The sequence below is a fragment of the Camellia sinensis genome, chromosome 8, assembly GCF_055761805.1.
Source record: "Camellia sinensis isolate YWXY chromosome 8, ASM5576180v1, whole genome shotgun sequence".
Lineage (NCBI taxonomy): Eukaryota > Viridiplantae > Streptophyta > Magnoliopsida > Ericales > Theaceae > Camellia > Camellia sinensis.
This window is the reverse complement of record NC_138968.1, coordinates 149,883,563-150,007,370: the sequence shown is the minus strand read 5'-3', so window position 1 is coordinate 150,007,370 and position 123,808 is coordinate 149,883,563. Positions and strand designations below refer to the sequence as shown.

Genomic DNA, 123,808 nt, shown 5'->3' with positions numbered 1-123,808 from the left:
AGATAGACTCACACAACGAGAAAAAACAAAACAAAACAAAAAATCGATTAAGAGTGTATAATAATGACCAAATTGGTCTAATTGATTTACATGGCTTTAATAAGAGATTTTTATTGATAAATCCATTCTAGAGTTGTTATAACCCATTAGGTCCACTAAGGAATATTATAACCTGATTAGTCCCATAAACTTTTCTTTTTATTCCATAAGATCCATTTTTCTAATTTAATATGATTTCTTGGACTATTTTGCCCCCGTATATATATGTACAATGTTAATACGTATTACGTGCCTGTTTCTTCGCTGATTCAGTTTGGCAGTTTCTATTTTACGTTTTTCGTCATCAATCTAATTCCGAGAGATACGTTTATGTTTTGCATACTCGTTCCAAGGATTGGTTATGCTAGGGTTTCAATCTTGCTGTTGTAGTCTGGTTCTGTGGTTTGCGAGTAAAGACGACGAAGAGGAAGGTGTTCGGTTGTTACATTTTCCGGACTATAACTAGTTCAAATCAGTTTTTTTTGACTTTCTGGACGATTGTAGGATTGCATGATTAAGGTTAGTATCAATTTGGTTATGAATACATGTTCAGTTTATGGTTTCATTCGTATAATGGATCAAATGCTCTGTTTTTGGATTTATATGGATTGGATACTCTGTTTTTTCAATTATATAAATTTTACGTTGTCCTGTGGAGGGGAGTTCATTCATATTATGTGAAGAATGTGTAGTTCTCATTTTACTTTGATGGATGCGTAATGAGGCTCTTTGTGGATGATTTGATTATCAGTATATATATCAATATGAATGTTCACATTTTGTTAATGTGGAATATTGTCACGACCCAAACCCGCCCCTATGGGTTTAGTACCGTAACCGGCCAGTAATCCGAGATTACCGAAGGCCTGCTTAACCGTAGAACAGTAATACAGAGTACAGGGGCTGGCGGAAGCCAATACAGTAACTAAACAATGTCCAATGAGCTGTGAGTCTGTATGCAAAAAAAATTTTCATACACATATACATGAACAGTACAGAACAGTATGTACATATATACAATCATTCAGTTCAGGGACCTAATCCCTATTAAACAGTACAGTAACAGTCTATACAGTTATACAAAACAGATACAGAGACAGACGGGGAAATTAAAACATCCCTAAGCCATAACTTGACAGGCTCGGAACCTCGTAGTGAGGCACAGTGGTTAGCTTGACAAAACTGGAGTTATCCCAACGCTTCTAGCCACGGTCTGGTGCCTGTACACCTACATATATATATGAGCAGTGAGCTAAAGCCTAGTGAATAACGTAATACGTAAAGAGGTTAAGAATGAATGTCCTTATAGTAATGAAAACAGTTCGTTAATCAGTATATCAGTCATTCAGTCATATGTGGTACATTCATTAGCATAACAGTACAGTAAACAGTAGGTCTTAAAAGATCAAACAACAAATGATGGCCATCAACAAGTAATAGTAGTGGTTCTAACAAAGGAACCGACAGAGATCTCTGTAACAGTAAACAGTAGTTGCTAAGGATGCCACAATACAGTTCAGAATATAGGACATACATTCATTCAATTAACAGTATCAGTTCAGAAAGCAGTACAGTTCAATTGTTCAGAAGATAATCATTTTGAACATATCTTTACACAGTTGTTACTCACAGAGTTCTGGGCTACAATAAAGCTAGAGCGCGTCCCCAGTCGCCAACCCTACACAGCTTACAGATTGAACACACACTAAGCTACACAGTTGGGAAAGATAATAACTTAATCCCTAATTTGCCTCGGTGTGTTCTACATCTATATCCTTATTAAGATGTCTTAAACTAGGCCTAAGAATGCCTAGGATGGGATGAGGATGCAAAGATGCATTCAGAAAACATTTTCAGAATTTTTAGAAAACAGAGGTCCCGCTCGAGCGTAGGTTTACTCGCTCGAGCGGATATGCAGACAAAGGTTTCCGCTCGAGCGTAGACTTACCCACTCGAGGATTCTGCAAAACAGTCAAAAGTGCTGGATAGGTGAAAATCACGCTCGATTGGGTGCTCAACACCCGCTCGAGCATAAGACACAATGTCCTGCTCGAGCGTCAATTATTCCGCTCGAGCGGACTTCAAAACAGAACAAAATGCTGGGAGTACGATTTTCACGCTCGAGCGCCAGTCACCCCGCTCGAGCGTGAGTTCAAAATCTGGAATTCCCAAATTCGAACTTCAAGCTCAAAATCAAGTTTCAAACACCAAATTCGATCCTCTTGGGCTCTTTTTCTGGAAAACACTTCAAAACTCATAGTTTAACAAGATTCAAAACTCAATTTGTAAAATCAAAACGCCAAGGAAGATCAATTAAACTCATTTTCAAACCAAATTTCAAGAGCATAATCCAAGCATGACATGCATGAGTTTAGCTAGCTTCTAAGCTTCCAAAACACGCTCCAAGGAGCCAATTCTTTTCAAAACAAGATGAAATCATAGACTTAACATAATTATGAGCATGCATGTAACATTTTGCCATGAAAACAACTCAAAACTCAATAATCCAAACATGCATGCATGAATTAAGCTATAATTCAACATGTTAGAACTAAATTATGACTTAGCTCCTCAATTAGACATGAACCGTGCATGAATCAACTTAAAGACACAATCAAGAGGATGAAATTCATACCTAGGTTCCTTAATTACTAGTCTTGAGGTTCAATCTAGCAAGAACTCCTTTCAATTCCTCCAATTTCCAAGCAATTCTAGATGAAATCACCCAACCTCCCTATTCTCACTCTCTAGTCGGCAATAACAATGAATAAGGCTGAGGAAATGGTTTGCTCAATGTATTACAAGTCTCAATATGTGTAAAGTATTGGGCCACTACTATGGCAATGTGGTAAATAATGCAACTCTTGTAATTTAGCACTATTTAATCTAATTTAATCATACCAATTCAGTTTTCAGATAAATATGCCATAATTTCACATTAATTCTAACGATCATAGAACATCAATCGATTTCGGATTCGGCCGCCGATAAGGCCTTCAATTAACAGTTTAAACACAAAAACTGAACAGATAATTAAACAGTCAAACAGATAAACATGCAATTAAACAGATACAATCAATCGATTCAGTTTTAGATTTCAGTTAGTCAGTTCAGTACTTCAATCAATTCAGTTACCAATCATAATCAGTCTCAGTTTAGCAGTAATTAGTGGTTAATCGGTAAACAGTGACGAGGGTTGTTACAATCTCCCCTCCTTAAAAAGAGTTTAGTTCTCTAAACTCGAGTTACCTTCATTCTGGAAGAAAACAAGATTTAGTGGAAACAGTTCAGGATATCTTGTAGCCATGTCATTTCCCTTTCCCAAGTGGCATACACGCCACCATGGTTTTGCCAGTCGACTTTCACTAACGGGATCTCTTTGTTTCTTAATTTCTTGATCCGTCTGTTTACAATCTGAATAGGTCGTTCCTCGTAAGTGTAGTCATCACTCAGCACTACACGAGTAGGCTCTATCACATGGAAAGGATCCCGGAGGTAGTCCCTCAATATAGAAATATGGAAGACGTTGTGCATATGCACCATTTCAGGAGGAAGCGCAACTTGATATGCCACCGGATTGATTTTCTTAATAATCTCATATGGTCCGACGTGTCTCGGCGCTAACTTGCCTTTGACTCCAAAACAAGTCTGGCCTTTCATCGGTGTCACTTTCACAAACACGTGATCACCCACTTCATATTCTCTATCCCGTCTTCTGACATCAGCATAACTTTTCTGTCTACTCTGTGCGGTTTTCAGTCTCTGTTGTATCAGTTTCAATTTCTCAGTCATTTCATATACAATCTCGGGCCCAAACAAAGGCCCATCTCCAACTTTTGCCCAGTAAATCGGAGATCTACATTTTCTGCCATACAATGCCTCAAAAGGCGCCATACCAATGCTCGAATGAAAACTGTTATTATAGGCGAATTCAGCTAAAGGAAAATGGCTTTCCCAGTTTCCCTAAAAATCAAGGACACACATTCTCAGTAGATCCTCCAGAGTCTGGATGGTCCTTTCTGACTGGCCATCGGTCTAAGGATGATAAGCACTACTCAGTCTCAATTCAGTACCCAATGCAGTCTGTAAGCTTTGCCAAAATCTCGATGTAAACTTCGAATCCCTGTCAGAAACAATGGACACAGGCACTCCATGCAGTCTAACAATTTCATCAATATAGAGTATAGCCAATTTTCTGCATTATAAATTGTCTTAACAGGTAAGAAGTGAGCAGATTTAGTCAGTCTATCAACAATAACCCAAATCGAGTCCATACCTTTACTGGAGCAAGGCAATCCCACAATAAAATCCATGGTGATATGTTCCCATTTCCACTCCGGTATGGGTAAGGGCTGCAATAAGCCTGCGGGTCGTTGATGTTCGGCTTTAACTTGTTGGCAATGAAGACATTTCGATACAAAATCAGCAATTTCTTTTTTCATTCTCGGCCACCAGAAATTCAGTTTCAGGTCTTGGTACATTTTCGTATTCCCTGGATAGATAGAAAATTTTGAATTGTGGCCCTCTTGCAGAACTCTTCTTTTCAATTCAGAATCATTCGGTACACACAGTCTTTCTTGAAATTTCAGTACATTATTTTCAAATTTGAAACCCGGTCTTGGTTTAGTTTCCCTTTCTTCGATAATCTTCTTCAAGAAGTCATCTAGTTGCTGTTTCTCTTTAATCTCTTTAATCAGTGCTGGTTGAGCAGAAATAGCAGCTAAGGTTCCACCTTGTTCTCGCAAAACGATTTCAATTTCAGATTTTTCAAGGTCACAAAGCAATTCCTTCTGCCCGGTAAGCAAACAAGCTAAATTTCCAATCGATTTCCGGCTCAGTGCATCGGCAACGGTGTTGGCTTTTCCCGGATGGTACAAAATCTGTAGGTCATAGTCTTTAATCAGTTCTAGCCATCTCCGCTGTCTCATGTTCAGTTCTTTCTGTGTGAAGAAATATTTCAAACTCTTGTGGTCGGTATACACCTCACATGTCGCCCCATACAGATAGTGACGCCAGATTTTCAATGCAAATACCACTGCGGCAAGTTCCAAGTCATGGGTTGGGTAATTCTTTTCGTGCGGTCTCAGTTGTCAGGAAGCATAAGCAATAACTCTCCCATTCTGCATTAAAACACATCCCAAACCCTTATGAGAAGCATCACTAAATACAGTAAAATCATCCGTACCTGAAGGTAAGGTAAGAATCGGTGCAGTTACAAGTCGAGTTTTCAATTCTTGGAATGCTGATTCCCTTTGGTCAGTCCAGTCAAATGATATCCCCTTCTGAGTTAACTGAGTCAACGGTAAGGCAATTTTGGAGAAATCTTTGACAAATCTTCTGTAATATCCAGCCAAACCCAAAAAGCTTCGGACTTCGGTCACATTTGTTGGTCTAGGCCAGTTTACTACAGCTTCAATTTTCTGTGGATCAACGGAAATTCCATCTTTGCTAACAAAATGCCCCAAAAACATAACATGATCAAGCCAAAATTCACATTTGGACAGTTTAGCATAAAGTTTCTGTTCTCTTAGGGTCTGTAGGGCAAGTCTCAGATGATGTTCATGTTCTTCTATACTTTTGGAGTAAATCCGTATGTCATCAATGAATACAACAATAAAGTCATCAAGGTATGGTTTAAAGATTCTGTTCATGAGGTCCATAAATGCAGCAGGTGCATTGGTAACTCCGAAAGGCATAACTAAAAATTCATAATGTCCATACCTCGTTCGAAAAGCAGTTTTGTCAATGTCTTCCGGTTTAACTTTCAACTGATGGTATCCTGATCTGAGGTCGATCTTAGAGAACACTTGAGCACCCTATAACTGATCAAATAAGTCATCAATACGTGGCAATGGGTATTTATTTTTCACAGTTACCTTGTTCAGTTCACGGTAGTCAATACACAGTCTCAGTGAGCCGTCTTTCTTCTTCACAAATAAAATAGGAGCGCCCCATAGTGAAGTGCTAGGCCTGATGAACTTCTTATCTAGCAGTTCTTGCAGTTGCACTTTCAATTCTTTCAGTTCAGTTGGAGCCATTCGGTAAAGAGCTTTAGATACTGGCTGGGTACCCGGAATCACATCAACGATGAATTCAATCTCCCTGTCAATCAAATCCCCTGGCAGATTATCTGAAAAAATATCTGGGAATTCTCTGACTATGGGAATGCTGTTCACATTAGCATTATCATTAGTAGATACAGTCAATACAGAACACAGATATCCTTTACACCCCTTTCTAATCAATTTAACAGCTTTCACAGATGAAATCAAATACGGAGGAGGTACTACTCCAACCCCATTGATTAAGGCCGAAATGTACATCATTGAGGTCGTTAATTAGAATCTCTTAATTTCACTTGTTGGTCAAACTGTATACTTTATGTGCGTTGAGTGTCAATTAGGTTGTACATCGTCGGAGCATAAAATGGGCAAAAAGACAGAATTTGGACAGAGTTGACTTTTTTCACACGTGCGTTGACTTTTTCCACACGTGCGTTGACTTTTCCGCACGTGAGTTGACTTTTTCTGGGAAAGTCAAATCGACGTTTTAAACCTGTTTGGACGAGATTGGAAGTATAAAAAAGCAAGTAAAAGGCTGGATTAGGGTTCGAATTGGACCTAAAGGGAGAGGCTAGGGTTTGGAAAAGAAGAGAAACAAAAGCTCCAAGATGTCTCCCATGGTGGTTCCTTCTCCTTCTACCTCATTCCACTCCTCTATGAGTGGCTAGTCTTCTTTTCTAGGGTTTTGATGAAACCCTAGCCATGTAATTATGTAGTTTTCTTTTTGATTTTTAATTATGTAAAGGTTTGAACATTTGTATGGTGATTTAGAAGTTTTTTTTATATAATTTTCATTATTCTTTCGAATATTTGACTTTCTGTGATTGTTAAATGTTATCCATACAATTGTTTTCTTTTCTTTCACATTCAAGGTATGGGACGAACCATACTACGAGGAACGAGTCGTATCACTACCTTAGTTTAGAGTGAACGGTTCGTATTACTTGAGATGGTTCGTGCTCGTACATTGAATGTGATGATCTTCTTGTTAAATGCTTTGAGCTTGTAGTTGCGAAGCATTAATCCGTTCAAACCATAGCATAATTGATTTCAATTGGAAACCCTAATTGTGTGGTTAGTGGTGAATTCTCTACCCTAGGATTTTTTCCCAATTCAGTAAATCCAATTTCATTTATTATTGATAATTTAATTCCTTAGTTTAATTTACTTGTTATTAAATTAGGTTATGATCATTCAATCTTTTTATCAAAATTAATTTAGGAAGGTTAACACTTAAATTAGTTTAATTTCACAATAGTCCATGTGGATCGATACCTGGACTTGCCATTATTCTGATTGAATTTGGTATAGTTTAGTATTTAATTTTGGTGTGTTCAACAAGCCACCAAATTTTGGCACCGTTGCCGGGGACTTCTGGCGAAATTAGTTAATTTAAAGTTACATTCTTATTTTAATTTGTAGTTTAGGATTTTATGCTTTTGGTGTTGCTAAGTGTGCAGAGCGTTTGAAATTGGAGCCATCACTGAAGTGCAAGCGGAGCGCAGCCGAGCTTCAAAAAAAAAAAAAAAACCGCAGCACTAAAGTGAGTAAATAGAGCAAACACTCACAAGCAAAGCACCAAAGTGCTAAAACGGAAGTCAAAGCTCAAACAGAGGTTGGAGACAACGTCTACACGTCAAGCATCCGCAAGGCGAGTAAAGCGTTTTCGTTAAACCGCTGTGAGTATTTCTTCCTTTGGTATTTTGCTTTCATACTTAGTGCACAGAGTCGGAACTTGTTGTGTGTGTTTGGGTAGTGTATGCACAGGCGTCGTTCTTGTTGCCCTGAATTGTGGAGTTTGGACCTTGAACTAGAAAGGACTCTTAGGAGACTTAGGGCTTCTGCACGTGTTCCTAGGCTTAAGTATTCATATTCATACATTGAGTCATTAGAGATGGCAAATCCTAATGTCCCAAATGTGCCTAACTGAACACTTAAGGATTATTTTACACCCACTACATATACATCACCATCATGCATCCAATTACCCAACACTACTGCTGCTCATTATGAGATTAAGTCCAGCACCATACAAATGCTCCCATCATTCCATGGATTAACTCATGATGACCCTTATAAGCATTTGAATGAATTTCTGGAAATTTGCTCGACAGTGAGGATCCAGAATTTCACAAATGAGGCCTTAATGTTACGATTGTTTCCATTCTCGTTAAAGGATAAAGCCAAACACTGGCTAAATTCTTTACCTGCTAATTCAATCACAACTTGGGACCAATTACAGCAACGGTTCTTGGAGAAGTACTTTCCCATAGGTAAAACCAACCAACTTAGGTGAGCCATCACAAACTTTGCTCAAATGGATGACGAGCAATTCCATGAGACGTGGGAAAGACTTAGAGACCTTCTCCAACAGTGTCCTCACCACCAAGTGCCTAATTGGCAACTTGTTCAAACATTCTATTATGGCTTAACTGAGCCGCACTGCCAAATGGTGGGTTCGTCCTGTGGTGAGACATTCATGTCTAAAAATGATGCCGAGGCATGGCAATTGTTTGAGAACTTAAGTGATAATTCCCTTCACCATGCCTCCGCAGCCCGGCAAGTCCGGCAACCAGTAGTTGGAGCCCCGAAAAGAGGGGGCATTTATGAGGTCGAGCAAAACCTAGAGTTAGCCCAACAAGTAGAGGCCCTGTCCCGCAAGATGGACCAATTATTAGCTATGGGACATGCCCCTACCAAGCAAGATCAGCCTCAATTTCACCAAGCATGTGTTATTTGTGCGAGCCCTGCTCATGACTTGAGTGAGTGCCCTTCGGCATCACAATTTCCTGAGTTAGTCCAAGAGCATGTGAATGCGGATCAAGGATTCTCCAACCCGGGTAATGATCCATACTCCAACACATACAATCCGGGATGGAGAAATCACTCTAATTTCTCATGGAGACCCCCTTCACAAGGCACTTCTTACAATCCTCCACCACCAAGGCAGAATTTCAATAATTTTGCCAACCAATCATCCTACTGACCACCGTAACCTTGTCGACCCCCACAACCGTACCGGCAACCACAACCCCTACCTGTTCCTCAAGGCAACTCTGCCTTTGAGACTCAGGTGTTGGAAGTTCTCTCAGAACTTAAGGGGTTAGCACCGATAGTTCACTCCCACACTCACTCTATTGCCAAGATAGAGACCCAATTGGTTCAAATAGCTATCAACATGAATCGGAGAGAGGAGGAAAAATTACCAAGTCAAACTGTGGCCAACCCTAAGGGACAATACGGGGCAGAGAGTTCGGGTGGGAATGGTAAGCAACATGAGCAAGTGCAGGCGGTGGTTGCTTTAAGAAGTGGTAGGACGTTAGAGCCTCAGTCAGTTGCGTCTGATGCAACTAGAGTTAGGAAGGGTGACCACGGTGGTTCACCTAATGAGAGCAAGGGTGAGGGAGAAACGCTTAAGAGGGATGACTTAGTCCCTAGCACTTCACTTGAGCCCAAGGCACCATATGTGCCTAAGGCACCCTTTCCCTAATGCCTTGATACACCGTCCCCTTTTAATAAGAAGGCGGCATCTATGGAGGCAATGATGGAGGTCTTTAAACAGGTAAAAATCAACCTCCCCCTGTTGGAGGCGATTAAGCAAGTACCATCATATGCAAATTTCTGAAGGACCTATGTACATAAAAGCGTAAATCTAGGACACATGTGTCCCAAAAGGTCCTACTCACAGAGCAAGTAAGCTCCATCTTGTTGAATGACACACCTTCTAAGCTTAAGGACCTGGGTGCCCCAACCATTGCATGCATTATTGGGGACCATTTCATTGATAGGGCCTTATTAGATTTAGGGGCTAGTGTAAATTTGTTGCCGTACTCTGTGTACGAAGAATTTGGGCTTGGCGAGTTGAAGCCCATTACTGTTACTCTTCAGTTGGCTGACCGGTCCCTCAAAGTGTCACGTGGCATGATTGAGGATGTGCTAGTTAAGGTTGATAGGTTCTACTTCCCTGTTGACTTTTTGGTATTAGATATGGAACCGGTAGCCAATTCTAGGAAACAAATCCCGGTGATCTTAGGTCAACCTTTCTTGGCTACGGCCAATGCATGCATTAATTGTCGGACTGGGTTTATGGAAGTTTCATTTGGTAACATGCAAGTGAAACTTAATGTTTTCCAAGCATCCCAACAACCTCATGAGAGAGAGGAGTGCTTATTAGTGGATGTTGTGGAGGAGATTGTGGAGGAAGCTTTGCCCTCCATTCTTGTAGCGGACCCTTTAGAGGCTTGTCTAGCTCATTTTGGGTTTGAAAATTTTGATATTGATAGGTCGGTTGAGGAGGTGAATGTCTTGCTTAATTCTTCTTCTACATCGGATTTTCCTCCATGGAAAGCCCGGTTTGAGTCACTTCCTCCTCTATCAAGAGAGCCTTCCATACCATCTTTGGTCACACCACCTACACTTGAGTTGAAGCCACTTCCGGCCACACTCAAGTATGCATTTTTAGGGCCCCAAGATACTTTACCAGTCATTATTGCATCTGACTTGACTGTAGCGTAGGAGAGTCAGTTAATGAGTGTTCTCGTGGCACATCGGAGTGCTATAGGGTGGTCAGTGGCTGATTTAAAAGGGATAGATCTCTCCGTGTGCATACATTATATACACCTAGAGGAGGACTCCAAACCTTCTCGTGAAATGCAACGGAGACTGAATCCTAATATGAAAGAGGTGGTGAAGAAGGAGGTTTTGAAATTGTTGGATGCGGGTATTATATACCCCATCTCGGATAGCAAGTGGGTGAGTCCCACGCAAGTGGTGCCCAAGAAATCGGGCATCACTGTTGTTGAGAATGAGGGAGGAGAGTTAGTCCCCACGCGAACCACTACTGGGTGGCGAGTGTGCATTGATTATAGGAGACTAAATTCCTCAACTAGGAAGGACCATTTTCCCTTACCTTTCATTGACCAAATCCTAGAGCGGTTAACGGGGCAGGGTTTCTATTGTTTTCTTGATGGCTATTCGGGGTATAATCAAGTCCCGGTGTACCCCGCTGACTAGGAAAAGACCACATTCACATGCCCTTTTGGCACTTTTGCTTACAGGCGCATGCCCTTCGGGCTATGTAATGCACCGGCGACCTTTCAACGGTGTATGATGGCCATTTTCTCCGACATGGTGGAGAAATTCTTAGAGGTTTTTATGGATGACTTTTCGGTGTTTAGACCGTCTTTTGAGGAATGCCTTAGGAACTTGACTAGAGTGTTAGAACGATGTACTGAGGCAAACCTAATCTTGAGTTGGGAAAAGAGCCATTTTATGGTTCGTGAGGGTATAGTGTTGGGACACATTGTGTCCCCTCGAGGTATAGAGGTTGACAAGGCTAAGGTTGACCTCATTGCAGGCCTTCCTCCACCCAATTCCGTGCGTCAAATTAGGTCTTTCTTAGGGCATGCAGGTTTTTACCATAGGTTCATCAAAGACTTTAGTAAGATATCACGTCATTTGTGTACTTTACTGGTTAAGGACGCGCCTTTTGTCTTTGATGAGGCATGCTTAAAGGCATTTGAAACACTAAGAATGGCCTTGACCATCGCCCCAATCATGAAATCACCAGATTGGTCTCTTCCCTTTGAAATCATGTGTGATGCTTCCGATTATGCTGTCGGGGCTGTGTTGGGCCAAAGGGTCAATAAGGCACCATTTTCTTTATATTATGCTAGTCGCACTCTCTCGGATGCTCAATTAAACTACACTACTACCGAGAAAGAGTTGCTAGCTGTGGTCTTTGCCTTAGACAAATTCCGGTCTTATCTCCTATGTTCCAAGGTCATAGTCTTCACTGATCATGCCTCTTTGCAGTATTTACTATCTAAGAAAGAGACCAAACCTAGGTTGATTAGATGGATTTTGTTGCTTCAGGAATTTGATTTAGAGATCCATGATAAGAAAGGATCTGAGAATGTGGTGGCGGATCATCTCTCCCGAATCCTCGTTGAGTATAATAGCGACCCTTTTATTTTGTATGATTCATTTCCAGACGAACAACTTTTTGAGCTGTCACAAGTGAGCCCCCCGTGGTTTGCACATATTGTGAATTACTTGGCCATTGGGCGAATTCCGCAGAATTGGTCTAAGCAAGACAAAGACCGATTCTTTTCACAGGTCAGGTATTACTTTTGGGAGGATCCGGAGTTGTTTAAATATTGCTCCGACCAAGTGATCCGACGGCGTGTGCCGGAAAGTGAGGTGCATAGCATTCTTACATTTTGTCATTCTTCTGCATGTGGCAGTCATTTTAGTGGGCATAAAACGGCCGCCAAGATTTTACAAAGCGGGTTTTATTGGCCCACAATTTTTAAAGATGCCCATCAATTTTGTAGAACTTGTTTGCGCTGTCAACAAATGGGTTCGATGTCTCGACGTGACATGATGCCAATGTCCCCTATTCTTGTGGTAGAAATATTTGATGTTTGGGGGATTGATTTTATGGGCCATTTCCCGTCGTCGTTCGGGTTTGAGTACATTCTCTTGGCAGTAGATTATATGTCTAAGTGGGTGGAGGCAATAGCTACTCGAACAAACGATCATAGAGTGGTAATCAAATTTTTGCATGAAAATATCTTTAGTCGTTTTGGGTTTCCTAGAGCGATAATAAGTGATCAGGGTACACATTTTTGTAACCGGTTCTTTGAGTCGGTAGTTAAGAAATACTCTATCACTCATAAAGTTGGCACTCCATACCACCCTCAAACTAGTGGCCAAGTGGAAATCTCAAATAGGAAGGTAAAGCACATAATTGAAAAAACGGTGAGACCGGATAGGAAAGATTGGTCACAACGGTTAATTGATGCGTTATGGGCTTACCGCACTGCTTATAAGACACCCATTGGGATGTCACCATATAAAGCGGTGTTCGGCAAAGCTTGCCATCTCCCGGTTGAACTTGAGCACAGAGCATTGTGGGCCACAAAGAAGTTTAACTTCGATATGGCCGCGGCTGGGCTCAACCGAAAATTGCAACTCAATGAGCTGGAGGAAATCCGGAATGATGCATATGAGAGTTCGAGAGTTTTTAAAGATCGGACTAAAGAATTCCATGACAAGCACATTAATATAAAATCTTTTGAACCTGACCAAAAAGTGTGGCTTTTTAATTCAAAATTGAGACTCTTTCCGGGTAAGCTAAGATCAAGATGGGATGACCCCTTTGAGGTTGTTGAGGCATTTAGTCAGGGCACCGTTGAGATGCGAGATCCAAGAACTGGCCACACTTTCAAAGTGAATGGCCAAAGATTGAAACTATATATAGAGGGGATTAGGAATGGGGATATGATTGAGTCCATTGCTTTGATGGACCCATTTTACTATGATTGATAGATTGATTTCTTATTCTCTTTTTTTTCCCTTCTATGCTATTATGTTTTTCTTTGTTCTCGTTATGCTTTACTTGCGTCTAGGAGACTTTAAATCCTCTAAAGGTGTAATTCCTTTGGTGTTTGCCGTGCCTGAACGGCATCTGACGATCTGGTATAGCCACCTAACCGTGTTTGTAGTGAGTTCCTAGGAGACCAACTGAGACGGTGGAAACTAGAGTTCAAATGGCAAGCCTAGAACACAAAGGTTTGGGATTTCCGAGACTAGAGTCTGGTTTAAATACCCAGGGGTGTGGAGATTGCTTTAAAACTACCTCGGCTTGAACTTTGTATGGCAGCCCCATAGGTTGAGGTAGCTTTATGTGCCTCGATTCTGGATACCAAATCAACCTAGTCTGTCATCCTGTTGGAGAATAGGGAAAGTTACAAACACAGTTAGGGAGAAAAGTAGTACCCGTGATTTTCACGTGAAGATTATATTTTTAGTGGGCCTTTCGAAAAAAAAAAAGTGGGAATCGCCGCACGTGCGGCCTGGGCCCCGCACGTGCGGAAAAAAAATTGGCAAAACAAATGTTGAGCACTGCTAAATAAGCAAGTGTGGGGAGTGGCGTGCGTTGACCAGCCGCATGTGCGGCTTGGGCCCCGCACGTGCGGGACACCGATTTCCCAAAAAAAAAAAAAAAATTTGCGAGGAGGAGAAAAATCGCCGCACGTGCGGCCTTGACCCTGCACGTGCGAAAAATTGGCAATTTGAAAAAGTTGCACTCTACTTTAAAAGTAGGTGTGGGCAAGTGCGGGAATTTCCTTTTTATTTTTATTTAATTTCAAAAAAAATTTGTTTTGCTTTTACTCTTATTATTATTATTATTATTATTATTATTATATACTAATTTCAATAAATAAATAAATAAAAATGTTTGGTTTTGTTTTATTATTATTATTTTTTTCTTTCTTTCTTTTATTTCATTTTTTAATTTATTTAAGTAAATAAATTTTAAATAAATACATAAATCAATTTTAAATATAAATAAATAAATATACAATTAGGTTATTTATAATTTAACAATATATATATATATATATATATTAAAATAATAATCATAAAAAAAATTATTTTATTATTATTTTTTATTTATTTATTTTTATTTCCTATTTTCATACCCAAAAAAAAAAAAAAAAACCCAAACATTATCTACACCTACACACTCCCAATCCCACTCCATCTGAGATCTCTCTCTCTCTCTCTCTCTCTCTCTCTCTCTCTTAACCCCACAAACCCACTTTCTTCTTCCTCTTCTTCTTCTTCTTCCTCCTCTTCCCTTTTTTTCTTCTTTCTTCTTCCTCTTCCTCTTCCCTTTCTTCTTCTTTCTTCTTCCTCACCACCATCACCTCACCGCCGGCACCACTACCCTCTCCGTCCGACGAAACTCCGGCGACCACCATTTTTTTCGACGAACCTCCATTCTTTTTCTCTCTTTCTCCACTTTTTCAAGGTATTTTTTTTTCTTTTTCTTTTGTGTAGATTTGTGAATGTAGGAATCAATGTGTGGAGTTTTTGATTTTGTTTTTATTTTTATTTTTTTTTATTTTGATCTAGTGTTCATCCTAAAAAAAAATATAAAATAAAAATAAAAATAATGCTTAGCCATGACTGATCTACTTCTTTTTAGTATTTTTAGTGGTCATTATGATTTTTTTTTTTTTTTTTGTGTTCCTTTAGTTTTAGAATGCATGTTTATTAGTTTTTTTTTTTTTTAAAAAAAAAAAAAACCAGAACCAAACTCGGCATAGGAGGAAGATGAGCACCGCACGTGCGGCCCTTTATGGCGCACGTGCGGGCAAAAAAAAAAAAACCTCATAAATAATGGTACTAACACTAATTCTAATTTAGTTTTTTTTTTTATTTGTTATATTTGTTTAGTTTAAATTGCTTCGTAGTAATTCTGGTTAATTTAATTAGTTAGTGCAATTTGGTTTTATTTTTATTTTTCTTATACTTGTGTAGTTAGTGATTTTATTTGTATCTTATTCTATGATGTCATTGTTCATATACTTTCTAAGTAGTTTAGTTTTTATTTTATTTTATTTTCTGAAGTTTTATTTAATTTTCTTCTCTTCAATTAACAAGAAAAAACAAAAAAAAAAAAACAAATTTGTGTTTTCATATTTTATTTGATTCTCATGCTGGTTTCACGGGTATCTGTATTTATTGTTGGTGTGTGCAGGATATGAGTCACCGTGTCTCTGATCGGGCCTCCAAAAAGGCCAGGGGTACCTCCTCTTCGGTGCCACCACCACCACCGTCACCACCATCCTCGCCACCACCACCAGGTGACTTGCCACGGCCGGAGTGGGCTTCACGCCCTCTTCACAAGCTCACGCAGTTCAACCTGCAATTTTTCCAGCGTGACGAGGACACTACTTGGGCCGTTGAACAGCTCCAACTACGGTAACAGTTGGGCATTTGCGCTGTGACAGCGCCCACTTATCCTCGTCTGGTATGATTATTCTACCAGAACCTGCATGAGACACCTACCACGGTTGGACTGCTCTCTAACATTGATGGTCATGTTGCCCACATCACCTCAGCCATGATTGCCACAGTGTTAGAGTTTTTTGCCAAACCAGAATATCAGCCCTTCCTGGAATTTGAGGATCAACAACCCATACATCGCCTCATCCAGCAATACTTCCCGGGAGCCCACGGTGACAACAGTTTCACATGCTTGCGGCGGAGCAAGCTACCTAACCGCTTGCTTTTCCTTGATTCTGTGGTCCATAAGAATATCCTTCCACTTGGGCATCAAGCTGAGCGCCGTTTGGAGTTTGTGCGGGTTTTACACGGGTATCAACCTGGTTATCAGGTCCCGCTTGAGCATTTCATTTTGATGCATTCGCAGAAATTTCTACGTGAGGCAGTTCGGCCTACTCCTATGCAGAACCTGACTTAGCCACTACCATTCGCTAATTTGTTGACACTTGTGTTTGAGCTGAACCACCTCTTCATTGCTAAGGATGAGGAGATTGATAGAGGATATCCGACTTTCGGCCAGCGGGAATGGCAGCACAACATGTCTCGCATCCCTCAGCCGATTGGTGCCCCTGTTGATGAGGCCCAGGACCCCGTACCTGACCACCTAGCTCATCCTGTTCCCCCCGTGCCTCCCCAAGGGGACCCACTCTACATGACTCGCGAGGAGTACTTACAGCTCCAGCACTCTGTGGATCAGGTCCACCGTACTCTTCGTGATCACCACCAGAGTCTCATGGAGTTGCGCACGGATTTTCAAGCACATCGCGACTATTCTCAGGCGCGCTTCGATCAGCTACACGCCGACAACCTCGCCATCTGGCAACAGGGTCAGGATGACGCCTTCGAGACGCGCGCTTTGATGTAAGCCTTGTTTGCCCAGTATTTCCCACCACCACCACCACCGGCTTCTCCGTAGTACCGGCCTGTATATTGCTTTGTCTCTTTTATTTTTAATTTTATTTTTATTTTTCTTTTTAGTTCTTTCTTTTCTTCACCAAAAAAAAAAAAAACAACAACAACAACAACAACCAAGTGTGAAGTGTGTATATGTTACTCTCTGCCTACCTGGATGTGCACCTACAATTCTGGTAATATTCTCTCATTTCTCTTTCCTTTTCCATTGAGGACAATGTCATGTTCAAGTTGGGGGATGAGGGTTATATTTTCTTTTGTGCATTTCTATTTGCCTCATAATTCATGCTTATACATGTTTCACTTGATTGCATTACTTCACTGGATGTGACTTTTTGCTAGTAGAGTGATGATATTTGCATATGTTAATTAGAGAGCATAGTAGACTTGTATGAAAAGAGTTTATTGGGTAGATACTTGCATGCCATGTTTGCAAGAGGAGAGTTGTCTATGTTTGTGGTTTTAGTACACTTGTCATGAGTATGCCTTAATTCACATGAACACACTATCATAGTTGTGATCTTTTTATTATAATCCCTGGTGTACATCATTGATAATAGCTAGACTTGCAGAAAAGAATAAATGAGGAGCCAAGATTCTTTTGAAAAAAAAAAAAACCACTTGACTAGTTTGGGTTCGTAGCCTTTTTAACTCGAGTTATTAAGCCTGTGGGGGTGTCTCTACACCTAATGCCCTAAAACCGTCTGGTTTGGGAGTCATTGCCCCAAAACTTGCTACATGGGTTAATTAGAAAGCTTAAGGGACTTGGACATTGCACAGTTAAGAAAAAATAAGAAGAATGACTAGTTTGGATTCGTAGCCTTTTCAACTCGAGTTATTAAGCCCGTAGGGGTGTCTCTACACCTAATGCCCTAAAACCGTCTGGTTTGGGAGTCATTGGCCCAAAACTTGCTACATGGGTTGATTAGAAAAAAAAAAAAAACTTTTGGGAATCTTGGCTGCAACAGGTTAGTTTTTCTGTATATGTTGGGTGTTATTATGGGTTACACTGAGCTATTATAGTGGACAGTTAACTAATATGAAGATTGCACTTTACACCGAGGGTATTCATGACTTGTCTACTAGCATGCACAAGTACAGAGAACTTTACTTTTGTATTAACTGAATTGTGGTTTTGACTCAATAGGTTCCTTCATGCTTGTCCACTGTGCCTTTAATGACTCATGATGTTGCAATATCACACTGTAGTGGCACATAAGTTGATTGTTAGGTGGAGTAGTGTGGTCATTTGTTATTGAGTATATATAAATATGTTAATGTTTGTGGGTATCATTTCTGGAAACCCCCACGAGACTTTACTCGTCCACTTGGGGTAACCTTATGGTTTAAAGGCTTGTTGCATATGCTAAATGCAACCGTTTTCCCACGAAAGAGGAAATAGATAGATTTTGTTTAATTTTATTTTATTTTACTTGCTTGAGGACTAGCAAGTGGTAAGTTGGGGGATGTGATTAAGGCCGAAATGTACATCATTGAGGCCGTTAATTAGAATCTCTTAATTTCACTTGTTGGTCAAACTGTATACTTTATGTGTGTTGAGTGTCAATCAAGTTGTATATCGTCGGAGCATAAAATGGGCAAAAAGACAAAATTTGGACAGAGTTGACTTTTTCCGCACGTGCATTGACTTTTTCCGCATGTGCGTTGACTTTTCCACACGTGCGTTGACTTTTTCTGGGAAAGTCAAACCGACGTTTTAAACCTGTTTGAACGAGATTAGAAGTATAAAAAAGCAAGTAAAAGGCTGGATTAGGGTTCGGAAGTTTTTTTGACCTAAAAGGAGAGGCTAGGGTTTGGAAGAGAAGAGAAACAAAAGCTCCAAGATGTCTCCCATGGTGGTTCCTTCTCCTTCTACCTCCTTCCACTCCTCCATGAGTGGCTAGTCTTCTTTTCTAGGGTTTTGATGAAACCCTAGCCATGTAATTATGTAGTTTTCTTTTTGATTTTTAATTATGTAAAGGTTTGAACATTTGTATGGTGATTTAGAAGTTTGTTTTATATAATTTTCATTATTCTTTCGAATATTTGACTTTCTATGATTGTTAAATGTTATCCATACAATTGTTTTCTTTTCTTTCACATTCAAGGTATGGGACGAACCATACTACGAGGAACGAGTCGTATCACTACCTTAGTTTAGAGTGAACGGTTCGTATTACTTGATATGGTTCGTGCTCGTACATTGAATGTGATGATCTTCTTGTTAAATGCTTTGAGCTTGTAGTTGCGAAGCATTAATCCGTTCAAACCATAGCATAATTGATTTCAATTGGAAACCCTAATTGTGTGGTTAGTAGTGAATTCTCTACCCTAGGATTTTTTCCCAATTCAGTAAATCCAATTTCATTTATTATTGATAATTTAATTCCTTAGTTTAATTTACTTGTTATTAAATTAGGTTATGATCATTCAATCTTTTTATCAAAATTAATTTAGGAAGGTTAACACTTAAATTATTTTAATTTCACAATAGTCCCTGTGGATCGATACCTGGACTTGCCATTATTCTGATTGAATTTGGTATAGTTTAGTATTTAATTTTGGTGTGTTCAACGAGCCACCAATTAAACACAAATTCGGGTAAACCTGGTGGACGGAAAACTACTTGTTTCGTTACACAGTCTATGGTAGCATGGTATTTCGTTAACCAGTCCATTCCCAATATTACATCAAAATGATCAATGTTCAGGAGCAGTAAGTCAATAAACAAATGTGCATCTCCAACAATAATTTCACAAGCAGGGTACATATATGCACAGGTCATAGATCCCCCAATGGGTGATGATACAGCTAACAGATAATTCATGGGTTCTAATGGTCTATTCAGTTTTCGTGAAAAGCATGCGACACATATGAATGCGTAGACCCCAAATCAATCAGTACATAAGCATTTTGAGTACAAATAGAGAATACCTGACACAACGGTCTCGGTATTCTGCACGTCTCCCGGTACTAAGGCGAACACTCGGCCCTACCTCATGGGCTCTTTCTCGGTAGCTTTGGGGTTCGGTTTTGGTGCAACAGTTGATGCTGCCACGCTTGGTGCAGCTTTACTATTGGCTCGTGGAGCAGAGGGGCAGTCTTAACCATGTGGCCCACCTTGCCACACCTGTAACAGGCTCCAGATATTTTGTAACAGACCCCTTTGTGCTTCTTGCCACACTCAGAACAGGGTGGTATGAAACCACTTCCTTGGCTGGGGCTAGTTGTTGACCCCGTATTCTGTTTCTTGTTCAATGGGTTATGCTTACCTTTCTTGAATTTAAAACCCTGCCTTTTACCACTCCATTCAGACGCTGGTGTTTCAGTTTTCAGTGCCTCGATGTTCGATTCAGCCATCAAGGCTCGATCAAGAACATTTACATAATTCGGTAATTTCAGAACATTTATTCTGTCGAGTATTGCAACATTAAGGCCGCCTTCAAACTTTCTTGCCTTCTTGTAGTCAGTGTCAACCATATGTGGTGCATATCTAGCAAGCTCGGTGAACTTCGTTTCATATTCAGCAACGGACATCGTGCCTTGTCTCAGCTGTTCAAATTCAGTTACTTTTCTGTCCCTAACACACTGAGGGAAGTACTTTTCAAAGAAGGCTCCTTTGAATTGAGCTCAAGTCATAACAGTATTGTCATCACGGATAAGCATCCACCACCTTTTAGCTTCTTCTTGCAAAGTAAAGGTGGCCAATAGCACTTTACGTGCTTCGGAGCACGAAAAAACCTCAAACAATTTTTCTATCTCGAGAACCCATGCTTCAGTTTTTAACGGTTCAAGGCCTCCCTGGAAGGATGGCGGTTTCATTTTGCTGAACTTATGGGTGAGAACAATTATGTCCCCATCATTAACATTCACATTCTGCTCCGGCTGTACCGGAGGAGGAGGTGGGGGCTGTTGATTCTGTTGTTGATCTAGTCTTTCAGTTATTAGTTCCATCATTCTTTCCAGTCTTGCCATTCTTGCCTCAGAGGATGAGGATTCAAATTCATTTGCAGTTCTCGCATTATCCGTTTCACTATAGGCAGTTATAACAGTTATCAACATAGGCAGTCATTTGTTTAAACAGATTAACACATTAGCATATATTTAGTCATGTCATAGCCACACACTTATCATGCTCATGTAATGCCCTAATCGCTTTTCTAGGACATCCTATAGCTCATTGGGACACGTGTGTGCGGTATAACTCGTGGTAAGTATCGCTTTGATACCACTCTGTCACGACCCAAACCCGTCCCTATGGGTTTAGTTCCGTAACCGGCCAGTAATCCGAGATTACCGAAGGCCTGCTTAACAATAGAACAGTAATACAGAGTACAGGGGCTGGCGGAATCCAATACAGTAACTAAACAATGTCCAATGAGCTGTGAGTCTGTATGCAAAAAGATTTTTCATACATATATACATGAACAGTACATAACAGTATGTACATATATACAATCATTCAGTTCAGGGACCTAATCCCTATTAAACAGTACAGTAACAGTCTATACAGTTATACAAAACAGATACAGAGACAGACGGAGAAATTAAAATATCCCTAAGCCATAACTTGACAAGCTCGGAACCTCGTAGTGAGGCCCAATGGTTGGCTTGACAAAACTGGAGTTGTCCCAACGCTTCTAGCCACGGTCTGGTGCCTGTACACCTACATATATATATGAGCAGTGAGCTAAAGCCTAGTGAATAACGTAATGCGTAAAGAGGTTAAGAATGAATGTCCTTACAGTAATGAAAACAGTTCGTTAATCAGTATATCAGTCATTCAGTCATATGTGGTACATTCATTAGCATAACAGTACAGTAAATAGTAGGTCTTAAAAGATCGAACAGCAAATGATGGCCATCAATCAGTAACAGTAGTGGTTCTAACAAAGGAACCGACAGAGATCTCTATAACAGTAACAGTAAACAGTAGTTGCTAAGGATGCCACAATACAGTTCAGAATATAGGACATACATTCATTCAATTAACAGTATCAGTTCAGAAAGCAGTACAGTTCATTTGTTCAGAAGATAATCATTTTGAACATATCTTTACACAGTTGTTACTCACAGAGTTCTGGGCTACAGTAAAGCTAGAGCACGTCCCCAGTCGCCAACCCTACATAGTTTACAGATTGAACACACACTAAGCTACACAGTTGGGAAAGATAATAACTTAATCCCTAATTTGCCTCGCTGTGTTCTACATCTATATCCTCATTAAGATGTCTTAAACTAGGCCTAAGAATGCCTAGGATGGGATGAGGATGCAAAGATGCATTCAGAAAATATTTTTAGAATTTTCAGAAAACAGAGGTCCCGCTCGAGTGTAGGTTTACCCGCTCTAGCAGACATGCAGACAAAGGTTTCCGCTCGAGCGTAGACTTACCCGCTCTAGCGTTCTGTAAAACAGTCAAAAGTGCTGGATAGGTGAAAATCACGCTCGATTGGGCGCTCGACACCCGCTCAAGCATAAGACACAATGTCCCGCTCGAGCGTCAATTATTCCGCTCGAGCGGACTTTAAAACAGAACAAAATGCTGGGAGCACGATTTCCATGCTTGAGCGCCAGTCACCCCGCTCGAGCGTGAGTTCAAAATCTGGAATTCCCAGATTCGAACTTCAAGCTCAAAATCAAGTTTCAAACACCAAATTCGATCCTCTTGGGCTCATTTTCTGGAAAACACTTCAAAACTCATAGTTTAACATGATTCAAAGATCAATTTGTAAAATCAAAGCCCAAAGTAAGATCAATTAAACTCATTTTCAAACCAAATTTCAAGAGCATAATCCAAGCATGATACGCATGAGTTTAGCTAGCTTCCAAGCTTCCAAAACACGCTCCAAGGAGCCAATTCTTTTCAAAACAAGATGAAATCATGGACTTAACATAATTATGAGCAGGCATGTAACATTTTGCCATGAAAACAACTCAAAACTCAACAATCCAAACATGCATGCATGAATTAAGCTATAATTCAACATGTTAGAACTAAATTATGACTTAGCTCCTCAATTAGACATGAACCATGCATGAATCAACTTAAAGACACAATCAAGAGGATGAAATTCATACATAGGTTCCTTAATTACTAGTCTTGAGGTTCAATCTAGCAAGAACTCCTTTCAATTCCTCTAATTTCCAAGCAATTCTAGATGAAATCACCCAACCTCCCTATTCTCACTCTCTAGTCGGCAATAACAATGAACAAGGCTAAGGAAATGGTTTGCTTAATGTATTACAAGTCTCAATATGTGTAAAGTATTGGGCCACTACTATGGCAATGTGGTAAATAATGCAACTCTTGTAATTTAGCACTATTTAATCTAATTTAATCATACTAATTTAGTTTTCAGATAAATATGCCATAATTTCACATTAATTCTAACAATCATAGAACGTCAATCGATTTCGGATTCGGCCGCCGATAAGGCCTTCAATTAACAGTTTAAACATAAAAATTAAACAGATAATTAAACAGTCAAACAGATAAACATGTAATTAAACAGATACAGTCAATTGATTCAATTTCAAATTTCAGTTAGTCAGTTCAATACTTCAATCAATTCAGTTACCAATCATAATCAGTCTCAGTTTAGCAGTAATTAGTGGTTAATCGGTAAACAGTGACGAGGGTTGTTACAAATATGTGAAGAATGTAGATGTTCTCATTTTAAATTGATGTTTGCTTAATGAGGCTCTGTGTGTGTGATATAATTCAGAGTGCATGTGTCAATGTAAATGTTGACATCTTGTTTATATTATGTGAAGATTGTTGATGTTCTCATTTTACTTTGATGTTTGTTTAATGTTGACATCTTGTTAATATCAATGTGAATGTTTACATCTTCGTATTGTGAATTATGGATTTAGTACTTGAACTGTACACGTAGTCATCTATTTTTTGCACAATGTGAATTTTCATATCGATTTTGATTACTGTTCATTGTTGTGTTTTTGTGTTTTTACAAAAGATGGATACCTTTATGTTGTTGGTGTGTACATATGGTTGTAGTACAATTGTAATAAATGTTGCCCGCGCAATGTGTTATTCTCGTTTGGTGGAGTGTTTGTGTGAGAAATGGGATGAGTTGTCTGCTGGTTCTATTTCATTGTTCTGTAAACTACCTGGGATTAGTAAGTGTGATTTGGACAATGAGGAAGAATTTCAAAACACGTTACTGCTTGCTAAATCAATGGGGTAACAACATGTAGAAGTTGTGGTTGAGTTGAAAAGTGATATTGGTCAGTCAAGTAGTTTGGGATTGCTGCGTGTGGGGGTTGAGGAAGAAATTGATGCACTACGGAGATTTTGCCACCATAAGGAGAAGGTGTTGTTGTCAGTCTCTTAGGCAAATGGTATTACGCATGTGGGACAACGGTTTGTTGGAGGTGCACAAGAATTTCGTGACGTTTTATGTAAATATGCCATCCAATGTGGGTTTAAGTTTACATACGTGAAGAACGAGACAACAAGAGTTACTGCTGTGTGTGCGATGCGGGAGGAGAGGGGCTGCTTGTGGGCTATACATTGTAGAGCACAACGAGCAAATGATTTTTTCTACATTAAGAGGTTTAGTGATGTGCATACTTGTGGTACGGATGTCCGAACATCGAAGAATCCGCGAGTTAGTTCGGATTTGGTGTCGAGTACCATATCTGAAATTGTGAGGGACAAGTCGTTGACTCAGCCGTGTGAGGTGGTGACTATTTTGAAGAGGGATTATGGGCTAGATGTGAGTTACCATGTCGTATGGTTGGGTGTGGAGAAAGCAAAGACTGGTATTCATGGAGATCACTCGTTATCGTTTGACCAGCTGCGGTGGTATTTGGATGCCGTGATGCGGTACAATCCGGGGAGTTATGTCAATATTGACTATGATGCGAGTAGTCAATAGTTTGGTCGCTTCTTTGTGTCATTCGCTGCGTGTATTTCTGGGTTCAATGCTTGTCGCCCTTTATTATTCCTGGATGGAACATTCCTCAAAGGAAAGTACAAAGGTCAGCTACTTGCGGCAACGGCGAAAGACGGAAACAATGGTCAGTAGTTTTTTTTAGCTGTCTATTCATGTCAATATTCACTCTGAGCAGCATAGTCTGGGCAAAAGAGTGATTGGTAAATTATAAGTAATGTGAACATTGACATTAGTATGCACTGATGTGAATGTTCACATCTGTGTATGCTAATGGCAGTAATGTGAACATTCACATTATTACACACTGATGTGAATGCTCACATCAGTGTATACTAATGTTAGTTGATCCATTAATGAACAGTACTGTGAATGTTAACATTGTCAGTGACTCAACAATCAACAATGAATTATTAATGGTCGTTAATGTGAATGTTCACATCGTTGATGTTTACGAACCTGAATCCAAAAATAACAATAGTAAATAGGGCAATGTAGATATGAACATTCACATGACCTGTTTCGTTTATACTGTTTTCTATTCACTTTGGAATATTGTGAACAGTTGTGTATTGGTGTTGTGTTGTAGGTCTATTTCCTGTTGCATTTGCGATTGTTGATTCAGAGACCACGGCCAATTAGTCGTGGTTCTTGCATGAACTTGGGAAGGTTGTTGATGGGAAGCGTCATATTACTTTTATTTCGGATCGTAATCTTGGTCAGTTAGAAACTATGCCAAAGGTGTTTCCATCGGCTCATCACGGTTATTGCTTACAACACTTGAAGAGCAATTTAAGAGACCGGATGAAAGGAATTGATAATGGATTCAGGGATCACCTAGTAAGTCGTTTGGGTGACTGTGCCTACGAGCCAACTATGGTAGGGTTCCATGAAAAGCTTGCAAAATTAAAAGAGGAGGGTAAACAACGAGTTCATAATTTTTTCAAGGACTTGGCACCTGAGTACTGGGCAAATTCATACTTCAGGTAATAATAGTTTCCTAAGGTGTTCCATTTGTGAAGTTTAGAATGGTAGCGATGTGAATTTTCAGTTTAGAATGGTGACAATCGTCGAATTGTGTTTCATGTTCAATGTAAATGATGTGAATGTTCACATCTGCTAATGATGACTGATGTGAATGTTCACATCTGTTAATTTGTCAAATAGTCATGCAATGTATTACAGATTTGAATGTTGACATGTGTCATATTTTGTTATTGTTGTTAACATTCACATCTGTTTATCATTTAAGTTGACAACATAATAAGCATATAATGTGAACATTCACATTATTATAAACTGGTAGCAGATGTGAACATTTACATTATTATACCTTGATGTGAATGTTCACATCAGTCTATACTAATGTCAGTACTGTGAATGTTCACATCTGTCAACGTGAATGGTCATACCTGTTAAATTCCGTGTTGTACAATGTTTGTGATATTGTGCAGGGGCATGCATTATGGGGAGATGACATCCAATACGGCGGAGTCATTTAATAACTGGATTAAAGAAGCATGTAATCTTCCTATCACTCAAATGGTGGACACAATTTGTACTCAGTTGATGCGGAAAATGTCTGCACGGCGTGACTAAGCAAACAAATGGAATGAGATTATTTTTCCGACATTCGAAACAAGGCTTATGGATTCGTTCAATGACAGCAGGTCTTGGCAAGTTAGCAAAGCCAACGAGGATGTGTTTGAAGTTCATTCGATACCATCTGTTACAGTTGATGTTGCGAGGCATACATGTTCTTGCTTCAAATGGCAATTCAACGGATTCCCATGTGACCATGTTGTTATTGCCATTCAGAAGAGCCGCTACAATCTCAATGATTGTGTAGAACATTACTTTCACGTAGAGACATATCGTGTAGCCTATTCGGGAGCCATATTCCCTATACCGTCGGTGGATAAGCCGCCTTTTGATCCCACGGACTTCACTATATACCCGCCAACTGTGAAAAGACCACCCGGAAGGCCGAAGAAGAATAGGATCCCATCAAGGGATGAGAAACTGAAGCAAATAAGGTACGGGAGATGTGATAAGTTGGGGAGCCATAATCGGAAATCATGCACGGAGCCGATATAGGATGTACTTTTTTTCATTTCAACATTGTATTTTACATTGGATTCTTATATTCATTTTTGAAATAAGATTGTGTTGTGTTGGCAAACATTGGGTTGCAATAAGATTACGTTGCGTTAACAAACATAATAATGTATTAGTATTTGGTTTGTGCTTTATTTTCACTTTTTTAAGGTACCAATCTGACATTTATGTTGGTTCTATTTTGGATGAATGCATGATGTTAACATTCACACTTGTGTAATATAATCACATTATGTGAATGTTCACATTGTTGAACTTTCAAACATTTCTGTGGTGGGAATGTTCACATTATTGTTACTGTTAACAACATCAAAGTAGATGACATGAATGTTTACATCAATGTAACCATTCGCATCATCAACTCATAAGATGTGAATATTCATGACATCATTGTTGCCATTCGCATAATCAGAAGTTATGATGTGAATATTCACATCATCAAATTATTAGATGTGAATATTGACTTGTGTTAAGAAATATCATACTCACACCTGTCATATTGTGTTACATGAACACTTTAAGCAATATTCACATCCATGTAGTATGGTTTAAAACATAAGAAAGTGTACGATCATTCTGTGATATTAACATTCACATCATGTCATGTGTATCCAAAAAAAAAAATACAATCTCAATGTGCATGACCAACGCAAAATAGGCCTGAAAATGCATATATATATTGACTGAAAAATATCTGTACAAGTAGTGATATAGACTTGATTTACAATTAAGCTAGTTTGCTCCAATATGAAAAATCTATTGACACTAAATTGTCTTAAATGTGGATAACAGATTTGGGTAACAGTGATAGGTGGACACCCCCCACCTATAGGTTTTCACATTGCACTGTCTTTCTGTGGTTCAGAAAAAGGTGTACTAATGAGTCTTTTATTTGACACCATTCAAAGCGATCTAGGTTGGCAACAATGTCTTCACGATATACATGCGCCCTCATGATGTAACAAACTGCAGGCCCGCAATCCACCCTGAAAATGCAAACTTCTTGTTACATTTTGAAATTTATGTGGGTAATGGTTGTGGAACATGTGTAGAAATCGATTTTAGGCTTACGAATTTGATGCTTGCTGAGGACAGATGTCCACTGATATAATTGTTTTCGAAGTATTTTGGCTTGATAAGTTGGTCCATAATGGTGATGATGGTCCAATGTTGTGCACCAAAGCTGTGATGTAGTCCCTCTGTCAATAATGAAATTTCATATTAGGCACCAACCAACATAGGGCATATGTCCAAGTTCAAATATTACACATCACGACAAGTATTATTTTTGTCAGCCACTTATCAGTATTTGTGCTTTGTCAATATGTGGGTCATGTATGCCTTCTCTTGGGCGCAGTGAGTTATAATGCCTCCATACATTCTCTTTCGCGTTTTACATAACAATTGTCCAGTGGAAGTTGTCGTGTATTGGGAAGATTAAGAATCTCTGGCCTTGATACTCCTTGATGTGTACATCAATCAGTTTATTCCTCTTGTGGGGGGGTACTCTTGCATGATTTTCTGCACACAAAGGGCATACAATGATGTACCAAGTATTTATATCAATGTTTGATGTTATTGATATGAATGTTCACATCTGCTAATGGGGAGTCATGTTACTGATGTGAATGTTCACATTTTGTAATGGTGAGTGATACTACTGATGTGAATGTTCACATTTCGTATTGGTGAGTGATACTACTGATGTGAATGTTCACATTTCCTAAATGGTGAGTGATACTACTGATGTGAATGTTCACATTTCGTATTAATGTCAGTGATATTACTGATGTGAATGTTCACATGTGTGTATCATTTAAGTTTAACAACATAATAAGCATATAATCTTCAATGCGAATGATGTTACTGATGTGAATGTTCACATGTGTATCAATGTTTGATGTTACTGATGTGAATGTTCACATCTGCTAATGGGGAGTCATGTTACTGATGTGAATGTTCACATTTCGTAATAGTGAGTGATACTACTGATGTGAATATTCACATTTCGTAATGGTGCGTGATACTACTGATGTGAATGTTCACATTTCGTATTGGTGAGTGATTCTACTGATGTGAATGTTCACATTTCGTATTGGTAAGTGATACTGCTGATGTGAATGTTCACATTTCCTAATGGTGAGTGATACTACTGATGTGAATGTTCACATCTGTTAATATCAATGATATTACTGATGTGAATGTTCACATGTGTGTATCATTTAAGTTTAACAACATAATAAGCATATAATCTTCAATGCGAATGATGTTAATGTTCACATCTGTCAATGTGAATCTTCTCAAAGGTCATTTTATGTTGTTATTAACATTCACATCTGCCTATTATTTAAGTTAACAATGTAAGCATATAATGCTGAGAAGGACATTCACATGTATTGAAACATAATCAAAATTAAAGTCTAGTGCTTACCAAACATGTGCTTGTAAAGATGATTGATGTGAAATGATCTAATTTATTAAGTATGTATGTGAACTGAACATGATCAAAAAAAAAAAAAAAAAAAAAACAGTTGGGGATATGTAAGATCACTTACTCATCACCACCGTTCTTGTGCAAATTTTGGACTTTTTGCTTGTTGAGTTTGTTAATGTTAGCCCAGACCTTCAGTTTGTTGTTCAAGGTTAACTTCTTGGACTTTGTTGGCTGCTTTTTTGGTGGTTGCTTGTCTAAATCTTGTGCTATTTGGACTGCATGTGATTGCTGTTCGGCTCCCTCTTTCCCTTTCTTCTGACCAGGCAGGTTGGGGTGTTCAAACTCGTCCAACCTATGTTCTTTCCTTACCTTCTGCTTTATGCGCTTTACCTTTGATGGGGGGCTGATAATGTGTTCCAATGCTGCAGTGGGATGCTTGTTAAGGCTGTCATGAGCCTTTTGTGCTTCAACTTGAGTGATGATGTGGACAGACTGATCGTCAAAAAGGTCTTGAAGTATTGTTTTTTCACATTCCAAGTTGATGACCAACTTTGTCAGCCGCTGAATTTCTGTATCTTTCCACTCCAAGCAAGTCTTCATGTCCATGTCCACATTGGATAGGCCCAATTGGTCAAATAGTTTGGCTTCAAGGGCAGTAGTCACCCTTGCCCTCAACTCCCATGATTCTTCCAACTGTTTGTATTTCGCTTCTCATTGCCGTACAAGAGCCCAAGCTTTTTGGTTTTCTTTTATGAGTACTTCCACAATGTCGGGCTCAGTTAGTTGTGCTATGATGATTCCTTTCTCAGCATTGGGGGTGCTACAGTTGGGGTTGATATAATGTCCAACATCATTCAGGTCCGCTGCATCGACAAAAAATGCATTCCTGTCATCACTGCGTTGACTGTCTTTGCTTTGATCCTCATTGCTTTCATCTTTGTTTGCTACTGCATTTGACAAATCTCAGGTTTGGGCTCCACATTCAATTTTGTATGACGGTATATCTTCGCTTCAGTTGGTGATGCCATTAGCTCACCGCCATATACCTGCATTTGAAGACAATATGTTAGTTAGATAGTTCCTCGTCTCACTATGTGAATAGGCACAATATATTTGATTGTACTTCTACCTCATTTAAACCCAGCTTAGCCAAAGATATGGACTTCATGTTGCTATGTAAGGCTGTGAGGCCCTACTTTACACATCGCGGAATGGCATTGGGGTTGCGAGGTTGTAAGATTGTTATATACTCACACAGCCAGTACTGAAACAAATAACAAATGTCTGTAATTTGAATGTTCACATCAATTAACATTGATGTGAATGTTTACACCACTGGGGCAGTAATGTGAATGTTTACATCAATTAAAACTGATGTGAATGTTTACATCTGTTGATACGAATGTTCACATCTGCTAATGAGGAGTCATGTTACTGATGTAAATGTTCACATTTCCTAATGTTGAGTGATACTACTGATGTGAATGTTCCCATATGTTAATGTGAGTGATATTTACTGATGTGAATGTTCATAACTGTTAATATCAGTGCTATTACTGATTTGAATGTTCACATTTGCTAATGATGAGTGATGTTACTGATGTGAATGTTCACATTTGTTAATGTGAGTGATACTACTGATGTGAATGTTCACATCTGTTAATGTCAGTGATATTACTGATGTGAATGATCACATTTTGCTAATGGTGAGTGATGTTACTGGTGTGAATATTCACATCTGTTAATGTGAGTGGTACTACTGATGTGAATGTTCACATCTGTTAATGTGAATATTTACACCAGCATCTACTAATGTGTGTTTGTACATTACTGAAACAGTAATATGAATGTTTACATCAATGTTGTCAACTTCCACACCAACGCTGAGAAATGTGAACATTCACATCAGAGTGTCCAAAGTCCGTAAATGTTCATATTAAACATAGAATAAGTTTTATGAGATTTACCATTAACAACATCCCAAATCCAGTGACTCGTCCTGGTTTTCCACAGTTTTGGCCCAATGAACCCATCAAGGTTGCCCGGATGCTCTCAGCCCAATCATACTCGATCATCTTGTCTAATGGGTCCATGTATGAGTAGAATGCCCATCCAATTGTTTCTTCGGATGTAGAAAAGAATAGCTTGACGCATGCATACATGCAAACTAATCTTGTGACCTCCTCATTGTCATGTTTTTTTGTGCCCTTCAATGCTTCGCTCAGAATTTCTCGTATTTTGGCAACACTTAACCGACTAACATCCTTGCACATTCGGTGTATGATGCCGGTTGTTGGTTTTGCACCATAAGAGAGGTCCATGGACTTGGTGCCGCAGTCCACCCCAAAAATCAGTGATACGTCGCTTCTAAAAGTCTGGATGTTCTTATCTCCAATGTAAAACCTCCCACTAGATTGCTTGAATGTCTGTATTATACGTACAATGACATCATCATATTTCATGCAGTGGTTGAGGTCGATTTCGTTACTGATCAAGCAATCAAATAATGGCCAGAACGGTGTTTTTGTAAGGCACTTTAATTGGCCACTTGTAAATTTTGTATCCTTTAACAGTTTGACCAATCCAGTTATATTTGACCGGTAGTTAACTTTTTTCATGTTCACTTCTTCAGGAACAACTGTTTGATCAGGCTTGGTTTTGGCACGGGATTCCCCTCGCATTCGCTTGCCATCAACTTTATGGGGAAGACCTGTGTGTTCAAATAAGCACATATAATTGGCTGAAACACAGATGATGGAACCAGAAGCACCAAACAACATTCAACAACCAGCATTGACAGTAATTTGAACATTCACATCATTGTACACTGATGTGAATGTTCACATCAGTGTCTACTACTGTAAGTTTACCCAGTAATCAACACTAATGTGAATGTTCACATCATCCATGTTTGCAAAATAAATTCCAAAAACGACAACAGTTATAGGGCAATGTAAATGTTTACATGGGTGATCATATTATGTTATAATTTGCTAAAAATCAAAGGGGGGAACCAATAGCGCCAAACAACAACCAATAACACAAACAACTTGGACATTGATGTCACAATGTGAATATTTACATCATATTCCATCACACTGTTGAGTGAACTTTAAGGGTTCTGACATTAATGTGAACATTCACATACTACTGTAAGTTTACCTAGTAATCAACACTAATGTGAATGTTCACATCATCCATGTTTGCAAAATAAATTCCGAAAACGACAACAGTTACTGGGCAATGTGAATGTTTACATGGGTGATCACATTATGTTATAATTTGCTAAAAATCAAAGGGGGGAACCAACAACATCAAACTACACCCAATAACACAAACAAGTTGGACATTGATGTCGCAATGTGAATATTTACATCATATTGCATCACAGCGTTGAGTGAAGTTTGGGGGTTCTGACATTAATGTGAACATTCACATCAGTGTCTACTACTGTAAGTTTACCCAGTAATGAACATTAATGTGAATGTTCACATCATCCATGTGTGCAAAATAAATTCCAAAAACTACAACAGTTACAGGGCAATGTGAATGTTTACATGGGTGATCACATTATGTTATAATTTGCTAAAAATCATAGGGGGGGAACCAACATCACTAAACAACACCCAACAACACAAACAAGTCCAACATTGATGTCACAATGTGAATATTTATATCACATTCCATCACATTGTTGAGTGAAGTTTGGGGCTTCTATGGACATAAAAAATGAACAATATCAACAGTGACAGTAATATGAACATTCACATCATTATATACTGATGTAAATGTTCACATCATTATACACTGCTGTGAATATTCACATCAGTGTCTACTACCGTAAGTTTAGCCAGTAATCAACACTAATGTGAATGTTCACATCATCTATTTTTACAAAATCAATTCCGAAAACATCTATGTTTACAAATTCAAATCTGAAAACTAGAAGGTGGATGTATACATCGGTGATGACATTATGATTGAAAAGCAGAAGGTGGAATGGTATTCCTTACTTTTGTTCGTCATGGTTGGTAGGTATGGATCACACTCAGTGGATGAAATAAACTCAATGGGACGACAAGAATCTTCGAACGACGAAGCACCCTCCTTTCGATGTGAACCTTCGCAGTGGTGAGTCGAAGAGGAATCTAGGGTCGATGGTCGACGGTGGACGACAAGGACGTTGGTGAGGCGATGTGAATCTAGGGTTATTGGAGGCGATGTGAGTATCGTTTCGTGGATTGAGTTTTTGTTTTGGAAATTTTGTGGATTGAATAGTTGGAATACGAATGGGTTTTGCGGAATCGGTTACACGCGGGAGAGGCGGAGAGGGTTATTTCGTCCTTTTACAATTAATGGACCTAATGAAATATTCAGAAATAGTTTAGATTTTATGGAACAAAACAGTTATAAATGGGATTTATCAAAAAAGAGCCTCTTTAATAATGCTATAGTTTGGCAGTAAAATAATATAGAACTGAAAATGATATTTTGCTTTTTCTCCTAAATTATAATTTTAATAGTTTTTTTAATTATTTTAACTTAACTAGGACAATTATTTTAACTTAACTAGGACATTTGGCCTATTGATTGGGTAGCGTTATTTTGTAATGTGAGGTTGCAGATTTAATTCTTATGATAAAGAATTTGATACCTTTTATTTTTTACTCATTACCAAAGTTGTATTATAATTTGTAAATATACAATTATCTAGTTTCATATAATTAACCTCATATTTATTGAAAAAAAAAAAAAAGCTACTCTAATTTGTTATTTGGAAATTGATTAAATATTGCATTTAAAAAAAAATAATAATATGTATGATCGCATATAAGAGCATCTCCATCAAATAGTTGTTTTTATTTTGAGTAAATTACGAATATATCCTCTAAGGTTTGCTTATATAGATTGTCTATTGTGGTTTAAAAATTACAAATATCTTATTATCAGATTTTTTATTTAACAAAATTAACTGAAAAAATAAAATTCTTAAATGCTCTTCTATACAATAATTTAAAATTACTTAAAATATTAATTAAAATAAATATTTGACATTATTAAAAATTATTAATTGACTTGATAATTTATTAATAAAATGAATTATTTGTTATGAAATTAAAAATTTCAAGAAGTGAAATGTAATTTTCAAAATCATAAAGAACAATTCGTATTTCAAATAAACCTTAATCATTAATTTTTAACTTTATTAAACTAACTATTAAATTAGCTAATTTAGTTTTAGTGAATTTAACTCAAATTAATTTAAAATTTTAATTATTAGTGTATATAAACTGGACTTGGAGCAAGTGGAGTGTATTATGGCACAGCATGTGCGCTACGAATTCCTTTCGCGTGTCTATTTTCATGTTTGAACACTTTATATTATAAGATTCGTTAAGTATATTATATATATAAAAATATCAGATTAATTATATGTTTATAATCTTATAGCAAGGTCATATTTGTTTTAAAAATAAATAAATGGTAAATATAATTTTGCTATTTTTTTGAAAAAAATTACAGAACTAATTATGGGTTACATATATTCGATTAATTTCATTTTTATGACAAATATACTCAATAAATTTTACAATATAAACAATTCGAATAATAAAAATAAACTCAGACACACCCCGAAAATGCGTCACAACAAGCATGCTGTGCCATAAAGCACAACACATGCTCCAATTCCATATAAACTTTAGGATAAATTATAAATACACTCCTTAAGATTTATTTAAAATATAAATTATTTTTTGTAGTTTAAAAAATTACAAATACTTCCTTATTAGAATTTTTTATTTAATAGAATTAACTAAAAAAATGAAATTCATAATTGCTCTCCTAAACAATAATAAAATTACATAAATTATTAATTGAAACTATTTTTAATATCATTAAAAATTGTTAATTAACTTGATGATTTATTAATAAAATGTGCGATTTGTTATGAAATTAAAAACCTTAGGAGGTGGAATGTATTTTTCAAAATCATAGGAGACAATTCGTATTTTAATCAAATCTCAGGAGGTGTATTTGTAATTTACCCTAAATTTTATTACTTATCTAAAAATATTTTTAAAAATTTACACTGAATTATAATTGTCAGAAAATTTAACTAATGAAGCACAACACATGCTCCAATTCCATATGGCCTTATTTGGGAAGTTGACTATTTTAGTATGTTAAAATTTTTGTGTTTGGAGAGATGGTCGGATTTTTTTATAGTTGAATGTGATGTTTGTGAGAGAAAAAGTAAAATGATTATGGGTTTGATGTAACATTTTGTCTTATTAACTGTTTTAGTCTATTTTATCTTTTTGTAGATTTTAATCTAAAAAGTCAATTTTTAGCCTTTCCCAAAGAAGGCCATAAACTTTATCCCTTATCTAAAAATACTTTTAAAAATTTACATTGAATTATAATTGTCACGAAATTTAACTAATGAATGTGAGACATTAGTTCAAAAAAAAAAAAAAAAAAAAAAAGAAGAAGAAGAATATGTGAGAAATTCTAATATACATGCCTTTAAAAGCGGTATATCATATACATATTTAATTATGATTAATTTTTTTTTTAATTATAATTTATAAATTTAGTAATTATATTTCACATTATATTTAATTATGATATTTTTTAATTATAAAATGCATACAGTACCTAAAGGGTATCCACCCTAACGTTTATTTTGTACAAACTACAAAGCTTCTCCTGTCTATTTGTATATTGGGCAAATTACATATACAGTCCTCCAGGTTTGACAAAATTACAGATACCCCTGAGGTTTGAGAAATTACGAATTCCCCCCTGAATGCTATATTTGCATAAGAAATTAGGGGGTAATTTGTTATGAAATATAAACCTCAGGGGGTAAATTGTTATGAAAATACAAACCTCAGGGGGCGGGATGTAATTTCCGAAACCTCAGGAGTATCTGTAATTTAATCAAACCTGGAGAGGTGTATATGTAATTTGCCCTTGTATATTTTGTTCAAACATCTCTCTCATCGGTCCCTCTCTCATCTGACATAGAAATGGAGAACATCCAGCACAAATATGTGGAAGTAAGAGGACTTAAGCTTCATGTTGCAGAGATCGAAACAGGTCCAGCTGTGGTTTTCTTACACGGGTTTCCGGAGATTTGGTACTCATGGCGGCATCAGATGATAGCACTATCCACCGCTGGGTTTCGAGCAATCGCACCCGATTACAGGGGCTATGGCCTCTCTGAAATGCCTCCCGAACCTGAGAAGACTACTTTCAGAGACCTCATTGACGATCTTCTCGCCATACTCGACTCATTTGGAATCCCCAAGGTTAGCAATTCTTCCAATCTCCAATGGTTAGTTGGTTTGGTTTTGGTTTTGATTTTGGTTTTGGTTAGGTCTTCTCAAAATTTACAGCTTAATAAGTTTTTGGATTAAGAAATCACAAATATCTCATTTATCAAAGGAAAATGATTTTTGCCCCGAAATCCTCCCCTCCGAACAGCCCGAAAGAGAGAAAGAGAAGAGAAAGAGAGAAAGGGAAGAGGGAATGGAGAGAAAGAGAGAGAGAGGGCCCCTCATTCGCCTCCGCCACCGCCGCCGATCAATGGCAGATTGACCGGCCGATCGTCGCAGCAGCTTTGATCATCGTAGCAGCAGCTCGTCGCAGCCCCGCCGCAGCTCGTCGCAGTCCCGCCTCCAACCTCCGTCGCCTCCGGCCCTGCCTCCGCCTCCAACTCGATTTTGTTGGCCCCCTCCCCTCCAGTTCTTCTTCTTCTTCTTCTCCTCCTTCTTCCTCTGATTTTCTTCTTCTGAAAAAAAAAAAAATTCAAAAACGACGTTGTTTTTTGAATTCGGGGGATTCGAGGGCTCAAATCCGAGCTACCAATCACTACTCATATCTAATAAACAGAACATCAAAACCAAAACCTCCTTCGTCTTCTTCTTCCTCTACTTTCTTTCTCTAAAACCTATCAAACCCATCATAACACATCACAAAATTGAAGCAATCTACCAATCAAACCCAAAAATTAAACTCAAAAAACAAAACCAAAAATCAAACCCACCGCCAATCATCAACAACACATCATCATCATCATAAACACCTCATCATCATCCTCAACACAAACCCAAAACCTCCTTCATCTTTTTCTTCCTCTACCTTCTTTCTCTAGAACCTACCAAACCCATTACAAAATTGAAGCAATCTACCAATCAAATCCAAAAATTAAACTCAAAAGTCAAAACCAAAAATCAATCATCAAAAACACATCAACATATAAGATTCAAACCTTTGAAAATCTCTCTCTGTGTCTCTCTCTATTTCTCTCTCATTGACAATTACAATCAACAATAGACATCAAAGGGGGCATCTTTTCTTCAAGACTATTTTTTTCTTTTTTTTGCTTTACCTGATCTCTTTATCTGGTCATTTTCATCATCATCACGACCTAAGCTCACTTCCTCTTGAAGCTCAAAAAGAGTGAAATCATTCAAAGAGGAACAGTGTACACTAAAATTAACAAAGGAAAATGAGGGAATTGTTATAATAAGAAGGAGATTGGGATTGTGTGAGAGAAAGAGAGAGAGAGGAGGAGGTTGGAGTGTTTGAACGGAGAGGAGAGGAAACAGAGATAGAGATGAGATGAAAGGATAACAGAGATAGAGATAGAGATAAAGAGGAGAGGAGAGAGAACACTTTTCGGGCCACTCGAGCCTCAATAAATCAAGCTACAAGCCATTTTTCATTCGACAATGCTACGTAGCTCAAATTTTGTGGCTCAAAAGTGGCTCAAATAGCCAAAACGACATCGTTTTGAGTACAGAACAACATAAAAATGGCCAAAACGACGTCGTTTTGACCATTTGAGCCACTTTTGAGCCACAAAATTTGAGCTACGAGACATTTTTCTTTTTCATTAGATATTTGGTCAGAACTGCTTGAGACAGAAAAGACGAAGAACCCCCCAAAAAAAAAGAAAAAAAAAATGCAAAATGGCGTTGTTTTGTGTTTTCGAGCCATTCGGGACAAATAGTTTTGAGCTACCAAACAGAACTGTTTAGAAAGAAAAAAAAAAAACTTACGTTGCATTTGGTAGAGTTTTAAAATTATGATTTGAAAATAGAGTTGTATTTAAGTAAGGTTGTTAAAATCGGGATCCTAAGTAGGATCGGTGAGAGGGTCTGGTGGATCAGATCGAGGATCATAAGATCCTACTTTCTATTAAAAAAAAAGATAAAAATTAAAATTAAAATGATACATATTAAGAATAAGGTGAAAATCATAAAATCTACGATCCTACCTACGATCCCATACGATCCTATACGATCCCATACGATCCTACACGGTCCCATGCGATCCTACACGATCCTACTTGCGATCTTGTTATAACATGGATCCTACAACGATCTGAATCGTTTTGGCAAAGTAGGATCTACGATCCGGATCGCGATTTTAATAACCATGATTTTAAGTTTGCGAGTTTTGAAATTATGATTTGAGTGTGAAAAATTTATTTGGTTATAATTTTTAAAAAAGTTTGAATTGAGTGATGTGACATATGATATTAAAAAGTGAATGCTTTGAAAAGTGTTTTAAAAAATGGGTGTAAAATTAATTTTTATAATTATAACCAAACAATATACTCAAATTAAGAAGTAGAATTAAATTTCAAAAATTCTACCAAACAGAGCTTTACTTTTTATTTTTACTTTATTTTAAATCAAATCACCTCGAGTCAAATCAACTCTTACATTTTTTTATCTCCAAGAAAGACCAAATAGACTTAGGAAAATGTCTCGTAACTCAAATTTTGCGGCTCAAAAGTGGCTCAAATGGCCAAAACGACGTCGTTTTGGCCATTTTTATGTTGTTCTGTACTCAAAACAACGTCATTTTGACCATTTGAGCCACTTTTGAGTCATAAAATTTGAGCTACGTAGCATTGTCGATAAATTTAAAAAAAACCAAAAAAAACTACTCTGTTAATCAAGTTGTCAAAACATCCCGTAATCAGTTGGTTTTTTCGCCCGTTGACCAAAATCCTTACCCCTCTTTCACGAGGGAAGGGGATAAAAACTTTTTCTTCCTCTTTTTTTTTTTTGGTATTAATTATAGGAAAATGTCTCGTAGCTCAAATTTTGTGGCTCAAAAGTGGTTCAAATGGCCAAAACGACGTCGTTTTGGCCATTTTTATGTTATTCTGTACTCAAAACGACGTCGTTTTGACCATTTGAGCCACAAAATTTGAATTACGTAGCATTGTCGTTAATTATATACTATATAATGGGAATTATTATGATTATTATTATTATTGTTGTTGTGGTTGTTGTTGTTGTTTCTCATTTGAGTATTCTACAACTTTTAGTATTAAAAATAAATATTAAAGATAAATTACGAGCCAATCTTATCATGTGAAGGGCTTACATACATATAAGTTAAATATTTTTAGGATATTAATAGATGAAAGAAGGATCATGATTAATTGATAAATAATTTTGGTCAATAGTGCTAACTCATAAATTCTCTTTAATTAAACATACACATAATTATGGGGCTTATCATCTAAGATGTCGCATGTTCGAATCTCACAAAACCTAACCATCCCAAACCTTTGGGCCATTGAAAGTTTGCCTTCTTGTTAATTTTAGGGTCTCAGAATGGATTAGTCAAGTGCGCCTAAACTGGACTAAACCCTGTTATAAAAATAAAATAAATAAACATATACATATACATAGTTCTATTTTTGTCCAAATCTTTAATTAACATGAGATTTTCTGTTTCATTTTCTCCAACTCTTGATTAATTTTTTTTTTTTTTTATGAAAAGCATAATTATTTTGGCATATCATTTGGTGCGGAAAGTATTTAAGACAAGGAGACAGAGGATCCCTCCCGCTCCAGATAAATAATGGCTAGAACTTGACTGTTGGAAATGAGCAGGCTTTTCTCGTGGGGAAGGACTGCTTACCACTTTGCACTTCTTTACCCAGATAGAGTTTCTGCAGTTATAACACTTGGTGTTCCTTTCCTTCTTACTGGCCCAGAAGCATTCCCTCGCCAATTCATTCCTGGAGGCTTTTATATGCTGAGATGGCAGGCAAGTTAGAACCTTTTTAGCACGTATAATTTTTTTATAAAAAAAATTTATCTCATCTCATATCCTTTTCACAGGAACCAGGGCGAGCTGAAAAGGACTTTGGCCGTTTTGACGTCAAGACGGTGGTGAAAAACATCTACATTCTTTTCTCAGAAAGTGAGCTACCGATAGCTGGGGAGGACCAGGAGATAATGGACTTGGTTGACCCATTGACACCGCTACCTCCTTGGTTCTCCGAAGAAGATCTTGCTAACTATGCAACTTTATATGAGAAATCTGGTTTTCGCACCCCATTGCAAGTGCCATACAGGTAAAATTATCTTGGAAAATCTATTTTTGCTCAGTAATGGCTAAAAGGGGAATTTTGGAACTCCTGAAAAGATGGAAGAATTGAAGTAGAGTATCCAGAACCCTTTTATGGGCCAATCACAATGACCCATTTAAGTTTTCAGGGATATTATGTGTTGGCTAAGGTTGTGTAGCATATGAATAGGGCTTGGCTGCAAGATTATGGAGTATCTGATCTTGAAGTGAAAGTCCCGGCATTGTTGATCATGGGCGAAAAGGATTACGTTTACAAATTTCACGGGATAGCAGAGTACATAACAAGTGGGAAGGTCAAGGAATATGTTCCTGACTTGGAGATTACGTTCATGCCCGAAGGTACGCACTTCGTGCAAGAGCAGTTCCCTGACCAGGTGAATGATCTCATCATCTCCTTCCTCAAGAAGCACATTTGATCTAGCAGTGGTCTGGTAATTATTACGTATATGTCGAGAGAAATAAGTTGTGATTCTCACTGTTGTGTTCATGAAATTGTTCTACAGAAGTTTCTGTTAGCGTAGATTCTGTTGTCTAAAACTGGAAAATGAAATCCTAGAAAAACAATAGAACAGTTTTTCGTATGTTGTATTTCTGCGAATTTGCATTGGTACCCTTTTCCCAGAAGCATGATGTCATTATGCTACATTATTGCAAATTTTGCCAGACGGTGATCAACATATTCAAGATTGTGAATCAGATCAATGAAAACTGAAAAGTCTCAAGAAGAGCTTGGTTCATCCATTGATCCTGTGTGAAGAGTAGGGGGCTGCAAAAAAAATCAAGTTCATAACAAACTTGAGCTTGGTTAGTTATTGTGTATTCCATCCAAGCTTGAGTCTAAATTCAAGCTCAAATTCAAGCTCGCTGAGTCAAGCTTAAGTAAAATAAGCTTGGCTTGGTAATTATTTAAACACAAATAAAAATATGAACATACTATTTATATATTAATTTAAAATAATATTTATATAATAATATAATTTTGATTCTAATTTGAGCTCAGAGTTGTTGAGCTCCACCTTAATTAATATTTAATGTGCTGAACTCATGCTTGTTAAGAGTCATGCTCGAGTTGAATTCAAGCCAATTAATAAACATGACATAATACAAATTCCTATCAAGTAGCTTGTTCTGTTCAAGTGAATGAATCTTGCACCATTATATATAGAGGCATAAATGTAGGCAACCATATATATAGACAATGATTGATAATTCGCCTACACAACTTTCTTATACATTCAAAAGTCAGAAATCAACAAGACGACCCTAGTTGTCTTGCATAGTTTTTCTTACTTTACAGTGATACAAAAATCTTCAGAGCTCATAAGCAGGGAATTTAGAATCAGTGGGTTGAGTCATATCTAGGAAAAGACAAGCCATGCCTCCAATTCCTTCAAACAAAGAATAGGGGTTATCTCCACCATGCATCTCTCCCTCTGATATAAGCCTGTGAGCTCTATCAAGGAGAAAGCAAGTGAAAGCTTTGGCTCTGTACAGAAACTCCTTATTGCCTGTCAGTCGGTAAAGTGAGAGGAAAACAAATGTATTCCCACTTATGCCATGACAAATGCCAACTCGCTTGAGTAGGCCACGATTCCAAACAACCCCTGCTGCATTTACAGCTGCTTCCAAAAACTCCTTGTCTCCAAAAACCCCTTGTCTCCAAAAACCTTCGTATCAAACAAATTTTGAGGCAATTACGAGCAAGACAATCACAAGATGGGCAGAAATAAAAATATTTATAACAAAAAGTTTAATCACACTTAACTATGACAATTAGATAATGGGCATGCCTTTTCCATTTCACCACCTGGTCAATTTCCAGGCAAACTGAAAGGAAGACTTCTACTTCTACAAGCTTGTAAAATTATTGCTTGTCTTGTGACTTCATAGCTTTCCACTCTATTGGTATGTAGGGAAGCCTTGTCAAAGAATATTTAACTTCTAAGTTGCAACTTAACATTGCACATATATGGGTAATAATCCACTTAATGAGTTGAAGCCTTTGTATTAACAATCCAATAATGCAGCAGGTTAAAATGCATATAAGGAGAATGAGGAACCAAAGAAATTAATAGTAGTTGTTAGAATTTTCCATCTTTACCTTCACCTACCTCCACTTCACCACACACTCCACTTCACCTAACCCACTATCACCTCCACTTCACCTAACCCACTTTACCTTCACCTACCTCCACTTCACCACACACTCCACTTCACCTAACCCACTATCACCTCCACTACACCTACTACCACATTTTCTTCTATATATAGATTGTATAGGAATTGTAATTAATCAATCTTGTAATACACAACAATCAATATATCAATCAATAATACATACAATTTATTCTCTCTCTCTTTCTCTATACATTATTTCTTACATGGTATCAGAGCTGGTTTAAAACCTAATATTTTCGCTTCCCCGGCGGGCGGCAACCTCACCTTAGCCGCCCGCCGGACCTCAACCTATTCCGCTGATAAAATCAACAAAGATTTGTGCAACTGTAGTCATGTGTGAGGCTGATGGAGAAGAATTCTTCACCTCATATGACGAGACAGTCTGGAACTGGAAACACTGCAACATTCTGCTCTGGAATTCTGCAGCAGCTAGATTATAGCTTGGTTGAGTGCCAAGCTTTGGTTCTTCCACCCACTCTTGAACTTGCCCAGCAAAGTGTGAAGGTTCATGCTTGTGTTGGAGGGACTAGTGTGCGCGAAGATCAGCGCATTCTCTCCAGTGGGGTTCATGTTGTTGTTGGTACTCCTGGTCGTGTGTTTGACATGTTGCGGAGACAATCACTTCGCCCTGTTTACATCAAAATGTTTGTCTTGGATGAACTGATGAAATGCTGTCACGAGGTTTTTAAAAATCAGATCTATGATATTTTCCAGTTGCTGCCACCCAAAATCCAGGTTGGGGTGTTCTCAGTTGCTGCCACCCAAAATCCAGGTTGGGGTGTTCTCTGCCACAATGCCACCAGAGGCTCTTGAAATCACCAGGAAATTCATGAATAAGCCTGGAAAGAGAAAAAGCTCATGCTAGGATTTGCGAAGTGATTCGCTGCAGGAATTTTGGCTTTGGATGAAACCCTTACCATACTCCACTCATTCTCTCCAACTGTTCTAACTTTTTATTTTTATTATTATTATTATTATATCAAATAATCAATGCACTCATGTTCCCCACTAACAGTGTCCACTTTTAACCCAAACCATTTTCAATCCATCATTTCTCCTTCACCTTTTGCACCCCACTCACCGACTCTCTCTCCACTTTATCACATGGGTTTGTCCCTCTCTCTCCTCCATTTGATTTCAAAAATCACTTATTTTTATTTATTTTTTCCAAGTCACTTTTCCTCTTTTTTAAATACCCCACTTTATTTTGAAACAATCGCACTGATGTTTTTCATATAATCCATCTATAAATATTTTTTATTTATTTTCTTTCTCCCTTGTTTTCTTTCATTTTATTTTTATTTTTTCAACAAAACACTCCCAAAAAAAAAAAAAAAAAAAAAAAAAAAACATTTTACAAACTTGTCATTTCTTCATGCCGGGGATCAACCCCGATCAGCATTTTACACCATAAAAAAAATAATAATAATAAAAAAAAAATAAAAATAAAAAAAACACAAAACAAAACAAAACACAACCAACACAAATCGGAACAGTGGGATTTTTCTTCTCGCCTATTCTGCCGGTCTTTTCTTCTTGCCACCGTCTTGGGCGGCCCTTGCCGGTTTTGCCTCCGTGTTTCCCACTCCACTGGGCATGATCACTACTCCCTGCTCCTCCACTGCAGCATATGGCGGCCCTCCAAATCGGAACATAAAACTGGCCTTCCGCTTCAGCTCCTTGTTTTCCGCCTTTAGCACACTTATCTCTGCTCGCGCATCCTTATACATGCGTTGGAGCAGAGCCAGTTGGGCGTTTAACTGCTGCACCTCATTTGTCCTACTCTGCAGCCGGTTCGACAAATTTGTAACCGCAGTCATGGTTTCCACACATGACTTCAAGGTATACTGATTGGCCTCCACATCCGACTGCACCGCCATTTTTTGCTCCACCGACCGCATCGGAAAGTTCAACGGAGCAAAACCAGAGGTGTTTGGTTGAGGTTCACTGGCCACCGCACCAGTTATTTCTCTTGTGGACTCGTTCAGTTCTGGAAAGAGCGTGAGCAGACCACGGGACGAGGAGGCCATGTTCTGGGTAGCTGGACGGGAAGAAGAGGCCATGTTGCTGAGTGTTTCAGAGACGGGTTGGTTACAGAGTATTACAGAGTTTCTTTCTCAGCAAAGGAAGAGTTGTTTTCAGAGGATTTTCAGAAGTTTTTTTGTCTGCCTCAGCCTCAGCATCAACCTTGGTTAAATAGCGAGGCAGCCACGCGTATCGCGTGCCTCTTGCCACCAGACGACAAAACGGGCGCGCAAGCCAAGGCGCCCACGTGCCTCGCCATCATGTCCGGCACACCTTTTGATGAATTGGGCACGCCTTTTGATGGCACACCTTTTTGACAACTTTGGGCACACCTTTTGAGGGTGCAATTTTTTAAGGGGTCCGACAAGACTCTGTAAACTGTCCCGACATTGATTCCGGTTAGCTCCTTTATGGGTCCGACAAGACTCTGTAAACTGTCCCGACATTGATTCCGGTTAGCTCCTTTATGGGTCCGACAAGACTCAGTAAACTGTCCCGACATAGATTCCGGTTAGTTTCTACAAGGGTCCGACAAGACTCTGTAAACTGTCCCGACATTGATTCCGGTTAGTTTCTACAAGGGTCCAGCAAGACTCCGTAAACTGTCACAACATTGTCTTCTACAACGGTCCGACATGACCCCATAAACTGTCTTCCACAACGGTCCGACATGACCCCATAAACTGTCTTCTACAAACGGTCCGAACTGTCTTCTACATCGGTCTGACACCACCATCCAGTGTCCTCTACAACGTTATGACACCACCATCCAGTGTCTTCACCAATGGTCTGACACGACCATACAGTGTCTCCTATCCTTTTTTATTTTTATGTATTTTCTTGTTTTGTTACTATCTCCAAACTCAAGTTGGTTAGTTCCTATCCCCCTTGAGTTTGCGGGGGGCTGTTAGAATTTTCCATCTTTACCTTCACCTACCTCCACTTCACCACACACTCCACTTCACCTAACCCACTATCACCTCCACTTCACCTAACCCACTTTACCTTCACCTACCTCCACTTCACCACACACTCCACTTCACCTAACCCACTATCACCTCCACTACACCTACTACCACATTTTCTTCTATATATAGATTGTATAGGAATTGTAATTAATCAATCTTGTAATACACAACAATCAATATATCAATCAATAATACATACAATTTATTCTCTCTCTCTTTCTCTATACATTATTTCTTACAGTAGTTCTCAGTCCTATCTGCATACTTAAACTTAACATTTTCTCAACTGCATCGTTGTTCCCTGAATATTTACATGATCCCATAGGCTATCAAGCTACCTTTGGTTCTTGATTGGCTAGAGGGTCCAACACTTGAGAGTAAACTAGATTATGCTAATGAAATTACCTCAGCCGCTTTGATCAAAGTGAGGGCCATCCCAGGAGCACCATGACACCAATGCACGAGACAATCACTCTTGCAATCCTGCTCACTTGAAGGGTAATTTCCACTCGGGAACCGATACTTGATCATGTATTTAAGAGTACACTTGACCTCCTCAGCCTCATCTGGACTCAGTTTTGCATACATCAAAACGTGCATAATCCCTGCCATTCCATGTGCAGCTCCCCAGTACTTTTCACCATACCATTCAAACATGAATGGGCATCTTTCTTTAACACCCAATGCTCTCCCATTCTTCAAAATGTCATTCACCACTGCACCCTATCGTATAATTAACAATCCACTCTTAATAACTCCATCTAACTTAAATCAATAGGTAGAAGTGCATACAGAGGCCTTAAAATGTAGTCAGAAGGAATCGTTCCCTCGCCTATATGTTTGTTTAGGAATAAACATGCCCATAAGAACCCATCTCTCCCGTATAACAACTCATCAGGGAGATCTTTCGGAATCTTAATCTATTTTCATGGTTCAAATGCAATCAATCAATCAATACCGAAAACCAAATCACAAAATTTCTCAAACAATGCCACCATAGCGGAGCAAAATGCGATCAAATTACTACATCTTTAAATTGGGATAAATAATAAGTTTGCAACTGATCATCACCCAAGTGATTAGCTACAACAGCACCAAGGGTACAAACACCAGCCCGGCCACATACAAAAGTCACATCCCTACCATCAATATATTGCATAATAAGCACCTTCGAGCTCAATTGAACTTCAAAAACATTGCTAAAACTAAAACTCATAAACAGAAATGCATAAAATCAATCAACTGAGCCATGGGGGGGGGGGGGGGGGGGAGAGAGAGAGAGAGAGAGAGAGAGAGAGACAGAGACAGAGAGAGACAGAGAACCTGGACTGAGAAGAAGCAAAGTCACAAGCCTTAACAATCTCAGAACAGAGTTTGAGATCTACTTCGTTGTTAGTGACTTGATAGGCTTTGAATTGCAAAAAGGCTGTCCCGAGAGTTCCTGAGTAAAGAGTGAAGTCTGCCACACGTTGTTCAGTGATTCCCCACGTCTCCACCACCACCTGAAAACAGAAACAAAAACAAAAACACAAACACCTGGTCGGCACGCCACTCTAAATCTTATACAAATCACATTCACATAGTAAAACAGAGACATAGAGAGAGAGAGAGAGAGAGAGAGTACAGTTTCTTTGAGATCCAATCCAGCTCTTTGAGTCTCTCTTAGAATGCAGAGTAAGGCATCAAGAGAAGCTTCATCAGCGAATCTTCAGAGCCCACAATCACTACATCTTCTTCATTCTCCTCGACCAAGTCCGGCATTTCATTGAGAAAGAAACGATCCGTCACCTTTTCTCCACCAGTCTAGAGAGAGAGAGAGAGAGAGAGAGAGAGAGCTGTTTTCTAGAGCGAGAGGGGAGGAAAGTGTTGACTTTTAACCGACTAATTTGAAAATTGGGCAAATTACATATACCTCTCGAGATTTGGCTAAATTACAAATATTCTCTGAAGTATGAGAAATTATAAATTTCTCACTGAATGTTATATTTGCATAAGAAATTAGGAGATAATTTGTTATGAAATAAAAACTTCAGGGGACAAATTATTATGAAAATACAAACCTCAGAGGATGGGATGTAATTTCCGAAACTTCAAGAAAATATTTGTAATTTAGCCTGTGTTTGGCAAGGGTTTTTTCAGGCTTTTTTGACTATTTTAGCCACAAAAAACAAAATAGGCTATTTTAGCCATAACAAACAAAACATCACATCCAACCTATAATCATTACATTCTTCTCTCACAAAAAAGTCAAAAAAGTCAAAAAGCCAAAAAGCCCTTCCCAAACCAAGCTTTTTAGCCCAGGCTAAAATAGCCAAAAAAGTCAAAAAGCCAAAAAGCCAACCCACTTCCCAAACGGAGGCTTAGTTAAACCTCGAAAGAGGTATATGTAATTTGTCCTTGAAAATTTGATTAAAAATTAATTTTTAACTTATTATTATTCTATTTTTTTACGAGAAATTATTTCATATTTTCGGGATATGACGCATGTGTATTTTTTAATTAATTATCATTTAAATATAAAATAAATTATTAATAGGTGTTGATAGTTTGACTTAATTTTTATCATGTCTTATTGAAAATAAATTTTAGTAAAATTATCTTTAAAAATAATTTTTTATGACAATTTTTTATATATGTCACTAAAAATTGATAATTAGTGACTTTTTTTGTCATGATTTTTATAAATTATTGCTAAAATTTATAATTAGTGACTTTTTTATGATAAATTTTTTTCTATAGAACTTATTAGACAATAAGTTCACTTATTAGGATTTATGTTTTTCAATCACCCCACATAATATCTTACCTATTCACTTTTTTATAAATTATAATACTATGAAATATCACGTTCCAATATTACTGAATAATTTTTTATTTTTACACATGTTTTAAAAAAAATAAGAAAATGAAAAAAATCAGCTTTCAAGCTTATCTGAAGCATTATCTACTACAGAGTACAGACACGTGCCATGGGGTAGTCACGTAGCTTGAGAACGGTCCTCGGCCCAATACGTGGCCCGACGAGAAGCGTCCGTGTGTCCACCTACAAACGATAGAATTTAAGTTTCTTTGTAAAGGTAAATTACAAATATACCGGGATGTTTACATAAAATACAAATAATCCTGTTTAATTTTGAATTTCAAAAAATATTTTTTCAAGTTTTTAATTTATATTTTAATATTTTTTAATGATTTTTAAAAATATTTTAATTATTTTTTTTAAAATTTTAGATCCATTTAAACTTAATATATTTAAAAAATGAAAAATTTGTAAAAAAATCTTTAAAAAATTTATTACATATAACAAAATATAAAAATATATTAAATTTTTATTTTTTGTATTTGGTGAATTTTACAAAAAAAAAAATCACAAATATTATACTTTTTAAGCTTATTTATATTAGATGTATTTAAAAATTAAAAAGTATGGGTAAATTATTAAAAAAAATTATTATTTTTGAAAAATAAACTCAATTTTCTGAAACCAAATATGATGAATTGCTTTCTATAGCTTTAGACATTAAAAATATCTCTTACTATTTAACAAAATTAACGGAACAAACAAAATTTCTAATTATTTTTTTATATAATAATAAAATTATTTAAATTATTAAATGAAATATTTTTTAATATAATTAAAAACTGCTAATTGACTTAATAATTTAATAATAAAATGACTCATTAATTATGCAATTAGAAATTTGAAGGATGTAATGTAATTTCCAAGATAGAATAATTTGTGTTTTAAAAAAAAATTTAGAGTATATATTTGTAATTTACCTATTTCGTAAAAGACACTTGAAAACGACGTCGTTACGTGTTCACAACTCGTTTAACTCGTGTGAAATTTGCACTTGTTTCATTTTCAGAGTGAGAGAGAGAGAGACTTTCGATCCAACGACCTCTTCCTTTTCGGTAGGTTTCGTCCGATCTGAACAGACTGACGATATAGAGAGAAAGATAAGGATTTGTAGAGAGAGAGAGAGAGAGAGAGAGAAGAGAGCTGAAAATGGCGTCTTTTGATGATACATACAACGATGGAGCCGAAATTGAGGCTACATCGCGGCCCTTCGATGACGATGGCTACATCGGCTACGACCCTCGCCTTCAGTCCCAGCACTACGATTTCGACCTCCCCGCCGCCGTCGATGACGGTGCACCTCCGCCTATTTACCACAGCAACGACGACTTCGGCGCCGCCGGTGACGACGTCAATAACAATCCGGATTCGATGGATGGCTACGGGTTTGAATCGGGCCCTAACCCTGACTACCCTCCGTCGCCGTTCGAGTCGTCTGTTCCCGAATTGAACGGCAATGGGAAGCCTTATGATCTCGGAGCTGACACAGAGGGGCTATTCACTGGTTCCGATGGTCCTCTGCTTCCGGACCCTAGCGAGATGAGAGAGGAAGGTGCTGCTTTTCGCGAGTGGCGTCGGTGAGTTTTTCTGTTGTTTGCTTTTGTGGATCTGAATTTTGTTCCTGATATATATTAATATCTGTACAGTGAGCTGTTGTAAATTTTCATTAGTTTATTTCATAGATCTTGTATTGTCTTTTTTGGATTTTTGTCTTAAATTCATGTGTTGACAAATGAATTATAGGAACCAAATATGACAAATATGACCATTACTGAAGGAATTTGAACAGTGAAAGATATAGGAGGAAAGGGCCACGCTTTGCTTCAGTTTTGACTATATTGGTTCACAAGAGCAAACCCATTTGTTTGGAATTGTGTGATTCACAACTTGATTGAGGCATTGAGTGGATTCCCATCATATTCATGCCCCCTTATTTATTTATTATTATTATTATCAGCAAAAGAAACTTTATTGATGAGAAAAAAAATATACATTTCATATGAGATTACATCAATAAAAAAGGAGAAGTGAAGGGGAAGTGCAAAGAACATGAAAGCAAAGCACCACGATCACAACTAGGTTAGCACCAAGGAGAATGCCCAATCATTAGCTAGCACAACCACATAGGGTTGGTGAGGAACCAACAAACAGCAAAAGAAACAAACAAACAAAAGGCAAACAAACAACCAAGGCCTTAAGCATCAAACATACAAAACACCAAACTGCCAACCCAAAAGAAATTCAACCCACCACCAGCAGACACAACCAACTCCCCTGGTGCAGAATTTAAAGAATCTACCTGTATTACTCAACCAACTCCCTTGATGCAAAATTTGACTTGTTGCAGGTTATAGATAATATCATTAACTGAGTAACTCAAAGAGGGGCATGAAGATTTGGCCCATACTGCAATCCTTAGCTTGATAGATTCACACAAACCCTCAAAGTCCACCTGTGAGCCATTGAAAATGCAGTTCTCTGTTTCCAAATGGACCAGAACACAGCAAGAGGAATGGCTTTTCAAATCAACTTCTCCTGTTTTTAAAGTTTAGTACCAGCCCACCAATGGAATAAGCTACTCACAGATCTAGGCATTGCCCAAAGAAAATCCCACCAATCGATAATATTGGACCAAATCTGCTAGACAAAAGGGCAAAACAGCAGCACATGGTTTACACTCTCCACATCATTATTGTAGAAAATACAATTTACATTTGTTTCATCACTGAGAATACCAATTCTTTGAAGGTAACTGGATGTCTTAATCCTCCCTTTCCATGCTAGCCATGCAAAGAATTGAACCTTGGGTGGGGAAGCATTCTTCCAAATAGAGTTTTGCTAGTAGCTCCAAGATTCAACTCACACCACTTATAGACTGAGGCAATAGCAAAAGAACCAGATGTACCTGCTCCAAGAAAAATGTTTAACGATATTATTTGAGTATTTTCCATTTCTTACATCATCAAATACTTTTAAGTAAATTAAAGAATGTGTTGAGTTAATTCTAAATTGGCAGTCATACATAATTACCTCAGTAACTAATTCATATCTATGTAAGTGGTTCTTAATCCGTTCTTGATTGTAATATATATACTTCTAGTTATTGGTTTGTATTTATTGAGTTTTTTACTCAGCATTGGAAAACATTTTTGCTGCTCTCTTATTTAGTTACTTTGCTCGGATGAATTTTGTAGTATACGGTGTTTCCTTTTACTGTCTAGATTTTGTTCATTTGGTGAGCTTTTACTATTAATTTACAATTATTTATTGGCCGTTGTCTTTTTTGAGTTTTGCTTGAACTGAAAATATACCATTTCTTCTTCTATCACATTTAGTCACTTTACTAAGATGAATTCTGTTATATTTATTGGATGCATGCTTGCCGTGTCAAATTTAATTTAATTCATATTTAGATTTTGTTTAGTAGGCAAGCTTTTTCTAATAAATATGTTCTGCTGAGACTTGAACTTCCCCTTGTCTCCTTGCATTGCACTATCCTTGCTTTATACTCCTACTAGTGAATTACCTGTGCCTACGGCACTCCCCTTCTTGTTTGGCTAAATATAAAAGAAAGAGGGGAGGAGGTATCCAACTTCTTGTTTGGCTGCACTATTATTGAAGCTCTCAGGATCACTCAACTAATAAAATCAAGTAATCTCTACTCAGTTCAGCATCTATTATAGTTTTTCTGTCATGATCAACAATCTTGTGGCGACAATAAAAAATGTGTTAATTACTCATATGGTGTTAAACTATGAAGAGCTTTACTCATATGAAAAGAAATTGGAAACCATTAAATTTTTTGAAGTTCTCAGGATCAGTCAACCAAAAAATAACTCATAGTAATCCTTACCCAGCTCAACATCTATTAAAAAAATTTCATCACGATATGATCAACAATCTTGTCGCAGGAATCATATAAGGTGTTAATTACTCGCAAGGTATTTACTATGAGGAGCTTTACCCATATGATTAGAAATGACCCCTTTAATGTTACAAATAGAAATTTGAAAATTCCATTATCCTGCTGCAAGGTGCCCACATGAATTTTGTCAAACTATCTCAGCCATTCCATCTTGAGATGGAATGATATATATGAAATGTTGAAAGAGGGACATTTTAGGATTTGATGTATTTCAGTAGTTCAAATCACTGAAGAGACATTTATTTGAGATATTTTTTTTACACTTTTTGTGTTATAATTTTGTGGTCTTAGCATTGTTGTATTTGTCATAATAATGCTAGGTGCACATAATTAGAATATGGAAAGTATACAGAAAATATAGTGTGGTTAAAATTTACCACATGACGTATTTTATATACACTTTTTGTATTCTAATTCTGTGTAATAGATAATAGATATATATCCCTGGGGAAGTCCTTGGGTTGCACCCCTTTAATTTAAACCAAAAAAAAGAAAAGAAAAGATAATAGATATGATTTTCCTATGTCCTTGGCCCATGTCACGCGATTCAAGCACAAAATTCAAACAATTAAGAAGGGAGAGGAAATTATATTAAGGAGGGAGTTCATTTCATGTTTGACCATATGTTTTTACAGAAATTTCCGGGCATATATGTTTTTCTGACTGTAGTTGCTGAATCTTGGAGTTGCAAGTGTGTTGCTTTGCATTACGTTGTCCTCAGAGCTTTCCTCAAGTTTTCAATGTGATCCCCCACTTCAAATACTTCTATTTGAGCCCTTGAACATTCATAATCAAGCCAATGAGATCCAGCTTTTTAATGATGGTTAGCAAAGTTGTAACGTGTTTTTCATTTGAGCTAATTTGGAATGGGTTAAATAGGAGGTTGTGAAGATGGACAATATTTGAATATAGGATGATTTTAAATGTTTCAAATTTAACTAATACTTTCAAGGTTTAAACTTGAGAGAGATAAGCTAAATGTAGCAGAGATGGAGAGCGGAAACCAACAGGTGAAGTTCAGTTTCATGTGAAGGTGTAACGCTATTGGTGTTTTTGCAGTTGTCTTTTCTTATCCTTGTTAACAGGATAAACTGCATTAGCTTATTTATCTAAGTTTGGGAGCTCAAATAGAAAAACATTAAAATATTGAGAAAAGTGTGAAGGAGAAATATAATTTTGCCTTATTGTTGTTATCGTAATTTCTACTCAGTAAGTATATATTGCCTGCACTATGTGGTTAGTGTTTCAAACTTTCCCTTAATTTTTGCAGCCAAAATGCCATTTATCTTGAGGAAAAGGAGAAGAAGGAGAAGGAGATGAGGATCCAGATCATTAATGAAGCTGAGGAGTACAAACAATCTTTCTATGAGAAAAGGAAGCTCAACTGCGAGACTAACAAGACCCAGAACAGAGAGAGAGAGAAGGTATTACTGGCAAAAGTCTGTTCCATTATGTATTGGCAAAAGTCTTATTTTGTATTTTATAATTTAATGTAGTGTTGAGGCAATCTAATTTGTGTTCTGGGACAGCTGTACTTGGCCAACCAAGAGAAATTCCACAAAGAAGCCGACAAACAGTACTGGAAGGCAATAGCGGAGATCATTCCTCGTGAGGTCGCTAACTTTGAGAAGAGGGGACGGAAGAAGGATGAAGAAAAGAAGCCTTCAGTAATGGTCATTCAGGGCCCAAAGCCCGGTAAACCTACTGATCTTGCCAGATTTCGGCAACTTGTTTTGAAGCTGAAGCAAAACCCTCCGCCTCACATGTTACCTCCCCCACCTCCACCTGCAAAGGATGGCAAAGATGAGAAGGGTGGGAAGAAGCATGCAAAGGGCACGGAAGGGAAAGATGTGAAGAACGGAAAAGATGCAGTGGCTGCCACGGAAGGGAAAGATGCCAAGGATGGGAAAGATGCAGTGGCGGCCACGGAAGAGAAAGATGCCAAGGATGGGAAAGATGCAGCCGTGGCCACGGAAGAGAAAGATGCCAAGGATGGGAAAGATGCAGCAGTGACCACGGAAGCTGGTGGGGCTGCTGATGCCGAGAAAGCTGTTTCACCTGCCAAAGATGCTGCTGCTACTGCAACCTCTACCAATAGTGGCCCTGATGCACCTAAACCAGATGTGCCTAAACCAGATGCGCCTGCTGCCACTGAAGGGGACCAAGTTGCAGAAACCGAACCAGCATCTGCTTGATGACGAACGGATGATTTTATAATTAATTTCTTCCTAATTGATTGTGTCTTTTAATTTTTTGTTCTTTTGGGCAGAGTTATCTGAATATGCTTCTTACCATTCAGCATAGAGAATAAGAGAGCAGCCACATTTTGAGTTTTGAGCCACATTTTGAGGCTTCATGGCATGAAGCATGTGCTGCGGATAACTTTTGTTTCTTCCTAACTTGTTTTTTTATGGTTGGGATTATTTTGTTTCAGACTAAACTATGATGTTGATTAAACGTGCTTTTTGGCACTCAGATATTTTACCACGTTATTAATTTAGCATTTTCTCTTTCTTTGCATCATGTGTTGGTTGGGTTGGTTATTGGCAGTTTGATATGTGATAACCATGTCTGATATCCTTGCACTTAAATCACAGGAAGTCTACCGTGCCAGAATAGTATCAAGAAAATTATACAGATATTTAGATCTATGGTGTAGGTTCAAACTTCATGATATGGGACCACAGCATGAAATTTTTTTTATCATTCATCGCAAATTCTGGGTCTTTTGGTCTGGGACTATAGAACTCTGCTCGTTAAATTATGCGGCTTGGTCATTTGTTGGGTACATTGCAAGGAAGACGTAGGCATGTTGTCTCTCTCTATGTTATTCAATAATGCCTATCAGATCTTGCAGAAGTCTTAACAAAAATAAAATAAAAAAGGTTAGAAAAAAGACAAATGCTATTAGGGATGGCAATGGATAACCTACCCTGTGGGTATCCATGGAGACCCAACCCAAATACATGGGTTTTCCCCTCTTTTTCTTATCCATTGGGTAGGGTAGGTGATATTCTTTAAATATCCACAGGGGATGGGTTGGGGATGGGTACCCACTAATTTCCCCATTTGTTTTTTTTTTTTTTTTTAAGATTCACAACTAAAACTAAATATACATTCAAACTTTTTTCTTTTTTTTTTTATTTATTTTTTCAGGTTCACAACCAATTTTTTTTTTTTTTTTTTTTTTTTTTTTTTTTTTAAGATCCATAACCAAAGCTAAATATACCTCCAATCTTTTTTTTTTTTTTTTGTAACAAACATAGATTTCACAGTGAAAGCTAAACAAGAGTCTTGAGGGTGAAAGCGAAGATTTCACGGTGATTTCCAATCTTTGTTTTTTTCCAATCTTTTATAGATTTCATAGATTTCCCATATGTTTGTTTTTTTTTTTAACAAACATAGATTTCCAATCTTTTAACAAACATAGATTTCACAGTGAAAGCTAAACAAGACTCTTGTTTAACTTTGGTTGGAGGTATATTTAGCTTTCACATTTTTTGTAACCACATGAACAGACAAACACTGAAAGAGGAAATCTATGTTTGTTACGAAATGTGAAAGCGAAGTCCGTATTAAAAAAGAAAGAAAAAAGATTGAAGGTATATTTAACTTTTGTTGTGAACCTTAAAAAAATAAATAAATAAAAAATAAAAAAAATAAAAAAAAAATTGTTAACATTAAATATATTTAAAAAGAAAGAAAAAAGATTGAAGGTATATTTAGTTTTTGTTGTGAACCTTAAAAAAAAAAAAAAAAAAAAAAAAAAAAAAGTGGTTGTTAACATTAAATATAAAAAATAAAAATGGGGATTAAAGTGGGTTGGGGAAAATCCATACCCATTAAAAAATGGGGAGGGTAGTACCCATGGGAAATGGGGAATGGGGAATGGGGAAAATTTATTATAGGGGAATGGGGATGGGGAATTAATATCCACCCCATTGCCCCCCATTGCCATTCCTAAATGCTATGCTACTGCTGGTAACACAACCAAACCGAACCTACTTTATTTTTGGAGGATGCGTTAAAAGAATGTTATTGTCATTTTAAAATTATAAATCTTACTAGCTATATAAATTATAAAAATTTAAAATTTTTAAAATTATGTTATATCACTCATTAGTAAACTAATTGATATATTAATTGGTGTGTATAGTTTCATTTATGGCAGTATCCATGAAAAAAAAAGAAAGAAAGAAAGAAAAAGGCTCTCAATTTTTTTTTTTAAAAAAATTATCTTATTGCTGAAATTCCAAATTTGAAAAAAAAAAAACTAGTAAGTTGAGGTCTCGTTTTGATATATATATATATATATATATATTTGACCAAATTAAACTCACCTCTTTTGGAATTTAAATAAAATGCAGTTAATCACATTTTCGATATAATTATATTGATCTTTCTTGAAATTTTAATTTACATAATAATTATGTTCTTTTTCATTAATAATTCATAAGTTATATAAATTTTTTAAAAAATGATATTATCATTTTTTTTACCAAAATTTATATCCATTTTTATTTATTTCAATATTGTCTTATTTGGGATGATTTAAATAAATATATTTTTTGATTTTTTACGAAAAGATGTACAAAAAAAAAAAGAAAGATTATGTGACCTAAATAAATACATTTATTTATAAGTATATGTATATCTATCATGTCAAACAACATAGACTCTAAAAGAAAATTCGATATAATTATATTAAAAACATAAAATTAATTGTATTTTTACCAAACTTCTCACTAATATAATTTATTTATTTTTTCTCCATCTCATTTGAATAGGCCTCGTTTGGGAACCTTCTATTTTAGTTAAAAAGTTATTAAATTAGTCAAAAAGCCAACAATTCATACCAAAAAGTCAAAGATTCTCTTTTCTCTCTACTTTTTGCATATCTTTTCGTAAAAAGCTAAAAATCATCCCAAACATATTAATTTTTTTTAACTCATATTTTAACTAAATAATTAAAAAATTACTAAATTAATCTGTTTCCAAACAGGACTACCGGGGACCGGCCCTTCACGTGTAGGGAGATATCAAAAACTTTTTCAACTTGTTCAGACCGAAACTAGTTCTTAAAAGATTTTGATATCTTTTGCATGTGAGCCATAAATTCAAACACAGCTTTATACATTCATTCATATCCATTCACATCTTTGGCACACTAGCTATATTATATAGCATACGCTACATATTTCCATTCAACAAACAAGGGAAGTCAAATTTATGAATTTCCCATTCACATTTCTTATTCGGTGGGTTTGATTTTAATTTTTTAAAAATTAAATTTTTTACTTTTTGTATTTTTTTATTTGTAGTAAATATTTTTGAAAATTTAAGTAATTTTTTTTTAATTTTTTTTAGATATACCTTATTTAGATGTATCTAAAAAATAAAATATTTGTAAAAAAATATTTTAAAAAATCAATAAATGCACAAGAATACGAAAAATATACTGAATTGTCTTATTTTTTTTTGTATTTTTGTTATTTAGTGATTTTTCTAAAGATTTTTTTCACAAATATTATACATTTTAAGTATATTCATGTTAGGTGTATCTAAAAATTACTTAAAATATTAAAAAATTTAGTAAAAATAAAAAAATTTAATTTTCTAAAAAGCAAATTCCAAAAAACCAAACCGAACAAAGTGATCAATTGTACATATCTTAAAAAGTAATTTATAAGGCTTGGTTTGTGGTACACTATATAAGTACATTATATAAGTATACTTTTTATTCTTTTTGATCATATCACTTTTTTATTTTTCTACACATTTTTTCGTAAAAAATTAAAATATACATTTATTTAGATTATTGACTGTATGTGTTTGGCAGAATGACAATCAAAGCTTTGATTATGAGACTAGCAGCTACCTGGGCGACGGAAATTTTTTTTAATTTTTATTTATTTATTTATTTAATTTTTTATAGAGTACAAACATGAAACTAAAAATACCTATAAACCAAACATCACTGAGACTATCGAATAATCACCTGTGTTTAGTTAAAAGATTTGATTAGAGAAATAAATAATTAAAACAAAGAAATACAATTTTATTTTTTATTTTTTGGATTCACTTAGACATTTTTTTTTTCTCTATTCCTAACTCAACCACACATAAATTGGAATTCGAATCCTATCAATTTTTTATTTTTATTTTTATTTTTCTTTCCCTTGTCAAATCCTCCAACTAAACACAATTTTTTAAAAAATATTATGGGTTAATTTTACTTTTTATTCTTATAATTTGATCTAAATTTCATTTTAGTTTTTATATTTTCAATTTGAACAATTTGTTTTTTATACTGTAAATTTAGTTTCAATTTGGTCATTCTTTCTAAATTGCAAATTAAATTTAATAATTTTAGAACACTTGTCAATTTTCTAATATTTCAATCTGTTTATTCCGTCTAAATTTGAAGTTAAATTTAATAATTTTTCAACATTTGTAAATGCGTACATGTTATTTTAGTTAATTTTTTAATTTTTTTTATATAAAAGATGTATAAAAATATAGAGAGTGATATAATAACTTGGTTTAACTTTTTAACTATTTCAGCTAAAAACTCATGCTCCAAACAACCCCTTAGCCCTAAAGCAATTCCCATTTTCCTGGTCAAGGGTAAGTGAGTAATGCAAATCTTGTTTCCTCACTCACACGTGGTATTCTTATTATTATCAATAATTTAATTTTTTTTAAAAATATGTAAAAAAATAAAGAAATAATATGATTGAAATAAATTAATAACTCAATAAACTAAAATTTTTGTCTTAATACCCAAAATATGGCATTAACTATTTCCTCCCCAACCACACTGTTGAATTCATTGGACCAAATTCATGGCCCACAAACTTACACACACATTAGATTACATAATATTTAAGTAGAGCTCACACCCACATCAGATTACATTACATTACATTATATTAACTGAAGCTCTCTCTCCTCCTTTTGGAGAGGGCTACAACTAACAATACATTTATAAAAACAAAACAAACACTCTACAACATAAATTAGGCAACATATAAAAAAAGATATTGAAAAAAAAAAAAGAAGAGAGAGCGTTGGTTGCTTTTTTAAACGCTCCAACGGCTACTTTTCTTTCTTTAACCACCCCCCATAACGGTTGCTTTTTTTTTTTTGTTTTTTTTTGGGTGTCATGGAGAACCTCTTTATTTCTTCATTTCGAAGAGAGTGAATGCCAGAGAAACAGTACCCAGAATTTATTATTAAGTGAAGAAGTTGAGGCGAGAGGTGTAGGTGGCTTTAGGAGACCAATTGCTTGGAATAACATCTCTTGCAGAAAGAGTTCTTGCTGTTGAAAGTGTGGTGAGCTTCACTGAAAATGGTCCTTTTAAGGGTCCCCCAACAATGCACCAAGTTGCTCCCCATATATGCTTCATCTCTACCCATTCTATGGAACTTGCCTGCCCACAAAATGTCAATGAATATATTGAACCCATTAATAAAAATTGGAATTTTCTACTTTCACTACCACTTGTATAGATTCCTATCTCTTATCAAAAGATTAGATCTTAAGTTTCTAACCTTTTGGTCATGTTTGTCTCATTGGACTTCATGGTTCTCACCATTATCAATTTTGAGATTATCAATCTCTTAATGATGTGTTTGAATCATGAATTTGAATAGAGATTTAGAATGGAAAGAAAAATAGAGAAAAAAAAATAATTTACATTTCATTCAAATTTCTAACTAAATCTATGATTCAAATACAATCTAAAAGTACATATCATATCTAGCGTTTGGAATGTCTCTAAATTAGGAAGAAAATTAGTAAAATCTTATGATATCCCAGGTTTGTTTGGAATCACTCACTATACAAGAACTACATAATCATAATTCAAGGATATTTTGGTCTTTCAACTTCTTAATTTGGACCCCTATAATTCCTCATTTTATATCACTCCTTCATGAGACTCAATAATTCTCAGAGATAGTTCAGAAAGAATGTTAATCTAGACAACACTGCTGGAAACCCCCAGTTGGAGGACCAATCAGCACCCACTGGGGGTGCTGGGGTCTCCCCCATTTTCCTAATCTAGAAACCCAATTTTGTATCCGAAGAACTGATGGAATTCAAGATTGACCAAGATGATTAGTACAATCGCATAACCACTAATTGGGTTTCACTTGACCATAAAATTAGGTTTAAATATTCACAACACAACCTTAATAATTGTATCAAAAGGTAATATTATTATGATATATACACGATGTTCTTATACTAAAATAAACTGTTACCAATAAATTTTCCACCCACATGAAAATTTTAGTGTAATAGAAGTGGGTGGCATAAAAGACTAGAATATTTTAGGCAGATACAATTACTAATACAGATGTAACATACTCGATCTCTTGTTAACTATTCATGATGGCAAACAGTACATGGTGTGTGTGACGCAGAAGCAAAAGCTGAGAGAAAGAGAGAGATTGGAAAAATAGTTTCAACAAAAAAAAAGCAAAAGCTGGGAGATAGAAAAAGTGCTGTTGAGCAGATTGCACATTGGCACGACTGAGGATGGCATGGGGGGCACACACACATAGTACTAATTATTATTGAAGGAAAAAGATTTTCTTTGCCAAAAAAGATGATCAAAATAGCCAAAATCTTTAGACCCTTTTGCTCAAAAACAAAAAAGAAAGAAAAAAAGCAAAGTAATTGGCGAGGTTGGGCACGTGATTGGTAGACATCCGCAATATTCGGATTTGTCTGTGCCCAAAAAAGTCTTCTAAACCCACTATTTCTGCTATATATTCTGGTGATGTAAATTCATGGTCTTCTTTTTTAGTAAAAGTGTGAAAGTCCTCGTCACTTCTTTTAAGGTGATAGATGGAAGTTTCTTATGACTAATATGATTTGTCACTTAGCATTTACTTGTCCAAAAGACAATATTATATTTATAATTGTGACAATATTACTCAACTTGTGCAAATGATATAAACAATAATGATTTAGATCACCAATTTTGATATTTTAATAGAGTATTAATGACATAATAATGAATAAAAAATAAAAAAAAAATAAATTAAGATCAAAACATCATATCACTGTAGGTGGAGCCAACTGCCAACTCATTAGAACTACTTTTAGAGCTCAAAAATTAAAACTCCAAAATATTTTTTTGATATAAGTCAATTTTTTGATATAAATCACCCTTGACGGAGTTGAGTTGGCACAAATAATATTGTCAAATTATGTGTCAAATTTATCAGTTGACAATGCTATTTTTGACAAAAGAAGTTTTTTTATTTATTATAAAGCTGCTACAATTTAGCAATAATAGCAATTATAACATCCTATTAGAATTGTTCTAAAAAAATTCATAAATGAGGAGCCTAGTATGAGATATATTTTTTTTTTTGGTGTGTGTGTGTGTGTGAAATTGCACTTTATACTTTATCTTGTGGAAAATTATTTTCCATCTGTTTTTAAAATGCAAACTCATGGATGAAAAATGCTTAGAAGTTCTAATTGAGCATCCCAATCCACTCCTAATGATATAGAATGGATCATATGAAGGGGTGGATCTACACTCTCTCTTCCTATCTCTCTCTATTTTTTCTTTTCCATCTCATTAAAAGTCAAAATGAAGGTGATATTTTAGAAAATGTAGCATCACTCCTCATGGTTAGTCTCAATTGTGATGTGACCAAAAGTATAGGAGTTGAAAGTATAGGTTCCAAAGTAAAATTTCATGCCGAACAAATATCATATTTTAGTCAAAAAATTAAAAAATTGCTAAAAAAGCCTGCTCCTGAGTGTGCAATTCCCCTATTTATTTAATAAACATATTGCCTGGGATTAAGCATAATACGAATAAATAAATTAAATGTTAAAAAATAATTAAATAAGAAGAAATATGTACCTCTCTAATATGCATTGATCCAACATCACCATCTCCATCCTCGAATTCCACTAGAAGAGAAAGCCAGTAATCTGTGGATCCTTCATTTACATGGAATGCTATATTTTTCCCCGGATATTTACACGGTGTCCTTCAATAATAATAATAAAAAAAAAAAATCAATTGCTAACAAGTTTAAATAAAAAATTAAATTAAGTGAAAAACGTTTTTCATTTTTGTATTTTGTCTTTTTGTATGATCCAATGATACTTGTTAGTAAGATACAATTTAAAAAAAAAAAAAAATTGTGGGTGAAGAATATTTTTGAACCATTTAATATTTAGTTAATTAACCCAGCAAAAAAATATTCCGGTTAGTTAATATTCTTTAATGTTGTGTTTGGTTGGGGGATTTGGGGAGGGATTTGGAAAGGAAAAATGAAAAGGTGTGTGAAACTAGGTGAAATATAGGAATGTTTTATTCACATTTCACCTACCTTTTCCATTTCTCTTTTCAAATTCTTGCCTAAATTCCCCAACCAAACACAGCATAAGACACTCCTTAACAAAAAGCTCTCGAAACAAGAAAGTCAATGCGAATTTTGTTCAAGCCCAAACACACCAATAAGTGACATTGTTGCTAGGTACCAAACATTTAAGAAAAGATTCATATTAATTAATAAACTAACAAGCATAAAGTGACAAAACGCTAGAAAGGAACCGTTAAAAGCATCAAAGAAGAACACGAAATTAAATGTAGTATTTAACATTTTCCGATGTATTCAAAAAAAAATTGTAGTATTTACCGGCGGTAAATGACGGAGATCTCGCCTCGATTACGTAGTTCGTTATTGTCGCCAGCAACGGCCATGCGGCCGAAGGCAGCGCCACTGAGGTCAAAGTGGGTGCGGCCGGCGGAGCAATAGCCGCCGGGACACTCATCGGTGATGATAACGGTGACGGCCCTCCGGGAACAAATGGAGTCGTCCAAGCACTTGACTTTGTAGCAGGCCCCACACCCCTCTCCTCCTTTGAACAGGACTGGACTCACCGCTCCTACTCTGGCCCTCAGTGGCTTCACATCAACCAGTGACCCGTACCCACATGCCCCCCCTGCACCCAACCCCAATTCCACAATTTTGCAATTCATCAATACCTTATCTCATTGAAAAAGTTACAACTTTAATTATTAATGTTGTTAAAATTTTCTACATTTGTAATTATAATTTGTTGACATACACCAATATTCTACAACACTAATTAGTTCTTTAACAATACACTGATGTGCAATATCCCCTAAGAAAACAACATTTATAAGTAAAATTTGTTGACATTCCTCTAAACATGTAAAAAAGGTGATGAGTAATGCTATAAACATTATTTTTACCAAAATAGAGGTGGTTGTATATACACAAAAAAAAATAAATAAATAAATAAATAATTCTAGTAGTGCAATCAATTTTGACATTTTTTTTTTGTCTAATAATACTATGTATATTTCTAATATGTTATGAAGTACCTAAAAAAAAAAATTTCTAATATGTTATAAGAAAAAATTATTGAGGCATTATTGGGTATTTCTTATATTAGCACTTTTTCCTTTTTCTTTTTTTATATCATTTTGTATTTTTTTGAATCACATCATATCACTTCTTTATTTTTAACACATTTTTTTATAAAAAATAAAAAAATATACCTATTATATCATTTCAAATACCTTTTTAATATTTATAGAGCAATTATATGGGTTATTTTAACTTAATTTTTATTAATTAAAAAAGCAAGAGTCATCAATTATTTTGGAAAAAAAAAAATCACAAAATAAACCTGTCTCTCCATTAATAGTCATCAATTATAGGCCTATTTTTGGTAGGGGTATGGTGGTAGTTAGCTGCAATAATTTGCCTATTTTTGTTCAAGAGTTTAACATGATCTACTAGGATTATTTTGGGAACTTGGTTAAAAGTCACTTTTTTTTGGTTAGTAGTAAAAGTCAAAAGTTGACCTTTTTTGGCTTTTTTTTCATTTGGCAAGTTGGTTTTTAGCCAACGGTGCAATTACAATTTTACCCCTCATGGGTCACAATGTGTTACATAGGTTCAGCTGTAAATATTTTAAATAAATGGGGATAGTTTAGTCATTTTATTATGATTTGACATCATAAACAAATATTAATCAAAAAAGTCAAAAGTCACTTTTTACCAACTTCCCAAATCATTTGTCTAAAAAAACCAAAAGCTTGATTAAAAGTCAAAAAATCAATTTTTACCATCTTCCCAAAACAATCCTAAGACACTGAAAGCACTTTCCATGTTTTCAAAATAAAACAGGGAGGCGTGAATGTGAACCGTAATTCACCATTACTTCAGTTAAAGCAGCATGCTGTATTACAAAACCATGATTAATTTGTAAAATTGTAATTATAATGTCAATATCATATACAACAGTGTTATATTTATATAATTTTTTCTCTCAAAATGTTTCCAATATAGTGACAAAACATAATACACAAAGAAATTTTTTAAAAATATTAAAATATGAATCAACTTTGTAAATTTTGCTTCCTACTTGTGCAGGGATTTGGAAGAGAAATTGGGATGAATCATTTTTCTATCACATATACATCATGTAATTGTTCAGAATTGCATCTTACTAAATTTTCCAAAACAAACCTACCAAAAAAACTTTATTTTATTTTTGCCAAAACAAAACCACTTTTACGATTGTATGGCAAACTTCGTAAACTGCGATATTTTCGTTGAAAATGACAGAGTTTTGTATTAATGAAGCCATTTTCAGCAAAACAGAGAGAGTGAAAAGAAAACAGAGTTTTGGAGTTTTGGGTGAGAGAGAGAGAGAGAGAGAATGGCAGCATTAGAGGGAGAGTGGGGCTTACCATCGCTGCCGTCGCCGTCGGGACTTCCATACCACGTAGCGGTGGCGGGATACCAATGTGGGTCAGATACACGGCTGAGAGGACCGCCGGAGACAACCAAACACTCAACCACCACCACCAACCAAAAGCTGAGAAGTAGTTGCCGACCCTCCATTTGTATGTATGAGTCAGATGTCAGTCAGCGCCCACCTCTTGTCTCAGCTGGTTCTCTTGGTGTCGTCAGATTCCCGGCCGGCGGAGAAAACGAGGAACTGTTAGGGAGAGAGAGAGAGAGTAGAAGGGAAGAGAAGAGAATAGAGAGCTCTCTCTGCCGACAGTTTTTCTTCCACACTGTTAGAACTGAGCTGAGCTCTTTCTGTTGCTATTGTACTGATATCTGTGTATATACATACACACACTGTATGGATAGTGGAAAAAAAGGTCCACCTTAATTACCATATGGTCCATACTCTTTCCTTTTATTCACGATACTGCCACTGTTATTATTTGGGTCCCACCGACGGTTAAGGCGTTAATTTCGCAGGCGGCAGAACCGTACGTGTCTGGTTTGGAATTAACGAGAAGGGTATTTTGGTTATTATGACAGAGATCATTCTGTTCGCTTAATTTAGGCCTAGTTTGGGAAGACTAAATAAGTGTACTTTTTGATTTTTTTTGTATTATGTGTAGAAAAACTAGAGAGGAGATGTTGATTGATGTGACCCAAAAAAAATAAAAAGATGAAATAAGTGCACTTTTTTGGCAATAGCCAAACTTGGCCTTAATGCAATTTTTTATTGGATTGGAGAGAGAGAGTGAGAGAGAGAGAGAGTGAGTGAGTGGGGACATGTGAAAACTGACGATACGTTAAGAAAAGAAAGAATAAAGCTTGAGGCCTCCGGTGGGGTACTGGAATCCTCACTGATTGGTCTAAAAAAAACAACTTTTTTTTTTTTTTTTTTTTTTTTTGGCCATTGGCAGCCCGCACGTGGAGGTGGGGTGTTGGGGGTCGCCCCACTGGGGGTCCCCAGCATTGCCGGAAAAGAAATCAGTTTGATTCCGTTGCGGGTGTATCGTAGAGTAAAGTTGCAAATGTGAAGAGAAAGTTTAGGCTTTAAGCTGATTTTGTTGACGCGTTTTCTCGGGAATTTTTTTAATTATCGAGCCGTGCGAAATGCTTCAATTCCATCGGTTGACAATTGTAAACATTCAAAAATGTCTTAGACCCCCAGCTGGCGGTGCTGGGGTCGGCTTCTATTGATCCAAAAAAAAATTTTTTTTTTTTTTTTTTAATTTTCGGCCAACCCCAGTGCGTCACGTCACTGGGGTTGACCCCCACTGGGGTCTTTAGCACTATCCGGTAAACATTCAGGCTTTGTGGCTTTGTGTGGTTTATTTTGAGAAACAAATTTTAAATTTTTTTTTTTTTAAATTTTATTTGGTTCAGTGATTTTTGAAAAAAAATTTCAAAATCATTTTCTCTCTTCTACATATCAATCAATCACTTTTTCTCTCTTGCACACATCTACTAAATTATAACAAAACATTAAATCATTCCAAACTCCTATACTCTAAAACTATTTCCAAAATATACAACTAAGCAAACCAAAAAAATTTCTAAACTCTCTCTCCAAAATCTTTTTTAATAATTTATCTCTAATTTTTTTTAGGTAATAAGGAAAGCTAAACAACATAAAAAAGAAAAGAAAAGAAAAGAGAGGGTTAATCCCTCTCATACACAATTCCAGCCATATCAGCCACTAGAATGGGCCTTAACAAAATAGGAGGGTCTTCATAGATCTTCAAATCTTCCTCTTGGTTTTCTCCTATATGAGCAAGGACGTCTGCGCACTTATTGGATTCTCGAAAAATGTGTTTGATAGTGCAGTCCATACGAGAAGGAATTTGACATGTTTGATTGGAAGGATTAAAGCATGGGGTTAGGATTATTAATCCGTGGGCCCAATCATCCTATGTTTGTTTTGACATTTTGGTTTAGGATTATTAATCCAATGGATAATTAATCCAACAAATTTGTAGGATTATTAGTAATGGGATAGAGATGGGATAGTTAATACCACACTAATTTGATGAAATTATTAATACTTCACTATTAGGGTGTGTTTGTTTTGAAGGATTAGGGTGTGCGATTGGACTATTAGTCCCACCGGACTAATAGTCCCACCGGACTAATAGTCCATTGTTTGTTTCATTTTTTTTGTTCTGGACTAATAGTCCCTCGGGACTATTAGTCATACAAATATGAGACTATCCTATCCCATGGGGAGGTGGGATAGAAACCATGGGATTGGTATTCCATAGGATTATTTTGTGAAATATTCATTTTACCCTTCATGCTATTACTTAGCAAACAATTAGAAAAGGATAAAATAGTCTTTTGAACATTTATAAATTATTTTTTTAGCGTTGTTAATTTAAAATTATATATTAAATAAAAAATTTAAATTATAAATTAAATTTAATTAAAAATAATAAATTATAAATTATGGCCTTATAAATTAAATTTTTTTAGTGTTGTTAGAAAATTAAATTTACATATTAAATTAAATTATTTTTTTAGTGTTGTTAATTTAAAATTATATATTAAATATTAAATATAAAATATAAATTAAATTTATTTAAAAATAATAAATTATAAATTATGGCCTTATAAATTAAATTTTTTTGTGTTGTTGAAAATTTAATTTATATATTAAATAAAATTATTTTTTATTGTTGTTAATTTAAAATTATATATTAAATAAAAAATATAAATTATAAATTTAATTTAATTGAAAATAATAAATTAAAATAATTAAAATATTGTGCAAAAAATAAAATAAAATAAAATTTTATTTAATCTAGCTAAAAATAATTAAAATATTAAAGCTATGTTTAATATTTGTATTACTTAGTAAATAATTAAAAAGGATAAAATAGTCATTTGAGCATTTATCATTCTCCATAATATCCCAAACAAACATGGGATAATTAAAAATAGTCCAATCCAGACATCTAATCCCATCACTAAACAAACATATGATACAAATTTAGTTCAACCAAATAGCCCCGGGACAATATATCCCAGGATTAATAGTCCAATGGATTATAATCCCCCTTTATCCAGTCCGTCCAAACAAACGCACCCTTAATGTCTTCCACAAGAGCACGGTAAGGGCAATTTGGATGAGCTCTATCATTGATGAGGTTGACAGCATCATGATAGTCTGTTTCAATTATCACATTTCTCCAACCTTTTTCATGAATGATGGTTGTTCCGCGATAAATAGCCCACATTTCTACTTCGAGGCTTGTTGCTACATCCAACTTTCTAGAGTATCCCAAAATCCAAGAACTTTTTGCATCTTTAAAGAGTCCTCCAAAACCAGCTTTTCCCAAACTTTCCTTGACACATCCATCAGCATTTAGCTTGATATTACTTGTAGGAGGAGGCAACCAATTGATTAGTTTAATTCTTTGATGATCAGAGCTTTGGGGGCATTGGAAAGCCTCATGGGTCTCTTGAGTATACTGGAACACTAGGTGTAAGCTGTCACTAATTTGAACATAACAATTATCAAAAACAGTTTTATTCCTACCTTTCCAGATGAACCAAAGGGTGACAGTGAACCATATGTTCCAGTTAATACTTGCAAGTTTAGTTTTATCACAAAGATTAAAAGAAAGCCAAACATCCAGAGGCTTATCAATGCCATTCCTAATCCATTGATCATTTTTCAAATTTTTCCACAACTCCATTGAGTAATAGCAATCTCTAAGGAGGTGGCTCATGCTTTCCCCTTTAGAATGGCATCTAGGACAAAGATCATTGCTGTCAAAACCTCTACTGACTCTGAGTTGGTTTGTGAGGAGTCAGCCATGCATAATAATTTATCTCTCAAAACTAAACCAAAAACACCCTCAAGCTCCACATGGTTTAATTTTAAAAAATACGTTTGAACTTAGAATTATATTAGCATGTTAGCCGTGTTATATACAAAATAAAATAATATATTATTTATTAAAAATATAATAATTATATTTAATTTTTTATATTTTATCTCCCGTAAATAAAATTTTATATATAAGTTTAAGAGTTTTGTTTCAAATATTTTTTTACATAATATATAGTATGGATAGCTTAAAATTATTATATAGACAATTAACAATTAAAATTATGCTTTGTTATTAAAAAATGGACATAGTTCTAATACTTCAGTATTTTAGAATAAAAATATATGAATTTTAAAAAATTGTTATATTGGTTTTTGAAAAGGAAATAATTAAATAAATTTAAAAACTTAATAAATAAGAAAGAATTATCACAACATGTAATTTAAAATATCAAAAAAAAATTAAAAATGAATAAATACTTTAAAAAGATGTGATTACAATTAAAAATAATGCCATATTTATTAATAAATATAATTTTATTTAGATATCTATTTATACTTTAACATGCTAACAAAAATAAAAATAAATATTAATATTAATAATTTTGAGTTTTAAATTATGATTTTGTAGACTTGGTATATTAACTTTTGGAAGGAATATATTGAATTTTTTTTACAAAAATTGAATTAGTCATTGAACAAGTCTTATAAGATTTAAAATAAAATTTAGAATAGAAAGAAATTAATGATATTGCAACATATGCATTTTAACAATTTTAAATTTTGAAAAAAAATAGATTAGGATTTTGAATTTCAATTATCGTACAACATTTTTATTTATATAATAATATAAATAAGGATAGGTAATAGATAGATTAAAATCAATTATAAATATAGCTATATTTAAAAGGATATAGTTTTGTATAGTTATATTTTAAATTTTAAAATTTATTTTTTAACTTCCTATATAAAAAGATTCAAAATTTTAAATTTCATGTGATCTTTTTCTAAAAACATATGAACTCACAGTGGAGTAGAGAGAGAAGTGCCATAAAGGAAAAGAGGAGTTGTACATATTAAAGATAAGTAATTAAATAATTGACTAACACCTTTAATAGTTTTGAAAAAATTGATTAAAATTAATATATTCTTTTTATAGCTTTGAAAAACTATTATATGTCTTTGAAGTAATGCTATGCACCAACTGTCAATTAACATATATTATGATATCAAAAAAATATTAAAAGTAAATTTTTTTTAAAAAAAAAGTAATGATATATAAACATAAAATCAATACAAAAAATTTATTAATAATGATTTTGTTTGAATTTTGATTTATCCCTTTATAATGAGTAACATGTTTTTTTATTATACAAATGACCATATCACGCCATTTGAGTATAAAAATTCTAATAAAATAATATTAACCAACAAAAAATAGTTATAAACAAAAATAGATAATGGTTGGTAGAGAGACGGAGAAACAACACGCAAAATATGAAATACAAAAACAAAAAAATGGTCATAAATTAAAAAAAAATAAAAAATAAAGAAGAAAAGAAAAAATGGTGTACCTAAAAGATAAAAGAGCCTGTTTAAAAAATACAATAAATTAAACATAAACCAATCTCCAAATTATCTCATAAAAAAAAAGTTAAAAAAAATGAGTTTCATTGTTTCATAAATGTAATATTTATAGGGTAAGGAAGACATGAATGGCTTGAAAAAAGTGTGGCTAGGATTTTTAGATGGAAGAAAAAAGAAAAATGTTTGGGACCCTCTTTGGGGATGACCTCCACAACTCCAAAGTGATTCTGACCCTCCATATATGTGTGGGTCCTACTCATGTATGTGTCAGGTCCATATCATGAGTAGTTCAAATTTGTGAGGGTCTTGTGGGGGTGAGAGTCTCATTCATTACTCGAAAAAAAAATTAATTAAAGAAAGAGTGTACAAGAATAATTTTTTTCATCTTTCCTTTTCTAAATTATAAATTATGGAAATATTATAAAAAATAATAAATTATGAGATTTTAAAAAAATTTATATATAATATAGATATGCTTAAATTTATTTGGGAATAAAATTGTGTTTAAATTTATAGTATATTAATTTTTTTCATCTTTCCTTTTCATTTACTTGGGATGACGTTCTAAAAAACATAACAGATTTTGTTGATGTGTACTCTTAAAACATAAATTAAGATTACTTGAAAATATTATATATTTTTTATTAATCATATTTTTGTACAAAATATATAATTTTTTTTATAGCTCATAACATGTGCAACAAATTCCAAGTTTTAATAACAATAGTGGATTCCCCATTTTAAATAGGCCAATCAAACTTTAAATAAGTCCCATTATGTCTGGTGATTGATTGTGCCTTATCAATTTAAATAAGTGGACCACTAATTTGGATAGCCCAAATCAAAGAGTCATTATTATCATTATGGTCCATTTACTAATCATTGTTCACTTGCATAATTCAAATATGCAAACACCAAAATACAGAAATTCAGCAATGGAGAGAACAACATAAATTTTCTAAATTTAGTGGTACATTTGACCTAAAATGCAAATAAAAATACTTCGTGTAAATCTGATCATTATCATTCTTCTTTCAATTGGTTAGAATCTTTACACATTCTCCTCTAAATTATAGTCTCTGGTGTACCTAAAAATAATAATAATAATTTGCTATTTAGAATTCATGGCTGTTCAATGTCCATGTGCAACAATTTTGGAAGAAAGTAGCAATATTACAAACAAATCCCAACTAAACATTACCATAAAAAGAATAGAGAAAATTGTAAATAAATTAATGGGATAGTCCCAAAGTAATTATATCATAGATGAAATTTTGTTTATGCTACTCTGACGAACATAGGAAATATTCGCATCAAATATAGGGGTGTTTTAGGAAATTGGTTAAAAGTTGACTTTTTGGATTTTTTTAATTTTTTGTGGTTTTTTTTTTGACTTTTATGGTTAGAAAAACTAAAAAGTCAAAAAATTGAGTTTTTATTATGTACCCAAAATAAAATAAAATATTATATATTTCACTGGAAATCAAACTCCTCCAAAAGAATACGAAGAAGAGGAAAGTTAGATATATGTAGGACATATATGTGTGATTCTTGTTTGTCAGCAACTATCTGTCAGGCCATGTGACCACTTGGTGGTGACCAACTTATTTGTGAGCTTCATCTAACTCAAAAAGTTGATCAGACTAATATTTCATTATTTATACAAGTTATGTGTTTCAATCGTGAATTTATGATGAAAAAATGATATAAAAATAAGTTTTTATATATATTAGAGATATTCAACCAAAAATAAATTGGTAATGGATGAAAGAGCCTCTCTAGACTATATGAAATACATTTAAGTAGCTTGAAAAATAGGATTAATACAGGATAATCTTATGTGAGATGATAAAGAGAAAAACAAAATATTTGATATGGAGACTTAACTCGAGAGAACACTTAAAACTCAATTTTGATATTATGTCATAATTTTTTAAGTATTCAATTCAAGTATTCAGGGTAAGAATTTAGATTTAATGCGTCATCAATTAAATACTATAAAATAATTAATTATTTTGGTCTACTATTTCTTCTTCTCTATAAAAATTATTCAATATTTTTGGAATAATATTCCATTTCATAAATTAATTAACATATTTTACATCGTTTTCCAAAACTCTAATATAAAAGTGATGAATCCTATAACTTAAATCAATAGCCATTAATTTAAAATACTACTTAAACTAGCTAAATTTACTCTAAAAACATTGAATAATTTCTTCTTGTCTTGAGCCTTTTGGTCATGCTCCTTGTTCTGTGCCTTTTGGGCATGCTCATACCACAATTATATTTTAAGCCATTTTTTTATTGCACCATTAAAAGGCTAAGACTAGTGGGAATGCAATTAAGGCCACATGTTCTTAAAAGAAGATTTTAATGGAACTTTGGGAGAGGGAATAATTTGTTTAAATAAAAAATAAGTGAATGACTTGCACCAAAATCTTTAAAAGCAAAAGTATTTAGGCCAAGTTTGGGGACTTCAAAAAAAGTCAAAAAGTCAAAAAGTTACTCAAAAAGTTAAAAAGTTAACACTATTCACCAAAAGTCAACAATTACGGCTGCACAACTCCCAATTCAAATTTTTCCCTACAAATCAATTTTTACAATTTTTTATTACACATTTTTCAATAAAAAGTTAAAAGTTAACCCAAACATCTATATTTTCAACCTCAATTTTTTAGTCCAAAAAGACAAAAAGTGTACTTTTTTAGTCTTCCCAAACTTGGCCTTAGTACTGAAAAATGCAACTGAAGAAAGCATTTTCTTGTTGCTACCACCACCATCCATGCACGCTTTGCCAAAGCAGATCAGAAAAATGTATGTTTTGCAGACAAGATTTGTGAAGATTACATTAAATTAAATATAACACAACACAACATGCTCAATCACATAACACGACACACTCAATCACAATGTTTAGTCAAAGGCAATATCAAGTATCAAGATTTTCCTTTTTAATTATGTTAGAATTGATAATAAAGTATGATTATTTTGGTAGTTAAAGTTAGTCCACAACTGTTGGAGAAAGATACACCATGTGATTCCATTCTGTTTATAGCACTAAACTGTCTCAATTATTATTCTACTCATAAGTTATTCACTTACCACATGTATTTGGCTAATGTACTTTGCATATGTGTCCACAAAATAAAACACATCAAGAATTCATTTCATTTTTTCTTTTCTTTCTAAAAGTGAAATCATCTTCCGGATGCATAAGAAGAATGTTAGGTGTTGGAGATGCTAGAAACAGAGGTGATTGTGTTGTTGACGCACTTGTGAAAGACAGAAGTAAAGAGAGAAAAAAAATATCAAGAATTAGAGCTCTAAATCTTTGCCGTTTCTTTTATTCCAATCAGTAATACCATAAATTCAGAACTTTTATCTTGAATTTTGCTCAAAAACATCAATCGATGACTCAAATTCATTCCTGTGTTGACCCCGCATTATATCAATTCAATCTATATGACACAAAAACATTACCCAGAAAACTCTGGAATGATATGTCTGTGACCATTGCATTTCTCTGTATTCCGATATTGACAGCAAGAACACTACAATCAATAACTAAACAACAGAATACAAACAAAAGGTCCAATTTTCCTCTCACAAACCATTACCTATACATTGAATCAATAACAGAACCATGGCTATTCCAAAAATATTATTGTACAACTATGAAGTACATTTGTTTGTTGGTTTATGTTCTAATTCTAATTAATTAATGTATTGACATAAATATCCTTCAAAGCGGTCTATAACAAATGTACATTGAAGTAACCATTTATTACTTATTTGACAATATGTACAATGGCTTTCCACTGGGGACATTATATATACAATGTATTTCACAAAAAAGAAGAAATACACACTATATTAGAGTTGACACGCATCTTCCTTTTTACATAGTATAATTCTATGCACATGACTGCTCTCTAGTTATACTGAATTGAGTTGTAAGAGGAGTTGGCTCCTCATAAAACTGGATTGCACTTAAGCTCGTCTTACAACTAGATTCTAGTTAACTTGAGAGCAAATAAATCCTAATTCCATGCACACTAGGAATTTTAAATTCCCAATCGACTTCATTTGACTGAAGCCTCTTTGCGCTATCCACATATCATCAGACCAACAGATTATTGGTCCACACACTTATTTGACAAAGTAGATTATTTACAAGACTATTGGCACCATTGTGAATTACTCTTCCATATCATCATCGCCATCTGTATAACCTCCAAAGGCATATAACATCAACAGAAATGGATAATACGATACATGACGGAAGATGTGATAGTTTGATGAACCCAAGAAACATAGTGGCACAAAGATTGCTGCAAGTGTGACGACAAAGTTTGAGCCCATCAACAGAACAACATTGCGAAGCCAACTGAGTTTGCTTACTATTAAGTACACACCTGCCATGAAAGCTATAGACATCATAGCAAGTGCTATCCCGAGTAGCGGCAATGCCAATTTTAAGGCAGCGTGCATCGTACTGACATCACCCAGTTGTGCCCATATGAGAATGACGACGGCGATAATAGAGCAATACATTGCTATGGTGTCACAGATCACGAATTCCTGGAACTTCGCCTTTGCTAACATGGTTGCTATGCCTTGGTTCGGGTCAGAATTGTTATAGCCACCTGGGATGCTGAAAGCAGCTGCAAAGGTTACAGTTGTGACTAGTGTTGCTACCATTAAAACTACATTAACCTTGTCTTTGTAGTTTTCCTTTTGGGAATGCTCTTCAACCCTAGAACTTCTAGTTTTGGAAAGCCTTGCATGTGGAGCCCGCGGAGCCCCGACAACTCTCAAGGCCATCCATGTCAACCTCTGCACAATAGAAGTGACGGTTAAGTTTGTGTTACGATTTCTGGAAACATTGAAAGTAATTACTGACATCTTCTTTTGGATGATATTTCAGTATGAAATTTATTTTTGCGTGCCACTTTTAAATTTAACACTCTAAAACCAACTTCTATAATGCACGAACCTTTTGAAATGAAGCCATTGTTTCCATGTATTCTTCAGCAATGTCAAGTGCTGTTAGCCTGTTGTTATTCTCGAGCTCTAGGTTTACCCTCCCATCCCATGTCAGAGTGCTCACAATCCTTGGATGGCCATTAATGGTGGCGATGTGTAAGGGTGTGTTTCCTTCATCATCTCTTTCATTTATAAGTTTCGCCAGCTCGGGCATTTTGAGCATACAACTAACTGCTTTGGCTTTTCCACTCTTTGCTGCAACATGAAAGATGTTCTGGCCTCGTGAAGTGAGTAGGTCCCTAGAATCAGGGCAGTGATGAAGCATCTCTTGGATTATGTTGGCATGGCCTTTGTTGGATGCTATGTGAATAGGAAAAAGACCGTGCTTGTCCATTTCGTAAGTGGTTCCGGAGCATTTGCTTAGCAAGAAATTGACCCCTTCAAGATAACCTATGGATGCAGCACAGTGAAGAGCATTTCTCCTTTCCTCATCAAATCTCAATTGGAAGGAGGATTGATCCTTTTCCCACAGTATTTTTAAGACATCTGAATAATTCAAAGAAAGGTGTTAGAAGGAATGTGTGCAAATTTTTATCCAATTTATTGTAACAGATTAGTTAATATGTTGGTTAACTGTATTCTGAAATGCAAAAAAAAAAAAAAAAAAATTCATTGGCTTATTGAATTATCTATTGAGCCATGAAAAAGGTTCAACAAGAGACAAATAAATCTGCTATCCATTTTTTATCAAGCAATATGTGAGTAACTCCGATATAACAGTAAAAGTAAGAATTATAGGTGGATTGACTCATCAAGTTACCGTTGAAATAGGGTCCAAACATGGAAAAGCATGAGGAATATTTCAATGAAATGGATGAAGTCAAGGATCCAAAGTTTTAAAAGTTAGAATTGTTTCCAATTTTATGATCGATTTCTATGCTTTTAAAATTTTTCAAGTCAGAAACTATATCATGGGAAAATGATAGATATCCTCTTAGCTACTAGGAATGGCTTGCATAAAATTGAAGTCTTTAACTGTAGTTGTTTGAGATTAATTCCATGAATCTTTATTGACTATTATGCCATAACCCAAGGTCGATATGACTCATGTCTTCACTCTCTTTAGACTTTTTTTTTTTTTTTTTTGGTTTAATTAGAAAGAAGGATGCTTTGAGATTATCATTGCATCCATGGACCCAGGTCTGGGGATAATCGGTTGCTGGCCTAATTTAACCCAACTCATAGGAAGTGACCTACTACAGAGGCATCAATGGAGCTTAGCTACATGCCCTAGAAGAGGCCACGTGTCAATCGGAGTACAGTGCGAAATCTCTGCAAAGAGTCAGTTGGATAACCCAACATATTCGCATCCCCAAAAGTCGAACCTGACTCATTTATGTGAAATGAGCTACCTTCACTACCAAGCCACCACCCTCGGTGGTCTCTTTAGACTTTGAATAGTAGAATATTATGTGTTGACATCATGGGTGACATAAGTGCTCATTTCTAGAAAGAGCTTAATTGTATTTAATGCCATAAAATTTCCTCTCAAATTTGAAGCAAGGAGTACTTCTCAGAAGCAACATTCCCAACTACTAAATTAATTATTTACTTGACTCTTCTTCATCCTAATCTTGGTTTCCTGTCCAAAGTACACTTAAACCTATGCAAACCATATATAAATCATTTTTAAAACAAAATTCTTGTGTTTGATAGTGACAAGGTGGATTCTTGTTATTTTCTCAAATGAGAGCATCGAGTGTGACATCTATGAAGTGATCTCAGTGCATACGTACATTTTAAGCATGGAATGGGGACAAATGGTAGAAACTTGTGTAGGGAAGTATCAGAAATTAGTATGTAGTTATGCGCGTTTGAACTTATGAAATTTTGAATTGCAATAATTTTTTATGAATCCGTACATTAAATTTTCAAGTTTTGATGTGCTATTGAATTTTTGTCTTTCTTGGATTTGCAAGAATTGGCAATTCAAGTTGCATGATGACATTTTAGTACGAATTGAAAATTCTATAACAGCTACTACCCAGTCAATATTGTTTTATTTAGAATTATTCATAATAATATATGGAAGAAAGATAGAATTTGGTGTTGCCATAACTATTCAAATAGCATACTCAACCTTTGTGGACCACAAAAAGCTTATAAATAGTCTACATATTAAATTCTTTGTATTTTCACCAGATTTGTAAAAAGACTGATGGAGCTATAGTGTTGATGTGCTTGTCAATACTACTTTTAATTAGTAAAGAAATTGTTGATGTGTTAGCCTATACTACTTTTAACTAGTAAGGAAAGCACTAGACATAACTTCCTTTAGAGACTTTTTAATTTTTATGAGAGATCAAAATTTCAATATATTGTTTAGTGACAAGCCAAACCTCAAGATTTGCATAGATGTGAAATTTGTAAATTTTAACGTGTACTAAACGTGATGTTTCTTTCTCTCATATGGTCATTTTCATAACCATCTTGGGGATAAGGTTTTAATGGGCCCATCAGCCACCCACCGCCGCCTGCCTCACCTCTTGAGTCATCACTTATTTATTGGTTAGTTAGGGGTCCTACTTGAACCCCAAAGCATGCCAATTAGAAAAAAAAATTAATTAAAAAATCTTCATGCATTTTTAGATCAAATCAGCTTTGTCAGCCTTCAAATGGGGGAAAGAAAAAAAAAAAAAAAAAACAAGGGAGTAAAATTTCTGAAAATTCTAAAGAAGGTTGTAGTAACCCTGCAAAATGAGAACATAATGGCATTAGTTGGTTTTGTTAGCTTGGTATTATACTAGAAAATAGTCTCACACACAAAAATAAAAAATAAATAAACTACAGTAAGTAATAAATAAATAACTTATATTAGTTCATAATCAAAGCCTATAGCATGAGAAAACTAAAGATTCATGTTTGAAAATTGAAAATTATATCATATAAGTTTTAACCCCCATTCAAACATCTATTGTTCTAACCCCCATTCTCAAACAAAATCTTTCTTTTTGCCTATTAAATTAAAAAAAAAAAAAATTCTTATTTTAAAAAAAAATGAAGAATGAAAGGCATAGCAACCACCTGGGTGAAGAAAAAAAAGGGGGAATCAGTTGTCAGTGGTGTGTAGGAAAAAAAAAATACAAAATCATGGAAAAGTGTATGATTTTGCATATTAAAATTTCTAATGAATACCACTGATTTGAAATAAGTTTGAAGTGCACACTGAAATGATATTCCCCCCCAAAAAAAGGTGATAAAAACTACAATTTTCCAGGAAAAGAAAAAAGTAACAGGGAAACAAAAAAAAAAAAAAAAAGAAGAGAAAAAAGGATGGAGCATTCCATTACCTAAGTTTCTTCCAAGGATAGCAGCATGAACCGGCGACTTGTTTCTGAGCCTCCCTTCGATGCTGCAATTCCCAGCAGGATTCTCCATAAGAATCTTAACAAGGCCAACATACCCTCCTTCTGCAGCCAGATACACCACAGACTTCCCATCCTTATTAACAGAATATGATATGTTTCGATTCTTATCAATCAGAATCCGAGCCACCTTCTCATGACGATGATGCAACGCCTCGTGCAATGCAGTGTTACCTTCCTCATTCCTCTCTTCCAAAATCTCTTCTCTGAAATCAGAATTGATAAGCAGGCTCACAAGCAATGAATCACCGCCTCTTGCTGCAATATGGAGTGGAGTATCGCCCTTGGCGTTTTTCTCAGCAACAAAGAAAGGCAAGTCCTTGCAAAGAAGCTTGACAATTTCATAGCGTCCAGAGCTTGTTGCAATGTGAAGAACAGTGTTCTTCTGGGGGCCCAATTGGAGACAAGTTGCTGACGAACCATATTGTCTGTCTAATGGGCCCTGCTCCATCGCTCGTATGAATTCAAGGATATCACCTTCTGTAGTAGCTCTGTAGAGTTCTGGGTCCATGGACTCAGCCGTACCATAGCTCTCCTGTTCCTCTTCTTCCTCCTCCAACAAACCTGGAAATTTGGGTACTGACATTTTTGGAATTGGTCACTTCTTTCTGTCTCAGTCTCTGTGTCTCTCTGTAATGTGTTTTTCCAGTAAATTGGAATTGGTCACTTCTTTCTGTCTCAGTCACTCTTTGTAAATTGTTTTACTTGATTACTTGGCTATTTAAATGGAGTTTTGAGTATTTGTATAATCTTATATATGGACTCAATTTGAAGCTGGTCTTTTAGAATCTTTATAAAATACTTTGAACCTCGAATATGATGAATCCAAATGCCGACAAACTGTATGGGAAAATATGAAGTTTCAAAGGAAATTACAAGTAATGTGTGTGTGTGTGTGTGTGGTGTGTGTGTGTCTAAGAAGAACTAACAAATAATAACCATTTGATTAAAAGACGTTTCATTGATCCTTGACTACATTCCTGGCAATAGTATAAAAAAGTTTACTTGAAGAGAATATACATGAATATCCATTACTAAGAATGACTAAGAAACACCTAAAATGTGTGGGTAGCAAGAAATGCATTAGTCAATTGACTCTTGCTTGGCCTTTTTTGTGGAAAATTATTTTGGTTAGACAGTGAACAAAACGTTGTTTGGTGGATCTGTTTAATACTATATGATTGGATATATTAGATTAGATTTATGAGATAATTATGACATCATAGTTTGATTCCAGTTGACTTGACAGTTCAATCAATAATCATTGATTCATTTTTTATTTTTATTTGCTCAAAGGTCCGAATTTATGAAAATTGGGATGCATAATTTTGTACGAGTTCTATTTGTTATGAAGGAACAAATGAAAACAAGAAAGTTAAACAAGAAATCACACAACACAAAGATATATATGGTTCAACGATAAACTTATGTACATGACGAAGAACAACAGAGAGTTTTACTATCAAAAGGAGATAATACAAAGAAGCAGTTGTCATTTTCCAAAATCGTCTGTAACAATATAACTCTAATCCACGAAATAACCCACGTATATAATGGGTCCGATCTAGCCCCCAATGTAGCCGGGGGACACCCCCAACACTATACACAGTATTTTTCTCTGTAAAGAAAACAGGGTAATTTTTGTAGATAGTCAAATATGAAATTTTCCTCGACTCTTTCCTCTGAACCTATGAAAATTAAGTTCCGTAAGGAAGATTACCAATTGGGTAATATTTAATCTCCAGTTTCTAAGAGTTAATATTAATTAATCATGGATAGTGAACCAGTTTACGTTGATGCTTACTATTAATAAAAAAAAAGTCTAGTCAAGGATATGAACAACCTCCTTAAAAAAACATGGATATGAACAACCAGTAGTCTGAGTGTACCAATACCAAACTAAATTAAACTACACTCATATGATTAAACTATTTTTAATAGTCTGAGTCTACCAATGCCAAACTAAATTAAACTCAATTGATTGAACTACTGTATACAAACCTCAATTTCATTGATCAAAAAACATAACTGGATTCCATTGATATCTCTATGAATGATAATCCATTCAATTCATAATACCCACAAAAAAGAGAAAAGTTCGGGATGATGAAATTTTTTTCATAAAAATGATCATGAAAGATTTATGATCCTTGGATTACATTGATTAGTGTATAGTGCTTTATTCTAAGTGTAATCCAAGAGTCACAAAACTTTTATGATTATTTTCATGAAAGATTTTTCATAATACCTAACTTTGCTGCACAAAAAAATAAGAATTCTTCCGAATATTTCATTCATGCAGAGAGAGAGATCCAAATTGACAACACAATTATGCAAAGAATATATGAAAAAATAATCCCAATTGCTGTATAGAAGTAAAGAATGGTGCAAGAGGCCATTTATCGCCAACAGACATAACCAAAATTTCATGAGTTACAATTAAAATAAGATCTACAGAAGAAGAAAATTAGTTATAACTAAAAAAGAAATTAACATTACTTAAGCGTACTAGTGTGTATAGTAGAATTTCTCAAATATAACAATAACATTGGTATATCAAAAAAAAAAAAAAAAAATTCTAGCTTGCTCACTATGGAGCCCTAGGCGGAGGAAAAATTATCCTAATTGTTTTAGAGACACCTTAGGGTATTTTCAATGGAGCTCTCAAAACATTTGCCAAAGCTATAATTTAGCAATAGTGATAAAAAGTGGGTTTTCAATGGCTTGCTATTTTACTTGTCAAAGATGACATATGCCATAACTGTTATCAAATTTGATAAGTAAAATAGCAATTGCCAAACATGCCACATCAGCAAATATGAACATATTTGTGACTCCAAATTCAGTTGAAAAAACAGAATTGAAACAATAGAAAACCAAGTAATTTTTTAAATTTAATTTTTCTATTTTTATATTTGTCTAGTCAGAAATAATATAAATATATAATTTTTTTTTACAAATAGTTAAAAGAAGGTCATAAAAGAAAAAAAATAAACAAAAATAAAATCACAAAAAAATATATATCTAAACAACACCTATAAATTTGGAGAGAAAGTTGGTTGAGAATTGCCAAAATAACATGTGACCATTGAAGTACCATTGCTATAATTTGACAAAATAGTACTATTTATTGTCAAATTATAACAATAACAATGATATTATAGCAACAACCATTGAAGATGCTCTTAGTTATTTTAGTGTTGAGCCGCTATTGTCTCTACCCTGAATAAATCGGACCAAACGATTACTCTAAATTAGTTTACCGATTTCACCTTTTATTTATTTATTTATTTTATTTTATTTTATTTAATATATACATACACAATCACAATAAATTAACCAACCATAAAGTGTGGTAACGAATAATGCATCGAAATTTACATTTAGCCATTGTGTTTTTTTGTTTTTGTTTTTTTTTTTTATTGGGATAAATTACACCTACACCCTCTAAGGTTTGCACTTAATACAAATTTTGCAAAAATTACAATAATCTCCATGTCAATGTTTGACGATTAACATAACTAATTGAAAAGATGAAATTACTAATTTACCCACACATACAAAAAAGACATTGGTGTCCCTTCCATTTTTGTCGTCTATTAATGACATTCTTCAATCCCTAAGGCCCCGTTTATTTTGTAGTTAAATAGATGAGAGGGAATTAAGATGGAGGTGGGTTTATTTAGTATTGTATTTGTTTGTAGAGTTAGAGAGGGGATTAGGATGGAGGAGATGATATAGATGGAGGTTGGAAGGGGGATTGAGATGGAGAAGGTGGAGATGGTATTAGAAAAATAGTGAGAGGATTAGAATTTTATTTATTTATTTTATTTTTTATATATTGGGAATTTTTTTTAAAATATTAATGTTTAATTTTTTACATTTTTTTATTTGTTTTATTATTTTATATAAAAATAATTTAACAATTCCTACACTAATAACTATTATCAAAACAAACACAATTTTACTTAATCCCCTCACTATGAATTCCCTCAATTCTATCTCTAAAAACAAACGGGCCTAAAATCGCAAACCACTGATTTTTTCTCATTCCTTCATCTTCTCGAACCATCACCACACTTCATCGCCTCAAAAAACGTCAAAACCAACATAATGTTTCAAGGCAAAAAAAGTTATCGCCGGGCTATGAGTGTTTGCTCGGTAGCGGGGGATATGATTATGGTTCTGTTTGGTGTAGTTGTTAAAATAGATTATACATTATACCGTAACAGATTATAGATTATGACTTTAATCATAAGCTGTTAATCTGTTTAGTATAATTGTTAGATTATAGATTTAAGTTGCTATGTAGTGTTTGTTAAATAAGCTGTGAAGTAACTTTTTCAATTAACTTTTATTTTTTATTATTTACTATTTGTCTGCATTTCTCATAAAAAATAATAATAATATTTTATAGTCCATTTAGGTCTTTTTCTATTTTAAAAAAATAAAAAATAAAAAATCTAAGAATATAACCGTGAATTAACATGTCCACAGTAGAAACTGATAATCAGAAGTAAGGGATAAACAGCTTGTCAGAATCAATTTTTTTTACTAAAAATAAATTGTTAGAATCAGAAACTGTTTGAAATAAATTTAATCAAACAGTCTAAAATAACTTTTTAAAAGTCAAAAGCCATAAATTAGCTCAAAAAACTCCACCAAACACCCCCTATGCACAATTTGGGTCTGATTTTGTGTGGTTTGTGGGTTGGTGATGGGTGGAGGTGGAAAGTAGGACTAATGGAGGGGTGATTCAGGAGGGAGATGATGGTGGACAGACGCAAAGGTGTAATCTTCCCATTGGAGAAGAGCGGTGGGTGTGATTTTTTTTTTCTTCTTCCGATGTATCAAAATAAACAACAATGATTCATCCCACTAAAAATATCATCACTAATAGCACTAATACATTAAAAAAATAAAAAAAAATAAAACTCCAAAATTAAAACATCACATCATTAATGACGGGACCCACTGCCACCTAATTAGTGGGAGCACTAATTAGTGCTCCCAAGCATTTTTCCAAAACAAAAGAAAGGAAGTAGTTTTCATCTAGTCGATTAATTGTATTGGAGAGTTCAGCTTAGGGTATTGTGGAATTATCCTAGGTCAACTTTCATAATTTGAATAATTTATTTTTTAGTGTCTAAATTATTTATAAAAATATTCAAGTTAATTGAACATCTACTCAAAATACATATTTGAAAAAAATAAAAATAAACAATAAATATACTTCTAAAAATAGATCATTTATTATTATTATTTTTTTTTACATAAATAGTTTTCTCTAACGTTGTGTTGGTTAGGAGATTTAGAGAAAGATTTGGAAAAGGAAAGGGAAAAGGTGCGTGAAACTAAGTGAAATATAGGTATATTTTATTCACATTTCACCTATCTTTTCTATTTCTCTTTTCAAAACTCTCTTCAAATCCCCCAACCAAACACAACATAAAAGTATAAAAAATTGAAATCTCATCAATAAAATAGGCCCAAGATATGCCCGTAATCCAATCAGTGGGCTAAGCCTCATCCCTTATGAAAAATAATAAATAATAGAAAGAAAGTAGTAAAAGAAAAATAATTTGAGACATCTCTTGCAACTTTTTCTATTTCTCCACCTTTTCTCAAAGGAAAAATGTGGTCAAATAATTTCTCCTTTTAAAATTTTCTAATTAACAGCTAAATGTCAACCTTTAATTCAAAGACCTCATTACCCCTTGATGATGGAAAATACATTATTGGGGTTCGTTTGGTAATTGACTATTTCAATTGATTTTTTAATTTATTACGAAAAGATATATAAAAAAATAAAGAAAGTGATGCTGTAATAATTTCTAAAATTTTTAACTATTTCTAAAATTTTTAACTATTTCTTTGTCATTTGTAGGCGGGCCTTCATAAAAGTATGTGCGTGTAGTCCTTCAGCCCTAAATGAAAAACACAATGTAGTCCTTCCTCTTGAATATTTGTGAAATTATGCATTTATCGCTTGTACACATAATTGTTTTAATTGTAAGCTGTGTGAAAGAAATGCAAAATTTCCATGTGTGCCCTTTCTTTTGTCTGTTTCAAAATCTGTATGTGTTGGGAAATTCTGCGTGTTGTTGTCTGTGTTTACGCAAAATTTTAAGGTTAACAGCCACATGTTGCAGCCGTTTGTTTGTGTTCCTGTAAATATTGATTGCAATACTTTGCAGGAGTTGTCGTCATTGCATCTTATGGATATTGGTCACCTCGCACCAACAATGTTAGTTTTCTCCTTAAAGACTTGCTACCAGTTGGTTTGGTACATATGTTTGTAAACAAACGAAATCCATCACCAAGGAATACGCTGATTTTTTTCCGGATCAATTCTTACAGCAGCCCTTGTACTTTTGTGTTTGTGTTATTTGTTTTGCACAAATTTTGAATGGCCTCGCTTTGCACCATCAATTTTGAACTTTTGTTTCAATTACGTCCATTTGATTTCAACTCTTCACTGTTTTGTATCAGAAAATATGCATATACGTGGCAACTGTATTTTTTGTTGTAGTCAACTTATAACTTTACTGAACTTACATAATCTGAATCAATTGACATTACAATCTTTGTTTTAAAAATGACAAACGGCATTAGCAATTTGACCGAAAATGTCCACGAAATTTGAAATGGACTGTCACAATTTAGGTAGTTTAAAGTGCATCGATCGAAATTAGACGACGGACAAAATGTGTACACCACCCCTGTAATTTTCCCTTCAATCTAATTTGTATGATTTGCTCTTTCATAAGGGGAAGGAAAAGATTGAAGACAATTGCCGAACAACATATCCAAATGTCTGACACTATCGCTGGCTCTTGTCGAAAGCGGCCAGTTGCACCATTCATTTGTTACAGGTACTAGTTCTTTATTTTGACAATCTGGAATTACATATTTCGTACTGAAATTACGCGCCTCGTCGAAGTTCAGTTTGTGATGTTTCAAATTGGTTTTGTTCCGCATGTCTGAAAATGTTTAACTTGGTGTCGATTCAGTCCCGGATGTACGAAAGCTGTCTTATGCCGATTTCAGGGCCAGCGTGACATAAAAACTTGCATATATATATATATATGTATTCATATTTCACATTTAGTGATGATAAGCTTGACGATGCTTGCATGCAGCCAGCAACAATTCAAGGAAATGCAAGGGCCAGACAACACTCGACGAAAAATGGTGAGTGTTGAAATCTGTATTCTCTATAATACAGTATAATGGAAACACATCGCTGGGTTGCTATCCACACGTTGTATTGAATGGTCGTAGTGGGCTTGTGATTGTTTCGCGTTTGTAGGATTGTAGCATGTAATAATGTCACCTTCCTATTGTTTTTGTAAATTTCAATTCGTTGTAAAAGTCCAGCTACGTTTCGTCGCTGACTTTTTGCTGCAACTGTTATTTGTATTTGCAATCTTATTTAATTAGCAACAATGCACGCGGATTGCGTTTGGCATAAAGTTGTAGTTACAGTAATTTCGGACTCATAGTTGTTACTTGTCTTGTACGTCTGTCATTTTCTTGGTTAAAGACTAGAAAGGAGATTGGGGAAAGGTGGAAGGCACTCCCCTCTGATGAGAAAAAGAGGTTTGTCGAAATGGCTAAGGCGAGCGCTGAGGAACACGCCAAAGTAGTACCATGTGCACCGAAGTCTGAAAAGGTCATTACGTACTTCATGTTTTCGTAAATGCATTTGCCTAGGTCCTGCTTTGCTGACATTGTTGGTTGTATTTTTTTATTAATTTAAGGGTAAAAAATGTGCAGGGTAAAAGGCAACTCCGCATATCATTGAAGTCAATTGTTGAGCTAGTTAACCGGTTCAACGAAGCACAAAAGCAGGCAGTCATTGACATTGGGTTTGCTGGCCTCCTGGGGATGAAGTGTACACGTATAGATCACGACTTGTGCGCATGGTTGGTACAGAACTTCGATCCTGACAGTAGTTCATTGAATGTCCATGGTTGTCAAGTCAGGCTCACGTGTAAGGCAGTTAATGTTTTATTGGGAATACGGTGTGAAGGCGATGACGTGCAGTTGGCTGGGTCATTGGAAGCATATCCCAATATCTACGATGAGGTTGGAGTTGTTAACGGAGTCATTCCTTTGAACAAGTTGAGACTTTATCTGACCGAGACTGCTGGTGCGGAGGACGAGTTTCGGCGGAAATTTGCGCTGTACGTGTTGGGGGCCATGTTGTGTCCTACCACAATGACCGGGTTGAAGCCATCGTTCATTCATGCCGTGAAGGACGTGAATCGTATGCGAGCTTGTAATTGGGCAAAGTTGACACTGCAATTCCTTCACAACGGTGTTCGCAAGTATAAAGGTCATCGCGGTGCAACTGGATGTGTTTTCCTGCTAATGGTATGCCAATACCTTGAATTTTTTTTTCCATTCCCCCCTTCATGTGTTTCATGCATTGTTCTGTCATGGTTCAACAAATTGGCCTTGATTGGGACATACAATGGTACCTGCTTTGTGAGTACGACAAACAGCACTCTTCCTGACCAAGTATGGTACTTGCAGAAATAAATTTTGTGTGACTACCGTCATGAATTTAAGAACAAAGAGTACAGGGCAAAAAGTATGCTGAACCTCAATGGAGGAACCAATTAAAACTACGTTGCGAAGAGGGGAACATGTACATAAAAAATTTTTCTTGGTTTCATCAATAAAGTCCTTGGTGTGCTGTACAATTTTTTCCCCAAAAAACATTGCATGATATGTGCCTATAAAGTTGACAGCATCCTCAACAAAATCGGTATGCTATGTACGTTCCACTGCAAAATTGAGAATAATGAATGTCATTGTTACTGAATATAGTTCATTTCTGTGGGAAGAACAACTTAATTATGGTATGCCCCTTAATGTCCACAGCTGTTGTACCTTGATTGTGTTTGTCTGAGCTCGACTACGACGCGGTCCACACCTCGGCTTCATTATTGGGGTGATACCCAAATACGGGAGACGCTGCGACGTATCAGAAGGAAGCAAAATTTCCCAACAATTGCGGTAAGCACTCCTACCACTGTGCACATTTCACACCATCGACCCACTTGTCTTCAACATACAATGTCAGACTTCATTTATGCGTTTCTATGATTAGGTGGAGTTTGATTACAGTAACGCCGATGATGCTGACATGGATGCATGCCATGTCGAGAACCAACAAACAGGACAGTACAATGAAGTCCGTATGAGCAATTTGGAGTCCGACATTCGTGAACTGAAGGAAATGATGAAGCAAGTTCTCCACAACCAAACAGATTTAATGGAGATGTTGCGACATTTCGAAGGCAAGCAAGTTGTTCGCAATGACAAGGTAATCCATCCAAGCATTACGCAATTTTCACACAGTTGAGCCACATCATTTGAAGATGGTTTGTAAGACTAAGTTCACGAATGTGTATGTATAATTAGGTGGAAGGCAATGATGTGTGTATCATTAACCTCTCCTCCAATGTTGCTCAACTGAAGGACATGCTGAAGCAACTGCTTCAACGTTTCAGTTTGGGCTGCAACGAACCGTTCACTGAACAAACCAATTTACGTGAACTGAAGCAAATGCTACACCACCTCATCGAAGGTATATTCTCTACACCGCAACCGGCAGGCGTGGCCAAACAGGGTGTGGACCCTGCTGTTGGAGTCGAGGCGCATGAGGATGGCGTGGTCAAACCATCGGACGAAGTTAACCCAATGGAGTGTAATATTTCAGATGTACAAGGGGTGGATCACCAACAACATATTTTGAAGGGAACCTTGGCAAGGGACAAAAGTCATTTGCATGATGGGCACAAGCTGAACATCGAAGAAGGTGGCGACAACAACAAGAAGGGAGGCCTTCAGTCAGGGGAAACATATGAAACTGAAGATAAATACAGTCCTGACCTTCAGTCAGTGGGCGTGAAGAACGTGGCGTGCGATGTGCATACTTCTCCTACTAAGCTTGGCAAACCATTGGGAGCAACTGGAATCGTTAGAAGAAGTGCAAAGGGAAGACGAAAAGGAAAAGGAAAAGGAAAAATGTGCGGAAGTGGAGTTCAAGCCACTGAGGTCGGGGATATGCAATTGTGCATCGATAGCAAAACAAATAGTGGAGTTGACGACAGCAGTTCACCTGTGGATGTTGATGGTGTGGACAACGTGAACAAGGTACAAATACTGCCTTTAATGCCCCACAAGTTGTGAATACCCAATTCATGCCCACATCAATAATGTGAATCAGTAATTTTACAATCATCTGTGTTGTATTGTACTAGTTGTCAAAGAATTGCATGTTTGCAGTTATGACTGCTGCCATATGTTAGTACACATTTCTAACAAACTCCGCACCAAACATCACAAGTTGGGAAAACTCTGGGCTCACAGTTTTTACATCATTTCACGTTTTTTTTATGACTACAGACCTTGTAATATAAGCTTCAATACTTTTATGAAATGTGTACTGTTAGTTGGCTGTTTATTTTTGTAGGACTCGTTGACGATGTTGGACAGCGAAGGGTTGTTATCGGCGGAGGAACAAAAACTTCTTCACTATGTATTTGACGATAGCAAAAATGAAATGTATTGTTTCATTTACTACTTGCAAATTTTCAATGACAGTCCACTGTGAAATAACTATCGTTCTAAGGATCATTTATTGCTTGTAGGGACATTGTTGTTTCCATGAATCTTCATGGACGGGCATGTGAAGTTGGCACCCGGCGTGACATGCGCACGCTCAAACCAGGGTCGTGGCTATCCGACACTGTAAGTGTTGGCTGCACAAATATGAATCTGCGTTTTTCAGTACCCCTAACTCAGAAACCTTTCTAATCAACTTGCCTTGTGTCTTGCATACAATGTTCCAGCCAATCAACTTGGTGGTGGTGCAATTGACTAATCGACAGAGGGATTTACACAATGACGGGAGGCACACTGATTGGTTCTTTCCCGTATATCTGTCGGTAAGTAAGTGTTTAAAGCTACGTTGTGTATTGTGTATGACATATTTTGACAAATGTTTCCGTCAATGACCTTTACGCATTACACATGCAGACTATGATTCTAAATAAAGATATGCAACCTCTGGACCATGAACATATCGTCACATCATTTTTCGGACATGACAGATACACTGGTGCGATTGATGCATGCCAGAGGGTAATATCAATGTTCATCCCGTTATATTAAAACGAAAATATGAAAGCCATTACATGTTTGCATGGCCTCTAAACAAGGTCTGCCGTTGTGTTTTCGTATAGATTTACGTGCCTTTCAATTACAGAGGAGTGCATTGGTTGTGCGTTAAAATTGATATGGTGGACCGTGTAGCCTACCTATTCGACTCAGTCCCATCCAACCGACCGAACAAAAGGAAGCTAAATGCAGCTAAAATTTTGGTATGTCCTTCTGGTGCATTTCTGAACACTACAAAAAACTTGAACATCCTTTACGTAAACCAACTTCAACCTTGTGGAACAGGTTGAAACTATGCACGACTTGCTGCAACTACACTTTGGAAATGATTATGTTACAGACGTGCGTACCTTCCACCGCTGCATGTTAGACGAGAGGCCAGTACAACAACTGGATGAGTAATCCACAATCCCTCCCTCACATTAATGTCTAAGCTGCATGACTGACTTAATGAACCTATTACGTATTGACGACAACTTTAATGTGAAATTATTTTTGTAGCACGTTTAACTGTGGGATGTTCGTCATCAAATTCATGCAGCAACCTGATTTAAGCCCCGGTCCACACAAGGTACATTCTACCGCTTAATTTCCATTTGTCAATCAAATCCTTCCTCGTACGTCCTCCAATTTTAACTAATTTGTCTTACGATTTTTGTGGACAAAGTTCGCTCCCTCTGTGCGTCATAAGTTGTTGGTTGACATCGTTATGGATGTCAATAATGCAAAGATCGCAGAGTACCGGGACTGCCTTCATATGAGCAATGCCACAAGCTAGGCCAGTGATGGGAATGGGCTGCCAGTACGCCACTAATTTGGGTGGCAATAGGACTTTAACTAATTTTTTATTCTTTGATTTCAATATGGATGTTAATTATGGGTCCCCAGTATTGTTTTTGCTGGACGATGTAAATATGGACCAACTGTAAACATGGATCAAACATGTCGATGTAAACATGGATCAAACATGTCGACGTGGCTGCTGACTTAGTACTGTTTTGTTTACGCATGTTTCTTGTTCGGATGAATGCGACTGTAACTGTATATAATTTACGGCTGCTTTTGTTACCGAAGTTAATTTATAATTTAATTACAAAAAAGGCAAAATTAATTTTCAAAAATGAAAGAAACCACATTATGAATGAAAACTCAATACTCTTCGTAGGTAAGTTATATATCAGCCCATTAGCACATATGACTCCAGCCAAAAAAAAACTTTCATGGCTTACAGGGAAGGATAAAAAAAAAATAAATCAAATCTACATATCTGCTGCATCATCAGCAGCGTCTTCTGAAGAGTTGTCCGTACTGTCTGACTGACTGTCCTCATCCATTGTCTTATCAGACTTCGCTTCGTCCGCCGCCAATTTGTCATCGGTCAGCCAATCAACGTTCTGCTTGATAGCGCCGACTTGCCGCTCCAAACTTGACAACCGTGTGTCCACTTCATTCAGCCTTTCGTAGATAGCTTGCAACTGCTGGAATACAGGAGCAACATGAGCTTCAACAATAGCTTCAATCTTGTTCGAATCGGACATTTTGTAGGAATATGTGTATGGTTTATTTTACTGACTACTTTTTTAAAGGAATGTACAGATTCATAATATTACACAACACTATGCTGTAAGTATTTGTAATATATGGTACATGACTTGTATGTTTGCAGAAGACCTCATGCATTGTGACATACATCGTATTAATTTCTCAAACTGGCCGAATTCATCTTGCAAAAATTCGTTCCTTCTTGCATGCACCAAGTCATCCGTTCAGTACCCCTGATCGTCCATTATTTGGCATTTCCAACACACATGCATTGTACCTTCCATCAGTACTAGCCCACTGTCATTGATTTCCACACCCACAGTTCATCATACAGTCACATTCGTCATTTGTATTTGTGCCCCAAGCCAATTACATGTCTACTCATCCATAAAGGTTAGCAAAATTGCTCTTATCAGATACATATGCCGTTCCAATTGCACCGAACCTTTAAATGCAATACCCGCAGTCATTAAGTTGCTTTTACGCAGTTTGGGTAGTTGTTGCCACCAAACAACAATAAGTGTGTTCACGTCTTTAAACCTACCACCAACGTATTAATGACTATGGGTTGAAGGTAATTTAACATTTACAACCAACCACAAAAAGGTTGCAACCAGTGTTGTTTCCTTTGCATTTGGGTTTGTTTTTGCGTCCATATATTCTTCGTGAACCTGCGAAAACAAAGTTGGACTCAATCAAGAAGCTTCACACCTATGGATGCACACCACGGTAAACGTGGTCGTGGACAATCACTTGCAACGGCTGGCAGCTCCCGACCGAAGTCACCAGAATTGGATTATGCAGGTGGGTATATTGATTCCTTCGGTGATCGACGTTTCTTTGAAACAGGGTTCCCACTGTGGATTTTTGAACCTCTACGGGATTACAACTGCACCCCAATACAAGATGCTTGCCTGGGGAAGTATTTTGGAATTCCAGTTTCACTGTTTGCCAAACGAGTTCAGTGTGAACACCACTGTCGATGTGCTTTCCTGAAGGTCACAAAAGCCCGATCGGTTGAAATGCAGCGGCAATTCCCTCATGTCAGCGACTCCCAACTTAGGCATCGTTTGCAAAGTGAGGTTGATCAAATGACTCGTCGACTCATTAGGAACTCACAGATAGAGGACGCAAAGGCAGAGTCGAAGATACATGGATCGAACCCGGCATCTGCGATAAAGGCTATAATGGAGGATCCTGCACTGGTGTCGGACCCTGACCTTTCAGATTACTCAGACTCCGAAGTTGTTGATTTGAGTGAGGATTAGCAGACCTGGACATGTGTATGACATAGTAAGCGTAGTCTTGTGAGATGGCATCGTCGCGCGAAAATAAACGACTTAGAAACTAACAGACCGTCATACTCTGCTAACCATTGCAACGGTGCATGCATTAACGTCTTCATCAAAATGATTTGTTGAAGGTATTTTTTTGGGTCACCGTCCTCGACTAAAATCTGTCTTATGATTTTTGTTGGTACGATGACAAGGTAATATTTTTGTAATGTCAATGACCGATATCAGAAACTATCATTAACCTACGTTTTGTTGATTACTTCATGTTTGTGAATCGTTCAATATGGACAACAAGGTTTAAGTGTCGGAATCATTGCCTGGAATCACAAGCTGTAATTGCAAACAAAAATTGTGCACAACCAGCCAACGGTCTCATACACTCTTACCATCAATATGGGCACAAAATGTTTTGTTTTTTCAAAGACGACGGTTGTGTGGAAGCATACCCCATGGGGTCAACCTGTGCATTACCAATTTTTCTCCCATTGTGCATTGTTATGAACTAATCAGCTCCCCTTCAAACAAAAAAATATACAATAGACCATGCAGAAACAGAGTATTGATATTCATTAATGAAGAAGTCAGCACGATGGTGAAGAAATGTACCACGCATCCTACATCTGCTTTCAACTTGCTAACAGATAATAGTTGAGGCCACAGATAAGTGACAAACAGATACTAGTTGACAGATAACAGATTTGCCAAATCTGTTAATTACAAACAAACCTGCAACACATAACAGAAGTTGTTCATTACAACCAAAATTGATGCACCCAGATAAGAGAACCTGCAACAGAAAACAGGCCACAGATAAGTGACAATGCACCGAAAAAATTCAGTCATCCACAAAGCATCCACAAAATTCATCCACAGAGCATCCACAAAAATGAATCCACATACCATCCACAAAATTCGTCCACAGATCTGCCAAATAGCATCCACAAAGCTCTTACAATGACACCAATGTTTCCCAAAATTCATTACAGACTAACATTATAAGTCACATCATAATAACTTATAAAATTCATTCCGTACATTCATTCCATAATAAAATTCATTCCACAAAGCTATTAAGTAAGTTACATAAGTTACATCATAATAAAATTCATTCCATAAACATTACTTACATAATGAAGTACAATACAACAAAAACTGGTACAAACTTCCATTCAATTTCCCAAAATACAAACAAGTACGAAAGTTACATGATCAAGTACAAAATGATAGAAGGGCTGTGCTACATCCCCCGAATTTGGGGGCCCCTAATCCCCCGAAAAATTAGAACAAGGCAAAAAAAAAAACATGCCCAAAACGACGTTGCTTTGGGCATTAGGGGGATTAGGGGGGGCATTTTTAGGGGGACAAATCATTTCTCAATGATAGAAAATAGCAAAATGATTTGTCCCCCTAAAAATGCCCCCCCCAAATCCCCCTAATGCCCCAAACGACGTGGTTTTGGGCAATTTTTTTTTTTTTTTTTTTTTTTTTTTTTTTTACCGTTTTTTTTTTTTTTTGCCTTGGTTTGAAATTTAGGGGGATTAGGGGGCCAAAAATTAGGGGCATGTAGCAAGGCCCTAGAAAAAATAATGAAATACACCATCGCTTTGATTATATTTTCTATCCTTTCAAGCCTTCGACCATGGTCATTTCCCAAGTCATGAAGCCTCGTCCTTACATCGTTGAAGTGTTCTACTGTTAAAGCATCACCAGCTCTAGTGTTGGAAGGGATTGTGGACATAACGCCTTCATCATCTTCAGCCACGAAGTTGAAGTAATTGCAATGGGGAGTGGGAGTGGTACTCTACAATGCATGACAATCAGTTAGTTGAATACGACAAATATTACTGTGACTACTAAAGGATTAAAATTTCCAATACATACTTACATATTTTGATGGGCAAACAAAGCACAAACGCCCTTCATTTCCATTCTTATTGTTCTGACAATACGTATGGCAGCGGTTCTTCCACAATTGCACAGCCTCGTTTGTAATCTTATGTTGCTAATGTTAGAAGAAGAAGCCATTTTTAAAATCCGCATACATGAGAAATTTGTAGTGGTCTGCTATGCTTCTGTTTGATGGGGTTAATAGCAGGTCTAGGTTAATTTGAGGGACAGAGTGTGTCTTTACTGAAAACATCTATTTGTTCAAACTGCCATGTTTAATAGCATTTGCACAGAGGTTACACAGACTAAACTGTTAATAGCATTTGAACAAACATCGCAGCTCAATGTACACACGTAGCATTTTGAAACTGAACAAATACAGCAGTTTCAAACATAGCATTTGTGATTAATTACAGACATGTTACACACATAGCATTTTCAATCTGAACAAACATGGCAGTTTTACAAACATATCAGGTCAATGTCAAGTAAATTATCAATCACACATGTTAAACAACTATTATCAACAAATCATGCTGAAGTGAAATGATTAGGGGCAGATTGTTGGAGACTGTGATTCAGTAGTTATCAAACTGAAATAGTTATCAACAAATGACACATGTGATTTTCAACAAAGCACACTGAAATACTTATCAACAAATCAGTAATAGTTATGAACATTTAAGTTCAGTTTGATAATAGTTACCAATGTTGATAATAGTTAATTCAAGTCACGCAGCTAACACATTAGTTGATAGCAGTTCATTACAACAATTCATGCGTGATTGACAACAAATTCAGCAAAATCACATTATCAATCACACATTGAAAATTACACAACTATATGCATTCGTTCAACTAATTATCAATCTGCATAATCATACTATGTTCTGCAAAGATGTGATCCTTTCATTTTATGTTGGATCAGTTTCTGCGTATTCATACTATGTTCTGCAAAATTTATACTTTAACTCTAAAAGGTAAATGCATAAATGTTCGTCACAATATGTGCCGCATTTTTCAAGCATACCATTTATCTATCTGCATAACAGTAATTTTCAAATATATTTTGTGAATCACAACCCTAACTTTTTTATTTCAGCGTTTGGAGGACGAACCTGGTTCATCTATGGCCTGAAAGCCCACGTTATCGTCAACAAATTCCTTCTCTACAGCCGATGGTGGTCGCGGTCGAGCTATGGTTCGCGAAGCAGAGAAAATGAGGGCTACAGCGGTGGGTTGGGTTTACGAGTGGGTGGCCGTCGGGAGTGGTCGCCGGTGAGGCTGGGTTCGGTGGAGGAGGAGTGATTCGGTGGAGGAGGAGTGAGTGTGACAGTGAGGGGGAGTGAGAATGAGATTGAGGTGTATACTCTGTATAACCTGTATAGCAGAGCCGGAAAACGGAAATTTATGTTTGGTTTGCATTTGGGAGACGAGTTTTAAAGAAAAAAATTTCTAAAAAATTGTTTGGTTTTAGTTTTTGTGAAAAAAATTTCAAAATCACTTTCTCTCACTTACATATCAATCAATCACTTTTTCTCTCTCCTCTCTCCTTTCCAATCACTTTTTCTCTCACACACATCTACTCAAATTCTCCCAAAATATCAAATCATTCCAAACTCCCAAAAAAACAACTCTCCCAAAATACACAACCATTGTTAACATAAATTTCAGAACATAAACCTTACACTTTTGATCATTTACCATGTGTATTATCAAGAAATCAAGACAAAATGACGTACCTGAATCCATTGATGAACGGTTAAACGGAAGCGTGATTATCAATGAACTCTTTGTTATTGATTATGTTATTGCCTTCTAATCCTTTCCCCTTTGGTGCCTTATGTTTTTCCTTGAGAGGATTTAGAAAATAAAATGGCAGTGTTCTTCTTTTTTCACCTTTTTCACTTGGGAAGGAATACGGACCATAACCTTTTAAAGGTTGTAATTGGTTTTCAAAACTGAAAGGTTGTGGAAGTTAAAAATGAATGAAAACCAACTTTAACCATTATTGGTTTTAATTTCTATTTATTGGTTTTCAAAACTGAAAGGTTGTGGAAGTTCAAAAGGAATGAAAACCAATTTTAACCAATATGTTTTAATTTCTATTTCTGCCTGTCATAGAAATAGAAATTATACAACTAGCTAGTATCTACACATTAGGTCCATAACACATATACCCTTAAGCCTATTAACTAAATTGAATCACTTAAATTGTAGGCTTCTTATAAATGATAACACCACATTTAATTATGTGGTCCCATTGAGACATTATCTAACAATCTCCCACTGGACCACATATGTATCCTGAAAAATGTGCTTAACTTTACTGAGCTCAGAAATTTGTTATCATAACTTGAGGGTATCCAAACAATCTTGTCCATTAACTATATTAATATAGGATCAAAGCGGTCTTCATTACATCAATCGTAACTCGACCCACCAATGGTCACGTATACTAATACAGCTAAATGACATAGATCAATCATGGATGCGTAGCATGGAAATTACATGTGATGTGATCCATACATGCCTATTTCCAACTGGTCCTACTTAACTTTATTGAGATCAATACTTCACAATACGTAACAGAGCGTAATAAACAGAATATTTCATTTCTGCAGAAATTAATCCAATTACATAGCTAAAACTCGAGGCTGACATAAAGCAGTAATATAAATACAAACTCCCACTAAACCAGAATGTTCTCAAATAGAACAACACCCATCTGAGCAGTGTGCTCATGAAAAACCTTGGGTGGTAGTCCCTTCGTAAGTGGATCCGCTATCATGGAGTTTGTCCCAATGTGCTCTATGGAAATCTGTTCACTCTGCACTCTTTCTTTTACAACTAGGAACTTGATATCAATATGCTTTGATTTTGTCGAGCTGCTGTTGTTATTTAAAAGAACAAACCTAAAAATTTTTAAACTCTCTCCCCAAATTTTTTTTCAAAAACAACTCTCCCAAAAACAAACCAAACAGTCTTCATTTTAATTTTTAGTCCATAAGCCAAAAAATCACTAACAAAAGACAGAATGAATTAAGACTGGGACCCCCTTTCCCCGTACAAGGATCCTCTCCTTGCAAGCCCCTCCTTGTGCCCGTCCTTGCAGAGCCGTCGGGCCTACTTTTAGGCCCAATTTTGATAATCCAAACCGTTCAAATTTTCTGATTTATTCAGTATATCATACCTGTAAAAAATCAAGTTGATTTATTCACTGTAACGCCCTAAAAATTTACCCATTATATATATATCAATGACATGCATTATTTAAAGAAAACACTTCAATAATTCATTATAATATTCATCAGAGTCTTACTAAACAAAAACATTACATGTAACATCAAATTTAATGCCCTAACGGCTTACATCTTTCCAAGCCAACACTTGGACACAAAAGTATGAGTTCTAACTCAAATATAAATAAAGCCCTAGGCTTGAGTGTTTACTTGTACTAACAATAAAATAAAACAAATAACTAGAAGTAGTCTTCAAAGTCCAAGTCCTTCCAAGCTAAGTCCTTGGAGGTAGCTTATCACCTGAACCTGAAAATGATGTTCCCATAAAGGGTGAGCCACAGCCCAGTAGAAATATACTAAACCACATATAAGCAATGAATAAAGCAATAGCGTTCAACAGATGGTTAACCAAGATAATCAATTACTTCATTTTACAGTCTCATGACACTATTGTCTAAGATACGTTTTACTTTCCAACTTTATCAACATGGCTCAGAACCTGGCCAAACTTACAACAGTGAATTATATATATCATATTCACATTCTTCCAATATCAACAAACAAATGAGACTCAAGCTCAAATCAAAACACTTCATACTTCCAGATTGATACACATTTTAGTGTTGTATCAATAAAACACTTCTATATAAATAAGCACACATAAAAGTGATGCTAATGGAGTCCATCCCCTATCTCCTCCCAAACAAAATCCGGTTTAGAGGTCCATCCCCTATCTTCCCCTAAACCGTGGAGTACATCCCCTATCTCCTCCCACACAAAACAATGTATGCAAATGCAATGCTCAATCAATACACGTATTTTCTGTATCAATGCAATAGTCAAAAATTAATGACTTAACCAATGTGATTAGTTTCAGTTATTCCTAATCCACATGCAATGTCTACAACAATCACGATTATCCTCCACCGATAGCCCGAAACAGTTATTTCTAGACTGCAAATAAATATATCAATATCAACAATTCAATAGGTGAGTGATTTAAATTACACAACTACTCCATTTAATCAATGAATTCCTCAATTTCATGAATTTAACAAAATTCCCCAATCTCCTGAAATTAATTATACAAATTAATTTATTATTACAACTAGGGTTTTTCCCAAAATTACCAAAGCATTTCCAACATATCAAAATACCAAAACTTAGAACAAAACTTATAAGATGGAGTAGGAAATCCCTACCCTTGAAGAAAAGAACTGGAATGAAAAAGATGACGAAAACCAAGGTGCTCCAAACCCACGATTGTTCAGATTAAACGGAAGCCCTTGACCCTCTCTATCTTTTTAACAAAGGACTTAGGGTAGAAATACACTCTAAGTAGATCAAACCTAAGAGAGAAGGTGTGTAGGGAGAGGGAGAAGACGGTTCTAGGGTTTTAAAATCAAAAAGGAGATGAAAAATGATCCAGAAAGTCGGATCTCGGATTTTTATACCAGTCGCCCCGCTCGAGCGTGGAAACCCCCGCTCGAGCGCCACTCACAGACTCCCGCTCGAGCGGCCAAACTCCCGCTCGAGCGGCGAATGCACACTCGCAGAAGTTTTTGCAGACATGTCCCCGCTCGAGCTCCCAACTCCCCGCTCGAGCGTTATTCACGACTTCCCGCTCGAGCGTGTAATCCCCCACTCGAGCGGCCAACACTACACAGGACATACTGGATGGGTGTATTCCCCGCTCGAGCGTCCAAACCCCCGCTCGAGCGGACAAGCCAAAATCTGGGCAACCAGACTGGGTTCCTAAGCTCAACCAACCTACCCAAATCTTCCCAACACAACCCAAGACTGAAAATAAGGATTAAAGGGTGCAAACAACATACTCTCAACAATCAGCTCCACAGAACCTAAGTCTATATATAACAAGTAAAGAAAAGGGAAACCGGGATCGCTATATTCACTCTCTCTGCTTCCAAGTCCCTATGGAGCCTCCCTTTCTCTTCCCTGCCTTGGCGCGCTCGCCCTCCAATTCCCTCTAGAGATCGCCTACTCTGCTATCCACCTCGTCCTTCTGCCTGACCAGCTCCTCATTATTGCTCATAGCCTCTTCATGTCGCTCGACCGCGGCGGCACAGGCTCTTTGGGCCTCGTCGATCTTCTTCTGCTCGCCAGCAAGTTGGAACTCGAGCGACACAACCTGGCGGCGTGTGTCCTCCAGCTCCGCCTGAACCGTTTGCAGCTCAGTGTGGACACTCTCCCAACTTGCACTCTTCTCCTTCAACTTTGCAAGCTGGGCCTTGGCTTCATATGCCTTGAGTTTGCCACCCCCCGCCTTCCTCAGCAGGGCCCCTGCTAAGGTGGTTACCTCCATTTGAGCGAAGTATAACCCCCTTAGCAGCTCAGCCTCGTTGAATCTGGAGGCCGAGCGCAAGGCTGCCTCTTCTACAATCCCTACAAGGCGATCTGCCCCTGCTTTGGCTGGGCCTTCTTCTCCCTCCAGCCGCCCTGCGGTCCTACCGACTCCTCCTTCTTGAGGTAGAAGACCCCCCTGAGGCTGTCCCTCCCTCCTTGGCCCAGGGCCAACAGCCTCATCCTCCACTTGCCTTTCGGGGACGACCTTTGCGCCCCCTACGGCGATCGCCGCCGCCACTGGCACCACCTCCATGACCTTTGAGGCAAGCATTTATTACGACAACACCTCTCCGTCGGAACAGGACCCCCTTACCCTGAGCAAGGTAAGGTACAACATAGGCTTTCGGCAAGGAGAGCAGGTCGGAAGGGACAACGAAATGATGAGAAAAGGATATAAGCAAATGTTGTAGACAAGAAAAAGGTTAAGTTCTCTATTTGGAATCCTCTCCCATATACTCTGCTTCTTTCCAACAACTTGCTCGTCCGAGAGTTCGCTGGGGGACTACTCCGTTCCCCGTTGAACTTGCCTGCAGGTTATCTGGTGGGCTTGATCATTTGGACACGGCCTGGAGGAGCTTAGACCTGTCTGATCCATACACTGGGACGAACAACATTAACACATAATCAGTGCAAATTTCCTGTCACAAACATCATATCCAAGTACAACAAAATCTATTACTTTGAAAACACAAAAAATTAAATTTAAAAAATATGAAAATACTAAAATAACATAAAAATAGCAACTTCCTAACCACCTTTTAGGGCTGGTTTGGCATGTTTACAAAAAGCCAAAAGTCAAAAAGTCAATATTTTTACTTTGATCACATTATTTTAAGTGACATCACCTGTCACACACATCATTTCAACCCCTAACCCAAACGGAACTCATATTTCACAAAAAGTGAAAAAATACATTTATTTATATTTAAAAAGTGAGGAAAAAAATTGGACTAAAAAAGTGCAATTTTTGTCTTTGTGGATGAAAAAAATGTGGATGTTTGGGTTAACTTTTTGACTTTTATAAAAAAATGTGTATTAAAAAATTGTATAAATTAATGTGTAAGGCAAAATTAGAATTCGGAATTGTGTAGGCCTAATTTTTGACTTCCTGTGAATAGTAATAACTTTTTGACTTTTTGGTTTTTTTTCCCAACTTGCCAAACTTGGCCTTAATATGTAGTGTCACGTACGTTTCCGTTTCCCTCCCAAATTTGGAACAAAAACCAAAGTCGGCAGACAGCGCTTTTGAAATCCCACAGACGCAGTACTTTTCATGATGACACACATGCCGTAGCCTTTCTAATCTCACCAACTCATTTCCATTTCCCATACAAATTTCGGCTACTTTGCTGTCCCTCCTTCTCTCTCCATTTCGGTTTTGCTGTCCACCTCCAGTAACACACTCTCTCTCTGTGTCTCCATTTCGACTGCGCCAGGTCGCCGACGGTAACAGTCACCATTTTCTCCGGCATGTGTGAGTCTGTCTATTTTTTATTTCGGAGCACATTATTATTATGACCTACTGTGTTCCACTCGCACGACATTACCATTTATGAACTATGAAACTGTTCCTCCTTAGGTAATTGAAACCATACGTACGATTAGGTATACAAACTACACGGGTGACAAACTGATATTGCCATTGAGGAGTTCCAAACTGACAGACGGTCTTCGTTGAGCAGTGTAGTCGGGTTTTTATTTCTCTGCATGAAGGTAAGTTGCGTATGGGTGCTGTTGGGTTGAATGTCCGATGTGGCCCTGTTTCAAGTGTGCGCATTGGTTGTTGATTCGGGCTTCAAGTCGTAAATACTATAAAACGAGTACAACATATGGCCAATTAATTTTCGTAAAACAGTGGCATGCCATATCTGCATAAATTAACGACAACATATCGTAGTTGAAAATAAACGAAAAGTACCACTCGTACAATGCACGTACGACTCAATGGTCCGTTGATTGTAAGTTGTTAACAGTCAATTTCGTTTTGTTACAATGTGGGAGTAACGTTCTTTCTGCATCCTTATGAATATTGCATGCAATTCTTTGCAGGAATTATCGTAATTGGATATGGGCGACATGTCAGACAATGCGAAGCAACTGTGAGTTTATGTCGTTCAGTATTTGATACATTTAGGTTTGCAAGGTTATGTTTCCTGTACCTACTAAATACCACGGTCTGTTCGTGTATGGCATATTGTGCCGTTATGTACTGCCATCAGGAGGTTGTGCGATTTGAGTTTGACACATTTGCGATAGCCTCAAATTGCACCATGAATTTCGTGTAATGGATTAAAACTGTGTCGATTTCTTACCAGAATACGTGCACATACGGCACATGTCGCGTATTCTGCGGAGAGCATTTGTGAAATCCATAATTCACTGAGTTATACTAAACCAATTCGGTTCATCATTTTCGGTGACAACGGAAAACGACGTTACCAATTTCACGAAAATGGCACAACTTTTGAAATGGGAAGGCAAGATTGACTAACTTGAAAGTTAACCGACGAAGATGATAGGATGCACAAAACGTACATACCACCGATGTAATTTGGCCTTGAACAAAATTTCATTTACGCTGATATTTGTTACAGGCAAAGGAAAACATTGAAGGCAAGTGGCAAAGGTTCAGGAATGGAAAGGGTTGACATTACCGAGCCCCCTCGTCGAAAGCGGCCACTTGGGCCATTTATTTTTTACAGGTTCGATCCGTGTCCTTCAAAGCGGCTCACAGTACGAATCCCTCTCGTCAGAAACATGTGACAGTATTTTTGCACAATTCTGCATTACATATTTTGAACTCATAGCTTGCGCCTGTGCAGATTTCAGTTTGTACTCACAAGAAATTAAGATTTTAGAGACCAAAAGTAAGGGCCAAAATAATTTGGGCCATTTATAATTTTTGTTGCAGAAATGATGTGGTTATTATATTTTTAGCAACCAAAATTGGACATTACGGATGCATTATTATGTAGTTGGGACCAAATTTGTTTGTGTCACAAATTGTGTACGTATATGTATATATATCCATCCATATCTAACATATACTTGCGCCGAAATTGACAATGGTTGCAGCCAGGAACAATTCAAGGAAAGACGAGAAGCAGACAACCCCGGACCGAATATGGTTAGTGTGCAGACATGTAGTAAGTAGAGTACCGTGATGGAAACACGTGACTGCTGTGATAGCAAAGTATGGACTTCTATTCCATGCGCGCACCAGTCATGTGCTTCCATTGTGTCGCATTCAGCGATTTCCAGCAGTCATAGAAGCCATATTGCATGTTCTTATAAACTCCGATTATTTGTAAAATTCCATGTCCGTTTTTATTTCAACTGTGTGCGAAATAGTAATTTGTATGTGCAAACATATGTAAATACCAGAAAATGTGCACACATTGCGAGTGATACAACTTTTGCTGACAATTATTTTGGACTTACAGCTCCTATTTGTCCTGTATGTGCGTCACGTTGGTGTAACACTTACAGAGCCGAAAGGATATTGGGGAAAGGTGGAAGGAACTCCCCTGTGATGAGAAGAAGAGGTTTCAGGACATGGCTAAGGCAAGTGCCAAGGAACTGGGCGAAGAAGTTGCAAAGAAATCTGCAAAGGTACTTACGTGCTTAGTGTTTTCGTAACTGCATTTGGGAAGGACCTGCTATCGACACAATGTTGGTTACTTTTTTGTATTAATGTTCACATTAATCACATTGCAGAGTAAAATGCAAGTCCGCATATCATTGAAGGCAATTTTTGATATCGTGAACCGGTGTAACGAAGCACAAAAGCAGGCAGTCATTGATATTGGGTTCGGTGGCCTCCTGGGGTTAAAGTGTACCCGTATAGATCACAACATGTGCCAATGGTTGGTACAGAACTTCGATCCCGACACGTGTTCGTTGACTGTTCATGGCCGTCACCTGAGGCTCACCTGTGAGGAAGTGCATGTCTTATTGGGTATACGGTCAGAAGGCAATGACGTGCAGTTCACTGGTTCAATAGACGCATATCCCAATATCTACGAAGAGGTTGGAGCTGTTAAAGGAATCATTCCTTTGAACCAGTTGAGAGTTTATCTGACTGAGAGTGATGGTGCGGATGACGAGTTTCGGCGGAAGTTTGCGCTGTACGTGTTGGGGGCCATGTTGTGTCCTACCACAATGACCGCGTTGAGCTTGTCGTTCGTTCATGCCGTGAAGGACGTGACCGGTATGGGGGCATGTAATTGGGCAAAGGTGACACTGCAATTCCTTGTGAAAGGTGTTCGGAAGTATAAGATGAAACTTCAGCGCCAGGCAACTGGATGTGTTTTCCTTCTAATGGTAACGTAATCGACCGTTGTTTGTTTGTACCATGCCGATTACATATTTCATCCATTGCTGTGCATATGGTTCAATAAAATGGCAGTCGTTGCGAAATACAAACTTACCTGTTATTGAACAGCATGACAAATATACCTGTACGGGCCACATTTTTTGTAACCACGAAAAGCTTATCTTTTGAACCGGAAAGCTGCATGGGGATTCTGCCATCGAGACACATAAACACATACATATGATTGTGTTGTAAGTTGTATGCATTGTTAGCGAATACGGATTACTTTGCTCGGAAGTGTATAGTAAATATCTTTTCCCCCTTACAATGCAGCTATTTTACTTGGATCGTTTTGCCCCTCCCTGCAAGAGTACGTCGGCTACTACACGCTCCATCCCTCGGCTAAATGATTGGGGTGATGCCGAAATACGGGAGACGAGGCGACTTATGGGAAGGAAGCAAATGTTGCAGCAACATGAGGTAATCAACCCATTCGTTCTGCACATTTGACAGCATTGCCCCACCTGTGTTATGGATAACGGTGACAGACAGAATATGTGTTCCTATGACTAGGTGACAAGCACCGACAAACAGTGACCCATTCCTTAGCGTACGTCATATTTTCAGTTTGTCCCTCCCTATTTACTCTGAAATACTCGAACTTTTGGGGGGAAAACATGAAGTTTCCATGTGGACGATGTTGTAGCCTTACAAATTCAATTTTATGTACTACTTCTGTTACGAAATGAATTTTCGTTAAGCCCTGAAGTCAGATTTTTGGAAAAGCTTGAAGATTTTGGTTTTTTAACCTTGTAAAAAGGTCAAAACATTGTCGTTCAGTTATTGTTAGTTAGTTTGTAATTGAAAGTTTCTCTTTGTTTATGTAATTGGGAAAAGGTAAAGTGGTAAACATGGGATCGACTGTGAAGTTTTTATCCACACCAGATGAGCATCATTTACAACAACATTTTTTTTCCATTTCAGACGAATGGAGTAATTAATTTTTATTAGATATATTTAATATGTAAAGTGTGTATGTACACATATGTTGTGTGCAACTTAAGAAAGCAGACGGAAACTTTACGATTCACAGTTGAGCTCGATTAACGATTCAGTGCATTACCATTTTCATTTATGATTTGAATCCCGATTTGACAACTATGTTAGGTGGAGTTTCATCCAACAAAAGCGGAAAGCAACGACATTGATGACGCAATTGACACACACCATGTCAATAACAAACAGAAACCACGGATTGATGATGTTCGTTTGAGCAAGGTTGAGACTGACATTGGTGAACTGAAGGAAACCATGAAGCAAGTGCTTCACAGCAATGCGGAAATAAGGGAGATGTTGCTCAATTTCCGAGGGAAGGAAGCTGTTCACAATGCAAAGGTAAGCAAAAGCAATCAGTACACATGCTTCACACAGTTCACAGAGGTTACTTGAAGATGAAATATCGTACCAGGTTAATGTATGTGTTTGTGTGATTAGGTGGAGTCCACTGAAAGAAATTGTAACATTAACATATCCTCCAGCATTGGTGAACTGAAAGGAATGCTGAACGAACTGGTTGCAGCTATATTGTCTGGGAAACAACCGTTTACTGAACAGACACACATTGCTGAAATGAAGCAAATGATGCAGCAAGTGCTGGCAGGTTTATCGGAAATAGCACAATTGGCTCGCTCAGAGGAAAAGGGTGTTGACCCTACCATGGGAGTCGAGTTGCATGATGGCGGCGTGGTCTTCCCAAATTATTATGGTAGCCCAAATGAGGGTAATGTTCAAGATTTACAGGGGGTGGATTGGGAGGACAATTATGTGAATGGAATGTTGTCCAATGAGATAATTGATATGCACGTTGGACAGTTGCGTACCGTCCAAGAAGTTGGGGACATGCACAACAACCGTCGCCTTGCGTTGGAGGAAACATACGCAAGCGAAGAAAGCAAATCTCTTTCAGTTCAGTTTCTGTCCATGAGGAACGTTGCAAAACAGAGTTTATCTTCCTTTGATGATTTGCAAACCTTGCCACCAATGCGAGGAGAAGCAGACAATGTGCATCCTTCTGCTGGTAAGGTTGCCCAAACATTGGGAGCGGGACAAATTGTAACAGCCACACGAAAGGGAAGAGGAAGAGGAAGAGGAAGAGGAAGAGGAAGAGGAAGAGGAAGAGGAAGAGGTGTTGAAGCGACAGACGTAGGGGATATGCATTCGTGCAACGATAGCAAAATAAGTACTCGACTTACTGCCGAAAAATTCCCAAGTCGCCACATCACTTCACCTTTCGTATGTTTCATTACCAATTGATGCCGACAGCATTACTGATCATAATAGAACCATTATTTGTGTTGTATTTTAATATTTGTCATTCTACTGCAAGTTTGCAGTAACAAATGTTGTACAATTGTCTTACAGATTTCGGACAAACTCCTGTCCAAACTGCACAGGTTGGACAAGCGGTTCCGTTCAGAGGTTAGACATCGCTTCACCAATTTTAGATGCATAAGGATGTGTTATGTACTTTGCAAATCACATTTCTGAACAGTGGTGAGTTAGTTAATTGTTTATATTAATAGGAGGAGTTGATGTTACTTGATTGTTTATATTGATAGAAGGACTTGATAACACTGGAGAGCAGAGAGGTTTTATCAGCGGCCCAAGACGAAGTTGTTGACTCTGTACTTGACGACAGAAACAATGAAAGGTACGGATGAGTTTAGTACTCGCAATTAACCTGTTCCGTAGTATTTGTGAAATAAGTTTGAATTCCACAATTTTCATGTGTCGTGCTATGTTTATTTGATTCTTGTAGGTATCAGTTCTTTAATTTTTCATTCTCTATGATTTTGATGGGTTTATGATGGGTTTATGATGGGTTTATCCATGTCGTATGTAGGATTCTCTTTGAATTTAATGCAGTGGGCTACGGAAAGATCAGTGGCTAAATTTCCTGTCTGAAGTTTTCTTCTTTTGGTCTTATCCTGCACACATGTACCTATTGGGAAAATTGCAAACCACTGATATTTTCACAAAAATATTTACACATTCATGGAAACCTTTATAATTTTAATTATGAAACTTAATAAAGTTTACCAATGATTTGCAAATTTTTTTGAGAACTTATAATGAAGTGCAATTTTCCCTACCTATTTTCTTCTACTCTGCTTACATTTTCCATTTTGATCATTTTGGGATATTGTTGGCTCCAGTTTGTAAAAAACGTGTTTCTTTTTTTTTAACTTGCTGACCTGTAAATGAGCATTTCAATTTTCACATATTATTTTAGCAAATACTATTGGACATGTCATGAGTTGTAATATCTAAAACTTTGTCTTTTCATTTTGTTTTTTAAAAACTTAAAACTAATCTTCATTGGATTGGAGCCTAGTAGAATCAGGAATATCTGCCATAGTTGTACAACAGGAAAAACTAATCTTATGTTGTAGAGTTAAGCCAGATACGTTTAAGTTTTACTAGGCTGTAGGTTGCTTCTTACTGATTGATGTATACGTTTTATGTAGGGACATTGTCGTGTCTATGAATTTGCATGAAATGCCTTGCGAATGTGCTACGCGACGTGACATGCGCACGCTGAAACCAGGGGCATGGCTATCCGACACTGTAAGTCGTGGCATCTGACAATGTTATTTCCACTATATTTGCATGATGGACATATCCATGTAGGGACATTGTTATTTCGTATTACATTTAAACAAATGGCAAACCTTATTTCGCAAGTTGCCTGGTCTGTTACAATGTTCCAGCCAATCAACTTGGTCGCGGTTCAATTGACTAACGGACAGCGGCAAGTACACAAAGACGGTAGGCATACTGCGTGGTTCTTTCCAGTATATTTGTCGGTAAGTAAGTGTTTTAGGTCGGTTGTGTATTGCAGAAGACATATTTTCAGAAAACTTTGGCTGACTGAACTTTACACACTAAACATGCAGACTTTGATACTAAATCAAAAAACTCAACCTCTGAACCATGAAAATATGGTCAAATCATATTTTGGACATGACAGATATACTGGGGTGCTTGATGCATGTGAGAAGGTAATATGAATGTCCATCCCATTGAAGCGAGTAGATTTAATATGGACGTCGGTAATATGAATGTCGATCCCATTTACTTGAATGTCAATGTAAATATGAAAGTGCGTACATGTTCGCATGCCCTCTAAACAATGTCTTCGCTTGTGTTTATGTTTATGTGTAGATTTACATGCCTTTCAATTATCGAGGAGTACATTGGGTGTGCCTAAAAATAGATATGGTAGACCGTGTGGCGTACCTATTTGACTCATTGGCATCCGCCACACTGGACACCAACAAGCTGAACACAGCAAAAATGTTGGTATGTCGTGCTGAATTTCACAAATCTACTTCCACACTGTCACATCCTTCACATAAACTAACCGTCTCATTCTGCAACAGGTTCAAACAATGCATGCCTTACTGCAACTACAGTTTGGAAATGAATATGCTGTAGACATGCGTACCTTTGAGGTGCGCATGTTAGAACAAAGGCCATTACAACAGCTGGACGAGTAATCCACAAACCCTGCGTCACATTGACTTCACTCTTGAATCACTCATTTAACGAACCTGCTTATATTTTACGAGAGACTGAATGTTACATTTCATTTGTAGCACTTTCGACTGTGGGATGTTTGTGATCAAGTACATGCAGCGGCCTGATATACCCAGCGGTCCACACAAGGTACATTGTACCGCTTAATTTCCAATTGCGAAATAAATCCGTTTATTCCCTACCGCTGTAACCGTACCTGATTTGTGTTATTCGCTTTCTGTACATAGTTTCATCCTTCTGTGCGCCGGAAGTTGGTGCTTGACTTTGTTATGGATGTGAACAATACAAAGATGGGCGAGTATCGTTCGTGCATGTGATTGATTGCAATTACAACAAATAGTGCAGCAATTTTATCATGGCCTGCCAGTACGAGTGTAATTTCGATGCCCAACCACAACTGGATTACTGCATCAGCTTGTCGTGACAACTTTTTAGGTCGCAGCTGTGATAATACTAATTTCCCACGCGTATTGATTGTACACATAATTCCAATGTTTGGGACTCGAACAAACGAGGGAAAGTAGTCATGTTTGTTTGGTTTTATCGTGGCCTGTACGTAATGTGATACACATAATTCCAATGTTATGGGTACAGTACAGAACAAACAATGCAATGTCATATTTGCCCAAATGACTATACTAATGTTTGTCCAGTGCAATGTGATATTTGTCCAACAAACAATGCAAGTTGAAAGTAGTAATGTTTGTTCGCTTTTACCACATGAATTATGTTTGTTCGATTTTTTTTAATGCCATGATTTTGTCCAAAACAAAGCAAAAAAAAGCCCACAGAAGAAACAAATGGCGGTGACTATAATGCACTTTGAAGGGGAATTGATTACTTCATAAAAATGCACAAATGGTGAAAAATTGCACAAAAAATAAAAACAACCATACAACAGACCATTAAAAACACAGATTATTGATATTCAATTTTTTTTTTTTGTTCAGCAAAACAAAAAACTGTATTGATGGAAAAGCACATACAAGGTGTCAATGATACATCAACAAAGAGGAGGTTGGAGACCAACGAAGAGAAACAAAAACAGAAGGAAAACAATAACAATGTAACTCCAAGCCCATCCTCACAAAACCACATAATAGGGCAACCAGATGAAACTCCAAGGCAGCATGAACAAACTTCAGACCATACAGCCACCATTGAGACTTGAGCCTGAACCTTCAACCTCCATTGAGACTTGAGCCTGATCCTTCAACCTCCAAAAAAAAAAAATTAGTACAGCAGCAGACCAACAATTACAACAAGGCCCGCAGCAGACCTCCAATAACTTTCCCCAATCCAACAGCAGACTTCCAATACAGCACACCAAAACATCATTCAAACAATTGCAAAAAGGCCAATATGCAGCAGCAGACTGAAGCCTATTCGTTGATCCCATATAGCAGCAGCAGAGTACATATATAGCAGAGCAGATTTGAAGCACAGCAGAGCAGCAACCAGAAATGAGCATGCTTGACCCCATAAACTAAGCCAGAGCAACAAGCCAAAAATAAGGCAAAGCATAGCAACATTGAAGCACAGCAGAGCAAAAGTAGCCACCAAGAAGATATGGTAATACCACAGACTGACCAAAATCCTGCATACCACAGCTTGACCAAACTCCTGCACCCCAGTTTCAAAAAACACCAAACACCACCCCCTAAATGAGACTTTGATACTATCCAGAATACAATATATGTCGTCCACTGAATACTGTAGGCCTCTATAACTTTGCTTACAGCAAAGTGCAACCCTCACTTTCACCATCTCAGCCAATTCAGGCCCATCAACAATCTTATCATTAAAAAGGCAATCATTCCTACCTTTCCAAATCATTCCTAGGTGTGCAATACAAAAGAATACATATATAAACTAGCCTAGGATTTGGGGAACAGAACGCCTAGAACACCCCACTCTGATTGAGCATCTGCCAGCATGGCTTGGGCTTGGTCCAACTCAGCTTTAGTTGTCTGAATGGATGCAGAACGATGTCTAATTTGGGAGAGCATCATCCTTGCTTCTTGATTAAGCTGGTCGTGTTGCTGCTGCAGATGAGCCTTTCTTTGCCGGACAGAGGCAAGTTCTGCCATGAGTTTGGCTTCCTCAAGTTCAAGTGCTGAGTGTTGCTGAAGAATGGCTGCAGAGGTCTGCTGGCTGAGTTTGAGTGAAGTAGATATGGTGTGGGCTTCGTTTAGGAAATCCTTATTGGTTTGAATATCCTTCGAGCAAGTCTGAACCATCTCTGAAAGGGTTGGCCATTCTGTGATGATCTTGGCCAATTGCTTTAGTTGAATGGGGTTGAAAGGATTAGGGGAGAGGTTTACAACAGCAGAAAGACAGGCCAAGGTTTCATCAGGTTTGTGGAGAATGATTTCTTCAACTGGGGTGTTAATGAGGTTGATGAAGGTGGTTAAGGTTTGTTGAGTTTCAGCATCAAACAGATGTAGCCTTTGAGGCAATGGGGATATTTCGTCTAGATCTTGTTGAAGAATAGAAACTTCGGCCCAAATATCCTGGCATGGACCGACGGCCTGTGAACATTAATAGTTTGGTGAGAATATATGCTTGCAAGTAATAAAGAGTAAATAGGATGAGGTTGGAAATGGTAGTACCTGTCCTGATAACGTGCACGCAGACGGTTGGCCTTGTTCAGCTGTGGTTGTCGCATGAGGACGAGTTGTTTCTGGTACTGATGAGATGGCAGCATCAGCGCCTTGAGGGTGTTTCTCTGGTTCTGCTAGCAGGGGAAAGTCATGAGGACCTTCAAGTTCTGTCTCGCCCATTGGTCGTGGAGATGAGTCCTGTATTATGTCCATCCCTGTAAATTGGAGAACAATACCAGTTACTTAAAGAGAAGTTTTTTTTCCCCAAACGAACAGTAACATTTGTATTTCTATTTACCTTGGTTGTGGTGAACTTCTGGTTGAGGGGATTTTGTGTTGTCATCTGTTGGAGAGGATTGGCTGTTGATTGAAATGTCAAATTCAATCCTCTGAGATTCTTTGTTTGACGTTTGGGAATTGGAGGGGTTGGATGGTGATGGTTGAGGGCTAGAGACAGAAGGGACAATGTGTTGAGGAGAAGTGGAAGGATGTTGTGATGCAGACTGTGTGGATTGCTGTGGCAAAGACTGTGAAGCAGGTTGTAAGGGAGTTTGTTGCGATGCTTCAGGTGGTGGTGGAGTTGGTTGTACAGTGGGTTCTGTGGGTACATTACTGATTGGACTGGGAATTTGATGAATGTGTTGAGGAGAAGTGGAAGCATCGTCATCATCAGCAGCAGCAAGGAGTAATCTCCTTCTTTTTCTCTGCACAAAAGTAAGTGATCAGTCGGGCGTGAATGCAAATTCAGATGCTGTAAATATGTAAAGTGAAGGCTTACTTGGTAGAGCTGCCCTGAAGGATTTGATGTTGTTTCGCCAACCATTTGGCTGAGAGGGATATCCCACTCACTTAGGTCTGTGCTTAGAGCAGGAGCAGTGGAAGGCTCTTCTCTCTTCTTCGCCGTGACCTCTGTCTCAGCAGGGGTACGGGTGGTAGCTCCTCTCTGTGCTTGTGTCTGCGCGGCTGCGAAAGAGTCTGCCATTAATTTCGGAACTGAGGGGGTGTTTGTCTGAGTAGTTGCATCCATTGGATCCTTGCCTTTACGTTGGTCCCTAACCAATGGTTCAGCAGCAGGCACAATTTTGGCTGTCAAGGGTTAAACAAGTTAGTGTTGTAGAGAAAAAAACAAAACAAATTGCATGACACAGTCAGGGATATGAAGTATATGAAGGAAGGATACCTGTAGCCTTAAGCTTGGAAGGCGAGGATATGCGGCCCTGAATATGAATACAAGTATCGTTAAGGCAGCTTTCAAGTGGCTTGCAGAAAATAATGGCAGTCATAAGTCCCCACCAATGGTCAAAAGCAGCCGAGCAGTCCGAAGCAGGTTTGAAGAAGAAGGGGCCAAAATCTTGGAAAAGTTTGGTGTTCTCTGTCAGAATGGATTCAGCTTGTGTAGGATCTTTCAAGTGGATTCTGGACCCAATCTCCTCATGGATGGTTGGGTGGAAATAAGGATAAGGGATAGCCTGGGAAAGACCAAATTGCCTGGACCATTGATTGGGACAGTATGTCTCAAAACTGCAGCTGGATAGCTTGGCGGAGGATATGGAACAGCCAACCAAGACATGTCTACAGGTGAGAATGTGTCTCCAACTCTCATTTTGTTCTTGGACTTGCTCATTGTGTAAATCAGAAGGGTCTGTGAAGAGGAAGTGAAGTCTACTGGAGGAGAATTCAAAGTTTTGAAATGGCATGTACAGGTTGGAAGGTCTCTGGGAAGGAAGGTTGTAAAACATGGTAAGATGATTTGTGAAAGTGAGTTTTGAATGGCTGTTATAAGTGAGCAGTTGCTCAGCATAGGAGTGGCAAACAGGTTTCAAGGTGTTAGGTGGTGGGGGTCGTGCCTCAGGGAAATAGGCATACAACCAGGCCTGGAAGAGCCAGAAGGGGCCACCACAGTTGCCAGAAATCTTCTTGTCGACAAAGGAAAATAGGGCCTTGTAAAGGGTGGCAAGAAGATAAGGGGCTAAAGCCATAAGTTGGCCGTCTTGCATACACAAGGCAAGGGGGAGGTATTCTTTCGTGATCTTGTACCCAGGGACACAAAAAAGAAACTCACAAAGCCAAAGTAAGTAAAAAGCAGTTCTTTCTTTGTCATCGACAGGGGAACCACGCTTGCCTTGGTATTTTTTGGCAAAATCTGTATAGCACATGTCAGTGTTTAAAGTAAATGTCACTTTTGGAGGCTCAAGGAGAGCATGAATTGGATTGCCCAAGATTGGCAGACCAGTCAAGTGAGCTACATCTAAGATGGTAGGGGAAATCATACCAAAATTGAGGAGTAGGGAGTTACTAGACTGCGACCAAAAGCATGCAGCAGCAGCAATCAGCCCTTTCTCCACGTCATAAATTTTAGTCGACAGTCTAATTGCTTCAGCAATGCCCTGGTGCTTCCATACTTCGGCGTCGTGACCTTCAATTCTCCTGGCCCAGCTTCGCCAATCAGAGTCTGGTGACCTCCACCCTCTGAGTGGGTTTTTGCTGACATTCCAGTTAGTCCACTTGAGTCCAGCTTGGTTGAGAAGAAGGTTCTCACCATTACCAAGGGGATAGTATGGAGCTAGCTCGTCTGGGAAGTAAGACGCGAAGGTAGGGCCTAGAGTAGCCTTAGCGACAGAGCTTGGGCTGGGCAATAGGGTTGCAGCAAATTTTAGAGGAGCGATAAGTGCTCTGATAGGGTCCGGGAAGCGGAGTAGGTCTTCATTGTTCTCCTCAGATGGAGATGGTTGAGATTTTTTCGGTGCCATGGCTTAGGGTTTTGTGGTGCTCTGGTTTTGAACGACAATGGTTGAGAAGAAGGAGTACAGTCTGGGGAGTTCGAATCAGAGGGAAATGAAGTGGTTTGAAGTTGAAAGGGTGGGTCTTTTATAGCTTATGATGGGGCCAGTATATTTAAAAGCTCTTATATTGGGCTGTACTTTATGCTTGTTTTGGGCCCAAACAATGGCCCCCTCGTTGAAGTTAAATATCATATGACTTGGACCCCCATGACCCCCTCTCTCTCTGATTGGCCACTTTTTTTTTTTTTTTTTCAATTTCTTATTTTTTTTCCTTCTCCAAACAGCAGCCCCCACGTGTGTGTGTGTGTGTGGGGGGGGGGGTGGTGGTGATTGGGGGGGTCTCAATCACTTCCGCAATATTTAACTTGAACATGGGGGCCATTGTTTGCACCAAGTTTTGCCAGTCTCTGTCGACAGATGGTCCACTTAATCGAGGGCATGTGGCCAAGTCTGAAGGAATGTCCACGACCTGAAAGTGGGCTCTCTGCATGTGGGTCACCTAGAAGTGATAGGGGAAGTTTTTACCACCAGTCACGGAGTTAGCGGGCACACTTTCAGGAGGAAGCATGAGACAAAGCAGGAGCCTTGCTCTGTCGACAGAAGTTTAAAACAGTTGGTGGCCATGAAATAAACACAAGAAAAGGGAGCTCGACAGATAGAAGTGGAGGTTTAGTATTGATATTCGTATACTGTTTTTGTGGCCCATCATTGCATGATCCTACACGTCTACACCATAACTGCCACTGTAACTGCCCCGACTTCGAATCTTCAAGTCCACTCTGCCAAATATTGACTCTTCCCTGTCGACCTTCCTTTTCACCATTGTGGGGCATGTCCCTCATCATTATGAGACAAAAATCGACAGAATATTGTCCACTAAACACAACCACAGTCCTTGCAAACTGGGTCAATGAACCGCAACACTTGGCCACTCACAGTTACTGCCCCTGACTATGAATCATCAAACTCTGCCAAATATTGAATTTTCCCTGTAATTTAATCAAAATATATTCAATGTCGGTAAACTTGAAAATACGTTTGAAATAACCTTTTTCTGTATTGTAATGACTTAAACACAATTGTTGTCCTACATTTTACGTAACGAAAATACACAACTTGTTTATATCAAAAACAAAATATACATCTCGGGTTTATAATCCAAAAAATGGGAACTACTTTTTTTTAAAAAAAAGTTCACTCATATTTTCACCTACATTCTGATTGGATATTAGATTAAAAATTCCTCTTTGCACCTATTTTTCCCACATCCTCCCAACAGCTGCTCCATTCAACTAACATTGAATGTTGCATGCCACCTGACTTACACGCTGGAGCAGTTACTGGCAGTGCTCATGGATTTAGTGGCCACCCTCCAACAGGAAACATGAACGAATTGGGAGTCTGTATCTGTCGAGGAAAGGCTAAAAGGACCTGGGCACAGGTGGTAACTTCAATTATATGCACTTCGACAGGTGGCAACTTACTTTCTACATTGTAACTTCTGTGTAGTTTTTTCCCTTCTACTTTCTACTTTGTTACAAACAACACAACAACACAACAACTTACTTTCTACTTTCTACTTTCTACTTTGTTACTTTCTACTTTGTTACCATCACTTCATCGAAAGAAGTCTTCATCCATTTCAGGCATTTGAACCAATACCACAATTGCTTGATTTTCTTCTTGAACTTGTCAACTTTAAATTACTGCTTCGTTGCTGTCCATATAGGCCCACCATAATTTTACTAACAATAAACCCATAGTAAACATTAAATAATTTCACAACTCCTGTTCGTAACTCGTAATTCATATACCGATCGGCATGGAGATAAAGTAACGAGTTCGTTGGGTTACTTTCTCCAAGTAACACCCAAAATTAACTGCCACTTGGATTATATACAAAATGCATGTGCTGGTATGTAATTTTGCAAACCCACTTGGACAAAATTCGTATTTTACTCGAAATATAATACTAATTTACAGACACAAGTCATAACAAATCAATACGAAGCGAAACACATCGTTAGTTGATAAACCACACCGCAAAAAAACCCTTCAGTTAGATCCAACCAAATATGGAACAGAAACAAGCAACCCGCAATAGGAATCTTGGAATACAGACATAAGCCAATTTCCCACCCAAAACAACACACAGACAACCCATATATATCTCACCTCACCTTCAGTTAGTTTTGAAAATGACAAGTCACTGCAAACACAAATGACAACATCACTCTAAACAATATGGGAAATTTACAACTCGTGGCCTTGTACATAAGTAACGTTGTGCCATTTCCTGGCATTGTACATAACCAATTATTTACACGTTACGTACAGCAATCCGTGCAAAATGAAAACTACATACATTATTTCCATGTGTTTTCAATAGCTAAGGGAATAAGTAAATCATACAAATTATACAATTACCTGATTCACCTCATCAATTGTGTTCGAATCATTTTTCCACACTGCTGCTTCAACACTACCGTATTGGCCCACAGGCTGCTTGGAATCAGGAGAAACATCAAAAAATAGTCGCCGTTGCTTAATGTGCGGTGTACTTGGATCCACCAACCCAGTTTTGCAGCGAACGGGCAATGACTCCGCATTGTACTCACGGTCAGTTATGTGGGGTGTATCTGCATCTGAGTTATTACCCACTGTTCGGCTAAACCGAACCTTAGGACACGTTCGCTTTGTGTGCCCAATGCATTTGCAATTCCCACATTTTCTTGGTCTTCGACAGTTGGACGAGGCCCGTCCTGGGTTCCCTTTTGTCTTCACAACATCAGGATCTTCTACTCCAAATTGTCGACAGAATGAATGTTTCCCTTTGTCTCCATTCCCACCGTTCAAATTCCTCTCATATAACTCCTTCATCTGGGTCGTCATTGGAAGACATGCATCCCTAGCATCCTTGAAACCTTCCGTTGATTGCGAGGCATAGAAACACATTTCGTTGTAGGAAGAACACAATATCCCATACCGGGCCGTCTGTGTTGTAGTGCTATCAATTGAGGGTTGAGGCCATTGCTGGCCATCCTTGCTTGCAGCCCTTGTCCATCTATGCAGCACACAAGTTGGGGGAATTTGCGTTAAATTTTCAGCTTTCATAACACATATCATGTGGCAGCAAGGTAGCCCCAACGACTCAAACTTCATGCAAGAACATCTCATTGCAGCATCCATTGGACTGTGTGTTACTATCCATGATCTGTCCTTCACTCTGTACTTATGAATATAGTAGCATTTCTGACCATCCGGCAAAGGGAACACATCCTTCACATTCAACTTCCCCTCTTCTAAGATTTCATCACGGAACATTCTAAATATATTTCGGGTGAATAGCTCAGCTCCATGTCTCTCTATATCTCGCAATGGAGTAATCAATACCGGAAAAGTGTTATTTGTTTCAGCATCATCTCCAGCCTCGTTATACCTTATCCTTGCAAGAGCCCGATCATAGTGCCTAACAAATTCATATAGCTTCAATTTGTGTTGGAGGAAGGGATTGAAATAAGCATTCATACACTCCGAGCGCTGAGTGCTCTTCATCCCAGCAAAGAAATGTCCACGCATATATGCCTCAGCCCACATATGACGCTTCTCATATGTCTCCAACACCCAACTGTTGGTTTGAAGTCCAAATTCTTCGACCATTGTCGTCCAGCCATGCTCAAACTTTGTCTCATCCGTTTCCATGTCCATGCACTGCTTGAAAGCATGTGCAAAGCCACTTATGTGAACATTTGAAACAACATTTTTCCCAAGATGCCAATTACATAATCGATGTCTTGCATCTGGAAATACTCTTCTGATTGCCTCTCGCATCGACTTATCCCCATCTGTCAGTACGGACACAGGTGCTTTATTGCCCATCGCCTCCATAAATGTTTCCAAAACCCATGTGTATGTCTCAATTGTCTCATTAGCTAGCAAAACACATGCAAATATCGTGGTCCTAAAGTGGCTAGTCACACCAGCCAACATGACAAACGGTTTCTTGTATGCATTGGTTCTGTAAGTTGAGTCAAATATCAACACATCACCAAACTTTGCGTAGTCGGCCCGCGATTTCGAATCTGCCCAGAACAGATTTTGTAACTTGTTATCGTTACACACATCATACTTGTAAAAAAAACGTGCATCAACATCAAGTTTTGCGCATAGGTAAACCAACGCACCCTGCGCATCACCATCCTCAACTTCTGCTCTACGTTCGGCTTGAATATGGTTGTGCAGATCCGTGCGGATGAAACCAACATTCTCATAAGACCCGGACTGATTTACCATATAGTCCATGATTTGGCTAGTCTTCACACCGACATTGCGCATAGCCATTGCTTGAGCTTTGTCACCGCTGTTTAAACTGCGATGTGACCTCAGATACATCACACAGTGTTGTTCCGCCAATTCATGGTTGTGGTCTGCGACGAAGTGAGTCACAACATACTTTCCCCCTTCACCAGCATCCGCATCGTACCGTATGCGAAATTGGGCTTTGCAACCTACTCTTGTTAGTGCCTTGGGAGCTCTACTCTTCTCAGCAACACGGTCCAAGTATTTTGGTAATCTCTGACCTTCCCTTGAACACAACCACAGCCTACTAACGACCTTTCCCTCTTTATTTGTGTTAAATCTGGATTTTCGTATACTAAATCCCTTGGCTTTAGCATACGCATTGTAGAAATCTTCTCCATCTTCGACCGAATCAAATTTCTGTTCCAGAATAGCACGTTCAACATCACCAACCATGTCATTGCGATGAGCATCGTCAACCATTTCTTTTTTCACATCGGCTCCGCCATCTTCAACGTTCATGTTGGTTGCTTCTTCATTGCTCGGACCAGCTTCGCAACCATGATCAGGTTCTGCCCGACTTTCATTCATCAAACGGATGTCATCTGCTTCATTTGGAATGTCATAACCATCACCTTCCCTTTTAACTTCCGCTGGGGCCATACTGCACATGACATTACTACCAACAATTACTTGATGACCGAAAATTGTTAACACAAACACAAACATGACATTTTCACACGGGTTACCTGTTTGTGCAAACACAAACACTCGCTTGAGAAACAGAAAGAGAAAGGTTAGCTGCCAATGGAGGGGTTTCCGTTGGAGCGAAGCGTAAAGCGGTTGAAGTTAGGATGAGGGTTTAGTTGAGGGAAAATAGCTGAAGTGAACGGGCCAGAGAGACAGAGAGGGAGACAGAGAGAGGGACACAGCTCCATACCTCATATCTAGTTCGAGAGAAGGGCTTCACTTCAGCAATGGAACCAACACAGCCTTCTAGTTACGTTGTTGTTGGAAATCGCCCGTTATACTGTTCCCTACAGAGCTTCGCCAATGGAACGAACCCAACAGGGGCTTCTCCCTGTAATGGAAATCAACGGTTACACTGACTCAACCTTACACAGAGAGGAGAACAGAGAGAGATAGAGACGAAATACATAGAGTGAGTGGGATGCAATCATGCAAATACAAGCATTAACCGGTTGCCCCGGTTTCAACTTTTTCAGGATTAAACAATTCAATGGTCTTGATCAATTATTGTAATCTAACGGCTAACAATTGGGTTGCATATGGTGTGCAACCTTAAGGGGGTTGCACACTTAAGCATGACCCTACTAATTAATATACTAACAAATGATGTAGCATAATTTTAGAAGTTTTGAATATTTGTAATTTGTATAATAAGTAGAGTTATAGTTTTGAAATAGTAATGTCATAGCATATATTGATATACTAATTAGTATACCAATTGATGCGTGTAACACTAATATTTTTTAAGTTAAAAAGGTTCAAAAGCAAAGTAGTTGATTGCATTAAGGGTGCTTGGTTCATGTTAATCCAAACTAGAAAAATTGTAGCTCTCCATTTAAGAGCTTTATAGACTAAGCTTGGGCTAAAAAACCAAACATTTACTGCACATACATAAACCACAGATTTATGCAATCTTAAGTCATTAAATGCAAATCTAGATCGATGCTCATTTTGCGGACCCCACACCTATGTGAGACATTTGGTCATTTGTTTGGTAGAAAATTTGGTGTCCCTAGCATTACCCTTGCGCTAAGGAAAATGCTAGAGGTCCCAAATTTTCTACCAAATAAATGACCAAATGTCTCACATGGGTGTGGGGCCCACAAAATTGCGGACCCCACACCCATGTGAGACATTTGGTCATTTGTTTGGTAGAAAATTTGGTGTCCCTAGCATTACCCTTGCGCTTAGGAAAATGCTAGAGGTCCCAAATTTTCTACCAAATAAATGACCAAATGTCTCACATGGGTGTGGGGCCCACAAAATTGCGGACCCCACACCCATGTGAGACATTTGGTCATTTGTTTGGTAGAAAATTTGGTGTCCCTAGTATTACCCTTGAGCTTAATCTTTACCAAATATCGAAAAAGAAATTTGAAGTTGGGCACTATTATGGCAAGGGTAATACTAGGGACACCAAATTTTCTACCAAACAAATGACCAAATGTCTCACATGGGTATTATGGCAAGGGTAATACTAGGGACACCAAATTTTCTACCAAACAAATGACCAAATGTCTCACATGGGTGTGGGGTCCGCAATTTTGTAGACCCCACACGCATGTGAGACATTTGGTCATTTATTTAGTAGAAAATTTGGGACCTCTAGCATTTTCCTTATGGCAAACCTAAGCAATAATCCTTGTCCCTTCAAATTTTCGGTGTGATCATCCTTATGAGTGGGAAAAGTCTACAATGTGCACCTTATAAAAGGGCACATGATATGCACTTATTGTATGGCCCATATCGTGCCACATAAAAAAAAATGACCTGCTAAACCGGTCATGTAACAGGTTACAGAAAAAATCATAACATTCATTGTAATATCATAACAATATTACAATGAATCATAACAATGTCATAATATTCACCAAAGTGTCATAACAAAGACACTATAAATCATAACAATATGATAACAACTCATAACAAATATAATTATTTGTAATTAATTATCATAACATTTGAATCGTAACATTTTTTATTATGATTCACCATGGCAAATCATAACTTTTGGTGGTACAAATCATAACTTCTAGTGATGAATCATAACCATAACACATTGAGTATAACTTTTTTTCCCACAATCATAACGACATTAACAAACTATCATAACTTTTGTCAATGAATCATAACATGGCATGTTGATTATAATTTTGTCCCGAAAATCATAACAATATTAACAAAACATCATAACTTTTAAATTTTCAAACACAATTGATTGTGTAATCAATTGGTATAGCATATTGGAGTGAATGGAAAATCATAATTGATTGCAAAATCGATTGGATTGAAAGACCATAATTGATTATACAATCGATTAGTGGCTAGAGTTTTGAACTTTCACAATTGATTGTACAATCCATTAGAATATAAGGGAGATTGAAATATGACAATTGATTGTACAATTGATTGTAGGAATCCTTGATATAATAAACCTAATTGATTCAATAATCAATTAGTTTTCATAAGGCACACTAAACCAATTAATTCCCAACTTATTCATAGTTTCCAATGAATTAGTAAAAGCCTAATCATTAATACCAATTTAGTCAATATTCGAATAGTAATTGATCGGTTTATCAGTTGCCATTTATATGTAATTTTGTTGTTATGTTTTCATTACCTCAAACATTATCACTAACAAAAACGCATGACACTCCAACTACGTTTCTCGTTTTTAATTCTGTCTCTCTCTCTCTCTCAGAGTCATTATCGTCAATGTTAATGTTACCTGAAATGTTGTTGCTATAACTATCTCATCGACTCTCACTCTTTCTTTCGTTGTCATTATTAGTGAATTAGACAATAATGTTATTGTTACCAACTTCAATTAATCATGCCCTTTGATCCACTGAAACACAACCATCATCATCGACTTAGCCCATTATAATAGCATTGTTGCCACTACTAGTGTTATGTTGTCATTATGTCGAAATGATGACATCAGGTATAAATGACTTTGACACACACTACAAGAATTTTCACTTTTGGCGACTAAATTTTTAGTCGCCAAAAGTCAATTTTTGTATACAAAAAATAAATAACTTTAACTGTCAAAGTACACACAAACCAACTTTTGTCCAAATTAAAATAATAATTTCATACAAAATATAGAATCATACAAAAAGTAAAGCCTTCCATATACAAAAAATACATTTACTACCATGTGCAACGACTTTTTGGCATGGTACAAATTACTATCGTAATCTGTACCACGACAAAAGGTGATGTATGTACCAAGACAAAAGTACATCTATGTACGACGACAAAAAATCATATATATGTACGACGACAAAAGGTGATTCATGTACCATGCCAGTAATTATCTGTTGGCTGCCAAAAGTTTTTTGTATCAATAATAGTGAACTGCACAAACGCCAGGGATGACAAAAGTATTACATTAGTTCTATACAAAAGTGAAATTTCTTCTTCATACACCAAAGTATTACTCTGAAAGTCCACGCATCAAAGTCATCTACAAAAAACAAAAAAAACAAAAAAAAGTTAGAATTGGACCCAAAAATGCCCAACTTCATGAATGAATTTGGGAACAAGTGACAAATAACATATCAAAGAAGCAACCTT

The 123,808-nt window shown here is 36.8% G+C and overlaps 9 protein-coding genes and 2 pseudogenes across 12 annotated transcripts; 6 read left to right on the top strand and 5 right to left on the bottom strand.

The window, feature by feature from the left end:
* The first annotated feature begins 26,438 nt into the window (after positions 1 to 26,438).
* Positions 26,439 to 26,888, top strand: LOC145798184 (uncharacterized). Its single transcript, XM_082885672.1, has one exon. It carries the CDS (start codon positions 26,439 to 26,441, stop codon positions 26,886 to 26,888), a length of 450 nt encoding a protein of 149 aa, XP_082741798.1.
* Positions 26,889 to 36,097: 9,209 nt separating this feature from the next.
* LOC114274043 (epoxide hydrolase 2-like) lies at positions 36,098 to 41,448 on the top strand (annotated as a pseudogene). Its single transcript, XR_014338453.1, has 4 exons — positions 36,098 to 36,659; positions 40,272 to 40,428; positions 40,503 to 40,738; positions 40,922 to 41,448. The product of XR_014338453.1 is annotated as an epoxide hydrolase 2-like (transcript).
* Positions 41,449 to 41,889: 441 nt separating this feature from the next.
* LOC145797208 (lanC-like protein GCL2) lies at positions 41,890 to 47,811 on the bottom strand (annotated as a pseudogene). Its single transcript, XR_014338452.1, has 6 exons — positions 47,548 to 47,811; positions 47,247 to 47,425; positions 46,951 to 47,062; positions 46,727 to 46,843; positions 46,307 to 46,646; positions 41,890 to 42,404 (listed from the first exon to the last, which is right to left on the bottom strand). The product of XR_014338452.1 is annotated as a lanC-like protein GCL2 (transcript).
* On the top strand, positions 42,426 to 43,878 carry LOC145797207 (eukaryotic initiation factor 4A-13-like). The gene is made up of 2 exons (XM_082883803.1): positions 42,426 to 43,665; positions 43,703 to 43,878. Exons 1-2 carry the CDS (start codon positions 43,276 to 43,278, stop codon positions 43,793 to 43,795), a joined length of 483 nt encoding a protein of 160 aa, XP_082739929.1. The 5' UTR covers positions 42,426 to 43,275; the 3' UTR covers positions 43,796 to 43,878.
* A 1,629-nt stretch (positions 47,812 to 49,440) lies between the features above and the next one.
* On the top strand, positions 49,441 to 55,228 carry LOC114274042 (clathrin light chain 1). Its single transcript, XM_028215904.2, has 3 exons — positions 49,441 to 50,360; positions 53,979 to 54,132; positions 54,238 to 55,228. The coding sequence occupies exons 1-3, from the start codon at positions 49,933 to 49,935 to the stop codon at positions 54,901 to 54,903; spliced, it is 1,248 nt and encodes a 415-aa protein (XP_028071705.2). The 5' UTR covers positions 49,441 to 49,932; the 3' UTR covers positions 54,904 to 55,228.
* A 4,248-nt stretch (positions 55,229 to 59,476) lies between these two features.
* On the bottom strand, positions 59,477 to 66,088 carry LOC114274041 (expansin-B3). Its single transcript, XM_082883802.1, has 4 exons — positions 65,476 to 66,088; positions 63,386 to 63,692; positions 62,602 to 62,731; positions 59,477 to 60,141 (listed from the first exon to the last, which is right to left on the bottom strand). The coding sequence occupies exons 1-4, from the start codon at positions 65,627 to 65,629 to the stop codon at positions 59,944 to 59,946; spliced, it is 789 nt and encodes a 262-aa protein (XP_082739928.1). The 5' UTR covers positions 65,630 to 66,088; the 3' UTR covers positions 59,477 to 59,943.
* A 2,456-nt stretch (positions 66,089 to 68,544) lies between these two features.
* LOC145798183 (uncharacterized) lies at positions 68,545 to 69,213 on the bottom strand. Its single transcript, XM_082885671.1, has one exon. It carries the CDS (start codon positions 69,211 to 69,213, stop codon positions 68,545 to 68,547), a length of 669 nt encoding a protein of 222 aa, XP_082741797.1.
* A 5,488-nt stretch (positions 69,214 to 74,701) lies between these two features.
* Positions 74,702 to 80,786, bottom strand: LOC114274040 (protein ACCELERATED CELL DEATH 6). The gene is made up of 3 exons (XM_028215902.2): positions 79,274 to 80,786; positions 75,934 to 76,469; positions 74,702 to 75,773 (listed from the first exon to the last, which is right to left on the bottom strand). The coding sequence occupies exons 1-3, from the start codon at positions 79,932 to 79,934 to the stop codon at positions 75,135 to 75,137; spliced, it is 1,836 nt and encodes a 611-aa protein (XP_028071703.2). The 5' UTR covers positions 79,935 to 80,786; the 3' UTR covers positions 74,702 to 75,134.
* A 6,110-nt stretch (positions 80,787 to 86,896) lies between these two features.
* Positions 86,897 to 87,993, top strand: LOC145796707 (uncharacterized). Its single transcript, XM_082881877.1, has 2 exons — positions 86,897 to 87,023; positions 87,128 to 87,993. The coding sequence occupies exons 1-2, from the start codon at positions 86,961 to 86,963 to the stop codon at positions 87,893 to 87,895; spliced, it is 831 nt and encodes a 276-aa protein (XP_082738003.1). The 5' UTR covers positions 86,897 to 86,960; the 3' UTR covers positions 87,896 to 87,993.
* Positions 87,994 to 88,314: 321 nt separating this feature from the next.
* On the top strand, positions 88,315 to 90,788 carry LOC145796706 (uncharacterized). 2 transcript variants are annotated; one of them, XM_082881876.1, is made up of 4 exons: positions 88,315 to 89,518; positions 89,838 to 90,115; positions 90,217 to 90,508; positions 90,610 to 90,788. In XM_082881876.1, the coding sequence occupies exons 1-2, from the start codon at positions 88,844 to 88,846 to the stop codon at positions 89,976 to 89,978; spliced, it is 816 nt and encodes a 271-aa protein (XP_082738002.1). In that variant the 5' UTR covers positions 88,315 to 88,843; the 3' UTR covers positions 89,979 to 90,115; positions 90,217 to 90,508; positions 90,610 to 90,788. The 2 variants fall into 2 exon arrangements, with proteins under 2 accessions (XP_082738002.1, XP_082738000.1); XM_082881874.1 differs by having other exon boundaries at positions 89,838 to 90,508.
* A 19,921-nt stretch (positions 90,789 to 110,709) lies between these two features.
* Positions 110,710 to 115,166, bottom strand: LOC145797206 (uncharacterized). Its single transcript, XM_082883800.1, has 5 exons — positions 113,572 to 115,166; positions 113,170 to 113,477; positions 112,690 to 113,095; positions 112,401 to 112,606; positions 110,710 to 112,319 (listed from the first exon to the last, which is right to left on the bottom strand). Exons 1-5 carry the CDS (start codon positions 115,139 to 115,141, stop codon positions 111,666 to 111,668), a joined length of 3,144 nt encoding a protein of 1,047 aa, XP_082739926.1. The 5' UTR covers positions 115,142 to 115,166; the 3' UTR covers positions 110,710 to 111,665.
* Between the last annotated feature and the right edge of the window lie 8,642 nt (positions 115,167 to 123,808).

Bases quoted from the DNA above. Each gene is read 5' to 3' on its own strand.
- LOC145798183 (XM_082885671.1), bottom strand. From the start codon at position 69,213: ATGGAGTTGTGGAAAAATTTGAAAAATGATCAATGGATTAGGAATGGC.
- LOC145796706 (XM_082881876.1), top strand. From the start codon at position 88,844: ATGCTGAAGCAACTGCTTCAACGTTTCAGTTTGGGCTGCAACGAACCG. The intron at 89,519-89,837 runs GTACAAATACTG...TTATTTTTGTAG, and splicing joins GTGTGGACAACGTGAACAAG to GACTCGTTGACGATGTTGGA.
- LOC114274041 (XM_082883802.1), bottom strand. From the start codon at position 65,629: ATGGAGGGTCGGCAACTACTTCTCAGCTTTTGGTTGGTGGTGGTGGTT. The intron at 63,693-65,475 runs GTAAGCCCCACT...GGTTGGGTGCAG, and splicing joins CGACGGCGACGGCAGCGATG to GGGGGGCATGTGGGTACGGG. The intron at 60,142-62,601 runs GTACATATTTCT...TTTTGTGGGCAG, and splicing joins GATCAATGCATATTAGAGAG to GCAAGTTCCATAGAATGGGT.
- LOC114274042 (XM_028215904.2), top strand. From the start codon at position 49,933: ATGGCGTCTTTTGATGATACATACAACGATGGAGCCGAAATTGAGGCT. The intron at 50,361-53,978 runs GTGAGTTTTTCT...TAATTTTTGCAG, and splicing joins GCTTTTCGCGAGTGGCGTCG to CCAAAATGCCATTTATCTTG. The intron at 54,133-54,237 runs GTATTACTGGCA...GTTCTGGGACAG, and splicing joins AGAACAGAGAGAGAGAGAAG to CTGTACTTGGCCAACCAAGA.
- LOC145797207 (XM_082883803.1), top strand. From the start codon at position 43,276: ATGGAGAAGAATTCTTCACCTCATATGACGAGACAGTCTGGAACTGGA. The intron at 43,666-43,702 runs GTTGGGGTGTTC...CCCAAAATCCAG, and splicing joins TGCTGCCACCCAAAATCCAG to GTTGGGGTGTTCTCTGCCAC.
- LOC145796707 (XM_082881877.1), top strand. From the start codon at position 86,961: ATGGCTAAGGCGAGCGCTGAGGAACACGCCAAAGTAGTACCATGTGCA. The intron at 87,024-87,127 runs GTCATTACGTAC...AAAAATGTGCAG, and splicing joins GTGCACCGAAGTCTGAAAAG to GGTAAAAGGCAACTCCGCAT.
- LOC145797206 (XM_082883800.1), bottom strand. From the start codon at position 115,141: ATGGCACCGAAAAAATCTCAACCATCTCCATCTGAGGAGAACAATGAA. The intron at 113,096-113,169 runs GTAAGCCTTCAC...ACTTTTGTGCAG, and splicing joins CTTCAGGGCAGCTCTACCAA to AGAAAAAGAAGGAGATTACT. The intron at 112,607-112,689 runs GTAAATAGAAAT...TCCAATTTACAG, and splicing joins AGAAGTTCACCACAACCAAG to GGATGGACATAATACAGGAC.
- LOC145798184 (XM_082885672.1), top strand. From the start codon at position 26,439: ATGGATTCGTTCAATGACAGCAGGTCTTGGCAAGTTAGCAAAGCCAAC.
- LOC114274040 (XM_028215902.2), bottom strand. From the start codon at position 79,934: ATGTCAGTACCCAAATTTCCAGGTTTGTTGGAGGAGGAAGAAGAGGAA. The intron at 76,470-79,273 runs GTAATGGAATGC...TGAATTATTCAG, and splicing joins TATCCTTGGAAGAAACTTAG to ATGTCTTAAAAATACTGTGG. The intron at 75,774-75,933 runs GTTCGTGCATTA...TCTATTGTGCAG, and splicing joins CAATGGCTTCATTTCAAAAG to AGGTTGACATGGATGGCCTT.